General features: G+C 47.8%; 2 protein-coding genes and 1 non-coding gene across 4 annotated transcripts; all 3 read right to left on the minus strand.

Annotated features, from left to right (window-relative positions):
• Positions 1-685: 685 nt before the first annotated feature.
• Positions 686-84,286, minus strand: Arfgef2 (ARF guanine nucleotide exchange factor 2). 2 transcript variants are annotated; one of them, XM_021157087.3, is made up of 39 exons: positions 84,002-84,286; positions 67,931-67,961; positions 67,208-67,331; positions 61,016-61,162; positions 59,722-59,901; positions 59,071-59,326; positions 52,939-53,007; positions 50,106-50,257; positions 46,656-46,786; positions 43,872-44,106; positions 43,069-43,168; positions 41,733-41,872; positions 40,151-40,259; positions 38,969-39,152; positions 36,492-36,603; positions 35,849-36,054; positions 35,443-35,527; positions 35,172-35,343; positions 34,125-34,276; positions 32,414-32,542; positions 31,247-31,405; positions 30,277-30,424; positions 29,077-29,176; positions 28,902-28,942; positions 28,631-28,800; positions 26,919-27,070; positions 25,536-25,708; positions 24,545-24,705; positions 22,458-22,588; positions 22,169-22,298; positions 19,404-19,539; positions 17,804-17,942; positions 17,641-17,695; positions 14,963-15,077; positions 11,123-11,253; positions 5,147-5,315; positions 3,737-3,875; positions 1,995-2,112; positions 686-1,247 (listed from the first exon to the last, which is right to left on the minus strand). In XM_021157087.3, the coding sequence occupies exons 1-39, from the start codon at positions 84,120-84,122 to the stop codon at positions 1,071-1,073; spliced, it is 5,379 nt and encodes a 1,792-aa protein (XP_021012746.1). In that variant the 5' UTR covers positions 84,123-84,286; the 3' UTR covers positions 686-1,070. The 2 variants fall into 2 exon arrangements, with proteins under 2 accessions (XP_021012746.1, XP_021012748.1); XM_021157089.3 differs by lacking the exon at positions 52,939-53,007.
• Positions 84,287-99,561: 15,275 nt separating this feature from the next.
• LOC110289679 (EKC/KEOPS complex subunit Tp53rkb) lies at positions 99,562-102,509 on the minus strand. The gene is made up of 2 exons (XM_021156005.2): positions 102,223-102,509; positions 99,562-100,864 (listed from the first exon to the last, which is right to left on the minus strand). The coding sequence occupies exons 1-2, from the start codon at positions 102,476-102,478 to the stop codon at positions 100,386-100,388; spliced, it is 735 nt and encodes a 244-aa protein (XP_021011664.2). The 5' UTR covers positions 102,479-102,509; the 3' UTR covers positions 99,562-100,385.
• Positions 102,510-120,404: 17,895 nt separating this feature from the next.
• LOC147005730 (U6 spliceosomal RNA) lies at positions 120,405-120,507 on the minus strand. Its single transcript, XR_015046576.1, has one exon. It is a non-coding gene; the product is annotated as a U6 spliceosomal RNA (small nuclear RNA).
• Between the last annotated feature and the right edge of the window lie 23,672 nt (positions 120,508-144,179).

Consider the following 144,179-nt stretch of genomic DNA (forward strand, 5'->3'; position numbering starts at 1 on the left):
TAAGGATCCCAGAAGCTAATCTTGCCAAAGAACCCAGCTCCTGGCTCAAGTTAACAGAAGCTCTAGGTGCCACCTCTGCCACTGTCACAGCCCAGCTGTGCTAGTCCCGCAGGGGCTCCAGTCCCACTCATGATGCGTGCTGAGAGGGGCGTACAAACTGTCCCTCCCTCTGGTGGTCCCTTTAGCAGGACTGCAAAGCAGCCATATTAACACTCTGCTGAGGTAAAAACTAAAAAGGTTTACTCAAAGATAAACCAACTCTACGTCAGTTACTTCATGCTCATCACCTTTTCATAGTCTAGATTTCAGAAAAAGATGTGCAATGCATTCTGGGAAATTTAACGGAACATCCACCCACAAATACTTCAAGGAAGGCTAACACCTTTTTTTAGATTATCTTTTTCCTACAGACTGTCTCTCCAAGTTACTAAACCAGGGAGCCACGAGGCACTACATTTTCTTAAAACCTTGCAAGCTCTTAAGTCTACTAAACTCTGCCTTTATCAAATTTTTAATAATATATCTTTGTAAAATATTTTAGAAACCACTCAAACAATTACAAAACAAGACATAAGGAACACTCTGTCTTTCCCATCTTTATCTAGGCTGACCCAAAACTGACACAAACATTCAGACTTCTCTAACACAGTCAAACAACAAAACACCGAGCGCACTTAGGTGGCTGTGAGCTATTACAAGGACTTTTATTAACATACTCTCTAATAAACAGGAACCTATACAGCAATGCTCATTGCCTCCCAGGAGAGCGACTTCCTCTGACAAAACATTTATGGCCAGTCTTAGAGGAAACGGTGGCATTCACAAGGACAGGTCTAACAGGTCAGCCAGCGGAATGCAAGAACAGGTGGAACGGACTCCCTGCCCACCGAGTTACTGGTATGCGATGGTTTAATGAGACACCGTGAGTCTCCGCTGGGGACTGTGCTGACCAGGGTTCACGCCACTGCCCTCCAGGTCCAAACCCAGCATAGTGGGCAGCTCCTCATCTGCCAGCTGGGACGGCATGGCGGATGTTCTACAGAACCACAGCAGTGGCCATGCAGCCAGTGCTACCAGGTCGATGACAGTGCTGCTGGCACTTGCGACGGCTCTTCTGGAATCCATATCTTATACACCAGGCCTATCCGCAGGAAGAACTTTCGCAGAACTGCTCGGAGCTCAGGGATCAGGTCAAACTGCATAATTTCACACAGGTAGGGGTAGTACATTGACGCGTGTGCTTTGAACTTGCAGGAGGAAGCAGAGAGCCAAGTTAGCCATGGAACACCTTCCTTTCTGCACCCGTTTTCCAGATGTGTCCATCTCAGCTTAAGCTACGGCACCCTGGAGCACTGTTGCTGCGCTTTCTTGCTACTGAAACTTACTCTAGCTGGGCAGTGTGGTCTATGACTAAAATGGGAAGATTGCAAGTTCCTGGCCAGGCGGGGCTACACGGAAGACTCATGAAAACAGGCCTTGGGTGGAGCTCAGATGGGAGAGCACTTGCTTAGCGCATAGGAAGCCTTGCATTCAATCTCCAGCCTACTTAGAGTAAAATAAATACATCTTACAGTGCTGAGGTGGAAGCAAAAGGATCAGGTATTCTTTGGTCACAGTATGTCCTGGGCTAGCCTAGGCTATTTGAGGCCATGACATAAAGTACCACAGCCTCCCATTGTAATGATACTGAGTCCCTTTTCTAACAGCCTTGCTGTCCTCAGCAGGCTTCTTCCATCCTGCAGAGTGGGCTTCTAGTCTACATCATCACTGCACGGCCGCAAGCCACTTCTGTACTGAGGTCAGTCCTATCCCAACAGCCACACACACACACACACACACACACACACGGTCCACATGTCATCCTTTCTCAGCTGGGGTTCTTGGGAAGGCACCCACTTTGCTAATGAACTGTCTCCAGCAGTCATCTCAACTGGAGGAAAAGCACCCCTGTCCCTGTGACCAGAGCGAATGGGGAAGAGGAGTTCGCCCTGTACCTTTTCATCGCTTATCTTGAGGGTTTTGGTTAGAAGTAGCAGCAGGAGGCTCGTCCATGCTTCCCGATGGCTCTCGGAGTTCACAGTAATGAAATAGGCGAGTGCTTCACTGCACACTCTAGAGGTAAGAGACAGGCATGTCAAGACAGGAGTGGGCACTTCACACCAGGGGACAGCCAGATTCCTTCAGCAGCCTACTGAATGCCTACACTGGCTGTGTTGGCCTGGGCAGAGCACCAGGCCCTCATTTCTGTCAAATGACAGAATGGCTCTGGAACTGCCAGTGCGGCCCTATCAGTCCGCAGCACAGTAAGCACCCTCACTGTTACCGACTCTTTCTTCACTCCATAGCTACGTCAGACTGCTCCCAGATTTAAATGTTACACCACAACCCTGACTAGAGAAGCTGGGAGCCAATGCAGGTGATTACCCTCTAGGCTTGAGTTAAGAAATGGGTATGGGGAGAGTGAGGCAGGAGAATTGTGAGTTCAAGACCAGTCTGAGGTCAGATACAGGGAGACTGTCACAGGGAAGGGTGGGAAAGAATAGTTTTCTTTCTTTTAATTAAATAATTCCTTCAGCCAAGACTTATTAGTACTGGGTGTGGTGGTGCACACATGTAATCTCAACACTTAGAAGGTAGAGGCAGGAGACCAGAAATTCAATGTCACCCTTGGCTTTATGGTCAATCTGAGGCCAGCCCGGACTATGTGAGGCCCTATCTCAAAAGACCAAATAAAAGTCTATTCTTACTCTAAGTCATTTGGAAAGGGAATAAAATTGTAACAGTAAAAAGGAAGCAAGAATCCCACTCTTTTAGAGGACATATGACTATTGTGGCCCATTCTCTTCCCTCTTTGTTCCGGGGGTGTGTGCACATCATCTAGGAGATGAACCTAGAGTAGATCACTGCTCTAGGTAGGCAAGTGCTCCATTGCTATACCTTGTACCCAGCCCTCCTCCCCAAATGGCTGCCAACATTCCATTAGAGAATACACCAACACTGATATAGTGATAATTGATAAACCCACTTGACAGTTAAGATCTCTGAATGACCTCCTGAGTGCTGCTGTCCTGTGCTGGAGACTGCTGCCTTCCTGCAAGGTCAGGGCCACATGCTAAGGTTTCAGGAGCGAAAGGCGGCTTGGGGGACTCAGAGTCCAGAGTCCAGCAGTAAAACATGCACAAGGCCAAATTCACATCCAGCATCAAAGAAAACCACAAACCCGGGGCTCCCCAGCCTGCCGGTGATGCCCAGGAAGCAGGTGGAAACTGGCAGCCTACTGCTTGCACTGTGGCACGTGTGTGGGCTGATCCTGCTAACCCTATGATCCCCCTCTTCCTAGAAAGAAGGAGTGAAAGGGTGCCAAGTCTCACAGTTGATCCTTGGACCTCCACCCAGGAGGGTCGGTAACCTACCCTCCCCCGTCTCAGGACTCAGAGATGAGCCCCAGGAGGAGCTGGAACGCAAAGCAGTGGCCCTGCCCGTCCTGCCTGCCCTGCCTGCTCTGCTCAGGATTGATTCTCCAACCTGAAAGATGAGGCAGCAGAAGGAAGCCAGCCATCCAGGGCTCCTTACTGAGTAGATATTTCTCCCCTACTCTTTTGTATGTAGAAGTGGCTGGCTTGCAACTCAAAGAGATCCATTGCTTCTGTCCCCCAAGCGCCAGCATAAAAAGCGTCTCTTATTCTTTTCCATTCACAGAATTAGGATGCAAAATAACAACAGAAAACAATCTTACCTTAGAAGTCGCTGTTGTATTTCGTCCCAGGAATCCCTGCGGTTCTCATCAACGTACATTCTAAACAGGATCCTTAGGCAACAGGCCAGGCTGCTGGTTTCTTGTTTGAGAAGATTGGGTTTGGACTTGCCCTTGAAGCCTAGAGATAAGGCAATCATGTCAGCAGTCAGCAGTCAGCGGTGCAAGTTACCAGCCAGGACAGTACTGAGCAGACGGCCTTGGGAGGCACATGGTGCGGCCATGATTGTACAGGTGACCTGTGCAGACGGGGTAGTTCAAGGCCACTAGAGGGCTCAGCAGGTAAAGGTACTTACTGAGTAAGCCTGAGACCTGAGCTAGCACCCCAGAACCCACACAAAGGTAGAAGGAGAGAACTAACTCCACAAAGCTCTCCTCTGACCTCCACAACACACACACTGCGGCATGTGCACACTCAATTTCTAAATTATAAATGCACATACAATTTTTAAATTTTAAAAAAGAATGCTATCACTTTATTTAAGTTAATGGCTTTTTAAAAAATTTGCCTACAAAGTACATATAAAAACGTGATTTAAAAAGAAAAAAAATATAAAAATCCCAGTCAGAGATGTGCCAAACACTCTGAACAAAAATCCCCACAGACAATGGTATGGACAAACCCTTCCCACAGGGAAAAGACATTCTAAACGTGGTTTAAAACAGTGACTTAAGCCAGGCATGGTAGTGCACACCTTTAATCCCAGCACTCAGGAGGCAGGTAGATAGGCCAGCCTGGTCTACAGAGTGAGTCCCAGAACAGCCAGGGCAACACAGAGAAAGCCTGTGTCAAAAAAGAAACAAACAAAGACCCTAGGATGAGGCCCAGGGGCACACACCTATAATCTCAGTAATCAAGAGGCTGAGACAGGGAGATTACTGTGAGTTTCAGACTAGCCTGAGCTACCAGCAAATTCTAGGTTAGCCAGGGTGATAGCAAAAAATAATTTTGTTTCAACAAAACAAGGCATCTGGGGAGAATGTTAAGGGGACGACAACAAAAGTCTGTAATGGTCTATGCAAAGTTCAGAATAATAAAACTCCTACACTTTCCACCCTTGGAAAAAACAAATATTACATAAAAATATGGGTTAGAGAGACGGCTCAGTAGTTAAGGTCACTGGCTGCTCTTCCAGCCCGCTCAGGATCGGTACCCAGTACGCATATGGAGGCTCACAACTCTAAAACTCCATTGCCTAGGGATCTGGTCCCCGCTTTTAACCTCCTTGCATACCAGGCATGTAGGACACAGACATAAATGTAGGCAAAACACTCAGACACATAAAAAGCAAAATATGAAATTAAAGGCATATAAAGTATCAGAATTTTCCAAAGGCTTTGGTGTTGCAGGGCTGTGGCCAGCGTGGCCTGTCATGAGCCTGTGTGCCTCACCAGCTCGCCAGAGGACAGTCCGCTGCTCATAGTTGGAGTTGAAGGCTTTGGAGAAGGAGTGGGACTCCTGCAGGCAGTCCAGCAGCTTGAAGAGGTGCTGGGAGGACATGAACTTGTACATGCCCTGATTCTCCGTCTCGATGTGGATCTCTGCATCTAGGGTGTCTTGCTGGAGGGGAGAGACAATATGGCGAGTGAGGAGCTCAGTGGGACTGAGGCATTCTGGGAAGGCAGACAAGGCACTGCAGGTCTCCCAGAACCTCACTTGGAACTGTTTCCACTCAGTCTGTCTTTGGCTGGGAACCACATCCCGAGAGACTGTGGTGCTGGGCTCAGAGGCCCATGCTCCTGTGCTGTCTCTGTGGCCTAAGTGGGGTGTACTTTCAGCACCTCACATGGCACCATGGGTGTCTTTTCTTTTCTTTCCTTTTTTTTTTTTTTGAGAAAGGGTTTCTCTGTATAGCCCTGGCTGTCCTGGAACTGACTTTGTAGACCAGGCTGGTCTCAAACTCAGAAATCTGCCTGCCTCTGCCTCCCAAGTGCTGGGATTAAAGGTGTGTACCACCAAGCCCAGCAGGGGTGTCTTTTCAAATGTGTTCCCTGTGACAGAAGGCCTGAATCCCAAGCATACTGAAAGGCAGGGAGAGGGAAGCAGAGCTAAGCTGGTCCTTAGATCTAGCTCAGGTGTCCCTCAAGCCTGTGACTGCTGTCAGCTGCAAAGGAAAAACAGCTAAGCATGTATAAAGTGCTCCAAACTGTTAGTCAATGTGGAGCCGAAAATCTGAGACCTACCCAGAGATTCAACTGTAACCTTCATAAGAAGCTGAAGAGAGAAGACAGTAAAACTTCCCCAGTTGATCTGTAAGTCTGAAGCAGTCCTTACCAAAATCCTAGCCGATGCAGACACTCACCTGCTATCCCAGCTAAGACAGGATGATTGCAATTCATGTCAAGGCTAGTCTGGGCTACACATTAAGTTCCAGGCCAGTCTGACCTATACAGGGAGACCCTATTTTACAAAGCTGATGTTAAACTCCACACATGATCTGCATTGGCAGGTAAACTTGAAAGTGTATTAGAGGGCTGAAATACTGAAAAATATTGGAGGGATGGCTTACCCAGCTTCCAAAACAAATGCTAAAAAAGCTCCAGTAATCAGGATAGTGTGGTGCTGGCACACAAATGAATCAGCCAGCACGGAGACATAAGGAACAGCCTTTACACTGATGGTAAACTGACTTCTAATACAAGTGCCAGGAAAATTCTCCAAGGAAAGAAAAGATTGTATCAGTCAGTACCGAGGACATGTGACCATCCCATGCCAGAGACAAAAACCAGGTCCCACCTTAACCATTAACAAGAACTACAACATTTAAAGATCTAAGAGTAGGGGCTGGTGAGATGGCTCAGTGGGTAAGAGCACCCAACTGCTCTTCCGAAGGTCCAGAGTTCAAATCCCAGCAACCACATGGTGGCTCACAACCACCCACAACGAGATCTGGCGTCCTCTTCTGGAGTGTCTGAAGACAGCTACAGTGTACTTACATATAATAAATAAATAAATCTTTAAAAAAAAAAAAAAAAAAAGATCTAAGAGTAAACTTTATATAAAGTGCTCTTTTCTTCCCCCTTGAGACGGGGTCTTTTTTAAATAACCCTGGCTCTCCTAAAACCCACTCAGTAGACTAGGCCAGCCTAGAGTTCACAGAGATCCACTGTCTCTGCTTCCCGGTTGTCGGGATTACAAGTGTGCACCACCTGGCCACTTAAACAAACCTCTTAAAGAGGCAGGAAAGAGGGGTCAGTGGTTGAAGAGCATTGGCTGATCTCAACACCCACATGGCGGCTCACAACTGGCTCTAACTCAGGTTCCAAGGGATCTGACGCCCTCTTCTGGCTTCCTTGGGCAGTGGGCAGAGCACCCACACACATAAAATTAAAAAAAAAAAAAAAAAAAGGAAACCCCACCAAACCTCTTAAGACATAGTTCTATAGCTACACATGGTGCTGAGCACCTCTAACTGCACTGGGTCCATAAAGGCAGGCGGACTGGACAAAGACAAGCCACAAAACACGGGACACAAGTGTAAGCTCCAGTCTAGGTGACCCGGAACTGGAGAGTTCAAAGCCACGGAGGACAATGAAAACTGGGGACCCTGAACCTCTTTTCTCTTCTTTTCTCTTCTTTTCTTTTTCCTTTCCTTTCCTTTCCTTTCCTTTCCTTTCCTTTCCTTTCCTTTCCTTTTCTTTTCTGTGTGTTTCAAAAACTATCAAGAAACAGAAAGCTCAGCTGAGCTGTGGTGGCGCACGCCTTTAATGCCAGCACTTGGGAGGCAGAGGCAGGCGGATTTCTGAATTCGACGCCAGCTTGGTCTACAAAGTGAGTTCCAGGACAACCAGGGCTACACCTTGTCTCAAAAAAAAAAAAAAAAATCAAAAAACAAGACAAAACAAAATCTAAAAGAAAGCAACTGACAACACATGTAGACAGGGGGAGAAGAGTTCTGGTCATCTCCAGTGAGGAATGCGCATAAGCTGTATCCACGTGAAGGTCTTAACATAAGGCAGTAAGTTTAAAATGGTGAGAAAGAAAAGAGGGATTTACTGAGGATAACAGCGAACAGTGGGGGTGGGGGTGGGGCGATAGGAGAAGGAGACAGCTGCACTGGGAGTCGGGGCAGGATGGGAGAGAGGCAGCTGCAGGAAAGCATGAAGAGTATGAAATGTGAGGGTGAAAACTGGGAGACAGTGGAGCGACCACCACTGGAGGGCGCTGCAGACGAGAACCCCACATGGTGCGGTGGGAGTGTGGACTAACGTCCCCACTTTGACAAACTTTGTAAACTTTCGAAACTTCACAGAAACTTAAACATACAATCATCACATGATCAAGCAATTCAGCTTGTAGGATCATGTCCATTGGGAAACTGATATAACAAGGCTGGAGAGATGGCTCAGCAGTTAAGAGCACTGGCTGCTCTTCCAGAGGCCCTGAGTTCAATTCCTAGCATCACATGTTTGTAATGGGATCTGATGTGTATGAAGACAGAGAGCTCATATACATGAATATATATGGATAAATAAAAACTAAAAAAAACCCTGATATAAAATGTACATAACAGTAAAATGAATGTTTATATCTTGCTCCTCCTCCTCTTCCTCCTGAGACAGGGCTTCCCTGTTTAGCCCTGCCTGTCCTGGAGCTCACTCTACAGACCATGCTGGCCTCGAACTCACAGAGATCCACATGCCTCTGCCTCCCAAGTACAGGCATTAAAGGCTGTGTCCAGGGTCCATTTTTCTTTTTTAATGAATAAGAGTACTGCTATGTGATGGCCTGTTTAAGCTTCAGAAGTGCTGGGGTTATAAGAAGTCCCAATCTCCAGATATATAATACTGCTATAGCCAGTATTAGCCATAATAGCCAGAGGGGCAGCTGTGCTATGGAATGGCCAAGGTGGAATGGTAAGTCACCCACATGTAAAAGAAATACTGCTGTTCTGTGTAATACAAATAAACCCAAAGCCTTCTGCTAGGTTAATGAAATCACATGGCAATCCAGAGACAGAAAGTCAGGAGTATCTCTCTCTCGGGGTCAGGAAGGAGGATCAGTGATGACCACGGTGCTATTCTCACGGGAGTCAACACATTCTCAAATGACAGTGGCAGTGTCTGCATACCCTTGTAAAAACAAATGACTAAACTGTACAGTTAACAAAGGAAAATGAAAGCACGCCTTTAATCCCAGCACTCTGGAGGCAGAGGCAGGTGGATTTCTGAGTTTGATGCCAGCCTAGTCTACAGAGCAAGCTCCAGAACAGCCAGGGCCACACAGAGAAACCATGTCTGGAAAAACAAAAACAAAAACAAAAAAAAAGAAAAATGAAGAGAAGACAGAAAATGGACAGACTTGAACATGCAGATGTATTAAGGTCAGTAATAATTATCCTCTTAGAAGACGCAGGGCTGAGGCAGGAGTGTGGCCTCAGCCTCTGCCTGTTACAGGTTTCTGGTTGGCTGCTGCCCCTCACTCAGAGCATGCTAGCCTTTGGGGGTCCAGCATGGAGGAGTTCAGAGGGTATCTGGTTCCCTGCTTTGGCTCTGTGCATGGCTTACAGGATGGCTTTCAGAGCCTTCTCTATGCACACCGTCCCTTTCACATTTACTTTTTACCCTCTGGCTTAATTTTCTGTTTGTGATTTTTGAAACAAGCTCAGGCTAGCCTCAAACTGGCCGTGTAGCCAAAACTATGGCCTTTGGCTTATGATCCTCCCTGCTTCCCCCTCCAAATCACTGGATTACAAGCTTGCCTCATGATACCAGGCTTGCTCTCCTCACATTTTTTGGTTGTTGCTAAAGCAAAACAAAACAAAACACTCTCTCATTCTGTAGCCCAGGCAGGCCTTGAACTTAGGGCAAGTCTCTGAGCTTAGCCACCGAGTGCTGGGATCTCGGGCATGTGCCCTCACTCACACAGCCTCCCGGGTTAAGTCTCTGCCCTTAGCCACTGAGTGCTGGGATCTCAGGCATGTGCCCTCACTCACACAGCCTCCCGGGTTAAGTCTCTGCCCTTAGCCACCGAGTGCTGGGATCTCAGGCATGTGCCCTCACTCACACAGCCTCCCGGGTTAAGTCTCTGCCCTTAGCCACTGAGTGCTGGGATCTCGGGCATGTGCCCTCACTCACACAGCCTCCCGGGTTAAGTCTCTGCCCTTAGCCACTGAGTGCTGGGATCTCGGGCATGTGCCCTCACTCACACAGCCTCCCGGGTTAAGTCTCTGCCCTTAGCCACCGAGTGCTGGGATCTCGGGCATGTGCCCTCACTCACACAGCCTCCCGGGTTAAGTCTCTGAGCTTAGCCACCGAGTGCTGGGATCTCAGGCATGAGCCCTCACTCACACAGCCTCTGAGTGCTGGGATCTCAGGCATGAGCCCTCACTCACACAGCCACTGAGTGCTGGGATCTCAGGCATGTGCCCTCACTCACACAGCCTCCCGGGTTAAGTCTCTGAGCTTAGCCACCGAGTGCTGGGATCTCAGGCATGAGCCCTCACTCACACAGCCACTGAGTGCTGGGATCTCAGGCATGAGCCCTCACTCACACAGCCTCTGAGTGCTGGGATCTCAGGCATGTGCCCTCACTCACACAGCCTCTGAGTGCTGGGATCTCAGGCATGTGCCCTCACTCACACAGCCTCTGAGTGCTGGGATCTCAGGCATGTGCCCTCACTCACACAGCCTCTGAGTGCTGGGATCTCAGGCATGTGCCCTCACTCACACAGCCTCCCGGGTTAAGTCTCTGAGCTTAGCCACCGAGTGCTGGGATCTCAGGTATGTGCCCTCACTCACACAGCCACTGAGTGCTGGGATCTCAGGTATGTGCCCTCACTCACACAGCCACTGAGTGCTGGGATCTCAGGTATGTGCCCTCACTCACACAGCCACTGAGTGCTGGGATCTCAGGTATGTGCCCTCACTCACACAGCCACTGAGTGCTGGGATCTCAGGTATGTGCCCTCACTCACACAGCCTCTGAGTGCTGGGATCTCAGGCATGTGCCCTCACTCACACAGCCTCTGAGTGCTGGGATCTCAGGCATGTGCCCTCACTCACACAGCCTCTGAGTGCTGGGATCTCAGGCATGTGCCCTCACTCACACAGCCTCTGAGTGCTGGGATCTCAGGCATGTGCCCTCACTCACACAGCCTCCCGGGTTACGGATGGTTAGTGACAGTACAACGTCGTCCCTGAGATAAATAATGCTCCCCTAGCACCAAGAGAAGGGTGGCATCTGAACGGCGCTGTGGCTTGTCCTGTCTCTGTGATGGTTGTGGGTCCTGGAGCCCAGTCTCCTGGGACAGACACAATGTTTCTAACTGTGAAGTGGGTAGAATACAGGCGAGGATGGTGGGCTTGGCCTGACCATCTGTGCTGGCTCGAGCATGCTGCTGCTCCAGCCCAGGCCCTGGTGTTTACCTGGGCAGCAGCCATGTGCTCCGCGTCCTCCTTCTTGCTGGTGGCAGGGTAGAACACGATGTTGTCAATGGTCTGTATCAGCTCCAGCTGAACCACACACTTGATGAGGAGGCTGGCCAGCAGTTTCTGATCTGTAGCAGATGACAAAGATTAACCCTGACGATGACTTAGCGCTTTTCACTGAGCTCCTCCTGGGTGCCCAGCGCTTCTCCTTCTCGGTGCTGGGGCAGTTCATGGATGAAATCCCTGCCTCCTCATCCTGAGTTCTGGAGCTAAGGCTTAAGAGTGACGCCCGCTGCCATGACAGGGCAGAGAGGAGCATTGGGGTTGAACTGCAAGTTTAAATAAAATGCCAGGAAATGTCTGACAAAAATATGGTTATGAAACAACAAAGGGAGAGAAAGAGAGAGAGGGAAGGAAGGAAGGAAGGAAGGAAGGAAGGAAGGAAGGAAGGAAGGAAGGAAGGCAGGCAGGCAGGCAGGCAGGCAGGCAGGCGAATGGGGAAAAAGGGAAATTAAGGAAAATTGGAAAGGAAGGAATCCGAAAGGTCTGCGTGAGAGCTGACTGCAGATCCAGGGACACCAGCAAGTTCCACTGTCAGCCACAGCTCGGGCATCGCAGTGCGCAGTGCTCCCTCCTCGCATGTGGTGGGCAGGGTGCCAATGCCAGCCAGCCAGCCTCTGTGACAGGCTCACCTCAGCTTGGGCAGGAGTAGGGGCAGGAGAGCGCTTCTAAATTCTTAGTTTCTGGGCCACTGTTTTTCTAGTGTGGCCTTCTGCATGTCCCATTTCTCTGTGCCCGCTCTTTAGGGTACTGGACCCAGGAGGGTCTGGATTTGATTCGCACCCCTGGGGAGGGTATGAGGATGGGCTCTGTGGGGTGGTAAAGCCTTCGCTGCTCAGAGTTCTTCCTCCTGACCTCCCTGTTTACATCCACAGTGACACTTGTGCCACTGAAGACTGACTCCATCTACCTTGTTCTCCAACTCCGGGGCTTTGGGCAACTCACAAGTATTGGCTGATTCATGATCCACTATGGTAAAAGAAAAGACTTTCTCCCAACGCATGAGAGAACTAAGATGGGTGGAGTTCTGCATAGCTGTAGTGAGAGAAAGTTAGAAAGCAGCTGTCTTCTAGCTTTTAAACATGGGTCTAACAGTCTACAACTACAGAACATTCCTCTATACAGAATGTTCCCACTTTTGAGGGGCCGAGGTTCCGTTCTGTGCTGAAATGTTTTCCTGGCATGTGAATTCATGGGTTCAGTCTCCAGCAACATCTAAAATAGTTTTTTGTTGTTGAGTATGTATGAGTGTTTTGCCTGCATGTGTGTCTGTTTTCCATGTGCATGCCTGGTGCTCATGGAGCCAAGAAGAGGACACCAGAACTGGAGTCACAGAAGGTTATGAACCTCCATGCAGAAATAAGAACCAAATTCAGGTCCTCTATGAGAGCAGCCAGTGCTCTTAACTGCTGAGTCATCTCTCCAGCCCCTGACAGATTTTCATTTTGAGATTAGCGGGAGTGGTGACACCTCTAACTCCTGCACAGAGCACAGGCAGATGAAGCTCTGTGAGATCCGAGTCATCCTGGCCTTCAGGGCGAGCGAGATCCAGGACAGCCAGGATTGCATGGAGAGGCCTTGTCTCAAACACTCACACACACACACAGAAAACCAAACTATAGAGCCTTATCGCTCTGGAGGCTGAGGCAGAACGGGGAGGACTGCAGGTTCAGGCCAGGTGGATTCTGTCTCAAAAACAAAAACTGTGTAAAGATCTGGAGTTCAGAGGGAGCAAGGTTAGGAAGCAGGAGAAAGAATTACCTGTTGGCTGGAGACACAGCAGGGGCCAAACACCTCGCCAGATACAGACATCTAGCTGCTCCAAGTGTTCTACTGGAAGGGACTTAGTACCTGACGCTATCCAACTAATGACCTTAGCTAGGGATGATGAAAAATCAGACACCCTTCTCCCCTGACTATGGAGGGGACTGGCTCTGAGTCAAAGGACAGTACCTCAGTCCCAGGAGCCTTTTTAATGGATTTCAGGTGACTTGTGTTCCTTCAAACGATAGTGGGATCACACTCTGCTGTGTCCTACTGTGGTGCAACCTGGGATACGGGAAATGGGTGGGACTGCTCTGCAGACAAAGGCTAGGGGACCCCACTTCAGATGGAGCACAACACTTGGAAGTTCTAATTTCTCAGTGTGCCAAAGGCATGTGAGTGTGGCCCTGTCTACTACATATTGGTAAGTTATACCACTTGTCATTCAAATGCAGAGTGGCTTCTTCAAAGGCCAGAAGAAGAGTAAATGACAGTGCCTGACACATCACATCACAGGGTCTGACAGGGCAGCCCAGGGCAGCCCAGGGTGGCCTGGAACTGGCTATACAGATCAGGATAGAGGCATCAGATCCAGAGATCCACCTGCTAGTATTTAAGGCATGCATCATCATGCCCTATGTCAAGTCCAGTTCTTTTGTTTCAAAGCTTTGTTTATTTTCTGTGTGTATGTGTGTTATGTTATGTTATATAAGTCTGCACACCAGAAGAGGGGACTGGATCCCATGGGACTAGTTACAGATGGCTGTGGGCCACCTTGTTGGTGCTGGGAATCTAGGATCTCTGAAGAGTGGCCAGTCTTAACCACTGAGCCATCTCTCCAGTCCACATTCCAGTTCTTAAAGCTACTTTTCAGAAAGAGAGAGTAAAATTCCCTATGAGCAACATTAAGAGATAAAGCAGGGGCTGGAGAGATGGCTTATCAGTTAAGAGCATCGACTGCTCTTCCGAAGGTCCTGAGTTCAAATACCAGCAACCACATGGTGGCTCACAACCATCCGTAATGAAATCTGACGCCCTCTTCTGGTGTGTCTGAAGACAGCTACAGTGTACTTAGATATAATAATAAATAAATCTTAAAAAAAAAAAAAAAAGACAAAGCAGAGAAATAACTGGGCTTGGTTTGCAGGGCACTCGCAGCCCCAGGCGGGTGTGACAGATGCACAGTGGGCTCCCACACACATGGAAAAAGGCTCCTGTTAACCATAATTTAAAACAAAATCATCCCAAAGACATATGATTTTATTGAGGTATTCCCAAAGACCATGCAAACAGGTGCAACCTTAACAGATGGCAATTTGGAAACATCTGTCAAATGTCAATGCTAGTTAATTTCTAGGAATTTTCTAACTAATGATGCATTAAAATATGTCACGCAGAACAGTACACAGGGTGATAGTCACAAATGAAGTAATAAAGCCACAAATGTCCATTATTAAGACCCATTTAAACAAAGATGCATCTGTTGGGATAGCAGGCAACAGCATGAAAGAATGTGCAAACCTGGGCTGGAGAGAGGGGTCAGCACTGCTCTTTCAGAGGACCTGAGTTCAAGTCCCAGCACCCACCACTCACAACCATCTGTAATGGGATCTGACGCCCTCTTCTGGTGTGTCTGAAGACAGTGACAGTGTACCTACGTACATGAAGTAAATAAATAAATAAATCTTTTAAAAAATGTGCAAACCTTATGCATGGAGAGTTAAGGATGCAGTAGTGAAGAGTGGACAGCCCACACTATCCCACAGCTGGCATGATAGGGGTGGGGCATGTGTGTGCTGGCACATATGTGAGGTTGTATGTGCATGTATTTGCAGGCATAGGGATGAAGTGACTTCAGAGAAAGCCTGGCAACACTGTGGCACAGGAGAGAGAAGGGCAGGGAGGGAGGTATATCCTCTGGCACCTCTGCACTTTCCAAATACGTGAGTCACATAAATGTGTTGTCCAATTAAAAAAATTACATGAAAACACACCCAGAATAAAAGGTCTTACGTGCATACGGTGCCCCCTTCCAGCTGTCGTCAGTGGGGTTGGACAGCTGGCTCTGTCCTCTCTCGGAGGCATTTCTGTCTATGCTGCTTAAAGACTGGCGGTCCAGGTCCACATCCTAATACAAACCAGAAAAGAATGACAATGTTCGCTGCTCTGCAGATACGACTCTCAACATAAAGGCTCCATGTTAAATTCAGTTAAAATTTCACATTCTCCTATTCAAACTCAAGACATTTCTCTACACATTATAGAGATTTTTTTTCCCTTTCTCTCTCTCTCTCTCTTTCTTTCTTTCTTTCTTTCTTTCTTTCTTTCTTTCTTTCTTTCTTTTCCACTTCCCCCCACCCCCCAAAACAGGTTTCTCTGTTCTCTCAAGACAGCTTTGGCTGTCCTGGAACTCACTCTGTAGACCAGGCTGGCCTTGAACTCAAAGATCCACCTGCCCTTGCCTCCTGGGTGCTGTGATTAAAGGCATGTGCCACCACCACCAGGCCTGAGTGTGACAGATAAAAACTAGGTCAAGTTCAAAATTAAACCAACAATGTTGTAGCTGTTTTTTTTTTTTTCTTCTACTGATACTAAAATGAAAATTTTAAAGCAGAATTAAAAAAAAAGTGCCGGGTTCCCTTTGGAACAAGATGTAGAACCCTCAGCTCCTTCAGCGCCATCTCTCTCTGTATGCTGCCGTGCTCCTCCCACCTTGATGATACTGGACTGAACCTCTGAACCTGTGAGCCAGCCACAATTAAATGTTGTCCTTATAAGAAAAAAAGAAAGGCTAACAAGATGGCAGCCCAGCAGGTAAATACAAGCTGAGCTGCTGTTGAGCCTTATGACCCAGAGATGATCCCTAAGACTCACGTGATGGAAACTTGGAACTTACTCCTGCAAGGTTTCTTCTCACAAGCAGGCATATTTTCTCCCCCCCCCCCCGCCACCCCCAGATTAAAAAAGAAGAAAATGTTTATTTATTTTTAGGTTTTGGGAAACAAGATTCCCACTCCACAGCCCTGACTGTCCTGATCACTCTATAGATTGGGCTAGGCTTGAACTTGCAGAAATCCATTTGCTGTTGTGTGCCTGGAGGTGAGTGCTAGGGTGAGTCCCAGCAGACCCAGGAGAAGCAGAGCTGTTTAAATACCGTGCTTTACTTTAACCTGAGTACAGTGAGATGGCTCAGGAGATCGCACCTGCCACTGTGTGCGACCACCTAAGCTCATCCCTGGAACCCACACGGTGAAGCCCAGAACCAACTCCTCTAGCTGTTTTCTAGCCTACACCATGCGCGCGCACGCACACACACACACAATTTTCAAAAACTTCAAAAATAAAAACTGAATAGACGTCTTCAAATTTAAGCCCAAATCCTTTTCAAATCTAATGGTTATTTTGATGTTTTAGCGTTATTTGGAAATGCGAATCAGTAATTCTCAAATCCACATACCTTCAGAAGTAGTAAATCAAAGACTTAACGTGAGATTTAATTTAGAGCTCTGAGGGCTGAAGAGCTGGCTTAGTGTTAAGAGCGCTGACTGTTCTTACAGAGGACCACACTCCTGTTTCCAGGACCCACATGGTGGCCTCCCAACTTCCTGTAACTCCGTTCCAGGGGATCCAATGCCCTTTTTGGCCTCACTGCACTCACACACATATATACATAATTACAGTTTTTTAAACCAGAATTTATGACTTCACAATAATTATAAAGCGATGATCTCTTTGGTGAGTAGGGCACTGTTAACTCTCGAACCCAGAAATCCGCCTGCCTCTGCCTCCCAAGTGCTGGAAGAGAGGGCCATTCTTTTTGTTTTGTTTTGTTTTGTTTTGTTTTGTTTTGTTGAGACAGGGTTTCTCTGTGTAGCTCTGGCTGTCCTGGAACTCACTTTGTAGACCAGGCTGGCCTCGAACTCTGGAATCCGGAGGGCCATTCTTAAGAGATATAAAGACAGACAGATGCTCACAGGCTCTGTGCCCACCCACTTCATGTCAGCTGAGTTCCAGTCCATGGCAAATGCAGACACCAAGGATAAGCAAAAGGCGCACAGTGTTTTTTACTGCAGGAGACTTGTTTTGTTTTTGTTTTGTTTTGAGATAGGGTAACCGTGGCTATCCTGGAACTTGTTCTATAGACCAGGCTGGCCTCAAACTCACAGAAATCTACCTATCTCTGCCTCCTGAGTGCTGGGATTAAAGGTGTGCCACTGTTGCCCACAGGAGACTATTTTAAAAAATACTTTCTGTACTTTGTAGGAAGTGATAAACGCCTATTGATTCTGTTGGGGGCACTATGTATTCCCTGGCTGGCCCAGAACTCAGAGCTCCGCCTGCTTCTGCCCTAGGTGCTAGGACCAAAGGTGTGCACCACCATACCCAGCAAGCATATTAATTTTAGATTGTGTAAACTTTTTCATTCCCATATAAAAACTTCAAAGTACATAGGCTGACTACTGTTTTAAATTACATTTTATTTGCTTATTTTATGTTACTGGGTGGGGTGGGGGGCTTTGTGCCTGTGGGGGTCCGAGGACAACTTGTACTTCCCTCTCTCCATCATGTGGGTCTAGGGTACTAAACTCAGGTCACTGGCTGGGTGGCAAGCACCTTTACCCACTGAGCTATCTCCTCAGCCTAGGCTGATGAACCTTACTGAGCTATGAGAAGAGAATAAACGAACCTACCAGATGTCTATCTGACACCTCCTCCTCCATCCCCGCAGGTCTCCACGTCAGCAAACTTAAGGGAACAAGAGAGAAAGCAGAGATCAGCGTCCACTGCACCTGGAAGCCTGGTGATAGATGGCCCCGGGCGGCCCGGACACATCCCACATGCCTTAGCACTTACACATGTGGGATGGTGGTTTTGAAAATATCCAACATGCAGTTGCAGGTTTCATCCCAGACAGCAGGGCTGAACTTCTCTCCGTTGGATATCACTAGGTTCTCTAAGCAATTCGTACCTGATCGGGCCAACTGCTCATTATCTGCAAAATTCAACAGCATCTGTTGTTAAACTTTAACTGTTGTCCTGAAAGCAACCAAACAGGATCTGGGTCTGATGGGTCCATGGTCTCGACCTGACCTGTGAGGTGGGGATTGTAGCTGGAGGCCTGTAAGCTTTAATGAAGCTAGGCTATGAAGAGTTAGCTGTTAGAGCTGAAGGATGCCACCCCAGGGGGCCTCTTCTGGCCTTCACAGACATTCGGCACACATATGGTGTACAGACACACATGTAGGAAGAATACCCAAGCACATATAATTTTTAAAAATAAAAAAAAATTTTTTTAAAAGAAGTACAATGATTTAGTCAGTTTTGCTGAGGGGGAGGAAGGAGTGTTTTGTTACTTTAACTGGCTCACAGACAGGAAATGGCATAAGATGCATAAATTAGTGTTTCTGGGCTGGAGGGATGGCTCAGCCGGTAAGAGTACTGACTGCTCTTCCAGAGGTTCTGAGTTCAAATCCCAGCAACGACATGGTGGCTCACAACCATCTGTAATGGGATCTGATGCCCTCTTCTGGTGTGTCCGAAAACAGCTATAGTATACCCATAAACATAAATAAATAAATCTTAAAAAAAATCAGCCAACCCCAAAGGGACCCTCCTCCTTTGGCCTAATTTGGGAAGGGTGGATTCAATAAAGTTCTCTGGTTTGTTTAAAACATTTTTTTTTTAAAATAGTGTTTCTGATGTAATCACTAACTACCTTTCCGGTTTTTGCTATCAAAATACTACAGCCATTTGCTGCTTCCTTTAAAATGGGGTCCTTTTCGCCAGAAGGGCGTGGGCGTGGTGGCAGACACCTCTGACTCCAGAGCCTGGGCTGCAGAGGCAGGTGGATCTCTGTGACTCTGATACAGATCAAGTTCCAGCACAGCCAGGCTTCACAGAGAAGGAGGAAAGAAGGAGTCACTTTTCAAAAAGATCTTAACTGGATTTAGCTTTGCCCTAGGCCAAAATGGGATCCAGGTCTGAGGGATACATGGTTTTTATCTGGTACACACTAACATGAACGCATAACCACTAAATAAGATGTCCACTGATGTAGCTGGTGATAGTAACTCCAAAAGTACTTTAAAAAATAGTTTACTATAAAAAAATTACAAACACATAAAACTTGAAAGAAGGGAGTTGAGGGAATGGCTCATGGACACACGGATGTACACACGGATGGGAGGAAAGGAGGGAGGGAGAGAGGAAGGAAGGGAGGGGAATTTAAAAAAAAAAAAACTTTAAAGCACAAAAGAGCATCTCACCCTTTAAAACAAAAACAACAAAATCCACCTTTAAACTGTGCTTTATAAATCAGCCTGGGAAGGGACTGGTGGACTGAATTGTACACAGTGCCCCTTGGCATTGCATTTATACTTTTATGACAGAAAATTAATTCCTCATAAAGACTGTGTACGAGAAAACACTGCCCCTCCCCCCACTTAATGAATACCTTGTTTCACGCACCACTGCAGCTGCGCAAACACATCCGAGAGAAGCACTTCATGCAAAGCTTCGTAGAACTGGGTGAATACGTCACAAATAGCGTACAGGGCATGATTGCACGTGGTCGTCATCCACTCTGATTTCTGAAAGAAAAAAAATGAATCTTCAAAACCAACATCTCTAGGGTAAGATGGCTGCTCCTGTAAGCCCACCTGTCATTTACAGTAAGTATCAACATCTCAAACCTGACTGCATCTGCTCACTCAGAATCACTCTCTCCACGGTCAGATCCTACAGAAACAGTCAGGTGGGTGAGGAAATGTTTGCAGAAGAAAACATCCACCCCATAACATTCAGACTCTGAAAACTGCATGGTGTGATAGGCTGCACTGTGGACTCACAAATAGTAAACTGTCCCTTAAAATAATATGGGAAAATAAAGACAACTGCATACGGGCTAAAGAGATGGCTCAGCAGTCGAGAGCACTTGCTAGGCAATCACGAGAGCTGGAGTTCAGATTTCACAGCCTTGGAACAAGCTTACCGTCCCAGGCACCCAGTGCCCCATGTGTGGGAAGGGCTGAAGGGAATATGGCGCTGCTGGGGTTTGCCAAGAGGAGACAATGAGAGCCTCACATTCACCAGGAGAGCTTGACTCAAAGTAATAGTGGACTATGAAAGAGGCGGTCACCCAGCACCTTATCCTGGCCTATGTGTGCGCTCTCTCACTCACTCACTCTCTCTCTCTCTCTCTCTCTCTCTCTCTCTCTCTCACACACACACACACACACACACACACACACACTTTCAAATAATGACGGCATAAAAGTACCAGAGAAATATAAAAATGATTACACAATGACAGAAAAGGAAAGTGTCACAAACAGGGTTCTCAAAATAAAAGCCAGAAGGAAACGAAACTGAAGACCTGGTAACATAGCGTAAATAAAGACCAGCACAGGTGCTGGCCAACAGAGCCCCACCCCTAACCAAGAAGCCATTTGCAGCTGACAGTTGCCAGGAAAGGGAAATCCACTTTCCGCAATGGAACGATACAGGGCATAGGAGTTACACTGTGTGTGTGTAGGTGTGTGTGTGTGTGTGTGTGTGTGTGTGTGTATTTTTTAAGACAACGAGAAAGAACAAAGTCAGGTATGCAGGGAGAATGTGTGAATATTTAGAGGAGGGAAAAACACAATCAAAATATACTGTGTGAGGAAAGTTTTAAGCTGGACATTGGTGATGCACATCTTTAATACCAGCATCTGGGAGGCAGAAGCAGGCGGAGTTTTGAGAGTTTGAGGCTAGCCTGATCTACATATGGAGTCCAGAACAGCCAGAAAAAAACTAAATAAAATGAAAATAAAGATAGCAATGAAAAAGTAAGACTACAAAGTGACCTTCAGGTCCACCCAGCTGGAGGGTGACATTGCCTCAAAAGCAAACACACAAGTGAAAAACCAACCAAACCCAGCCCCTCAACAAACAGAAGAGGAAGCAACTGGGAAAACCTGGTGACACAGGACAAAAAGCCAGGTCCAAAAAGCCAGGTCCCAATAGGAAGATGTGGTGATCAGTGGTGGCAGCCAGCCAGCCAGCCAGCCTGCAGAGCCTCTGCCCGTGCAGAGCACTGAGGTAAATGAAAGCAAAGGCTGGATAGTGTGGGGAAACGGGAAGGCCCACAGTGCTCTGCAGACATGTAAGCCACTTGGTGTGTGGACATGAATGCAGAAGTTAGGCCTCCTGGCTTCCTCTCCTCAAGAAATGAGAACCCAAGTGCAAGGGAATTTAGGAAGGCTCACTTCAGAGCTGACGGGGTGGCGTAGCTGGGAAAGTCCTCTCCCAGCAAGCATGAGGACTGAGTCCAATCCCTAAACCCCTAGAATCTGTGTAGAAAGCTATGCCGGGGGCTGGGCGTTGCAGAAACAAACCCTGGAGCTGGAGTACACGTGTGGACCACATGCTTCCTGCATGCTAGACAAGCATTTTTCTGAAATGAATATTTATCTATTTTATGATGAGGAAAAAAATGTACTCTAACATTAAAGAACAGGACAAATTTCTACACCAGGACTTCAACTGTATAAACTGTTGAAGTAGGAAAAGACAACATAGTGGTGAACTCTGTGTATCCAGAATATTTCATCTAGTGCATGTTATTTTTATGCTGGTATGAGGTGGGAAATGATGTTTCTGAAATAATACATTAATAAAGGGCCAGTCAGGTAGTGATGGCACACATTTGTAATTTCAGCACTCAGGAGGCAGAGGCAGGTGGATAGCTATGACTTTGAGGCCAGCCTGGCTTACAAACTAAGTTCTAGGTCAGCCAGAGCTACACAGAGAAACCCTGTCATAAAAAGACAAAAAAGAAAAAGAAAAGAAGACGGACTGTGCTTATCTTGTCTGTGCGTCTCTGCCGTTGCTCTCACTCCTGCAAGACCAGGTCAGAGCGTGGCACACACAAGAAGAGTAGCCACGAGCCTGCAGAGCTGGCAGGCAGTGTCCAGGTCCAGGAGGGCAAACCATGAGGAACTTCCTCTCCCTTTTCCCAGAAAGGGATCTCCCAGAACTAGCTGACACTGGTCTAAGATGGACAGTACTTCTGTCCACTTGTAGAGCATCTTAAATAGTTAAGTTGTTAAACCCCTGTTATCTGGCAAGACAACCCCAAGAAGGAGGCCAGCCAGTCCATGGGCCCATTACATCCACTCACAGGCCACACTGTAGACATGACATCCACTCACAGGCCACACTGTAGACATCACCCACCTCTGACTGTTGCTCAGGGAGTTTCATGTTGTCAAAAATTCGAAACACGATTCTGAACAGGTCCTGCCACCAGTGCTTTGCAAAGGTGTGGCCATAGCTCTTCATAATCTCAAACATGACCGTGAGTCCCCTGGGGGAAAAATAAAGGAGAGCAGGGAGAAGGTGAGGAAGAAACGGCCAAACTGAGATGGAGGCAAGGGTCGGGGAGGGGAGGTGTGAACCTGGGGTGGGGCAAGAAGCAACTCATTTTAGTAACATTGATGTCCAGCTGCCCTGGGGATCCAGTTACCTTGTGCGTACATCTAACTTGCATCTGTTAATGATGCAGGAGAGTTCAAACAGGATGGGAAACCAGCCTCTGACCCAGACCCTGTCACCAGGAGCCACATTCATGTCATCACTTGTGTACTCTTGCAGCACCTAAAATGAAAATCATGTTTCAGATGTAGTGTAAGCAAGCAGGAGGGGTCAGAAAAGCAGCCACACAAAGACTGAGGCTCCAGACAATCTTTTCCCAAACTCTCCTCCGCAGTCTAGAAGGGGAAATCCCAGAGACCGAGAGAGACATTCCCCTGCCCACTGAGGTGTCATCCCCATGAGCCTACAGACCAGAGGGAGGCAGCTCACAAGAGCACTGGGGCAGAGAGTGAGTGTTACATTAAGAAACATGCTAAGGGGCTGGAGAGATGGCTCAGCTGTTAAGAGCACTGACTGCTCTTCCAGAGGCCTGAGTTCAATTCCCAGCAACCACGTGGTAGCTCACAGCCATCTGTAATGGGAACTGGTGCCCTCTTCTGCAGTGTCTGAAGACAGCTACAATGTACTCATATACATAAAATAAATTAATAAGTAAATCTTAAAAAGAAAAAAGAAAGATGCTAATGATCAATGGCTGCTAAGTACCCAGAATTCCTTGTGTTTCCAGAAATCACTGCAACATAGTACTCAATAGCAGCTGCTACTAGTTACAAAGAGCTTGCTATGTGCCCATTTTACTGACAAGCTGCCTGGCTCACAGGCACTGACACCTAAGTGGTTGTCCATTATGTAGCCCGGCTGGGAGGATTTCCACAGCCTGGTGCAAACCTCCACGTCAACTAGGATGTCTGTGTTCCCATCATTTCAGTGCTTTGGAACCAACCCTTAATTGTTCCCAGGTCTTACCCGGAAAGATGAGACATATAAGAAAAACCCAAACTTCTCCAGAAGCAAACAGAGGCGTCTTCTTCCCTTTCCTCTCTTAGAGAGGGGGGTTTAGGGTGGGCTCTGTTGCATGCAAAGCTCTGTCACAAACCTCCACGACCAATCCACAGATGCAATTTGTTTTTTTTGTTTTTTTTTTTGTTTTTTCGAGACAGGGTTTCTCTGTATAGTCCTGGCTGTCCTGGAACTCACTTTGTAGACCAGGCTGGCCTCGAACTCAGAAATCCGCCTGCCTCTGCCTCCCGAGTGCTGGGATTAAAGGCGTGCGCCACCACGCCCGGCTACAGATGCAATTTGGAACTGTGATTTCTCAGCGTGTCAGTGGCAAATGTCATTTCTTTTTTTTTTTTTTTTTTTTTTTTTGGGTTTTTCGAGACAGGGTTTCTCTGTGTAGCCCTGGCTGTCCTGGAACTCACTTTGTAGACCAGGCTGGCCTCGAACTCAGAAATCCGCCTGCCTCTGCCTCCTGAGTGCTGGAATTAAAGGCGTGCGCCACCACGCCCGGCACAAATACCATTTCTTAAAAGACAGAGTTTCTTTTTGTTTTTGAGAAAAGGTCTCATTATAACTCTGGCTGTCCTGGAACTCACTCTTTAGACCAGGCTGACCTCAAACTCTCAGGGATCCCCCTGCCTCTGCCTTCTGAGTGCTGACATTAAAGGTGTGCACCTCCACTCCTGGTTCCTATGATTAACATTATGTCTGTGGAGTGTGCACTGAGTATGAGCTTGCGGAGCCCAGAAACTGTCTAATCCTCTGCAGCAGGAGTTACAGGCAGCTGAGAGCTATAGAATGTGGGTGGTGCTGGGACCAAACTCAGGTCCTTTTAAAGTCCACCACGTCACCACGTCACCAAAGCCCAACGGTTTCCTCTCCTTCATAAGGAACATCGAGCTTCTTGACCTTTCTGCCTAAATGCAACAGCTAGGACACTGTCACTTTTTAGGAGGACAGTCTGCAGAAAAAAAGCTCAGTATGAACAACTGCCAGGTGTTAATGGTAACTGCCTGGAATCCCAGCACTCAGCAGACTGAGGCAGGAGGATTGCCTTAAGTTTAAAGCAGGCATACCCAGCACCAGTGGAAAGCGCTTTCTCTGTAGTTTTTGCCCCATGGCTTTCTGGCCGCCCCCCCCCCCCCCACACACACACAGAAGCAAGGCTGGGAGACACACCCGAGGCCTCTCTGAGACGTATTTCCCACAGAAACGGATGAGCCGGATGGCCTCCATGCTGGTGTCAGGGAAAGCTGCATTGCAGGCGAACTCAGACAAGCACTTTACAGCATCCTGGAAGGAGTCGATGGCTGCAGGGAAGTGGTGCTGGAAGATGGTTGCTGGGGAGACAAGAGGCAGCAAGATTTAGAAATGGAGGACCGGGACAACTGCCTTCATGAATCCGATCACACCGGGGCTGCTGGACAAGGCTTCTCACAGCTGACTTATTTCCTTAGTGCTTAATTTCCTCTTTGATAAAATGGAGGAAACAAAATCTCAGTAGTTCTGTTTACAATGTCCATGAATTCAACTATGGAATATTAAACATCTGCTCGCAGTGGGGACAGAGGCTTCCTGTGAGCCTGTTGTCCTCATCAACCAGTGACCTTGTCCGTGTTCTTGATGCCTTGGGTAACAGGCACTGTTAAGACATCAGCACTAAATCAGCAGTCAATAGCACCGCACCTCCTGTCTGCAGCAAGCTTGTCTTTCTATACAGGACTCATCAATACATACTCTGGACTCAGCCTCGCGCTCCGGGCCAGTTTCAAAGTGTAATCACCAACAGAAAGCGTGAAAAAATGAAAACCATGGCACATGGCAGACTGCAGACAGGACCTCGGCATGCCGAGATGAGAGAGCCACCTTGGTCTACCTCAGCTCAGAGCGCATCTTGGAGACTTGGGTTTTCTGTTGTTCTACATACTTTTGTGTTCTCAAAAGCAGAGGGAGAGCCATGGAGGTTAGGGCTACCTTGTAGTGAGCTGGCAGCTCCAGACATGAGACTCACTAGGATTGAGAATTGACTGTCTCTCACTCACTAGACTGCTATGAAGGTGCTTGCCCCTGCCCGGCACGTTTATCATTAACCCAGCTCTTTAGCCTCACGGCAGGGAAATGGAAACTAAGAAGAGTCACCTGCAGACACAGGAGGGGACGGGACACTTACAGACGATGTGGCCTGTGGTTTGGAAGGCCAGTTCCACAATGTTCCCATCGTGGTCAGAGGCAGCCTGGTGGAACACAGCAAAGATGTTCTTCCAGCCTGAGCGGATGTTGGCTGCCTGGGAGCTCACCATCTGAGCGATGCATCGGATCACCATGTCCCGGATGGTCGGGGACCTGGCAAGAGGGGAGGGGGAAGATAGAGACGCTCTGCCCCCTCAGCCCTTGAGAAAACTGTTTGAAAGCACATCATAACGCATACTCGCTTAGCTCAGCTTTCCTGTCCCACTCTGGAATTAGAGTGACCACCATGCAACTGTAAGGTTAAAGAGAAAGGGCTGCTCAATGTTAGACAGAACATGGAATGGAGGAATCTGGGTTTATAAGGATCTGGGCTGTGGAGCCAGAGTTGGGGCTAGCTATCTCTGACTTCTTGCTCAACAATACACTGCCTGTGACTGAAGCTACTCTGTCGGCTTTTCTGCCCTGCCCTCATTTCAGTCAGTCACCATGCTACCAAATCTTTGAGGCAAGGTATATGTTCATGCTAAACACACACAAGGATTGGAGATACAATACTTTAAATTTAATTGTACATGATCATAGGATAAATGGCTCAATCCCTGCCAGAGTAGCAAGGTTAGCCACATACTGCCCGAATACTCATGACAGGTGCACATGCACGCCTGCAAAGGTAGGAAGGCACACAGTCATGGCAAACTCTGCTCTCTCACATGTGGGAAGAAGCAGGCTGCGCAGGCTGGCGTTCACTGAGCACATGGCAGTTACTCGGAGAAGGCAAAGAGAAAGCCCACAAAGTAAAGATGTGGCCCGCAGCAAAGAAGGGCTAACTTCCTATACAGCCAACTTCAAAACCTCATAAAACAACATTCCTGGTTGTTTTCTACACGAATTTTCAAATTTCTTGGAGATGTGTATATATATATACATATTTATACATGTTCACACATATATGTACATATATCTGTGGGGGGTGAGGGAGATGGGGCTTGGACTAGGACTGTGGACATACTAAGCAGGGGCTGAGATAATCCTAATCCCTTGAACTATGTATTTATAAAAGGAGGGTTTTTTGTTTGTTTGTTTGTTTTCGGGACAGGGTTTCTCTGTGTAGCCCTGGCTGTCCTAGAACTCACTCTGTAGACCAGGCTGGCCTGGAACTCAGAAATCCACCTGCCTCTGCCTCCCAAGTGCTGGGATTAAAGGCGTGCGCCACCATGCCCAGCGATAAAAGGAGTTTTTATCCATTTGTTCAACACTACCACCAAGAAGACAGAAGAGAATTCATCATATGGTTAGTGGTGGGAAAGACTTTTAGACACCGACAGGGAAGGAGACCCAGGGTCTTCACAATGAAATGCACTACCTGTTTTTCTTCATAATATGTTCAAATGGCCTCAGAAAATCCTTCTGAAATCGGAAGTTGGCTAATTCCCCCTTCTCCAGGAACTTCATGGAGAGCTGCCGCAGAGAGTCAACAGCAAAGATGGCCACATCTTCATTGGGGTTACAGCCGACCTGGCAGAACAGGAAGCAGCAGGCTCAGCGCAACAACAAAGGCAGGCAGCCCCCTGCAGTCTCTGCGGGAAGCTCATCTAGAGACTGAAGATGCTACTTCTTGGCTGAGAGACTAGCAAGCCCCCTGCCTCCTTCCGGGCTGGGATTCCAAGTGTGCACCACATGGCAGCACTTGCTTGTTCTTTCTCTCCTTTTAGGTGTTTGTTACTTTGGGCATGTATGTGGCATATGCAATTCACATGTGTTTGGTTGTGTGCAGTGCATGTGGAGGGGAGCTGTTGAAGTCAGGTGTGTTCTTCTATTGTTTTCCACCTTACTGTCTGAGCCACAGTTGCTCACTAACCCTGAGCCACTGACTGGTTACAATGGCTGGCCAGTGCGCTCTAAGGAGCTGGGCTTTGCCACTCCCTGGGCTTTCAGACTGCACTGCCCAGTCCAGTCTCTAGGTTCTCAGGCCCAAAGCAGGTGCTCATGCTTGCAAGGCAGGAGCTCAGACTGAGTCCCGGCTCCAGCCCTCTGAACAGAATGAACCCGTGAGTAGAGAAGTGAAGCCATGCTGGCCTACACCAGAAGGTAACTGTTTTAGAATGGCTGTCCTGATGTCTTCTAGCTTGTCTCTGACTTACAAACCAGTGACAGCTTTAAGAGTAGCAATGGGTGCCTGTGTGTAAGGAATTCTGATGCTCAACTGTGTGAGCATGGCTTCACCATGGGTCATAGGAGGGGACCATAGGGCTCCCTATGCCACCAAACACCAGCAGGGTGTCCAGCCACTACATTTAAAACAGAGCAGCAATACTATGTGCAGGTTGGCTGTGCATGGTGGTGCAGGCCCTTAATCCCAACACTTGGGAGAGAAAGGCAGGAAGACCTTCTGTGAGTCTGACGTCAACCTGATCTACATAAGGAGATCCAGGACAGGCAGAGATACATAGTGAAACTGCCTTAAAGACCTTAAAAAAGAAAGAGATGGAAAGAAGAAGTGGGGAGGGGTCACGTATCCAGGCTGGCCTAGAATCTGCCCCACAGCCACTGATGACCGTTGGTTCCATGGCCAATTACAGGTATACACCACCATGTCCTACTTATGCAGTACTGGGGATTGAACTCAGGACTTTGTGAATGGTAGGCAACTCATCAACTGAGCTATAGTCCCAGCCATGGATATGGGTTAGTATAGTATTTATTTTATGAATGTGAGTATACTGTTGTTCTTTTCAGACACACCAGAAGAGGGCATCAGATCCTATTACAGATGGTTGTTAACCACCATGTGGTTGCTGGGAATTGAACTCAGGATCTCTGGAAGATCAGTCAGTGCTCTTAACCACTGAGCCATCTCTCCAGCCCACCACTGGACTTTTAATTCATTCCACTTGACTCCTATCCAAATATAAGCACAACATTGTTCCTATCAAAGTGTCCATGATTTCACAGGGAAAAATGAATGGATGACAAACCCCCAAAATGGGGCCAATTCTTCCCATTACATCCTTTGTGAACTTAGCACCTGCTCTCTTTCAGCTGCAGCTAACGTGGTTTTTAGATGCTGGCAGTCACCTTATTGAAGTGATCTCCAATGACATGCCATATCCGAGACCACTGCAGCCGGATCCGGTTCATGTTGTAGTATGATATCTCCACAATCTTCTGCAGGCTGAACATTCGAGGATGGTGGGGAGAAGCCAGCTCATCCATGGACACAGCACACAGCCAACGGACAAAGTCAACTACAGGAGAGAGACAGGAACACATGGGAAGCCCAGTTAGAGACAGTCACACAATTACAATGGGAGGCATACATTGTTGGCACAAAAGTCAAGATACATACCTATTGCATTTCCATCCAGTCTGGTAGAGCCAGTAAAAATTCTAGGGGGGAAAATTGAAATTTCTCAAGTACTCAGAAAAGGCAGACAAGAGACATTAACAGTGGCCACACCCAGAGGCTACCAAGTGATGCCAGGCACAGTCAGTGCAGCATCACTGCAGAACACAGTCATCACCTGTCAACTGCGACAACCACACTCTGTGAGCTTGTTTCACCAACCGACTCCTGGAAGCTGGCCATCTGTCTTTTGTCTACACCACCACTCACCAAGTTACCTAAAATATAACACACAGAATCAGCGGGACTCCAGGCACATCAAGTACTTGGAACAAAGTACCCAGGCTGCACACTTGTATTCCCAGCACTCAGGAGGCAGAGGCATAAGGGTCAGAAGTTCAAGGCCAGTCTCTGCTACAATGTAGTAAGTCTGAGGCTAGCTTGGGCTACAGGAAACTTTGCCTCAAAAAAGCAAATCACACAAACAATAGAAAGTGGCCGTGAATGAAAACTCGGAAGCAAGTAAAACAGACTAAGAACAGACACAGCTCCACTGCGGACATAGTAACGCACTTACACTCTGGGATTAACACAGAGCCTTACTGCAGACTCTCTTGCCTGTAGGCAATCTCCCAATGTTTAGGAAACAAACCTGAAGCAAGTGAGTAGCCTAGGGCTCCGAGAACACAGTGGCCCTTCTGCTGGACACTGGTGAGCTGTGCAGGACTTCACTGCAGTCATCATCAGGGCACACAAGAAGTAGGTGCTGTCACTGCCCATGTCCCCAGAACTTCAACTTCACTGTCCCTGCACCCAGCAGCCTAGGCTGCCTCCCTGCCACGTGACTGTCATGTCACTGTCCCTGTGCTTCAGTTCCTCAGTTTATACAACAGGCAGGTAGCAGTCCTCATCTCACTGGGTCATTCTGAGACTCACGTGAGCTCAAATACATAAACTGGGTGCTCAGAATGTGGCCTGACACGCTTGCTTGCCATATTGACTATTATTATCACTACATCATAGACCAGAGTCCTTCAACTCACAGCAGAGGTGGGAACAACTATTTACTCTGAGACTACAGATGAAATGTGGAGACAATCCAACCTTTCCAGAGAGAGACAGTAGAAACACAGGCAGGACAGTGAAGCCCCTACTACAGGGGGCCTCAGCATGGCCCCGTGTGGAGAAGGAACAGGACCCACCATGCTCACACTGGGAAACAGACAGCTGAAGCAGCAAGCCCATGGGATTGACAGACATGCTATCAGCTGCACAAGAAGGAAGAGAACGCTGCACAGGACAGTCCTGGTGTGACAAGAAGAGCCTTATCACTGTTAACTTGTGATGCTGTGCTGGCCAGCTGGGGCTGGTATCTTACCGAGGCCAAGACCCATGAATTCTTCTCCTGCCAGACTGTGGCCCTTCAGGCTCCCTTCTCGTTCCCGCCCAGAGCCAGAGAGGTAGCGAGTCTTCACCCCAGTTCCTATCAGCTGAGCAAGCTCCAGCTGGCTGATGCACTTCAAGATCTATGAAACAGAAGGTGTGAGACGTGGAGTGCCAGAAAGGATGCTGCAATCTTCTGTCAGTCACTGTTTTCTGGAACATGCAAATGTTTACACTAAGAATAAAACTTGAGCGCCGGGCGTGGTGGCACATGCCTTTAATTCCAGCACTCAGGAGGCAGAGGACGGTAGATGGATCTCTGAGTTTGAGGACAGCCTGGTGTACAGAGTTCCAGGATAGCTAGGGCTACACAGAGAAACCTGTCGCAAACAAACATGAACAATAACTAGGAGAACTGGTAAGCTGGGTTCTACACATACAAAATTACACATATATTTGCTCAAGAAAGACACTAATTGGAGCAGGGCTCGATTTTCCATGACACTCGACCTGTGCGCTCAGACTGGTTCCTGCTCCCCAGCTCTCTTCCTCAGACTGCACACGCGCGGCCTTCCTGGCCTCTGCACTTCCTTCCCCCTGCCGTCTCTCTCTCTGGCCTGGGGTCCGTGTGTTTCTGTTCTTTATGTCTGGAATGATACTTCCCCGCTCACTCCTTCAGCTGTGACCAGATGTGTGCCCCCTTCCAAGATGACTTTCTTAAACTCCTCCTGAGCACTCTCCCACCACCACTCCAAGTTGTGCTTATTGCTATCTGTTACTGGGCCATGTGTTCACTGATCTGTTCTCTGCCATCGGTGTAGAAAGGGCATCAGTGTAGAAGAACTCTGTCTTCGTGGGCAGATTGCAGATTCATGAGGTAAAGGAAGGCTTCACTTTACCAAGCATAGTAGAGAGAAAGGAATCAAAAGCCTAGAGCCATCTTGAGAAAAGGCAGAGACGCATACCTCATGCCAGGAGTTGCCAAGGTAGTTGCCATCGGTGTGAGCCACAGTGATGAGTGTCTTTATGGTGTCAATGTTTTTCTGCTTCATTTCTGTGATGCTGGAGCTGGCTGTCAGCAGGGAAAAGCGAGCAAGGGCCTGAACATAGGCATCTCGTTCCAGCTGAAAGAGAAGCCCAAGGAGCGCTGTGACTCCACCCACAATGTGGCCACTCATCTGGTGGGCTAGTGCACTGAGCTTCCCTGCCATTTCTAAATGCACACAGTAGGCTTTGGTGCGCCAGGATCCAGCTATCCCATGCAGGCATGCTTCCAACACTGGACCACCTGAGGCTTGCTGTGCACAACTACACTTGAGAACTAGCCCTCTGCAGTGACCTCAACCATACACTATCTCTCCCATGTTCCAATGTCTCTGCTGGATGCCAAGACTATGGAATAAGTGCTAACATTTACAGCAGTCCTGTAAGGGAGGTATAAATGAGGAGACAAGCTGTGATTTTGAGTTTATAGGGCCAACACCATCAGGCTGGAGAAGAACCAGAGTGGACTTTGAGATTCTGGCTTCAGAACCTTCAGAACCATCAAAAGAAAGATGGATGGGGACAGAAGACTGAAGTTTTCTGAACAAACTAATGGGCAGATTCTCACTGATCTAGAAGCAAGAAGTAGGAAGGACCAACCTTGTGACTGTAAAACAGCTCAAAGACTGCATTGATTTGTTTAATGTTTCAGGATTCAAACAAGGTTTATAGAAACATCAATGCTGCATTCAACCATCTCCTTTCCCAGAGCAGGGTGAGAGAGAGGGAAATCATAGAAACAATGAGTTACACAAAGCGGCAGCCACTGTGGAAATGCTGAGAATGAAACAGAGGGCTTCAGCGAGCTGACCACACCACACACTTTTGTAGGGATCTATGGCCTCAGCAAGACACATAAGCATTGGGGCAAGTCAATGTGGCAGGTGGACGAAGAGGTTCTTCTATTATTGATAGTCAGTTTTAATCTGGACCCTCAGGATTCTTCCCAGCGGAGCCATTGTTAGCACAAAGCCATGGGCTGTTTCTCAATGGGAATAAGTGGTTTGCTGAAACACTGGTCAACTGGAAATTCCTGGTAGTTTCAAAGCTTTAACAATCTAAAGACACATGCGTTCACTTCTACCTACCTGCATTCCAAAGATGCAGGCAATGCGGACTGCACACCTGATGCCTTCCAAACACAGGGAGGCCACCTCCGTGTCATCACAGTTCTGCAGGCCAATGCTATAGGCTGCCAGCAGCGGCGTCCACACCAGCTGCCAAGGAAGCAAGTTTCAGTAACACCCAGAATTTCAACATGGCAAAGAGCACTCAGAGTATACCGTGTCCATTACAGGAACGACCAAGACGCCAAGTACACTTCCATCTATTCCATTCACAATATAAAACAGTTCTTATAAACTATGGTCACTATAGATGTACTATTTACTAAATGGGCAGTGAACATTTGCATCTGTAGCACACGTCACTAGTATCTCAAAGATACTTTCCCTGCTGAGTGTATTTAGAGATTGAGATCAAGTTTGTTTTGTTTTGGTTTTTGGTTTTTGGAGACAGGGTTTCTGTTTAGCCCTGGCTGTCTTGGAACTCACTTTGTAGACCAGGCTGGCCTCAAACTCAGAAATCCGCCTGCCTCTGCCTCCCGAGTGCTGGGATTAAAGGCAAGCATCACCACTGCCTGGCGTTTTGGGACTGTTTTAAAGATTTATTTCATGTATATGAGTGATTTGTTAACATGTATGTCTGTGTCCTGTTAGTGCCTGGTGACCACACTAGAGGTAGAAGACAGTCTCATATTCCCCTGAATCAGGAGCTGTAGATGGCTGTTAGGAATAGGCTCTGACCCTTTGCAAGAGCAGCCAGTGCACTTAAGTGCTGAGCCATCTCATCGGTCCCACAGAGTCAGTTCTCTACACAGCCAGAAACAATCAGAAGCTGGCATGCAGACTAAGCATGTGAGTGAGCTGCCTTTAATCAGTAAAACAAAGTGGCTCTCTGTGAGTCAGAGGCCAGCCTGATCTACATAACAGTTCCAGGCCAGTCAAAGACACATAGTGAGGCTCTGTCTCAAAAAAAAAGAAAAAGAAAAAGAAAAAGAAAAGAAAAACAGAGGAAAAGGATGTTGGAGAATAGCTCAGTCGGTAAACACTTGTCTGCCATGCCAGACAACACAAATTCAGTGCAGGGAATTGCCATGGTGGAAGAAGAACTGACTCTGGCAAGTCGTGCTCTGAGCTCCACAGGCAGGCTGGGGCAACCGCAAGCACACACGCGCGCGCACACACACACTGTTTTAAAAGTTACATTACTTATTTACGTGTGTGTGTCTTTTCTTGCACTTCATCTCACCTTGAAGCCAGTAGGGTGAGATGTCACCCTAAAGCTGGCCTGCAGGGCTGGGAGAAGGACCAGCGAGGAAGGGCATTTCCTCCAAGCCCAAGGCCTGATATCAACCCTGGGGCCCACAGGATAAAGGAAGAGCACTCATTCCTATAGGCTGCCACCTCATCCCCCATGCTGTGCACACCCATAACAAGTCATTTTAAAAACAAAACAGCCCTCCCATTCCATCCCACCAAACCATCAAAGCCGCTCTGTCCTCATCCCCACTGACAGAAAATGGACAGACCCAACCAAGGTCACATGGCCACACAGTAGCAAGCCAAGATTCAAACTTAGACATCCAGACAGCAGAGGCCATGACTGAGCTGGCACCTGCAGAAGCCAGACCCAGATCTTCCCTCTCCATTCTCTCCCGCTGGGATCTGCCGTACACTTTACAACAGGCCGCCTGCAGAGCCTGGCTCGGCCGATACGCTAATTCCCTAGGACACTCACTTTGAACATTGGCCGGACATGGTCCAAGTGTGTGGCGCTGGTGAAAGGGGCTTTGGCATGGCTCACGGCCTCCATCAGAGCTTTGGCTGTTTTAGCCATCTGCTCCATCTCCACATTGTACAGCAGCCGCCTCTGCTTTTCACTAGCTACACCTAGAAGGAAACAAAACACATACAGTGTTTGCCCTATGACAGGAACTGCCTCAAAAGCCTAAATAACTCACAGATTCCCCAGTTAGCTTTGTGATCCTGTTACAAATATTACCATCTTACGGATGAGGATGACGAGGCAGAATGGTTAGGAGGACTTCCTTATCCAGGGTGAGGGGGTGGAGATCGGAGTAGGGGTGGGGGCTTGTAAGCAACAGCTTGGGCTTGGCCGAAGGAGTGAGTCTCCAGACCCTATGTTCTAAGGCACTGTGTGTGAGCTTCTGAGACTGACAGCACCACAGGGGCGCCCTGAGAGTCCTAGCCACAGCTGACACAATCATCCTGAGTTAAAGTCTGGGAAGGACAGTTTAGCTCATAGATTACATATTTTAAATTCTTTCTGGTTCTTAATTACAAATCTAGCAACAACCACTTATAAAGGAACCATATAATCATAATAATTAATTTAATCATATTACTATTCAGGTATCTAGACATGCAAATTAAATTTATCACCAACAGCATACTTATACTTTCTCATGTACCCAAAAGGCAGAGGTGAGCCCGTCCCCTAGACAAAGACCTACAAGCAACTGAGAACTTCTCTGGAGAGAACTGGTCTCCCCAGGGATGAGGGGTCAGGTCTGAAATCACGTACTTACAAGCAACACTGAATAGCCTCAGCAGGCGTGTTTATACAGCTGTGTGTTTTTATCTGTGTGTGTCTATGTAACAATAACAACTTAAAGAAAAAGAGGCCATGAATCTGAGAGGGAGTGAGGGGGAGGCACTGGAGGGGATGTAAGGAGGAAGGGAAGGGAAAATGATGTCATTCTATTTAAATGAAAGAGTTCGCGATGATGGGCAGGTATGCAGCAGGCAGGCAGGCAGGCCTTACTCTGCTTGGTGGATTTGGTCGCAATTGTGTGCTCCTTTGTCTCCTTCATCGCTATCTTCTTGCCCTCTATCTCGTCATAGATGCTGGACAGGTACTCCTCAGGCAGGTCTTTGCTGTCGTTGATGCCCCGGTTCATTTTAATATACTGCTCTTTTGTCATCTTATTTTTTACCTGAAATTGAAAAAAGAAAAACATTTTTAAAACACTGAAATGCCCCAACAAATTCAGCCATGTCTGCAGCCGCTCTATACAAACCATGGGGCATTTTACCTGTGGGCTGTGCAGGTCTGTGGTCAGCATGATGATGGAGTACGCCAGGACATACGCAGTGTCTGCGCTAGCAAACAGGGTTTGCCTGGAAGGGAAGAACCCAGGTAAGAGACACAGCCACAGAGCGTGGCACCAGTGGGAATGGCACTAGTGGGGACCCAGGCCACCGAGCGCAGGCCTGCCGAACGGTACGATGCAGAGCCACGGAAGTCTTCTGGACAGGGATTATCTGGTCCCCAGCTCCTTGTCTCTAGTACAGCGACACAAATAAGGTTGCTGCAAAGTCTCGTGTGGCACACAGTGAACAGACACACTAGCGTCTCAGCAGGACTGCAAGGACTAAACTCACACCTCAAGTAGAGAGTAAGTGTCCACAAAAAGGAAGCAGCAGCGCCACAGTGCTCACCCTTGGTTACATTCTATGTATCGTGCAGCAAACTTCTCCATTAGCCGGTCAATCTTCTGGGCTTCCCCAGGCAGGCGGAAGCCCTCCAGGAATGTCCTCAGGGCTGAGACGAACTCTTTTTCACAGAAATCCAGTTGGTCCACATAGGCATACATCACCTCCTTGTTAAACCTCGTGCTGTCTCCCAGAAACTCGCCAACCTGGGTCTGAAACACGAACGCACACTCACAGTTAGAAACTGCCAAATGTGGCCCGCAGCAAAAGCCACCGATGTGGGGATGAGGTTGGCAGTGGCTGAAATACAAAGGCTCCAAGTGCCCACAGCGGCTGACTGCCTGGAAGCATGGCTTCCATATGCAGAACAGCCTGTCAGAGAGAGAGGAAGAGAAGGAGAAAAACGAGGCTGACATATGGAGGGGCAACAGACACACTCAGCCAGAGAGCAGCTTCTAGTTCTCCCTCGATACCCTTGGACTCTGACACTGTCCCTCAAAGCTGAGCGTGTTCTCATCAAGGGAGAGCAAGGCTGCAGGGGTCAGGGTGCAGAGCAGTCTGCACTCAGGGCCAGGCAAGCTGGAGGTGTAAGCCAGTGAGATGCAACATCAACCCACAGGGCGGCATGCCATACCACACTCTGACTTACAGAATCCAGCCGCTCCTCCTGGTGCAGAAATTGGGCAATATCTTCTACAGCTGCTCCCAGCATGCCTTGCTCTTGGAGAAACTGGATTCCTCGCTTGGGCTTCTTATTGAAGCTAGAACAAGAGGAGACAGAACACAGGTGGGTTACTTAAAAATCTGGAGCAGAGAGAAAACTAGCATCTGGGGAAAGCGGCTACAGAGCGCCGTGAAGACGCCGTCACATGAGCCTTCGGTAAGTCAAGTATTCATTATTTATGTACATCTGTGCACATGTGACCGAGGATGGCGATTAGAGGTCAGCTCCAAGATCTGATTCTCCAGGAGCTTTAGTCGCAAGGCTGGCAGCAGCACTGTTACCCACTGAGCCATCTCACCAGCCCTGGCCTGGCTTTGTTTTAAGTTTTTTGAGACGGGATCTCACTTTGCAGCCTAGGTTGGCTTCAGATTCACAGAAATCTACCTGCCTCTGCCTCTGGAGTACCTGGACAGAGGTGTGTACCACTACACTTAACCTTGTATTTTGTTAAGATGTGGTCCTTAGGATACGACCCAGGCTAGACTTGGACCCAAGGAAATCCTCCTGCCGAAGTCTGCCAAGTTCTGAGACCACAGTGCACCCCCGACCTTGGCAGCTCTTAATTTCTGACTGTGCAACTGCAGACTTAGTTGCCTGTCACACGTGGTAAGACAAAGTTCAAACCACCCGTGAGACAGCAACAAGTAAGGGGATTTCTTTTCCTTAATTTGTTTTTATTTTATGTGCATTAGTGGTTTGCTTACATATGTGTCTGTTAGATCCCTAGGAACTGGAGTTACAGGGAGCTGTGAGCTGCTAAGTGGGTGCTAGGAATTGAACTCAGGTCCTCTGGAAGAGCAGCCAGTGCTCTGAACCACTGAGCCATCTCTCCAACAACAAGTCAGGGGACCTGTGAGTCAGATAGAGGTGGTCTTTCTGCCCTTCCCCCTTCCTCTAGCATGTTTGATGGCTGACGACACTGCCACAATCATCTGAAATGACAGATGGACCACAGACGACCATGAGCCATCTTATCAGCCTCAAATGACCACGCTGGCATCTCCATCCTTTGTTATATCTACAGTTTAGGTTTCTAGTACGGAGAGGCAGAACTAGCTAATGGGTAAGCTCAACATTCGCTAGCTTCTGCATGGGAGAGGGATACACAGGAGGGCCAGGGCCATGAAGACACAGATGGGTAAGGACAGGAAAATGAGACTTCTGTAGCTGGCAGGGCCTTTGAGGCCTCTTTAGGAAGACTAGTGTGCCATGGCTGAGGGATTAAAATGAACAGAGAGCACGGAAAGAGGAGAGCTCTTCACCATGGTGACCAGGGAACTAAAAACAGGACAGTGGGCCAGTGCTGTCAGGGATAAGCCAGGGTAGGAGACCAGCTCACGGCACAGAACAGGAAGCCCACAACGACTTTGGGCAGGGGAGCGGTAAGGCTCCGTCCATGTTGTCAGGCTCGGCCATCACTCACTCACTCACTGTGCTCTTCACAGTGAACTCAGGGAAACCAATCACCCCGGGGATGGTGAGCCAGGAACGCGGCTCAGCGCTTCCCTCAAAGCCTGAGTGCTTCACTTCAGCTGATCAGGTGCCTGCTCCTTCCTCAAACGTAAACAGCACAGACATGAAGTGCTGAGGTACATGAAACACTAGGGAGAAGCAAAGACCGAGCAATCACCACAACGATGTGCCATGTGATGTGCTTAGGTCTCAAACATGTATGCCCAAGTATGGTGACGGCTACAAATTACAAGTGGCTGAGAAAAACCTACACAGCAGAAAGCAAACAGGGTGAGCACTGACTTCCATTCAGGGCACAGGCATGTTCCAGGCAGTAGAAACATGCTTTCTGCTTGTTTTGTCTGTACTCTGAGATTTGATTTATGTTATTTTATGTGTATAGGTGTTCTGCTACATGTATATCTGCAAGTCATATGCATGTAGTAACCCTCAGAGGCCACAAGAGGGCATCAAACCCTCTTGAGATGAGAGTTACAGGTGGTGTGCTGAGCACTGAGCCTAAGGAGAGGGTCTCTGGAAGAGCAGCCAGTGCTTTTAACCAATGAGCCATCTCTCCAGTCCATTTTATTTTTTTGGTGGCTTCTCAGAGTTCACAATGTAGCCCAATCTAGCTTTGAACTCGAGGCCATCCTCTTGCCTCAGCCTCCTAAAGGCTAGGATTACAAGCCTAAACCACTATGCCTGGCTGTTTTCTAAAGTGTTTTTGTATCAGAACAGAAAATCAAGGCCTGCTGAGTTACACAAAAGCTTCTCCATCCAGTGCATCCCTCCTCCTCTCAAGCACTCCCATGCTCTTCCCTGCCTAGGGGACAGCAGGGCCCCTGCAGAGGTCCTTGGCCTAGAGTCAGCCTCCCGGTGCTAGAGAAGACGTAGCTTTGCCAACAGCCCTGAGAGATGGAGCTATGGCCTGGCACAGCAGCCCCACTCACAGCTCAATGCCATGCTCAATGATTTCCTTCTGTTGTTTGATGACCTCAAACTGCTCTGGGTCATCCTGAATGGCTGTCTGGGTCCCCGAGGACACTGTGGACTCCACGGATGTCACGCTGCACCGTCTTGCCATGTCAAGGCCTTTTCCGTCCCCCATTTCCTGATCTGGGAGCCTCTCCTGACCTGCAGTGACATACAAGCAAACAGAACCAACTAAGCAGATGGAAGAGATGTGGCTGAGCAAGCTCTGGCTCCGGTGCCCTCCTTCACATCTAACAGCAGCAGGCTGGCACCCAAAGGGGCACAGGTGACAAGACTGTCACTTAAATACATTTCTCAGCTTCATGCAGAAATTTATTTTACATGGAACTCAAACTAATTCTAAAATTCACCAGAAAATGTAAAAACAAGGCATTTAAAACAAGCACAAGGGTCGGGCGTGGTGGCGCATGCCTTTAATCCCAGCACTTGGGAGGCAGAGGCAGGTGGATTTCTGAGTTCGAGGCCAGCCTGGTCTACAAAGTGAGTTCCAGGACAGCCAGGGCTACACAGAGAAACCCTGTCTCGGAAAAAAAAAAAAAAAAGAGAGAGAGAGAGAGAGAGAGAGAGAGAGAGAGAGAGAGAGGGAGGGCTGGAGGGATGGCTCAGTGGTTAGAGCACGAGCTGCTCTTGCAGAGGACCTGGGTTCAGTTCCCAGTACTCACATGGTGGCCCCAAACTTTCTGTAACTCCAGTTTCAGAGAATCTGACCACCTTTTCTGGCCTCCAAGGTGGGCAAAACACCCAAACACATTAAAAAAAATTAATCATAATGAAATAAACTAAATCCTCGGGCTGAGCAGCTCAGTGGTAAGTCACTTTAGCATACGTGAGGTTCTAGGTTCACTCTCTAACACTACATAAAATAAACCAACTTAGCCAGGCAGTGGTGGCACACGCCTTTAATCCTAGCTCTCAGGAGGCAGAGGTAGGTGAGCTCTCTCAAGGCTACACAGAGAGACCCTGTCTTGAAAAACAAAACAACCCACCCCCACCTTTCTCCCTCACGGGCTTTTGTCAGAGAACCGTATCACAGCTACGGGACAGTAAACTCCCCAACATTCGACATGCATTGAAAGGCTCAAGCTTTACAGTAATGGCAGGCATTTGGGAAACACAGCTGCTTGGCACAGCTCACTCACCCAGGGTAGCCTGGTGGTTGGGATTCACATACAGGTCCTTGCTCCACTCCACCATGCACTTGAGAATAGACACCAGACACTCCAGGCCTTTCTTCCTCAGACTGAGCTCCTAGAGGTCCACAGCGGAAAAGCACAGACCTTTACACATGTAACCACAGGCATGCCAGGGCTCCTGAGCCACCGTGTGAGGCTTCACTCAGTACTACAGACAAACCCAGGGAGCTGTTAGCCTGCATGTGTTAGCGGAACATCCACAAGCCTGGTGTGAGTCACTGTAAGTCCAGTGTAACCTGAGTGACTTCCTGTATCCCTGTGTGCACATCTGTGGATGCCAGAGTACCATTTTCAAAACTGCCATTCACCTCCTTTGAGTCTCTCTTTGGCCCGGGGCTCACTAGTTAAGGTGCACTAGCTGGTCAGCAAACTCGAGGGATCTCCCTGCCTCCACCTCCCCAGCACGTGGGGGCGCTACCTGCCTGGCATCATGCTCAACTCTGTATGAGCTCTGAGGTCAATCACAGATCTTCATGCTTGCAGGGCAAGCACTTCACCAACAGCTATCTCTCCCACCCCATTAACTGCATTTTCAAAAGAATTTAGGGCTGGCAAGATGCCCTAGTAATTAAGAATATTTGCTGTGCAATCATGAGAACCAGATTTGGACCTCAGCACCATTAACAAGCAGGGCGTCCAGCTCATGCCTGCAACCCCAGCTTCATGAGGGCAAGACAAGAGGCTTGATGGAGATGCTGGCTTCCTGCCTAGCCCAGAAAATGAGAGCCCCAGGAACAGGGAGAGGCCCCGCCTCAAAGATTAGGCAGAGTGTGATACAGGAGGACAGCAGACAGGGAAAAAAGGAAAGAAGGAAAGAAAGATCTCGCCATTCACTACTCATGGGATAAAATACCAGCAGGTAAGCAAAATCTGATAATTTAAATATTAAAAATATTTTAAATAACAAATTCTTACCTTTGATTCAGTAAAAAAAAAAATCACTTATTTAGCACATGAATGATTCAGGACAGGACATATACCCTAAAGACGGATAAGTGTATTTCATTTTAAGGGACCCTACAGATAAATGAGAACCCTAATCTTTCTTACATAGGGTCTCAGTACATAGGCCAGGCCTGCTTAGAAGTCATGAGCCTCTTCCATCCTGAGAGCTGCATGGCGGCCGGTGCTGCCCGTCACATAAATACAATTCCTTATATTTTAAAAAAATGAGCATAAGTTCTAAATGACCTAAAAAACAAAACCAAACCTCACAAAGCCACCAATTAGACTCACAAGGCTTTAGGCAGCACAAATCCTCCAGGGAAAGTCCCAGACACCAAGACTCTGCACATGGCCCTCAAGGACTGGGAACTACTTGCCAAGGGCACGCTAGTGGGGGCGATCCCCTAGCACAGGCGGCGTCCTTTCTGCAACACATCACCTCCCTTCACGTCAGGAGAAGCTGTGTCTATGTCTTTTGTTCCCTAACATAGCCACAGACCTAGTGACAGTACATGATGGCTTTCCATGATGGTCACTGAAGTGAGTGACCTTTAAAGACAACCATGCACTTGAGTGGTCTTACCTGTAGCGGTGTCATCCCCAGCTCATGTCCACTTCTTCCCTGAGCAATTTTGGATAAGTCATTTACTAGACGTTCGAAAATGTTAGCAGCATTTAAGTCACAGTCGTAGTTGACATAAATATCCACAACACACTGGGCATCTGGGAAAGTAACACACATATGAGAGACCTGGACAAAGACAAATGATTATATTACAGCCCCCCCTCCCCCGCTCTCTGTTGCCAGGTTGGGTACTGAGCCCAGGGCTTTATGCATACTAGACAAGAACTCTATTGCTAAGCCCAGCTATGGTTATTTTTTTTTTTTTCCTTTTTTGATACAGGGTTTCTCTGTGTATCCCTGGCTGTCCTGCCTGTGTCTGCCTCCCAAGTGCTGGGATAAAAGGCTTGTGCCACCACACCTGGCTCCAGCTATGCTTTCTTATTAAACAAAGTTTCTCTGCCAAAAATACACTCAGCACACGTTTGTCCAAGGTGGCCACACTCTAAGTAGAAACCCATATCCGTGGGGTGAACCACTTTATTTTTAAAATTTTAAAATGCTTTTTGTTTGTTTGTTTTTGAGACAGAGTTTCTGTATGTAGCCATGCATGTCTGTCACTTGCTCTGTAGACCAGGCTGGCTTCACACTCAAAGAGATCTGGCTGCCTCTGCCTCCCTGAGTGCTGGGATTAAAAGCCACTACCACCTAGACTCTTTTTCTTTCTTTCCTTCCTTCTTTCTCTCTCTTTCTTTCTTTATGTGTAAGTTGGGTGTGGTAGTACACGCTTTTAATCCCAGCGCTTGGGAGGCAGAGGCAGGGGCATCTCTGCGAGTTTGAAGCTGTCAGCCAGGGCTGCTATATAGTTAGACTCAATCTCAAAAAGGAAACAAAAATGAATATATGTCAGTGTGAGGGTTTATGCACGTGGGTGCAGTGCCTAAAGTGGCCAGAAGAGGGCATCAGGTCCCCTGGAGTTACAGACAGTTGTGAGTCACCTGCTATGGGTACTGGGAATCAAATATGGGTCCTCTGTAAGAGGAGAAAGGAGATGAGCTGTGGTGGTGCATGCCTCTAATCCAAACACTTAGGAGGCAGAAGACAGATCTCTGAATTGAGGCCAGCCTGGTCTGTTGAGTGAGTTTCAGGGCAACCAGGGCTACACAGAGAGACCCTGTCTTAGCAAGAAAAGAAAGAGCAGGGAAGGCTAGGGCTCTTAAGAGCTGTTCACTCCACCCTGTGAAAGGACCCTTTAATGGAAGGATCGTCTCATTTCTTCATTAAGACATCACAAAGGGGAATAGAAGACAGATGTGTGCTGGGCAGAAGCTATCCTGAGTGTCCCCGGGGAGCATACCTGCACAAATCCTCGTCAGGGTCTGAATGACCATCCAGCGGTGCTCAAAAGAACTTGTGGATGTTTCTAAAATGTTCAGGAAAATCTCTTTGAAAAAGACCTGTGCAGCACGAAGACAGGGGAAGCACAATGAGCAGTCTCACTTTAGGCCTCAAGATACCTCCAAGGCCAGGCCTGTGGTGTACAGCAGCCTGGGCAGAGGGCAAAGCAGGGCTGACACTTGCTGAGGACCAGGACAGCCCAGCCCAGTTGGTGGACTGCTAGCAGGGCTCCACCCAGAGCTGAGGAACTACAACAGGGCCCACAAGTGTTATGATTTGAGAGAAACCAGAAATTTATATTTGTGCAATGGAATTTCTCAATCTGACAATTTATTCAAATTCTTTCAAACAATTCTGGCTCAGACAGACATGGGGTTGTCAGGTCTGAGCTGAGAACACAAATCCTGACCATAAATCTTTGGTCACAGGACAGAAGAACTCTTGTGACATGGTGTTTCCCCACCCATTCAGAAGCCCCACTAGGAGGGCTATCTATCAAGTAAAAGAGACCTCACTACTTATGTACTTGGGACTTTTTTTGCTTTTTTTTGTTGTTGTTGTTGTTTTGTTTTTTGTTTTTTGAGACATGTTCTCATATAGCCCTGTTTGGACCCAAGTGAACTACATAGTCTAGGCTGGCCCTGACTTCCTGATTGCCTTGTTTCTAACTCAAAAGTGCTGGGATTGCAGGCTAGTGGCTCACAAGCAGGCTTCTTATCTGGCATTAACGTCCCCAAATAAAAACACTAGCCGAAGTATTACCTCTATCTGCATTTTCAAGTGCATCTTGAAGTTTGAAAGAAGAGTAAGAAAAATAGCAAGCGAGAGTTCGAAGACGTCAGGCACTGAGGACACGCCATTCTTGGAAAGGGCCACACACAGGTACTGCTTAATGGCAGTGACGAACATCTCATGGCTCCTGAAGACTGGGCCAGCATTCTGCAGCACAGAGAGGAGCAGCTGCAGGGAAACCACCTTGGAACGAAGCTCGTGGGACCTGCAGAGAGAACGAGAGACAGTGATGGTGCATAGGACGTAGAACGCCAGGCAGGAGGCTGCTTTTTGTTTCTGGTCTAGTCAGGGTCTCACTGTGTACAGCTGACCTGGAACTCGTGACCCTGACTCTGCCTGCCAAATATTGGGCATTACAAACTAAAAATGTATGTTCCTTGAAAAGTCTTTGATCTTTTACCAGCTACTATGTGACTAAAAATGACCTTTAACCCCTGACTTTCCTGCCTCTACCACCCAAAGACTGATATTACAGGAATACACACTGTGCCCAGCCAAGCAGACCTCTGAGGCCAATGATTTAAGAAATAAAAACAGCCCCTACATGCCAACAGGATGAAGGCGGAGAGCATGGGATGGGTCCCTCAGGACCTGCAGGCCCTGAGAACAAGAGGGGCCAATTCCTACTCCTTTTTGCCTGTCCCCAACACAGAGTGAATAACGGACAGGACCAAGGTGGGAGCTGAGTTTGAAGAGCCAGCCCTAGGCTGTGTCTGTGCATTAACTCACAAGACTCAGCCCCATACTCTTCCCTCTTCATCTGCCATGAGCACGGGCTTGTGATGGTTCATTCTCACACCTCATAGGATCTAGAGTCGCCATGGAGATAAGCCTTCAGGATCTAGAGTCACCATGGAGATAAGCCTTCAGGATCTAGAGTCACCATGGAGATAAGCCTTCAGGATCTAGAGTCGCCATGGAGATAAGCCTTCAGGATCCAGAGTTACCATGGAGATAAGCCTTCAGGATCTAGAGTCACCATGGAGATAAGCCTTCAGGATCTAGAGTCACCATGGAGATAAGCCTTCAGGATCTAGAGTCACCATGGAGATAAGCCTTCAGGATCTGAGTCACCATGGAGATAAGCCTTCAGGATCTAGAGTCACCATGGAGATAAGCCTTCAGGATCTAGAGTCACCATGGAGATAAACCTTCAGGATCTGAGTCACCATGGAGATAAACCTTCAGGATCTAGAGCACCATGGAGATAAACCTTCGGGATCTAGAGTCACCATGGAGACAAGCCTTCATGACTGAGGGAGTTCAGATTAAGTTCATTAAGGGAAAGACTGACCCTTAATATCTGTGGTGCCATGCCATGAGCGAGAGTCCCAGACTGCAAAGAAGAGAGGATGGAGGCAACCTCCAGGTTCCGTCACACTCTACTTGCTAACTGCGGATCTAAGTGTCCAGCCACCCAAAGCTCTTGCTGCCAGGCCTTCCTACCACAATGAACAACTGTGTCCTCAAATTGGGAGCCAAAATAAACCAAAGAAAATAAACTTTTAATTCAAGAATTTTGTCATAGCAATTACCCAATCCAGGGGTCTTTATCTATCAGTCTCAAAGAAGTTCCTTACCACCATCAAGTCAGATATAAAAAGCCAAAAATCCACCAGGTACAGTGGTTACATATCTTTAATCCTAGCACTTGAGTAGGAGAGTCAGTTGGATCTCTGTGAGTTAACAGGCCAGCCTGGTCTATAGAGCAAATTCCAGGCCAGTCAGGGCTACAAAGTGAGACTCTATCAAAAAACAAACAAAAAGAAAAAGATCTGTTGGAATGATGGCTCAGTGGTTAAGAGCTCTCGTTGCTTAAAAACTCAGGCTCCATTCCCAGCATCTATATAGTGGCTCACAACCATCTGTAACTCCAGTTCCCAAGACAGGGTTTCCCTGTGTAGCCCTGGTTGGCCTTAAACTCACAGAGATCCACCTGTAGTACTAGTTAGAGGTGTGCACCACCACTGCCTGGCCAGATCTGACACTCTTCTGATCTCCGAGGTCACTAGCAACACACATGGTACATATACATACAAGTGTTGCAGGCCAAACACTTATACACATAACATAAAACAAACAAATCTTCAGGGCTAGAGAGATGGTGCAGAGCCATTTGTTGATATTACAATGGGTGGTTAAATTCCCAGCACCCACATGGTGGTTCACAACCATCAATAACCCCAGTTCCAGAGGACCCAGGAGACACACACATGGTGTGTACACATGCATACAGAGGACCCAGGAGACACACACATGGTGTGTAGACATGCATACAGAGGACCCAGGAGACACACACATGGTGTGTACACATGCATACAGAGGACCCAGGAGACACACACATGGTGTGTGTACACACATACAGGCAAAACCTTCAAATGCACAAAGTAAAATAACTAAAACTGAGAGAGTGGTGAGGAGAAGTGAGGCTTTCCCAGCTGGGCACAGCAGTGAACTCCTGTAACTCTGGGACTCGGGAGGATGACTCGGTCAGACCAAGTTACAGAATAAGAAGCTGTCTCGGAATGGAGTCTGCCACCATCTTGCCCCTCCACAGCCCCACAAGGAGAGTAAATCCATTAGTCAGTTAAAAAGACACCACAGACTCCATGTGCTGACTGTTTTCAATATACAAACCAAGATCAAACCTGGGCAAGATTCTGGGTAGTAGCGTCGTGGAAGGGGTGTAGGGAGCACAGAACACAAGCTCCCACCTCACGGTGTGGTGCATGGCCACAGCTGTTGAGAGCTTACTTTGGATCTGGTGGCCCTTCCCCAAGGGGCTTCATGGACAGCTTGCACAGGGAGCGGAACACCAGGAAGGCATCCTTCTGTAGAATGTGAGAGAACCTAGCAGCCACTTGGTGTCCTTGAACATCTGGTTCCTAAGGTTAGAAACAAAGGGGAAATCCAAGAAGAAAAGGAATTACTCTGTGGAAACTTAAATTCTTTATATGCTCACCTGAGACATGGGGGGGAGAAGACACAGATAAGGTGCCACAGTTCTGTCACCAGAGAAATTGCAAACCTTGCCATTTACTCTTTGAAGTCTTTTTTTTTTTTGGTTTTTCGAGACAGGGTTTCTCTGTGTAGCCCTGTGGCACTCACTTTGTAGACCAGGCTGGCCTCGAACTCAGAAATCCGCCTGCCTCTGCCTCCCAAGTGCTGGGATTAAAGGCATGCGCCACCACGCCCGGCTTCTTTGAAGTCTTTATGAAACCCAGGTCTAGGCACATGCCTGTTATTCCAACACTGGGAGGTGGAGACTGAGGAGCAGAGGGCAAGGTTCTCCTCAACTACTTAGTAAATTTTAGGTCAACCTGGTGTATATAAGAACTTGTCTCAAAAAACAAAAACAAAGCAGGCCGGGTGCGGTACATACCTTTAGGCCCAGCACTCTAGAGCAAGAGGCAGGAGGATCTCTGTGAGTTCAAAGCCAGCCTGGTCTACACAGTAAGTCAAGGACAGCCAGGGCTACACAGAGAAACTGTCTCAAAAAAGCAAAACACAGCTGAGCAGTGGTGGCACACATCTTTAGTCCCAGCACTGGGCAGGCCATATTTTTGAGTTCAAGGCTAGCCTGGTCTACAGAGTGACTTCAGGACAGCCACAGCTACACAGAGAAACCCTGTCTTGAAAAACCAAAAACACAAAACAAAAACAAAGGCCAGTAAGATAGTTTCAATGGTAACAGTGCTTGGCATATAAACCTGACTGAGTTTGATCACTGGAGCCCACATAAACGTAGGAAGGTAGAGAGCCAACACTAGAGTTGTACTTGATCTCCTGTATGTGTACTACTGCACTTGATTCTAAAAATATACATATATATTACACGCACATTCTCAAGAAAGAAATACAGAGAGGAAAAAAGAAAATTAAAAATGTTAAAAAAGAAAAATAAAAAGGAGAAAGTTTAGAATGCAGCTTAGTTGCTGGACGGTTGCCTAGGCAGAGGCAGGGGCATCACTCTGATGCTTCCTAGTCCCTGACTACTGTGGTGGTTTTATGAGAAATGTTGGAGTATTTCCTTGGACCTTAGCAGTCTGGAGAGGTTCTGGAGCCTTGCTGGAGTGGGTAAGTCACTAGGGATGAGCTTTGCAAGGTTCATGTGGATGGAGGGAGTTTAAAATGGCCAAAATCTAAAGTTAATTTATCTACGTGTTAATATACTCTACAAAGGCAATTATATCTATTTGGTGCAGGCCATGGTGGCATACACCTTTAATCCTAGCACTCAGAAGGGAGAGGCAGACAGATCTCTGAGTTCAAGGCCAGCCTGGTCTACAAAGTGAGTTCCAGGACAGCCAGGGCTACTCTGTCTTGAAAAACAACAATAACAACAACAACAAAAAAAAAAAAAAAAAAAAAAGAGAAAAGAAAAGAAAGGTATTTGTAAGAATTCTGAATCTGAGTGATTGGAGAAAAATAACATACATTTCAAAATGAACTTTCAAATATGACCTTGAGACCTGTGTGATGGTACACACCTTTAATTCCTGCATTCAGAGGCACAGACAGGAGGATCTCTGTGACTTTGCGGCTAACCTCAGCTACATAGTAAGTTCCACCACAGCCAGAGATACTCAAACCCTGTCTCAAAAAGTAAATACTAAATCAATACATTTAGAGGATAGAGAGTTGGCTCATTGGTTAGGAGAACTTGATGCTCTTCCAGGGACCAGGGTTTGGTTCCCAGCACCAGCATGGAAGTTCACAACCATCTTTCACTCTGGTCCCAGGGAATCTGATGTCTTCTGCACCACCCAGGCACCAGGTATACACATGGTATAGACATTCATGCAGACACTCATACACAAAAGTACATTTTTAAAAGTTACATTTAAACCGGGCAGTGATGGTGCACACCTTTAATCCTAGCACTTGGGAGGCAGAGGCAGGTGGATTTCTGAGTTCAAGGCCAGCCTGGTCTACAAAGTGAGTTCCAGGACAGCCAGGGCTACACAGAGAAACCCTGTCTCGAAAAACCAAAAGAAGAAAAAAGAAAACTAAACCTAAGTGATGTTATTACTGCCCATTAGTGTGGGATTGTCAGAACAGAGAGTTTTAATTAATGCTGTCACTCAATTTTAACAGAGGAAGAGAAAATGGCTTTCAGCAGACTAAGGGAGGCAGGTAGGATCTGGGTAGCTATCCGAGTGGACCGAAGGCGAATGCTTCCAAATCATTCATCTTGCTATGTAAACCCACAGCAACCTCAACCTCAGCCCTGCTGCAGCCTCCGAAGTGCCAGCCTGTAGGGCCTGTGTCATCATGCTCAGTTAAAGCTTGTCCTCGCTTGTTCTGTGCAAATATACACTCAAGGTCAAATATACACTTTTCTTTTTCTTTTTCGAGACAGGGTTTCTCTGTGTAGCTCTGGCTGGCCTCAAACTCACTCTGTAGACCAGGCTGGCCTCGAACTCAGAAATCCACCTGCCTCTGCCTCCCGAGTGCTGGGATTAAAGGTGTGCATCACCATTGCCCGGCAAATATACACTTCTTAAAAAATTAAATTCATACACATAAAAATACATTTAAAAATAATTTAACTCTGGGCCTGAACTTGGCTCATGTCAGACAATCACTGCATCTGGGCTAATTCTCCAGCCCAGAGCTTCCAAGTCCTGACCCAGTGACACTGTTTAGAGAATTTTACCCTTAAAAAGAACAAAGGGCTGGGGGATGGCTCGATAGATGAGGTCATGCCACACCCACAGCAAGAGAACCTCAGTTCAGATCCCTAGCATTCAGAGTCAGTCACTCTGGTGCTAGGAAGGGCAGACAGGTAGATCCTGCGCTCACTAACCAAACAGTCTAGCCAACTGCTGAGCTCCAGACTCAATTAGAGACTCACTCTCAAAAATGTAAGGTGACACCTGGCATTGGCCTCTGATCTCCACATAAGCATAGGCAAGTGCATGCGACACATACGCTACACACACACACACACACACACACACAGGCGCGCACAGGATTGGGACTATATACGCATGTAAGACGCAGAGACAGACAGATCTCTGAGTGTGAGGCTAGTCAAGCTATATGGTTAAGACATAGAGGTCCATGTCACTAGTATCAGAAAAGGAAACCCTGCTGTACAGAGGATGAGAGCAGGGCCCTTTGGGTAGCTCTCTTCTCTAACAGAGACCTAATCTGCATCTTCTAAAACCCTGCAAGTGGAAGGGAGGGCGAGTGACGTACCAGATTATCTGCGGAGGATAGCGACTGCCTGTCGTCTGCTATGCCGTTGGTCTGTGAGTTTTCATCAACTCCAGGAGGAACAGTGCATTCCTGGCCCTCTAGGGCACCCAGGGCTCGGTCGGGCTCCGGCAGACCATGCTTTTCTGCTGCTTCTTAAGACATAAGTTCAAAGTCATTGCCCAATGAGTGTGTATCCCAAAACACTGCTGAACCAGACAGAACTTACAGACTCAGTACTGTGCGCTCCTTCTTCCCCTAGCCCCACAACACAGAAGACCTTAGGCTTTCTGCCTGACTCTCAGCTATAGCCTCACTGCCAGGGCCACAGTAATGCAAGCTCCACACAGGACTTCACTCACATCACATGCAAAGCTGTGAAGTGCAGCAACCCTGCCCATCTGTTGACTTCTGAAAAAAAGATTGGAAGAAGCAAAGCACGAGAAACAAAGGCTTTATTTAGAGTTCATAACCCAAGACTTAAGAGACAGTTAAAAGGCTGGTGCACACCTTCAATCCTAGCACTTGGGAGGCAGGGTCAGCTGGATCTCTGAGTTCTCGGCCAGCCTGGTCTATAGAGTGAATTCCAGGACAGCCAAGGTTACACAGAGACACCAGGTCTTGAAAAACAAACCCAGGGGGCTGGAGAGATGGCTCAGTGGCTAAGACTGTTCTTCTAGAGGCCCTGAACTCAATTCCCATCAACCACATGGTAGCTCACAACCATCTGTAATGGGATCCGATGCCCTCTTCTGGTGTGTCTAAAGACAGCAACAGTGTACTCACATAAAATAAATAAAAAAAACCACACACACACACACACACACACACCACACACATACACGTGCACACACACACTCTATTCCTCAGGCATTGTGGCAGGTACACACGTCCCTGCTATACAACCTCAATGACTAGCAATAGTTTGACAAAGCACAGATTCACTGGACACATTATTAGCCAGTGCTACTCCACAACAGGCTGAGGTGTGACAGGTGATGGATGGCAAGAGGTACTGCTTGTTTTTGTTTTTTTCTGAGAGCGGCTTCCCTGTAGTCCTGGCTATCCTGGAACTCTCTTTGTAGACAGGCTGACCACAAACTTACAGAGATCTGCCTGCCTCTTTCTCTGCCTCCCAAGGGATAGGATTAAAGGTCTGCGCCACCACATCCGGCCTCACTGCTGTTCTCTGAAAGGTCTTCCTTGCTGCATGGTTAAATAAGTGCTGGGCTCTCAGAAAGAGCTTGGCAGCACCTGAATGAGCAAAGGAAGGCTCAGAGGCGCGGTCTCCCGAGCGTGCCGTCAGGCCTGGGACGTAACCCGGCGGCAGTCTGCTATGTGTGAGCCCTGGGTTTGATCTCCAGGCTCGGAAGTCACAATGGGTTCTTCTGCCTCAGTCGCCCAAGTGTACATTATAAGCATAGGCTAGAACACTCATGTAGAAATGAATGTAAATAATGTCCCAGTGTGGACATGTACTGTTGTAGGGATATCTGATCACACTGGGAACCCCAAGATTGTTATTTACTGAAAAAACATTGTGGTGTAGCTCAGCCCTTAGCACACATCTTTAATCCCTCCAGTTGGAATACAGACTTGCCCTCAGTACTTACCTTTAGTCCCAAACAATGAAGGTGAAGTTAGTTTATGGAAGGAAACATCCATGTTTGAAAGTGGTTTCTACGTGAGTGGCAGAGAAAGTGACGAATCAGAGAAAGATTTGACAGAATAAGATATGCCCAACTCTCATAAGGAGAGAGAGGAAAGGGAAGCTACTTAAGAGACAGAGAGGGAGGGAGGGAGAGAGAAGAGCAGGTTTTACAGAGACTGGTTGGAGAGAGAACAAACTAGATGTAGATGAAGATAGAACGAACCGGAGAATGAGAAGGAACCAGAACATTAGCATAGATTGCTAGTGTTTGTGGTCAAACAGAACAATTCAGGAAAGGCAGAGAGGAGGAGACAGAAGACAGATTGAGTCAATCAGCTTGGAGAAGAGTTTGAGTCAGAGCAGCTGAGCTGAACCAGGCAGACAGAATTCAGAAAGAGCTAGAAAGGGCGAGCTTATTCAGCAGTTAAGTCTGAGGCTGAAAACATTCTAGCCCTACATTAGATTGTACAGAGGCCAGAAGCTCCAGGAGGAGGCCTAGGTTAGGAGACAGAGGCAATAAGTCTGGGAGGGGACAACTGAATTAGGCAAAAAGAAACAATCACAATGTAAAAATAAAGAACTGTAACATTTTATGAAAAAGAATGAGTATTTCCATGCCCCATGAACTCAGATATAGGATCATCTGTATTCTATTTATTTCTCCCATTTGAAAATGCTGATTGTGACCTACTGCCATGTTCACGTTTCTTCTGATTAATGGCCCTGGCACAGTGTTCAACAAGCAGCCACTGACTGAGTCTGAAGCAAAGACAAAGGCAGCATCACCGGGGCTAGTTCTGGAAGCTGACTGACACTGAGGGGGACATGAGGAGAGTCATGCTAACGCCTGCTGCTGTGTGACCACACATGAAGTCTGGTCTTGACATCTTAGCAGCTCTGATGTAGAAGTCATAGGGAGGGGACCTCTGTGTGTCCAGGTGGAGCACCTAATACTCCTGTGTAGACTGTGATCTACACAGACAGAGGCCTCAACCTAGACAGAACAAAAGCCATCTCTGTAGCCAGATCTCTGCGTGCCAAGTGGAGGCTGGGAAGTGGCAGCAGCTCAGACCCTGGGAGCTGCGTGAGCTCGGTGAGGAGCTGGGCGCCTGCCCAGGTGCTGCCCGAGGGGCTTCACAGCATGGACGGAGGCGTGAGGAAAGGCGGGCTGGCCTCAGCACTCACCTTTCACAGCAGATGTGACCATGTCCTCTAAAATGTCCTTCACCACCTCCTGAGCTCCACTGTCAGTGCCTGCACACAGCCCAAACACACAAACATACATAAGGTGTTGCCAGGGACGAGAAAAGAGGGGGAGTAGATGATGACAATTGCTTTCTAGAGTCCTGCTCTCGAGGGCAGAGGCACCAATGTGTCCCTGCACCAGCAAATGTGCCAGCAGAGAGGATTCCCTCAGATGCTGACCCCAAGGGAAAGGTCAGCCTGGCTTTCACGAAGGCTCACTCTCAAGAGCACTGAAACCGGTACCGGTACTGGTACCATCGTTTCTTCCTGCCCAAGTCGCAGCTGCTCAGCCAAGGCCAGTCCCCACCCCCACCCAGAGCATGGGCTGATCTACCCATCCCAGCAGAAACAAGGATGGGCTTCTCTGTACCTCCACCAAGCTCCTGGCTGTGTAGCTCTGGTGGGCAGCACGCTGGACTCTCTGAGTCAGCACAAGCCTGCTAACCTGACACTTGAAGATGGACTACATCTCAGATGAAAATATCCTGCCAAACGGTAAGTGTTTAAGTGGAAAAGGCCCAGTATCTCTGATCATTAATTGCTTATTTTTTAGAAAATTAGTACCAAAGAAGAGCTGATGGAGTGAGCAGACAAGTGGAAGTGAAGTCACCAGTTAGAAAACACCTCACTGGGCAAAAGCCTTCATCTTGAGTGAGCAACACCACAGACTGTGTACGCTTGCAGCAGTGAGGGCTCTCTATCCACCAGCACTGCCATCCGCCAGTTCTGGGCCTGGCCTTGAGGTTTTGGGGAACATTTTCAACTGTCGCTGAACACCTATAACCAAGTCCCCTCGGAAGAGATTCCCGACATCAATGCCTTCTCTTAGAGGGCAAAGCATAACCCGAATGGAAGATGAGGAACAACCCTACCACAGCCAAATCTTCTAAATTAATTTACTTCCCTCAAAAGCATGATTTAGACAGTTACCCAAACCGCCGTTTGGTTTTCCCACCTTAGTGACCTCTGCCCCACTTCGGCGTCCCCACTTAGATCATCACTCCTGCAGTGGCACTCATCTCACCTCAGACAATGAAATCTACAACTACCAACTTAAGAGCTGCTAGTTACACTGTAGTAACACATGCTAAAACAAACATGTAATTAAAAACTGCTCCCCGGGCTGGAGAGATGGCTCAGTGGTTAAGAACACCGACTGCTCTTCCAAAGGTCCTGTGTTCAAATCCCAGCAACCACATGGTGGCTCACAACCATCCGTAATGAGATCTGACGCCTTCTTCTGGTGCATCTGAAGACAGCTACAGTGTACTTAGATATAATAATAAATAAATCTTTAAAAAAAAAAAACTGCTCCTATACCACGCACAGAATCACCTACACCGTGGTTTATGGACACTAATGATAGCTGTTTCAGAGCTGCTTTCCCTCTCTGGTACTAGGATTGAAGCAGGCCTCAGGCATACTGACTGACTCTAGACAGGCTCCACCCAAGCCATGACTTTCTAAGTTCCTGTTTAGTTCCAATCCACTGATGCTATGACTTGATAAAATTACGCTTACCATTTCCAATCTGTACTGTCTGCCGCACATTATACTGTTCACAGTCAACAACACCCAGACAGTGGAGTCGCGGTACCACAGGCCCGGGGGGCTCAGTGTGACCAGAGGCCGTAAAGTGGTGGCTGATAAATGCAGGCTGGCAGGTGTGTGTTGTTCACCACCAACTACTTCTGAAAACACTTGAATCAGCCGCTAATAACTGTTATCTGAGAGACTACTTAGTAACACAACTTGTTTTTATTAAAAAAAAACCTGAAGCTAGGCCAGATGTTAGTGGCACACGTCTTTAATCCCAGCACTGGGGAGGCAGAGGCAGGAGGATCTCTGTGAGTTTGAGGCCAGCTTGGCCTGCAGAGTGAGTTCCAGGACAGCCAGGGCTACACAGTGAGGCCCTGCTTCAAATAGAAAAAAAGAAGAAAAGAAAAAGAGAGACTCTGTCTCAAAACAAACAACAGCATAAAACCCTCTGAAGTCCCAAGGGGTAGGGGAGCGCTGTAGCACTAGCTATAGAGATGCTTAAAGCAGAAAATATCACAAGTTAGAGGACCCCTCAATTCTAGCACTTGAGGAGCAGAAACAGATGGATCTCTATAGATTCCAGGCCAGCCTGGGCTATATAATAGGTGCCAAGCCTGCCAGAGCTAAAAAGTAACATTCTACACACACACACACACACACACACACACACACACACACAGAGGAGGATGAGAAGATGGATAAACTGGTAAAGGAGAGGTATCAGTGACAGAAAGAGAAGAAAAAGAAAGGACGGGCGGTGACGGCGCACACCTTTAATCCCAGCACTTGGGAGGCAGAGGCAGGTGGATTTCTGAGTTCGAGGCCAGCCTGGTCTACAGAGTGAGTTCCAGGACAGCCAGGGCTACACAGAGAAACCCTGTCTCGAAAACCCCCCCCAAAAAAAAAAAAACCCAAAAAAAAGAAAAAGTTTTTTTTAAAACAACAAGAACAAAGACCAGAGAGAACTGTTTCCCATGAAAGTAGATTCAGTAAAGGCTCTGCAGACAGCATGCCTGGCCCAGCTCCCAGTGTGGGGATTTAAGTCCCTCAAGCTCCCAAGCTCCCATTCCCTCGCCTGTATGCCCTGTGGCTGGTCCCTGAAAAGCATCCCCATTGTGGCTCCTCTGGCCTGGGCTTCAGGTGTGAGGACAGTGTGCTGGGAGACAGGGACTGCCGCTCCCGTCACCTTGCTGGCCCCAGAGACTTAAGTCCATAATGAAAAATTCCAATTAAACAGAGAAAGCACTTTCAATTAGCTAAAGCCTTCACTATCTTTCATTTCCAAACAGAAAAATACAATTACCACATCCACGTAGGTCTCTCTTTCCTGGAAATTTCCCATTTAAATTGCTTTAAGCCTTGCCCTTTTCTGAGTCTTGCAACCCTCCTCATTGCAGTCTGGCACGGGTACAGGCTGGACCTGTAACTGCACCTGTACTAAACACCACTTGACTCTGTGTTCATGGGCTTTGCACTCACAGATCCAACCAAATGCAGCCTGGGAATGCTTGGGGAGAATCCATTGCACTGAACATGCAGAGGCGCCATCATCATTCCCGGAAAGACACAGTTCACCATCCACACATGGCCTTGTACAGTGCAGCCCAACTCACCAACAGGAAAGAAGCTAACAGACAGAAGGATGCCATCTGATGCTCTGTTATCACCATGTCACACAGCAAGAAGGCCATCACCAGATGACCAAATGTACCCCCTTGACCTTGGCCTAGGACAGTGAGTCAAAATAAAATTATTTTCTTTTTTTGGTTTTTCAAGACAGGGTTTCTCTGTGTAGCCTTGGCTGTCCTGGAACTCACTTTGTAGACCAGGCTGGCCTCGAACTCAGAAATCCACCTGCCTCTGCCTCCTGAGTGCTGGAATTAAAGGCGTGCGCCACCACACCTGGCTCTTTACTTTTTTTTTTTAAACTCTTTTCTTTATAAATAAAAAAAAAAGAAAAAAAAAAAAGAAAATGAATGTAGTGTGCCTCCTCGGAACTCCTTCCCCTTGCTGGAGTTCTTACTCTTCCTTCTGCTCAAAATGAAGTATGTGAAAGGATGTAAGAAGTTCTCTGCAAATACCATAGTCTGTCCTTTATTCACTGTGTGGCTACAGTGTGTGTTTGTGAGGACACATGTGCCATGGCACACATAAGGAGGGGACAGGACAACTTGTGGAAGTTGGTTCTTCTCTCTTCCCACCATGTGGGTCCTGGAATCAAACTCAGGTCTCCAGCTCTGGTGACTACTGCCTTTACCCACCGAGCCCATCTAATCAGCGCTATTAATCATCCTAAACTATGGATCAATCACGGAAGGAAGGATCTGGTATCTTTGGGAGTACTTAAGGACACTATGTTCTCAGGCCAGGAAGGTCTAACCCTGACATCAATGGCTCCTGTGGACTCCCCTGAGGAGGGACACCAGCTTGATGCTTCTTCTAGATGTCACTTAAGTTTCTTTCTTTCTCACCCCCAACCCCCCAAGACATAGTCTCATTATTTTGCCCTAGCTGTCCTAGAACTCACTACATACACTAGGCTGGTCTTGAACACACAGAGACCCGACTGCTTCTGTCTCCCAAGTGCAGGGACTAAAAGTGTGTGCCATTACACCCTACTACTGTTTTTATTTTTTTAGAAAGGATCTCTGTAGCCTAGGCTGGCCTTAAACTTATAGTGATCTTCCTGTCCCAGGCTCTCAAGTGCCAAGATAGAAAGCATGCATCTCACCTAGCTTCTAAATGTGCATTTCAAATGGGTCACTACGATGCAAATCACATCTCAGGAAAGATGTGCTTATAAAAGACAAACAAAGGCCAGGTGTGGTAGTGTGTGCCTTTAATCCTAGCACAAAGTAGGCAGAGGCAAGGAGATCTCTGTGAGTTGGAGCCCAGTCTTGTTTACATAGTGTGCAGTCCAGAACAGCCAAGGTTCTGTAGAGAGACCCTGTCTCAAAAATCCAAAAACAACAAACAAACAATATAGCCCTGGGTCTAACCCCAAGCACTACATAAAGTAGCCATGAGGGTCCACACCTGCAATCCTAATACTCCAGACGTGGATGCAGGACACTGCAGGGTGATTGCTGGACCTTTCTGGTACTCTGGGGACAAAGGAATAGGGACTGACAGAGGAGGACACTTGATGCCATCCTCTGGCCTCTGCCGGTGCACATCCCAAATACATGCAGACATACCACACAGAAAGGCAGGGGTGGGAGGGGATAAAAAGTGGAAAGGGAAAAATTTAAATGTAAAGAAAAGGACAGAGAAGTGGGCAGGGCTCAGTCTCACAAGGCTCTGCAAGCAATCAGGGAAGGGAGGGCATAGCTTTTGCTCTGATTGGTAAAGAATAGGAATGGGGAGTTATCAGAGGGTTTTGCATAGGGGAGGTTGGGACTTCACTCATGCTGCGCCCGGAACATAACAAAGAGAAAGCAGTCTGGTGCAGCCCAGAGAGGGCAGCTCTTCTGTTTGCTCAGCTACAGTTACTACTGCACTTTAAGATGTCCAATCTGGCCAGGCGTGGTAGCACATGCCTTGAATCTCAGCACTCGGGAGGCATAGGCAGGCGGATTTCTGAGTTCGAGGCCAGCCTAGTCTACAGAGTGAGTTCCAGGACAGCCAGGACTACACAGAGAAATCCTGTCTAGATAAACAAACAAACAAACAAACAAACAAACAAAAAAGATGTCCAATCTGTGTGACCTAGCAGGAAACGCTACTGGCTGAAGGCGTTATCAGTCATGTAACCGAGGCAGAGATGACATCAATTGGAAATGTGTACAGCAAGGAATGTGAGTGAAGAATTGGCACCAACCAGGAAGACGATATTGAAGGTGATGGCTGGAGACTTTGGATCTGGCTCCTACCGATGTCAGGAGGGGATGCAGGTAACCCTAAGTCATCACAAGTCTATGCTTAACAACGCAGTAACTGTCTGATTATAACCAGCTCTGGCATGCTATTTTGCGTAAAATGGAAACAAAGGGCCAATAAGATAGCTCAGCAGGTAAGTGTGCTTAAGTGTGCCAAGCCTGACTCCAGGGGTTCTACCCTCGGGAGAGAAACGACTCCCACGAGTTGTAGTCTAACCTCTCTTGGTGCCTGCGGCACATGGATACCCATGCTCACAAATGCACACAAGCAAGGGTTTAAAAATTAAGCAAACCAAAAAAAAAAAAAAAAAAAAAAAAAAAAAATCAAGTGGATTACATCTGATGACGCCATCGACCTGACTGTTCCCGTGCTTGCCATGTTCGTTCTAGCTCTTCACAGGCAGGACTCTATGCGTGGTACCAGATTGCCAATACTGACGGATTAATCACCTACTTAACTCCCTGTGGAGACCGAGTGCCCCAAACTGCACCAACTATGCCATGGCTGGCAGGAAGCAGCAGCAGGCCTCACTGGCTGTGCCCCATGTAGAAGCCAAGGAAAGGCCCAGAACAGACAGGCTCCCCCCAGGGTTTCCTTAACCACCAGCCCACCGTTTCCAGTGTGCCCCACAGCCCCAGGAAGATGCCAGCTCACCCCTCGAAGGCTCGGCAATCCCAGAGACTGACAAGCCTCTCTCTCGGGGAGCTTCTCCATTTTCCGAGCTCACTTTTCCTAGGCCACTCTGGGCATGGTCCCCATTGGGCAGCTCTGCTTTCTCAGGAGTCGTAGGTTTGCTCTGGGCCTGGCTCTGCTTCAGGCGGCTGAACTTGGGAGAACCTGCTGTGGCCTGGATCACTGGAGACTGAGGTTTTGACTGCATTGGTTTTTCCAATTCTCTGGCCTCCTGTAACTAAAACACAAGAGAGAAGGGATCCCATCTAAACAGTGCTAGCATTTTATTTAAAAAAAAAATTACACCAAACTATTGTTTTTAAAATATTTCAAGCCGAACTTTTGTTCTGTTTTCCTGGTGCTAGAATTAAGCCTAGGGCCTTATGTATGCTGGGGAAGGGCTCTTCCACTAACCTATATCCCAGCCCAGCATAAAGTTTTTAAAAAGAGGTAAGTCTAAAGTAAACTGTGATGACCAAACTTCAAAACCCAGGCTAGAGTTGCAATCTGCTTTTAAAATCGAAGTCTCAGGAAGGATGTCTCTTCCAGTGCCAGTTCCCCCCACCCCACCCCCACTCCCCACAAGCATGCGCTGATTCAGCAGGACGTGGGACCAGGCCAGCTGTCACTTACCACTTGGTTTTCCATGCGGGTGAAGATGACATTCAGCATTTGGGTAAGGGTGGCCTTGGCGGTGGTTTGATTGATGAGGTTTTTGCTGGCCAGATAGATGTTGTAGCAGGTCCTCACTGTCTGCAGGATGGTGCCCTCATGGATTTCAATGTGTGGGGAGGTCACGGCAGTCAGCAGAGCCTGACACAGATCAGAAATGGCCACCTTCCCTTATGCCCAGATTTCTCCTGGGCCAACTTTCCAGAACAGTTGAGGGGTTTGTCCCCATGCCCCCCCCCTTCCCTGAAAATAAGTCTCCTTCAGTAATCCTGGCTGTCCTAAACCTGGTTATATACAGGCTGGCCTCAAACATTCAGCAATTCTCCTGCCTCTGTCTCCCAAGTGCTAAGATTACATGTGGTACCAACATATCCAGCCTGATTGTTCTAAATTCTCAGATGGTCCTGCAAGCTCATCTGGCTGATTAGTACCCAGAGCCAACTTCCTACTGTTTGGAGTTAGAAAAGCAATTGCTGACTCCCTAAAACTCATATCATTTTAAGTAATTATGCTGTGCTGAAGTAGGTGTTCTAGTGCTTGCTAAAAATTTTCTTAAAAGTTTTAGAAAAAAACCTTGAAAATTCTGAATGTTAATAGTGATTGAAAAAAATCTAAAGTTAAAAAAAAAAAGTAAAAACCTAAAATGAAAACTACACTCCTCCCTCACAAAACACACAGAGCCTATCCCACACAGCTGAGCTACCCAGCACCTAAGATCAGGAGGAAAGCCTTGGTCCACCCACTCATTCCCTGACACACTGGCAACTCTAGCTCATTCCCCAAGCCGTTCTTGGCCGCAGACACAAAAGAGGGAAGAGCTGGGAAGACAGGAGACAGGGCAGGTTCAGGCATTAAGAACATCAATGAATGGGTAGGGGAGTGGGGGCGGGGGGGAGTGTATTCGGGACTTTTTGGATAGCATTGGAAATGTAAATGAGGAAAATACCTAATTAAAAAAAAAAAAAGAGAGAGAGAACATCAATGAAGACTTGTACAGTGATGGTGGACAGTCAGCTGGAACAAAGAATCTCCAGCAGATCCCAGAAAATCTCAAGCAAATGCACTTGCGGTGATCCATGGCTAGTAGGACTGACTATTTACCTGAGGCTGCGCACCTGCTCGTGCTCCTCCGTCATGGCGCTAACAGAAGCGCTAAGGAACACGTCTGACTCTTCTGTCCCAGCCCAACACACTCAACGAATCCATGGTAGTCAGAGCCCAGACTTTCAGACCCAGACCAGGCACACACAAGTACCTTAATGATTTGTAGCTGAACCCCTTCATCTGTCTGAGGGCCCTGAAAACAGTTGCAAATGGTTTCAACGATCCTGTCGATCAGCCGCTTCCCAGGAGCGCCACTGTCAGGGGCATTGCCAGTGATGTGTCCATATGCGATGAGTTTCTGCACACAAAAGAGCACAAGTTACAAGATTCTGCCTGGCTAGACAACAAGATGGAGGGAGGACGGCCTTCAACTTCCCGTTCCCATGGCAGTAGTTACTCCCAGGAGCCAGGCAAGCACAGCTGTTCTGAGTGTGACCTTTACCATCCCCCAGTAGGCAGGCTGCCTCCCAGAGGCTACCTTACCTGCCAGTGCCACCTCATGCCCAACCTGGACCTTGGCACAAAGAGAAACCTGAGAGACAGAGGTCAGAGTAAGCGCTACACCTGGCTGAGATTAAGAGTCATCTGGAAGAAATCACAAAAATGCAGTTTCCTGGACTTCAACCTGGACCTACTGAACTAGGAGTTAGGAGGCAGAAGCTTAGAAATCAGTTTTTTTCTCCCAACTGTACAGCTTATTCTAAAGGTCAGGCCAGCAAAAGGCCCAGGCTTCTAGGGCACTCTGTGCTTCAGGGAGCTGGTAAGGATGTGGCCATGCTGCTGTTCTGTATATAACTGTGCTTCTGGCTGCTCACATCCCTGCCTGCCTACACAAGCAGACAAGCAAGCACTCCGGAGCTTGCCCGGTGTACTGGTGGGGGGGGGAAGAGGGGCAGGGGGTATTTACCCTGCAGAAGCTTACAACATTCCAGAGTGGCTTTCTACACCACTAGCTACAAAGCACCTTCATTCAGTAAGCAGAACAAGACTGAGAGTGTCGAGAGCAGAAACACGGTACATGGGTGTGACAGAACAGACCGCCCGCCCCTCTGCTGTTCAAGCCTGACTCTGGGACCCAGAAGGTAGCGGGCAGGATGAAGGACGAGCCAGAGCTGCTCATCCTCCCCCCGCCTGCTGCTCGGGCTCCTGGGAGGCTGGACAAGTGTCAACTTCTTCCTCCTGACATTAGGATTCAAGCTCTGCTGTGAGCACTGGGATGTGATTGAATGAGTGGATATCTCAACACCATGTTGAAAAGGAGGTTCTCTGGGACCAGGAAGCAGCGTGATGCTTTGGAATCACACCTGGGTTCTGTTCCATCCCAAGCACAGAAAAAGAGAAAACAGGCTTCCAGTCAGACATGGTTACATGGACGTTGAGGCAGAAAATCATGAATTTGATTACTAGCCTAGGCCACATAGCAAGAGTTTGTATCAAAAAACAAAAATAGGGCCACACTTTGAATCTCAGGACCTGGAAGGCAGAAGCAGGCAGATCTCTGGTCTACATAGCAAGGTCCATGCCAAGAATAATAGATAATCAGATTCTGCCTCAAAAATAATACTACTAAATAATTAACTTTAATTAAGGGCTGGGGAAATAGTTTAGTCATTAAATGCTTGCCATGCTAGGATGCAGACCTGAATTTGCTCCCCAGGACCCATGTCAAAAGCTAGGATAGAGGATGACAGGCTTCGAAATCCCAGTGCCCAGGAGGTAGAAACAGGCACACCCCTGAGGCTTTGCTGGCCTGACAGCCGAGCCTATTACTGAACCTCAGGTGCCAATGAGAGACCCTGTCTCAAAAGCCAAGGTGGACAGCTTGAAGAACAAGGGTCATCTCGGACTTCTATACGGACCCACACATATCCACGCATGCCATCACAAACCCATACAACACCTATACCCACACACACACACACACACACACACACACACACACACACAAAGCCAACCAACAAAAGCTAAAACAACGTATGTAACATGAACAGGACAGCCTGGGCCAGTCAGTCCTTACAGGCTCCACTGTGAATAAAGAGAAAATGGTATTCTACTTTTCAATCTTTTTCTTTCTTTTGAGACAGACTTCTGTACACCAGACCTTGAACTTCTGATCCTCCATCCTCTGTCTCCAGAGTATTCTATATTGAACTGGATCTCATGCAGTTCATAAGTAGTCTAGCACAAATGTAGTGCCTAACTAAAAAATATTTATTATTATATATTTATGTATATGAGTGTTTTGCCTACATGTATGCCTGTGGAGGCCAGAAGAGGACATCAGATCTCCAGGAACTAGAGTTATAGATGGCTGTGAGCGACTTACAGTTCAAACATCTCTCCTGTCCCAATGTTACTGTTGTGTATTTGAGACAGGTCTCACTGTGCAGCCCTGGGTGGCCTCCATCACATAGAGCTCCACTTGTCTCTGTCTACACATACAACTTGTATTTAACTTTTATCTTGACCTTTAAAACTTCTATTTTTGAAGCCAGGTGTAGTGGTGTATGCCTTAATCCCAGCACTTAAGAGGCAGAGGCAGGAGGATCTCTGTGAGTTCAAGGCCAGCCTGGTCTATAGTTCCAGGACAGCCAGAGGCTACAGAGTGAGACCCTGTCTTGAAAAAAACAAAGAACAAAAAATTATATTTTTGTATGTTTTATAATGAACAAAGTTCATATATATATATAATGTTAAGTTAAAATATATTCCACGCCAGGCGTGGTGGTGCACGCCTTTAATCCCAGCACTCGGGAGGCAGAGGCAGGAGGATTTCTGAGTTCGAGGCCAGCCTGGTCTACAAAGTGAGTTCCAGGACAGCCAGGGCTACATAGAGAAACCCTATCTCGAAAAACCAATATATATTCCAAAAAATATTAATATGCATCCAGAAAAACCCATTAACTTAGGAAAGTCAGGCTTTGCCCCGGGCAGTGTGGGTCACTAGACACTAAAGGAAGCGGCACAGGCCCCTCAGTGCTGCAGAGGCTGCACATGACATCTCAGGGCTGCACATGACATCTCAGGGCTGCACATGACATCTCAGGGCTTCTCTGAGCAGAGAGGGGCATCTGTGCCAACTGTGCTCCTTACAAAGCAAACCCTAAAGCACCTTTGTCCCTGTCACCTCCAAGAGAAATGGGTGACAAGGCACAGTGTAGGTGACTTCAGCTGGCTCCACTTCTGTCAAAATCAGACTTCACTCCAGATTCTGGCCTTTGCTTTCCAACCTATGAGCTTCCTCCTCAACTGCCAGGAAATTCCCGTCAGACAGGCTCAGCCGGGCAGCAGAGGCTAAGCTCCTTTTCCACTCAGTCTTCCAGGGTGCCTATTTACTCCCTGAAGTCATAAAAAAGGGGTGCACTTTACACCTTTTACACTAAACAAGGACCCTAGCACCCCTATTAAATTCCAGAGGATTCCATTCCAAAGAGAACCACACATCAAGAGAACAAGGTATTTAAAGTCGTGTATGCACACAGAGTGAAGAAGCCAGGTCACACGGTGACAGGTAAGAGCATAAAGGACCAGGTACTGAGCACATGGGTCAGGTGGTCTCCGATGCAACTACTCACTGAAGCCACACTGGTGAGAAGCCAGGCTCAAATAAGCAAGTAAACACACATCTCTCTGTTGCTATGACTCTAGTTATGTGCCCTAGATCCATATCCTCAAGTCCCAGAACCAAAAGTGCCCATGAAAATGTTGGGCCTGTGGGAGCTAAACAGACTTAAGGCCATGAGGGCTGGGCCCTCACAGTGGAGTCTGTGCTCTGTAAGAACAGACCAGAGGGCTTGTTTGTTCTCTAATACACTAAGGCACAGTAAGACTATGGCATTCTACAAGTTGAGCCAGAGTCCACACCAAATCAGCAAGGGCCTTGATCTAAGACTGCCCACCCTTCAGAGCTATGAGAGAGGGCTGAGTGTTGTATAGGACTCAGTTTCACAGCCCAAGCTGAGACCATTGCAACTATCCACAAAAGCAGACACAGATTACATTGTAAGTGTGGGGCTGGGAAGTCCTACAACCCAAAGAAGCCCCTACTTACTGGACAGGTGACTTTGAGCTGAGCCAGCCATTTTATTATCTAAGCCTCAGACACCTTAACTCTAAAACAAGAAGGAAGCAGCACTCAGAGGCAGATGAAGGCAGATCTATAAGTTCAAGGCCAGCCTGGTCTAAGAGTGAGTTCCAGAAGAGCTAAGGCTATACAGAGGAAACCCTGTCTGGAAAAAACAAACAAAAGAAAACAAAAACAAGAACGATTCTTCTGAAGCTGAAAGAGGGGATGAAGAGGGTGATGGATGGGGATGAAGAAGGTGACGGGGATGAAGACCTGGCCAGGCTGACAGCCCAGGGAGGGTGAGAGCTATCACGCTTAGGACATTAATGTGTTAGCATCAGGACTCATTCCCAAACTAAACCTCATCATGGGAAGCAAACAACTAAAATGAAACTGATGTCAAATTTCCTCAGAAAGCATTCACAGCATCAAGTACTTTAGGATGAAGTAAGACTGAGCCTGCCATTTGAGAACTCCTGGCTCGTTAGATGCTTCGCATAGAACATGTACAGAATTATCTGGAATGAGAGAAATAATTTTCATTTGAAAGAACTGCTTCTGTGAAAAAAAAAAAAACAAAAAACTGTCACCAACTCTAAATTGTGTTGAAAAAAGAAGATAATGGAGTAACTATTAGACCCAGGATGCCACTTTGCAGTTCTATGGTGTGGCACATAGAACCAATAGATGACAACAGGCTCAGAGCGGTTAAGAGCACTGACTGCTCTTCCAGAGGTCCTGAGTTCAATTCCCAGCAACCACATGGTGGCTCACAACCATCTGTAATGGGATCCGATGTGTGCCTGAAGACAAGCTACAGTGTACTCATATACATAAAATAAATAAATCTTTAAAAAAAAAAGAAATGCAAATCTGCAGGAGGCTTCGAGGACCTTGTAACACAACTCTCTCAGCAACCCTAACAGAATCACCTGCTCCCTGTCTCCTGTTCCAGGAGTTACTGGTAACGCAATAACATCCAAAACTTCTTCCACTGATGGGATGGCCCACTAAGGTAAAGAAACTTGGAGCTAACTAGAGAAAAAAAATGACGGCTTGGGAACTAAGGCTCCTGGGCTGCCCTGTGTCTTACGACTGTAGCACAGGCTCCCATCTCTGCACTCCTAGGCCTTCAGCAGTTAGATGAGGCTGGGAGCAGTTAGAGAGCATTAGTGAGGAAGCTCCAACCACAGCCAAGCCTCATCGTTTGCAGACTGTTGGCCTCAAGTGTCCTCACTCACTCACTCACTCACTCCCACACCCACTCACTCGCACACTCAGTCACTCACTCACACACCCACTCACTCGCACACTCACTCGCACACTCACTCACTCACTCGCACACCCACTCACTCACTCGCACACTCACACACCCACTCACTCACTCGCACACTCACACACCCACTCACTCACACACTCACTCACTCACTCGCACACCCACTCACCCGCTTGCTCAGAAGCATTTGAAAGCCCCCAGTCAGAACTGTGGTTACTTGTAGAAATGCACAGAACAGTGAGACCCTGAATCACAGCTGAGGTGGACGAGGAGACACAGCTTTCTTTCGGATTTTCTTCCACATTCAAGTGTTCTTTTTCTGTGATGTTTTCGCTGTGTGACTTCCACAGTTTTATCCTCTATGCTCTTTAAAACACCTCCCTAGCGTGTGAGAGGGTGCTTCCTACAGCTCAGGAGCAAGGAGGCCGGGACTGAATGAAACTGCCTTACAAGAAACTGCAGGTATTAAATAAACTTGCACGTTATTAAAGCTGCTGGCTGTAAACTCAATGTTGATGAGCCAACGGTGCATATTAAGAGGTGTCTTTAAACAGAAACGCACAGAGAATGAACTTATACACTGATCAGCTAGTCCAAAATGGAGAACTGGGAGCCCAAGCCCGCACTTTCCGGGGGCTGGTTAGTTCATGTTCATAGTGACTGTAGATCAGAACTGCCACAAATAATCAGATGTGGCTATACCTGTTTCTACACCTGAGAGAACACATTAACACCATCAACGATGAGGCTGGGAGCATGTCATGTCATGTGTCACATATAGCAAACACAGTCAACCTACAACTGACTACAGTTTCCCCGCTGGGGAAATGTGACTATAGCTAAGGAGCGCAGGCCCCCTGGCCACCAGGACATCGTCACACAGGAAGCTTTGGGCTGCTCCTGCACCACCTCCTGGGGCATTCTCAGTGCCAGAGCAGCATGGCTGTGGGTAACAGAGTGCTCACACCAAGGACCCCTCACACTGAGCTTAAATGTGGTACCTGCAAGCAGTCCAGGGATGTGCTGACCACCCGAGGTGACTTGGATTGGCAGGCCAGCTCGAATGGAAGGAAATACTTGTCGGCTTCAATGAAGTTTGCCTTTGGTGGAGCCGCAGCGCCAAGCCTAGGGAAAGCAGGAAAGGGGAAAGAGGTAGAATGAGAAAAAAAAAAAGCTTGCTTCTCTCCATCTTACTGGATGCTGCCACCGTGACTGTAAGCACTTGGTTAAAAGTGCTAGAAGCGCTCGCTATCCTGGAACTATGTGGTTACAAGCTGAGTGCATGTAACTTGAGAAAGAAACCACCAGAATGTGGTTTCATATGCAGAAAGCACGAGCTCTGCCTTGTGAGTGGACTCACTGCCACTGGTCAGAATCTGCTGCAGCCATGCTAGAGCCATGGTTCTGAGCTGTGACTGCTGGCTTCCATTAAGATAAGGAGCTAAGACTGCCAGAGCAAGCTACCGCTTGCCACAAGACAAGGCTTCTGCCTCCTTCTCAAGAGAAGGTATAAAGGCATCGACTTGGCCTTCTTTAACCACCCCTTCAAGCACACGTGTAACACTGAGCCAGGCACCTGCCCAGCCCGGGAGCCCTGCTGTGTGAGCACTGTGCCAGTAGAGTATGAGCTACCCCTTTAAATATGACAGTAAACACACATGGAAAGGGATTCCCATGGCCACCACCTGCTGCACCCCCCAAAAGGAGGAAGCACGGCTGCTTACCTCTGCTTTTCTAGTTCTGCTTTAATTTCATCTGGTGGAAGAAGAAAAAGCACATTAGGAGAACGCAACACTTACAGAAGAGAGGTTTGCTACAAGGTGTCTAGAAACGGTTGAAAGGAATATTATAAGATTGTGGAACACTCGGATTTTGATATAATGTGAAGCAAAAACTTATCACAGCAGTAATGCTGGTGGCCCATGGGAGTCACTGTGCTAGCATGCATGTAAGTTCATGGTGCCTTCACTTATGCCCATGGGACCCTGTGGGTGGACACTACTGTTCCCTCTCACCACTGACAAGCTGCAGCCATCCTGTGCGCCTCTAGATGATAGAAGCATTTCCTGCCCCTGCAGTGTTACGTTGTGCTTTTTGATAAGGTCTCACTATGTAGCCAAGGCTAACTGGAAACTCGAGATCCTCCTGCCTCAGCCTGTTAAGTGCTGCCGGGAGGTACCAGCATGCTCTCCTGTAGTCTTGAATACCAAATGGTCCCTGAGCAAACACCCTCAGTGAGAACGAAAGATTTCAATGAGGAAACACAGGCATCATGAGAAAGGGGAATTTCTCCACACTACTCATTAAGAAATGGGAGAGCAAGAACCAGAACCTAGGTCTTGGCTCTGTGGTCTATGCTCTACCTTCTCTTCATAGCAGGTGTATGTAAAAATAGTTAACACAGACATCAACTACGCAAAACCATACACAGGAGACTGGAAACCGCTTAAGAAAATACTGAAACGAGTTAGGCAATGTTGGAAGTTACTAAATAGTGGAGTGGAGATGCTTGGTTCTTTTTAATTACACTTCGTTAGTTAGCTGGGGAAGGGGCATCAGTGAGGACCAGAGAGCAGTTGTCATCATCAGTTCCCTGCTTCTACCTGCAGGTCCCAGGTATTGAACTCAGGTCATCAGGCTTGGCAGCAAGCACCTTCACGTATTAAGTCATTGCCCTGGCCCCTGTTGGTTTTTTTCATATTTTTTCTTTTTCTTTTATGTTTATGGGCATTTAGCTGTATGTATATCTGTGCACATGTGTGCTTGATGCCCAAACTCCACTGCAACTGGAGCTATAGACAGCTCCGAGCCTCAGTGTGGGTGCTGAGAATCAAACCCAGGCCCTTTAGAAGAGCATTCGGAGCTCTAAGCTGCTGAGGGATCTTTCCAGCCCCTTCCTTTTTCCCACATTTTTCTATGACCTAAACACTTTTGAGGTCAGGGCCATTGAAACAAGAGAATACCTTATGCAAATACTCTTGACCCCACCCACCAATCTCCTCCTAGTACTGCTGTATGTAGGGCCCTAAGGCACAGGTAATATCAAAGGTGAAGGAGGGAGGCAGGAAAGGGAGGAGAGGGGCAGGGAGGAAGGGAAGGAGGCAGGAAGAGAGGAAGAGAAGTAGAGAAGGAGGAACACACCATAGTCTTTCTACACACTCTCTTAAGAGCAAGCAGTCTGGGTAAGGACAACAGCCATCCTAGCAGAACCAAAACACACTTCAAGAAGTTCTTAAGTTCCATTTGCTTGGAAAATCAAGGAATTGGGCCAGCTAGAGGTGGTAAGGTCTACACATTCTTACTGCCTGCCTAACAAAGCAGCAGCTAACTGCCCACGAGGCCTGTGACACCTGAGCTTGTGAAGGAACAGCCAACATGGACCCTGTCCTTAAAAGACATAACTCATCCACCTCCAACAGAAGGCTACAAGACTGGCCTGCAGGATGTAGCTTCCATATCTTACATAACGCAATGGCTTTGCTTAGATGACAAGTTTCTGTGACATACCGGATGCACCCTGCTGCCAACTCAGGTGTAAGGTTTTCTTCTGGTCAGGAGCAGCACTCTTAGGGCTCAGTCAGAGGCATCAGATATGGCCAAGCCCATGCTAGAGGCTGGTGGTCTCTGAATCTCCAACCATCTGTTCTGGATACCAGTGGTGCTAAGCCAGTGATACACAAATCTCACCAGTACAGCCACTCACTGTCGATGCAAGGCACCAAAACCAACAAGACTAAACTCAGGGCTACACACTTGAAAGCCTATGCATACCAATCAGGAAATGTCAGGAGAGGCATCGGGAAGAAAACACCTTCGGGACAGCAGAGCAGCAGCCTTCAGTGGCTGGCACTGGCAGCTCTAGAGACTCTAACCCAGGATGTTGGTTGCTCTGATTATCCCAGTGGGCAAGCCCAGACTTTACAAGAAAGTTCAGATTGCAACTCAAAGCAAATTCAGCCTTTCCATAATAACTATGCCCAGATAAGACTGATCTCCTGGCCGCCCTGGCCACGAAGCTACTGGCTCATAGTTTCTCTTTCAAGGAATGGGAAGGACTCAAAAGCAATACTTCACTGGCTGCAGACAAACACCTACAGGTGGGAAAGGTGCTTAAAGAGTACGTCATCAGCTGAGGACGAAATGCAAGCTCTGCACAAGCTCAGTGGCTCAACTGAAGAGCAACAAGAGAAGCAGGCCAGAATCTAAGGCCAGACTCTGTAAACCTTACAGAATAGGAAATGAGAGCCAGAGATCATTCCAGGTAGAGCTGGGATGAATCCAAGAAATCAGTCTAGAGAGCCCATGTTCATAAGCTCAGGTGCCCCTAGTTCTCAAAGCATGCACATGCTAGCAAGCGAGCTACCACTGGCATGCACTCTGAGTAGCTGTATGGGGGAACAGGAGGCCTCTCCCATGAACTACTGCTACCAGGGAGTTCAAGAAATCTCAGAGAATTAATCTGTAAACTACAAACAAAACAACATATATACTTAAAACCACAAAGCTTCACTGACAATTCAAAACACAGGTGCTTTCTTCAGCTGGAAGCTGGTTTACGACCAACTACGGAATTTCCCAATCACCTTTCCTATCAGGACTAAGCAAAAGTACATTCTCGTTAGCCTAGGGTACTGGGGATAGAGCCCAGGGTTAGCCTAGGGTACTGGGGATAGAGCCCTCGGTCTTCCACATGCTAGCAAGCGAGCTACCACTGGCATGCACTCTGAGTAGCTGTATGGGGGAACAGGAGGCCTCTCCCATGAACTACTGCTACCAGGGAGTTCAAGAAATCTCAGATGGCTGGGCAGAGTGATGCACACCTTTAATCTGTTACTCAGGAGGCAAAATGGATCTGAGTTTATAGCCTGCCTGGTCTACACCAAGAAGTCTTTGTCTCAAAAAAAAAAAAAAAAGGCAAACCTCAGATGCATATCCCACAATCACAGACTTTTCATTTACCCTTAAGTGCTAAGAATTAGGAATTGTTGCACTTCCTAAACTACTTTTTTTTTTTTTTTTTTTTTTTTTGGTTTTTTGAGACAGGGTTTCTCTGTATAACTCTGGCTGTCCTGGAACTCACTTTGTAGACCAGGCTGGCCTCGAACTCAGAAATCCACCTGCCTCTGCCTCCCAAGTGCTGGGATTACAGGCGTGCGCCACCACGCCCGGCCCTAAACTACTTTTATTGAAGAAAAAACAAAAAACAAAAACAAAAAACAAACAAAAAAAAAACACCCTGAAATCCTGTTCACCGGGCTTAACAGTGGCAGACAGTACAATACCTTTGTAGAAGCAGGCAGCCTCTGAGGCTGACGACCATGAGGCAGCTTTCACTGGCTCTGAATGTGAAAAGAGGGTCAGGACAGAAGCCAAGGTTAGCCAGGAGCTAATTACACAGGCCAGTCAGTGCTCTGGGCCCATGTGCAAACCATACACGCAAGAAGCATCAGCAAATGGGCTGCCAAAACCATTTTCACAGACTGGAAATGTCCAAGGAACAGCTCTGGCATCCACGATTCTAGCTGACTGGAGGTTGGGGCTATATGCACTATGGTTCCAGATGATTGGCAGGCCCTGAGGAGGCCTCAGTTCCAGCTGAGAGATGGATCCTGATATACTATGGTTCTGGCTGAGACAGGCTTTAGATACACCATATTATGGTTCTGGCTGAGACAGGCTTTAGATACACCATATTATGGTTCTGGCTGAGACAGGCTTTAGATACACCATACCATGATTCTGGTTGAGAAGGGCATTGGATATATTTAAGAGAACACAATTATTTTCCCACTAAAAAGAGGGAGAATAAGGAACGAGGGCAAGTGAGAGGTAGACTCTCACGACAGCCTGTGAGTATGAGACTTAAACAAAGCCAGGTTACAAGCCACACATGGACACGTCAGCGGACTGGTACTAAGTGGCTCATGAAACTTCCAGAATCCTGCCTTCCCACCGACTGTAAGAGGACTTGGGTGTGGCTACTTTATGAACAACCCCAGGAAAGAAGTCTTGCCATAATCTGACAGAGGCAAAGCAGGCACAGCAGGTGGCTGTGGCACGTCTTTGGCTCGGCTCTTATCTCAAACCAAAGTCCAGTGGGGATGCAGTCCCCAGTGCTGCACAGGAGAGCTGCTGGGTGCCCTAAACTGGAACTAGAGACATTGCTCACTGTCGTCCTCTGCAACCCAGGGTGGCAGAGCAAGATACACTTTCAGTGAGGACCTCAAGGCAGGCCACACCCACTCACCACTCAAGAGGAAGACAGGGATGATGGCTGGGAGACCAGTGGCTGGTGGGACTCACCCTGCACTCCACTGCTTCCTGTGCTAATAGCACAGCATTCACAGTTGCCAAGGGGGCAGCCTGCAGCAATAAATGAACAGGCCACAAAGGAGGGAGATAGGCCTGGGCTAGGGCAGCTGCACCTAGAAAGCCACAGACTTCTGCAGAGATGGATTCTGGGTGTTGTATTACCTACGAAAGCAGCATCCTCACTCACCAGCCTCTCCTTCCCATCAATGGCCACCAAGATCCTCACACCTGACCCTGCCCAACAATCATTACCAGCTAATTCCCTCAGACCACAGCATCTTTCCAATAGGACAGCCACATGTCCCTCCTATCTAACTCAGCCCTATCCCCCTTCAAGGCCCTCAGTCACCTGCTCCTCCACCCCAAATCCTCCTACAGTGGTTGGTCATATTCCAAATCTTGCCCTGTGTGGAACTGGGGCACTTCTAGTTCCTTGCTAGTCTCTCTACATGATCTCCTCTCTTTCCAGCTAGCCTACCTACTCAAATGCTCCCAGAGGATCTTACACTGGCCGGCCAGACCTCCCAGGACTGACCTGACAGCTTGCCTATTCCTGCATTTTCCAGGTGGAGCCCTTCAGCAGGACTGCTGACAGAGTGAGAGACATCCAACAGCCATGACTTCTGACCTCTGGTCTCAATTTGTGGCAAAATCCCATCCTAAGATAACAATTCCACCCTCTGGTGAACTGTCTCCACCTAAGCAAACATCCAACAACAGGCGAGTCTATGATGTTGCCATCACCAGCCTCAGAGGCTACCGTATTTCTGCACCATGTGTAACATACATCGCTCTCCTCAGTATCTCTCACTGACTGGCATCATCATATCCTTCCTTCACAGATAATATAGCAGCCTCCTGTCCTGGAGAAGTTAGATGCCAACACAGGGAGACTCTCTCAACTTCCTGTTAGTAAGCCTGTCCCCTTGTTCTGAGGCAGGAAGAAGATACCATCCCCCATGCCCACCTCTCCCTATTGCTTGCCTGGGGACTTCATGTTCTCAGGACCGGCCACTCTTCTCATCCCAGGCTCCCATCACTGCCCACTAACCACCTGACTGTTCTACTTCTGACCCTATCCTCCCTCCCTCCCACCCCACAGCTCCTCTCCACACAGCTCTAAAGTCACCCAGGAGACAAGCCTCTGGGCATGCCTGTGAGCCTGCCTCCATTAGACTAGGTGAGGTAGGAGGAGCCACTTTAACTGAGGGCAGCGCCATTTCTGGAGTCCTGGGCATAAGAAGAGAGAAAGCTGAGTACCAACATCCACCACTCTCTGCTTCCTGACCATGGCCATGTGACTAAGGCCTCAAGCTCCCGCCACAGTGTACTGTCCCATCCAACTGTGAACCAAAACAAACTCTTCCTTCTGGGAGCTGTTTTGAGGCAGCAAGGAGATAGGCAATGTGGGAAGTGGCTCACACTGAGGGGAGCCAATGGCCCTCATCTGCTCAACTCTCCAACAGCATGAAGTTCAGAATCCTTACGGCTCCACTCTGGTCTCCCTGTCCACAACTCTGGATGGCACTGTCACTCCCCACCATAGCCCAGGGCTCTTTCAGCCCCAGGCTCACATGTCACCACTTCAGAGGTGCTTTTCAGCCCCCTCACTAGCTGCCCCTGGGACAGCTCTGCACCCCATTTCCCGCTAGCTTTCTCCCCAGTACTGACTGGTCACCCCTGACATACTAGGTCAGCTCCTTTATGCCTGCTTCCCCAGCCCAGCAGACCTGCTATGCAAGCTAGCCTGTGCTGTGCACTAGAATGTGTCGACAGACGGCAGGCACTTGTGTGTGTTGAACACCCATGTAAATCCTCCTTTTCCTTTCCTGTGTTACTTAACCTCTCCCTCAAGTGGATCCCTTTTCAATGACATTTAGAAAATTCCAAGTGTCTTCTCCCTTAAGGAAAGAAAACTGAAGGTGTGCGTGGCGACACCCCTATATTCCAGCACTCAGGAGGTCGGAGCACAACTGCCACAAGTACCAGGCCAATCACTACTACATAGCAAGTCTGCCTCAAAACCAAGAAAGAGACAAACCTTCCATGGGCCACACCGCTCCTCCTGACAGCACACCCAGACAGCCTGCGCTCCCTGCCAGGTTTCTCTCCTACTTTCACTTCAGCTCAAGAGACCATCAGTGACCATGACTCTAACCTGACAGGCCTGTTTCCACACTCCTTCTTTTTATTTACATTTCAGCCATTGCCCCCTTCCTGGTCCTCCCTCCATGCTCCATCTTACTAGCCTCCCTCAGCATCCTGCTTACCAAGCCCACAATCCCAGAATTTTTCTCTGCATCTGCCCTGTGCTTCCCACCTGTCTCTGCCCTAGCTCCCTCTGCACAGGCAGAAAGAGATGCAGGTTCTTGCACTAGGCCCTGACCCACATGTTCCAGTCTCTAGACCAGGCCTCTTAGGAGGCTAAGGCTTATCTATGCAGTCACCACCTATTTCATGTGTCTAAATGGATGGTGCTTGATATGGTTTGTATATGGGATGTCCTCTGCAAGACCCACATTTTAAAGATGTGGTTCCCTAGATGGTGGAGCCAATTCTTGAGGTGTGATTAGCTCAGGAGGGCGCTAACTTTATCAATAGGTTAATCCGTAGTGAGTTCACACTGCATGAACACAAAGCTGGGCCTGGCTGGAGGGGGTAGATCACTTAGGGATGTGCCTCTGAGGGTGGTTTGTTCCTAGTGTCTGCTTCTCTCTCTCCCCGCCTGGCCGTGAGGCGGACAGCTCTGATCCACCACACCCTCCACCCTGGTGCTCTTCCTCACTCTGAGACCAGGATCCCAATGATTACGCCTCTAAGTAACTCCTCTCAGATACTTGCCACAGCAACAAGACACTGACTAATCCATCCCAAGGCAGATCTAGTTCCAGCTCAGATGAGCCCTCCCCTCCCCACACATAGGGTCACTCCTCTTCCCATTGACAGCTGGTTGAATGAATCACTCACTCCAGCTCTTGTGCTTTTACCCAGGTCCCCTTAGCGTTACTTGTGCTGCCATCACTCCTAGCTACCCATCCCCACCAGCATGATGCTAACTGCCTCTTACTTGATCTCAAGCAACCCCTCTAGTCTCCCTATGTGTGCACAGTGGCCCAAGCCTGACCGTGCCAGTACCTTTTTCAAACTCTTCAGAGTCAATCCACTGTTTGTGACCATGACCCTGTGGGGCTCTGACCCCCCTCCCTTACCTCACCCGAAAGCACACTAGGCCCTAGCCACACCCTGCTGTCACAGAGCCTTTGCTAATGCTGGCCTCTCTGCTGAGCTGCCTCCAACCCCAACTTCTGTGCCTGCATTCATCACTTGCATCTCACTTCTCATCAGTGCCCAGTGCTCTTACAGGGCAGGCTTCCTGCTGGTATGGCCACAGGGTGTGACTGTGGCTGCCTCAGAGCACAGTCCTTGTTTGTTTTGCTCCTCTGGCATCAGGAGGCCAGCTGTGACACCCAAGTACCTCCCTCCTGAATGAGAATTGGTAAACATCGGCAGATATGCACAGACAACTCTAGCACTGAGGGGAAGCCAACCTTTCCATCCCCCCACAGAGAGCCTGTTCTCCCTACTAACTGTAAAACCTAATAAGACACCCCAAATTAACCATAACTAGCCTGGCAGGAAGGCTCCAAACTATTTCCACAGGAAAAACAGTCAGCAATCTCCAGGTAGGTCCCTTGTCCCTGTAGAGAACAGTGATAAGGAAACCTGGCTCTGAGCTGCCCGTGAGGGGACCTGTGAGGAAGCACACCTTCTCACGGGTCTGCTCTTCTCTTCTGTTAAGAAACAGACTTGCTGTTTGCCTGGATGCTGCTGTCAGTCTCCTGAGACAAGTACAAACAAGGATAGGTCTGGATTCATTTGCTCTGACAGAGTCATGGATGCAGCTCCACAGATCAACTCATGAGGCAGAGAAGGGTGAGCACCCAGGTCTTGCTCCTCGGCCATCCAGGCCTAAGAAACAGCAGTCACCACCAACTCCATCCTGTGCCCCTTCTTGATGGCACTAGCTCACTTAAGGCAGGCCCACAGGTATTATCATCATCTCAGAAGCAAGGTACCAAGAAACTAGATCACTAAAAGGATCAAAGTTTCCCACGATTATCAACACAACACAACGTTCAGCTGCTGTTGCTACAAGGTGAGCCCCCTCTTGGAAAGACTACAAAACTTATCAGAAAAGAGCAATCAGCCAGGAGCTGACGAGATGGCTCAGCAGTCAAGAACACACACTGTTCTTACAGAAGCTCTGGGTTTGGTTTCCAGCGCCCATGACGGGCACCTACAACTTTCCGTCCGGGAAATCTGCTGCTGCCTTCTAATTTTCTTGGGTTAACTTCTAACTTTCCCTGCGCATGCACGTGCACAGGCACACACTAAATCTATTTTTAATCCAGAAGGCAGAGGCAGGTGGATCCTTGTGAGTTTGAGACCAGCCTACTCTACAGAGTGAGTGCCAAGACAGCCAAAGATACATATACAAGAAACTTTGCCTCAAATAACAACAACAACAACAAAAGTATTTTTGAAAGTTAATTTTATTCTTTTGTGTGCATGGATGTTGTTTTGCCTGAATGTCTGAACACCATGAAAGGTCAGAACACCAGAGCAGATCCCCTAGAACTGTAGTTGCAAACGGCTGTGAGACACCATGCATGTAGGTGCTGGAGGTCAAACCCAAGTCCCCTGGAAGAGCAGCCTGTGGCCTTAACCGCTGAGCCATCAATTGAGTCCCCTCTGTTTGGGGATTTTTTTTTTTTTTTTTTTTTTTTTTGGTTTTTCGAGACAGGGTTTCTCTGTATAGTCCTGGCTGTCCTGGAACTCACTTTGTAGACCAGGCTGGCCTCGAACTCAGAAATCCGCCTGCCTCTGCCTCCCAAGTGCTGGGATTAAAGGCGTGCGCCACCACGCCCGGCGGATTTTTTTTTTTTAAGTTTCTTTGTTTGGTTTTGGTGGTGGTGGTGGTGGTGGTAGTGGTGAGCCTGGGTTAGCCTTGGCTGTCTTGGAAGTCACTTTGTAGACCAGATTTTGTGTGTAAACTCACAGAGATCTGTTTGCCTTTGCCTCCTGAGTGCTGGGATTAAGGGTGTGCACCACCACTGCCCAGCTTGTTTTTTGTTTTTGTTTGTTTAAAGAGCGATGTGCAGAGGTTATGAGCCTTGACAGTTCAGTTTTTATGAAATATATCACTTGCAGACAAAATCCCTAATCCAGACAGCAGGATTTACTAAAATTGAAGGATTTATTCTGGACAGTATTTCAATTAATTACTCTATTTATTTTTGGATCTTGAGATAGAAGTTTTTCCATAGAGCCTTGGCTAGTCCAGAACTCACTTTGTAAATCAAGCTGGTTTCAAATACAACCCCCTGTCTCTGGCTCTCGAGTGTTGGGATTACAGCTGTGCACCTGATGCCTGACTGATCACATGTCATTTCTTTTTTTTTCTTTTTTTTTTTTTTTTTTGGTTTTTCGAGGCAGGGTTTCTCTGTGTAGCCTTGGCTGTCCAGGAACTCACTCTGTAGACCAGGCTGGCCTCGAACTCAGAAATCCGCCTGCCTCTGCCTCCCGAGCGCTGGGATTAAAGGCATGCGCCACCATGCCGGGCTTCACATGTCATTTCTAAGACAGGAGCTCAATAAGCAGCAGAGCATGGCTTCCAACTCATGATCCTCCTGCCTCAGCTTCCAGAATGTTGGGAATACAAGTATGTGCCACATTAGGCAAGTAGCAATATTTTTAATATTTTTCAGATTTCACATGTAAGGTTCTTCCTGACAGTGACAAGAAGGGATTTTGTGCTGTGGCTAGGACGTCACACATGCTAACAGACTCTCTGCACTGAGTGATGTCTCTAGGCCTAAATGCTGACCATTCACACACAACTCAGGCTTATAAATATATTTTGTAACTCTCTCTTCTGAATGATATTTAAACAAGCTCGACCAACCAACCAGCCAACCAACCACCACCACCCATCATCCACCTCACAGTACAGCTGACCCTGGAGAAAGCCTTGCCTGTGCCCACTATGTCTCTACCTCCCACCCACACCAGTTGGTCTTTCACTTGCAGTGTGCCACTCAAACAGCTCAATGGATGGCCACCCACGGCTCACAAGTTTCTCAACCGGTATCAAAGAGAGAGAGCAGCATGCCTGAGACTGGACTTCATCCTCCACAGCTTGGATAAGTGGGAGCTGCAACCTCGCTTGCCCGCCCACTGTGTAGCTGTGGGCAAACGACTCTCCTTTGTTTCCAGCTGTACCCCAAGCAGTCATCAATCCCGAATATGGAGCACAGAGCTCAGGGCTACTGATGCAGATAACACGAATCAGAGAAACCTAGCTCAGTGATGCTCATCAGAAACCACCTTCCAACACAACACACAGAGTAGAATACTGCAGAAAAAAAAAAAAAATCTTTTTGACCGGAAGGTTTCAAATGTAACTTAGAATTCAACTTTAGAAAACAGTCTCTTCACCAGAGTGCAACTACTGTTTTCAACTCTTAGACCTTAATGGAGGAGATAATAATAGTAAGGTCCAAACTAAAGCTCACAGTAGCACTGTGCCTGGAATTCAGAAACAGCAGCTATTGCATAGATGCTATATGACATGAAACCACAGCCAGTTTCGGATGACAAATAGATACACATTTGTTTTTATACTTTCATGATGGCTGAGCATGACAACTAACAATTACAAGAACACTTTGGCCCTTTCATAGGCTTTGTTCACATTAAATTATTAAATGGATTCTCTCTCTCTCTCTCACATACTCACACACAGACACACACACACACACACACACACACACACAAGAGGATCATTAGGTTGATTCAGTTAAACTGTAGACAAAATTTTCCAAATTTAATTTTAAGTCTTTTTATTTTTTTATTTTTTTGATTAACCTTCCAAACTCCATACAATTTAAAAACAGAATATAAAGAGACATGGAGAAAGATGGGCTATAATAAGGCAATTACAAAAGGAAGGTTTTAAGACTGGAATTAAACTCCCAAACAGAGGTCTGGAGCCGAGGGTCAGGAGAGGATTAAGGCATGCCCAGGCTTCATTAAAGGGACAAGAGGGGCTGGTGAGATGGCTCAGTGGGTAAGAGCACCCAACTGCTCTTCCAAAGGTCCTGAGTTCAAATCCTAGCAACCACATGGTGGCTCACAACCATCCGTAACGAGATCTGACTCCCTCTTCTGGAGTGTCTGAAGACAGCTACAGTGTACTTACATATAATAAATCTTTAAAAAAAAAAAAAAAGAAAGAAAAGCATAAAGGGACAAGAGCACCAGTGTCCTTGGGGAGAAATACTCGCCCAGGCCCTGATTTGGACAGTCATCTACCTATGCAACTGATACTCCAAGCGATGACTCACTGAGTCACCCAATCCTGTTCTACCCTGCTCATCGCAACTCCTGTCCTCACTGCATTTAACACATCAGCACTGTAAGGAGCACAGCCTCTGTCGCAGAATCTTGTTCTTTCTTTCTTTAGAACAGATTTATTTATTTTCGTGAGTTTGTCTACACGTATGTACAGCGAGCGCATATCATGTGTGTGCCTGGTGCTCACAGAAGCCAAAAGAGGGTGTTAGATCCCCTGGCCCTGGAGGTATAGGACCCCTGTGAACCTCTTACTACATAAGTGCTCAGAGTAAACCAAAGTCTTCTGGAAGGGCACTCAGCACTACTAAAGCTCCTAATTGCCAAGCCAACTCTCCGGTCCCATAATTACTCGCATTTATTATATCTACAAACCAAGCAGATCAGTAAGTGACTCCTGAAAGACTAATAGATGCTGTGCTAACAATCGAGGCAGCAAGCATCTGCAGAGCACCTGCTCTACCCCAAGAGTTTGCACATGCCAAGTAATTTCATTTTAACAGCGACACTGACAAGCGTGTAAGATTAACTATAAATAAAGCAAGGGAAGGGAGGTGATTTGAATCCAGGAAGTCTTGAATCCCAGAAGGCTGACTTCTCAAGACCTGAGATGAAGCCCTGAAGCCCTCCCCCCTCCCCTGACATGCCGTAACTGACTATAACCTGTCACAGAAACAGTTTCCAGTAAAAACTCTATCAGTCAAGCACTCTAGCTTTCAGTGATCACTTAGAGTTCTTACCAAAATTAATGACAATCTATATAGTATCTTTAAGCACATTTTTCTTCTTGGGGTTGGAGGATAGTTCAGTATTTAAGAGGACTGGATGTTCTTCCAGAGGACCCAGGTTCAATTCCCAGCACCCACACAGCAGCTCACAACAGTCTGTCTGTTCTTTAACTCCAGTTCTAAGGGATCTGACACCCTCACACAGACATGCAAGTAAAACACAATGCACATAAAATAAAAACAAATTATTAAAAAAAAAAACAAGACAAAAAACCCTCTACTTTGAAAAAATAAAGAAAACACATTATACTTCTTACCCACTCCCTCACTTCAGCCATTTTTCCTTATTCCTTCCTCATTTTTATACATGCATGGTCACATGTAGGAGTATACTCATGTGTTTCTGTGTGTACACGTGTGCCTGGAGGCTCAAAGTTGATGTTGGGTGTCTTTTTTTTTTTCTCTTCTTCCCAAGACAGGGTTTCTCTGTATAGCTCTGGCTGTCCTGGGACTCACTTTGTTGACCAGGAGGCTGGACTCAGAAATCCGCCTGCCTTTGCCTCCCAAGTGCTGGGATTGAAGGCATGTGCCACCACTGCCCGGCTGGCTGTCTTTCTTGATTGCTCTCCACTTATGCAAGGCAGTGTCTTTCCCTGAACTAATTAGCTCATCAATTCTGCTAGCTAGCTAGCCAGCTTGCCCCAAGAACCCCCTATCTCAGCCTCCCAAGTACTTGCGCTACAGGGAGCCACCACACAAGAGTGGCTTATTTGTATTTACAAATGGGTTCTGGGGAGTCGAACACTGGTCCTCGCACTTCCACTGTGAGCACTTTACCCACTGAGCTACCTTTCCAGCCCCACACATTCCTCTTCTCAAATGAGGTTACTGAGACCCAAGACAAGGCCTTGAGATACAGGATAAGGGGGGCACAGGTACTCTGCAGTTTTTTAACTGTTCAGAAATAAAAGTCTTTTCACCTAACTAAGCACATAGCTACTATCTTAAATGATAGCTCCTAAATTTAAGCCAGCCCTGGGTGTGAACTCCCTAACCACTGATAACAAGCTATCCCTCCAATTTCACATAACCTAGAGTGAAGTTACCTCCTGTCAAGGCCATTTCTTACACATGTGTGTATGCAGTAAGTATGCATGTTCACACATGAGAACACGTGTGTATAAATATATAATTCAAACATGCATTTCTACAGCCTAAATTGGAAAAAAAAAATCTGAACTTTTACACAAAAAATGTAATCCGAGGGAAAAAAAAAAAAAGAGCCATCTAATAATGTATCAGTGTTATGGCCCGTACGGCTCACAGGACAATTTAAGTAGACCCCAGCAATGTGATATTTGATGCTAAAATTTCTGAACAAGAAATTAAAACTTGGGCTGGAGAGATGGCTCAGTGGTTAAGAGCACTGACTACTCTTCCAGAAGTCCTGAGTTCAATTCTCAGCAACCATATGGTGGCTCACAACCATCTGTAATGGGATCTGAAGCCTTCTTCTGGTGTGTCTGAAGACAGCTACAGTGTACTCATATATATTAAATGAATAAATAAACCTTAAATAAAAATAAAAATAACCCGGGCGTGGTGGCACATGCCTTTAATTCCAGCACTTAAGAGGCAGAGGCAGGCGGATTTCTGAATTTAAGCAGCTCATCTACAGAGTGAGTTCCAGGACAGCCGGGATTCCACAGAGAAACCCTGTCTTGAAAAAAACAAACAAACAAACAAAAAACCAAAAAATAAAACAAGAAGTTAAAATGTGAAGTCCTTTGGCAAGAACGGAGTCTAGGAGGGTTCAGCCTGAGGCTCATGCCTCCTTCACAGCTGCTTTTCCAATGCTTACCCTACATTCCTGATAGAACAAAAAGAACAAAACCCAACTCTTGGCGCTGGTTTTCAAAACAGAAAAGCTTTAACATTTAGGTCTCAGTAAATCCCTTCCACAGACCCTGAATTTCACAAGATTAACTGCTCAGGATTACACAGGCCTCAAGCACCCCCCCCCCCAACCAACAACAACAGTTTCTGACCCTTCGGGACTCTCAAATGCTTCCCACATATTTGAGGCCTGAATCTTATTCACGGGGAAGTGCAAAACTCACAAATCTATTCCAAGGTCTCAAGTGGACGCTCTCCTGCACCCATGGAGAAGAGTGACTAACAGAAACACAGCCTTTCTGTTTACTCAACCTTTTAGGACCACAGGCCTTTTAACCAAATCCCATGGATTGCACAGGGCGATGAATTCACAGGGAGACAGCTCTGGTCAAATGTCCTGACGCTCTCCGTCCACAACTTTTTTCCTCTTGAACCTCCACACAGTCGACATTTCTTACCTTTCAGACCTGGGCTCAAATGTCACACTTTCAGACAAGACTACTTCCCTGACCATCCAACCTAAAGCAGACCTCAGGTCCTCTGTATCACTTCTTAAGTCTTTTATTCTGACAGCAGTACTTATTAGTTCTGTTTTGTCTGCTCTATCAGAACCTATGAAGATCCACAGGGACAAAGAAGGACTCCATTTCTCCTTCACAGCCATCTCCTCAGGACCTGCTACACAGGCTCTCGAGAAGTAACTAAAGATAGGAGACTGATGTTGGTGTCAACTACCGAGCTTTTACCTAGTTAGGAGCTAGAGACTTCTGTCTTTCCACAATCCATGGATCCATTCAACCAGCAACTATTTACTGAGCAACTACTGTGTGCCAAGCACTGTCATAAATACAGAGGACACCGCATTGAAGCAATCAGACAAGTATCTTTGCTCTACAGAACCTTTATTCTAGGGACCCGCCCTAAAATGAGTAGAAGTCGTACACGCTGTCCAATGCCTGAAATATAGATCATCCTACATCCCTTCCAGGCGAAGCGCTCTGGGAGCCCCAATGTTCTCCAGTGAGACATTTCCCAAACAAGCCTCCGGGGTTCCTCAGCACCAACCGGGCAGCTCTCTGACCTGCTCTGATCGCTCCCGTGGGAGAGCCCCCAACCAGCACAGTCACGCTAAAGGAAAAACTTAAGATCGAGAGCTACTGCTTCAGAGGACTTGGAGATGGTGAGGGGAGGAACCAGGAAACGGGACAAGGAGTCGTGGCAAGGGCCCCAGGCAGGGAAGCTGGAAAACCAGCCGTGGCTGTCACCAACTTGCTAGGTGACCTTGGGCCAGTTTCGGCCGCCCCAACACCAGCTCCCACGGGGACAGCGAGCGGAAGAGGACGGGAGGGTGGGATTCGGGCTGGGAGAAGCGGAGGGCAGCAGGCCCGGAGGGTAACGGCCGGCGTGGGGAAGCCGGCGCGGGCCAGGCCGGGGTGGCTCACTCACCGAGCGCCACCTGGCAGGCCCTACGCAGCTGGGAGTGCTGGGGCCGCTTCACCTCCTTGTCAGCTAGGATCTTCTCCAGGGCCCGGGACACGAACATGCTCTTGGTCTGGCTTTCCTGCATGGCCCCGGCCTGCGGGGGCCGGCGACCCCGCGAGCCGGCGGTGCGAGCGAGCAGGAGAGCGAGGCTGAGGGCCCGGCGACCCGGCCGGCACCGGCCGCGTCCGTGCGCGCCGCCCTGTCAGGAAGAGACGCCCCGGCCCCACGGCGCCGCCATGTTGCAGCGCGTCACGTGACCACGTGACTGGCGGTGTCGCTACGTCTGCTGAGCGTCGATCGACCCTTTGACCCCAAGGGGGGGGGGGGCCGGCCGGGAGGCGGAGCCAGAGTGGGGTGGAGTTCTGTGGGTGGGGCGGGTGGGCGGGGCAGTAGACCTGTGGTGGGGCGTGGTCTGTGCGGTTGGGGCGGGGCCTACGTGAGTGGTGCTGGTCGAGGCGTGTCTAAGTAGTATAGCCGGGCCAGGTAGCGAGAGTGATGGTCAATGACTATGAAGGAGAAGAAAATGCAGGTCAAAGGCTATAGACGTGGGCAGCCCTGAAGGAAAGATGCAAGTGATCGGAGGTAGGAAGAGACTAAGAGCATGCCGTAGATGTGCTGAGAAAAGCGAAAGAGGGAGTAAAGGGGAAAGAAAAAAAAATCGTAAAAAGAATTAATGAGGGCTGGTGAGATAGCTCAGTGGTTAAGAGCACCAGCTGCTCTTCCAAAGATCCTGAGTTCAAATCCCAGCAACCACATGGTGGCTCACAACCACCTGTAATGAAATCTGATGCCCTCTTCTGGAGTGTCTGAAGACAGCTACAGTGTGCACATAATAAATAAATAAATAAATCTTAAAAAAAAAAAAAGAATTAGTGAGAGTAATAATAGTCGAGAGGAGAGAGATGGGCAAAAGGAAGCGAATGGAATGAGAGAGGTGACAGAGAGTAGGGAAGGTCAGAAGCCGGATCCAGGAAGGGCAGAGAAATCAGGGGTGGAAAGGAGGCTCAGGGAAGTTAAGAACCAGGGCTGAGGATGAAGCCAGAAGGTAAGAGAGAGGAGAGAGGAGGGGAAGGAAGGGGAGACCTGAAGGTATATTCACGGTGTCCATCTCTTCCAGATTTGCATCTCTGTCAGCAAACCACACCAGCCCTGGACACAGTCCTGCTGCCACAGGAGAGAGAGCTCCTGGCGGGCCAGTTTGTAAGAAGTTATCCTTCTGTCTCTGCCTCTCAAGTGCTGGGATGCTAGGCATACAGCACTTACAGAGTTTTACTTGCTTGTTTGTTGTTTTGATACAATCCTGATGTGTACCACGGGCTGTCCTTGACCTTGAACTCAATGTCCTCTCTGGAATGAGGGACTGAGTTGCATATTTTACATACCAAAGCTGACCTGGCCTCCAGGTTCTCCCAGCATCCCTCAGTCCCTACCTGGCATCCCCTGCTCCCAACCCTGAACTTTCCAGCACAAGGGTTGGGCTGCCCTTCCCCTTCCCTTTCACTCAGAGGCAAAGGCTCTTCCAGACATTTTGGCGCTCTCTCATTCTCTCTCTCTCTCTCTCTCTCTCTCTCTCTCTCTCTCTCTCTCTCAGCACTCTTCCTCTCTTCCCATGGCGACTTGCCTTGCCTCCTTCCTCAGGACCAGTGAACTCAACTGAGAGCAGCTTCCCAGGAAACCTGCATTTAATATAATCTTATCTGTCTTGAATTGGCTCAATTCACCAGCAGGGAAATAACTTATCACCCTCCTGAGCTGGGATTGTAGGAGGAAGCCACCACACCTGAACATCTGCTTTCTAAGTGCCAGCCTGTGCCAATGCTACCAACAACTCCCCTTTTCCTGGTCTGTTTTCATCAGCCTCCAGTACGGAGGGCAAGACCGGAGAAGAAACTGAGTCAGGTGGCCAGTGTGGCATGGCCGATATCTGAGTGGAAGACAGGGCCTTGTCTTGACACTACTGATGCCTTCCACCCCACCCGCTTGCTTTTTCCCCACAGGGCAGCCTTGATACTTTGTCTCACAAGAAGCAGACAGTTGTTCCTCATGGAAATTTTGGGAATGTCCCATGCCACCATGTTCAAATGCTCAACTCAAATATCCATTGTCACTGTGTCCCCTAGCTAATAGCTAATATTTATAATAGCATTTGCGGACCTTTTGTATTTTCAGTTTGTGGGGCTCTGCCCCTGGCTGGGGGGAGCGGGGAGCGGGGTCCAGTCCAGAGGCAGGTGGAACACTTCAAGTTTGTAAATTCCACTGATTACAATGTGACTTTAACACTCCTGTCAAAAAGGGAGTCCATTTCTCCAGGCCCTGCACCTGGGCTACCCCTCATAACTGACAGAGTAGCTGTGCCCAGAGAGGCCTGGTTCCCTAACATTCCTTTGCTCTGTGGGGCTACCGTGTGCTTCTCAGAAGAGTCCCAGAACAAAGAGGACATAGGGAAAACCCAGGTCTCCCAGCCAACACACCAGGGAACTACAGCAGCATGGCACACGCTAGTGAAAGTAGCAGAGTTGCTTAGAAAACCCATTGTCGGAGGGAAACAACAAACCCTTAATTTAAGTTATGATAGCTTGGAGATGCTTGTCACACAGCAGTCGAACCTTTTTACTGGAACCTTTTTAATCCTCATGCATTGAATGAATGAATAAAGGAATGAATGTGTGAAATTTCCAAAGTAGAGTGCAGACATCCAAGTGATATTTTGAACCATATATCTTTCAGGGAGGTCGGACTGAGGCATTCAGGGGCCACTACAAGGGCACAAAGGGCAAACAAGCGTTACCCCCTACCTGCTGTCTGTTGAAGGAAAGGATGCTTTCAACAGCTTCGTCACAAAATACCAGGGAGGGTGTGCTGGCTGGTTCTGTGTGTCAAGTTGACACTAGCTGGAGTTATCACAGAGAAAAGAGCCTCCCTTGAGGAAATGCCTCTATGAGATCCAGCTGTAAGGCATTTTCTCAATTAGTGATCAAGGGTGTGAGGGCCCTTTATGAGTGGTGCCATCCCTGGGCTGCTAGTCGTGGGTTCTGTAAGAAAGCAAGCTGAGCAAGCCAAGGGAAGCAAGCCAGGGGAAGCAAGCCAGTAAGTAACATCCCTCCAAGGCCTCTGCATCAGCTCCTGCTTCCTGACCTGCTTGAGTTCCAGTCCTGACTTCCTTTAGTGATCAACAGCACTGTGGACGTGTAAGCTGAATAAACCCTTTCCTCCCCAACTTGCTTCTTGGTCATGATGTTTTGTGCAGGAATAGAAGCCCTGACTAAGACAGAGGGTTACAGGCCCTTTATAAAGTAGGATCTCCCACAACCAAACCAAACGAAATGACAGACTGAGAGACCTTGTTCCTTACAATGCCCTTTAAGTCTTCAGGGAGTACACAGACAAATTCTCAAAGCAAAAAAATCACCTCTGACATTTGACATAATGTCATTAATTTGGGAGTTCACACAGTGGCCAATACATAATGAGCCTCCTGGTGGCTTCCTTGCAATGACACTGCTGATGTGTGTGAGAACAGTTCCTGGTCACTTTTGCAGACTCCCAAAGGCTACTTTAGCTACAGTGGAAACTTCTCATTAGACCTGCGAGGATCTGACAGGTACCTGAGATGGAACAAAACTCTGAGTAGATTCATTTTTAAAACACATTTGACCCAATTAACTACCTCAACTATTGAGCCAGACTCTACTGAGCCTGTATGGAGACTCACTGATAGGTTGGGAAGTTTTATCCAATACAATAATTCAAGGTAAACTTGACCTATTGTCTGCTAGAGCCAACATGTGATTCTTCTGTCTCTCTCACCCTTGGCAACTCAAATACCCTTAGTCCTTCAGCCTTGCTGTAAGGCCGAGACTCAACCATGAGGCCTAGACCTACAAGATGACAGCTATGAAAGCAATGTAGCAGTTCCTGAGCCCTCTTAGCCCACCAAGTACAAAGTCAAGGTGTTTATGGACAAGAACATCTCTTTGTCTTTATCCTTGAGACAGAGTCTCCTATAGCTCAAGTTAGCCTTGAACTGCTGGCTCTCTTGCCTCTTCCTCTCTAATGCTGGGATTACAAGCAGATAGTATTGTGCCCTGCCTGTGTGGTTCTGGAGATTAAGTCCAGACTTTCATGAATGCTGGGCAAGTGCTCCACAGGTTGAGCCACATCCCCAGTCTGAGAAGAACGTGAATAATACATGGACAATTATCAAACTTTAACCCTGCTCTCTGAGAGAGAGAGAGAGAGAGAGAGAGAGAGAGAGAGAGAGAGTAAGCAAAAAAAAAAAAAAAAAAAAAAAAAAACCTGCAATTTCCTGGGGCTGGAGAGATGGTTCAATGGTTAAGAGCACTATCTGCTCTTCTAAAGATCCTGAGCTACCACATGTGGGCTCACTGCCATCTGTAATGGGATCTGATGCCCTCTTCTGGCATGCAGGCATACATGAGAGTAGAGGGACTTACATACATAAATAAATCTCAAACACACAAGCCCTGCTGTTTCCGTTTCCTCTGTCAGCCAGGTGTCTGGGCACTTCTGGTTCCCTCTGCCTGAGTCAAAATAATGGAACCCGGCCTGTATCACACCTTGATCTCCTTTCTTCTGTTTCCACACCATAAGATCTGCCACCCACTCTGAAAAGCATGCCTCTCCTCTACTTAAAACCTAGAGGTGGCTCCCTGTTCACTGTGGCGTTGACTCTATATTGTTCTATGGTAACAAGCTCACACTGGCCCTGCAAAGCTCTCAACCTCATCCCCCATCTTGGATGCCAGGTTCATGAGTCAGGTAGTAGTGGCATATGCCTTTAATCTCAGCACTCAGGAGGCAGAGGCAGGTAGATCTCTGTGAGTTCAAGGTCAGCCTGGTCTACAGAATGAGTTTCAGAACAGCCAGGGCTACACAGAGAAACCCTATCTTGAAAAAAAAAACAAAAAACCAAGACCAAAAAAAAGTTTGCTGATGTACCCCTGGGTCTCTTGTGTTTCTTTATGAAGACCAGGTTCCCCAGGGATGTTTTGAAGTTTGGGGGTGGGGTAACAGGGATTGTAAGTGCCTGGCAAATCATAAACCACTACGGAGCTATACCCTCAGTCCCTTTTTTTACTTTTTTATTTTGAGATAGGTTCTCATTAAGTTAATTTAGGCTTTGAATGCAAGGTGAATCTGGAGTTGTAACGTTCTGTCTCAGCTTCCTGAGTAGCTGGGGCTATAGGCCTGTGCCATGGCTGGCATTTTGCGACTGTGTTGGAGAACTGTGTTGGAAGAATTTTAATTTGGCAATATGGATGCTGTGGTCACATCCAAAGACCTGGTAGGTCTGTGTGATCTGAATGCAGACAGGCCCTTAGTACACACCTTTAATCCCAAACAATGACATCTAATTGAGGGGCAGACAAAGTGATGAATCAGAGAAAGATTTGACAGGATGAGTCAGAGGCAAAATATACCCAACTCTCAGAAGGAAAACTATTTAAGAGCAGCACTCGCAGCATTCGGAATTCAGTCAGTCTGGAGTCAGTGCGGTGAGCACAGTGCAATGGAGTTCGGTTCATTCGTGAGTTCACGAGTCCACGCAGGGCAGTAAAGGCATCTGAAAGCTAGAGAATAAGGAGGAGCCAGGAGATTAGAGCAAATTGCCAGAGTTAGTTTGAGGCCAAGCAGAGCAATTCAGTGAGAAGCTGAGAGAAGCTGAAAGATCCCGACAGAATGTAAAAGGTCACAGAAGCCCTGAAATTGGCAAAATAGATTTCATTGTTAGCAGAACTAGCTTCACTGATTTAGAAAAATAGAGGTGCACAATGCTCTGGCCACTCCAATGTTCTGACCGTTCCTTGAACCCATGTGTCTTCTGCCCACTGATGACGCCCATTGCCAGGTGTTTGTGATATTGGTTGCTGGGGAAGAGTAGGAAAATCTCCCCAGCAACCAGCCGGGGCCAATCCGGAGTTGCTGAACCTGTACCAGAATCTTTCCTTGTACCCCTCCCATACCCATTTCTTGAGAATAGACATTTTTTAGATCTGAAAATCCCCTACTCCCTCCTTCTCCTTTCCCCCCTGAGGGCCTCTAAAAACTGGGACCCTTTTCCCCTTGGGGTCAACTCCTCTACCCCTACGTGGGATACGAGTTGTCCCCAGAGTTCTGGCTTTCCCCGAATAAAGCCTCATGTGGTTTGCATCAAGTTTGGTCTCGTGAGTTCTTGGGGGTCCACTATCATCCCGAGAGACTTGAGTGAAGGTCTCCCTTCAGAGGTCTTTCAAAGCCAGATTGAATCTGTCAGCTTGGAAAGGAGTTTTGAGACAGAACAGCTGAGATGAACCAGCCAGTCAGAGATCAGACAGAGCAAGTTGGGTCTCAGGCAGGTAGTGGCACATCAAAAAAGAGCAGCACAGCAGGTGGCTGTGCTCAAGCGGCAGAGGATGGTCACAGACAGCCTTGCTATGCTGGAAGGAGGTAACATTTATCATAGTATCACTGAAACCCTGGGCCTCATGGCTTCTGCTAATAACTGCTACAGGACTGTTGGACCTTGTTAATTAAGGTCGAAATCTACCATTGTCCAAATAGCCTTCTGAGGTCAGCACAAAATGGGGGACTCCCTTTACCAGCAGGGTTTCTCCTTCTCTGACCTTGTCTGGGGAGCCTGAAACCTCCATCCCCTCTACCTGTGGAATGTCACGTAAGCCTTGGTGAAATCACAGAACCACCTCCCTTCTCCATAAGAAACCATTTTAGCAAGCAGGGTTCCCGGGATGCCTCCCCATGCTAACGAGGCATCACAGTGCCTTAGCCCTCAGCCAATGACCTTTGCCTTCCCTGGATGTTCCCACCCCCTTCCCTAAAGCTATACAACCCTTAGTTCATCCCAAATAGTTTACGTGTACAGCCCCACCCTGAATAAAGGAATATGCAGAAGCTAAGATCATCTCAGAGAACTGTTTCAATTGAAGATTATTCCATAAGGAGGCCTTCACCTAAAAAAGCTGTTAAATGAAGATCCTCAGAAAAGGCCTTCTCCCCACCTCTCTCCCCTGGCCCTCACTCCCAGTCAGACCTGGATCCTGCAGAACACCACCCATTCAGGTCTCTGATTCATCCTTATAGACCAGTGTGCAGGGGCACCTCTGGACACCCTGAGAGGGAAGGAGCTGAGGACTCAGAACCACAGCTGGGCCTCAGAACAGACACCACACAAGACTGGTAGGGCTGCAGTCACAGCAGGTGTAATTGTGCCTGTTTGTCCACTGAATTAAAATTAGTAACTTACACACTGCTTTCTTGTGGCCTTTTGAGACAGGGTTTCTCTGTGTAGCCCTGGCTGTCCTGGAACTCACTCTGTAGACCAGGCTGGCCTCGAGAGATCTGCCTATCTCTGCCTCCCAAGTGCTGGGATCAAAGGCATGTGCCACTACTACCTGGCTTGGCTCATCTTTTTAAGGTCATTATCATTGATTAAAACAATGAGTATAGAAGATGTTATTATCATGAGTTTCTTTTCAAAATAGTTACTAGAGGCCTTTGGTTACAAAATGGTATGTCCTACCCACTGAGATTGTAAGCTGTAAGCGCTACTGGCCCTGCCTGCCATGTAGTTTTCAGCTCAATGTTACAAAAGGGGGGCCTCTCTAACACCCTTTCGGAAGGCCCTCCATCACCACCTGTTTCCATGGCATCCTGTTCAATTTTTAAAAATTAGATGTTTTCTTTATTTACATTGCAAATTTACCCCCTTTCTCATTTCCCCTGTGAAAACCCTATTCCATCCCCCCTCCACCAGCTCACTAACCCACCCACTCCCACTTCCGTCCTGGCATTCCCCTACACTTGGGCATTGAGCCTTCACAAGACCAAGGGCTTTTCCTCTCATTGGTGTCCCACAAGACCATATTCTGCTACATATGCAGCTGGAGACATGGGTTTCTCCATGTGTACCCCTTGGTTGGTGGTTTAGTCCCTGGGAGCTCTGGGGGTACTGGTTGCTTCATATTGTTGTTCCTCATATGGGGCTGCAAACCCCTTCAGCTCCTTGTGTCCTTTCTCTAGCTCCTCCATTGGAGACCGTGTGCTCAGTCCAATGGATGGCTGTGAGCATCCACCTCTGTATCTGTCAGGCACTGGCAGAGTCTCTCAGAAGAGAGCTACATCAGGCTCCTGTCAGCAAGCTCTTGTTGGCATCCGCAGTAGTGTCTGGGTTTGGTGACTGTAAATGGGACGGATCCCCAGGTGGGACAGTCACTGATGGTCTTCCCTTCAGTCTGTTCGCTTTCTTACTTGCAATGCACTTATGTGTATATTATCTATTGCTATATGGCAAATGATCTGAATACCTAATAGTTTAAAATTATACATCAGAGTGTGTAAGGGGTGCACCTCTCTGATGCCAGCTACTCAGAATCCAATGAGGAGGAGAGTAAGTTCAAATGAGTTGCTAGCTTGGGCAACTTGGTGGGATTAAAAAATTAACAATAATAATAATAAAAGCAATAATAATAATAACTGGGTATGGTAGTGCATGCCTTTAATCCCAGCACTCAGGAGGCAAAGGCAAGTGGATCTCTGTGAGTTTGAGGTCAACCTGATCTACATAGGGAGTTTCAGAACAGCCAGAGCCACGTAGAGAGACTCTGTCTCTAAATAAATGAATGGATAAATAAACAAATAGAATAAAACAAAACCAGACATGGTAGCTCATACCTATGACTCTGACACTCTGGGAGGTTGAGGCAGGAGGATTGCTGCAAGTTTGAGGTTGGCTTGGGCTATATAGTAAGACACTGACTCAAAAAAAAAAATCCAAATAATAATGAGAACAAGTTAGAGAGACAGACACACACACACACACACACACACACACACACACACACACACAGAAAGAGAGAGAGAGAGAGAGAGAGAGAGAGAGAGAGAGAGAGAGAGAGAGAGAGAGAGGCATTTATCACCCCACAGTTCCTATGGGTTATAAGTTTGAGGCTTTGTGGGACCTTCTCTTGGGAGGGTGAATTCCCAGAGGCCCCTGTCATGGCCTTAGTAGCAGGAGGTCTTAGTCAACCCTCTGTGCAGGGAGCTGGTGGCATATGCAAAATCAAGGGTGGGAGAGAGAGAATGGAGAAGGAAACAGAAGTGAGTTTTACAAGAGCCCTCAAAACCACTCACTGTGCAGACTGACTGGGTTACTCTTGCAACTCACACATGGTAGGTAAGGGTGCTGGCAACATGCCCTTGCAGTGATGAGCAACACTTACATTCCAAACACAATACAGCTTTGTCTTGGTGTACACACAATGGCATTGGAGTGAGCGACCAGTCCAGACACACTGGGGAATGATCAGGTGCCATCTTCAAAGGAATGTCTCCACAATGTGTTTGCTAGCTTCCCCCAGGTGTGTGACTTCCATGGCTTTGCCTAGGACACACAGTCTGGATTCTATGCAAGAAATGGCTTCAGGTAACTTATCCGTGGCCTATGACACTTCATTCAGTCAGCCACCAGACATGGACGAGCATGTCTTTGATTTCAGCACTCCAGAGACAGAGGCATGTGGATCTGTGAGTTCAAAGCCAGCCTGGTGTATATAGTGAGTTCCAGGACAGCCAGAGCTACATAGAGAAACCCTGTCTCAAACAAACAAACAAAAACAAATAAGAAAAGGGTTGGAAGAACCCAGATGTCCCTCAACAGAGGAATGGATACAGAAATTATGGTACATTTACACAATGGAGTACTACTCAGCTATTAAAAAGAATGAATTTATGAAATTCCTAGCCAAATGGATGGACCTGGAGGGCATCATCTTGAGTGAAGTAACACAATCACAAAAGAACTCACATAATATGTATTCACTGATAAGTGGATATTAGCCCAAAACTTAGGATACCCAAGATATAAGATACAATTTGCTAAACGCATGAAACTCAAGAAGAATGAAGACCAAAGTGTGGACACTGTGCCCCTTCTTAGAATTGGGAACAAAACACCCAGGGAAGGAGTTACAGAGACAAAGTTCGTAGCTGTGATGAAAGGATGGACCATTTAGAGACTGCCGTATCCAGGGATCCATCCCATAATCAGCTTCTAAACGCTGACACCATTGCATACACTAGCAAGATTTTGCTGAAAGGACCCAAATTTAGCTGTCTCTTGTGAGAAGATGCCGGGGCCTAGCAAACACAGGAGTGGATGTTCACAGTCAGCTATTGGATGTATCACAGGGCTCCCAATGGAGAAGCTAGAGAAAGTACCCAAGGAGCTAAAGGGATCTGCAACCCTATTGTTAGAACAACATTATGAACTAACCAGTACCCCAGAGCTCTTGTCTCTAGCTGCATATGTATCGAAAGATGGCCTAGTCGGCCATCAATGGAAAGAGAGGCCCATTGGACTTGCAAACTTTATATGCCCCAGTACAGGGGAATGCCAGGGCCAAAAGAATGGGAATGGGTGGGTAGGGAAGTGGGGGGCGCTATGGGGGACTTTTGGGATAGCATTGGAAATGTAATTGAGGAAAATATGTAATAAAAATATTAAAAATTAAAAAAAAAGAATTAACTGTAAAAAAAATAAAAAAATAAAATTATTTTAATATTTAAAAAAAAAAAAAGAAATGGGTTGGAGAGATGGCTCAGTGGTTAAGAGCATTGTCTGCTCTTCCAAAGGACCTGGGTTCAATTCCCAGCACCCGTAGAACAGCTCACAACCATCTGTAACTCTAGTTCCAAGGGATCTGACACCATCACACCAATCATACAATTAAATAAATTATATATAAAAAAGAATAAAACCAAACCAAACAACCCCCAACAAAACCAAACCAAACCACCTAGCCATCACAGCTTCTAACCACGCCCTGGTCCAGGCACCTCATCATCATGGCAAGAAAGATGAAGTAACAGCATCAATGTCTGCTCTCTTGTTCTCTGAGGAAGACAGACTCCAGTTTTCTGCTCAGTCACCTGGAGTAAGAATCCCTCTCTTCAGATTCTCTGCCACGTTGTTGCCAGAGGATTCAGTTGGCGGGCTGGGTGTTTGTAGTGCCCTAAACTCCTCTGTTCCACAGACTGGAATGTAGACTTAAGGCTAGAGCTCCAGCAGAAAGTATTTAAAAGGTTTCGTTTTTAATTATGTGTCCTCTGTTAAATTTATTCTTAACTTGGGTCCTCTGGAGTAGCAGTACACTAGCTGTCCGGATCCAGCAGCATTTTTTTGTTGTTTTTTTTTTTTTTTTTTTTTTTTTTTTTTTTTTCGAGACAGGGTTTCTCTGTGTAGCCCTGGCTGTCCTGGAACTCACTTTGTAGACCAGGCTGGCCTCGAACTCAGAAATCCACCTGCCTCTGCCTCCCAAGTGCTGGGATTAAAGGCGTGCGCCACCACGCCCAGCTCAGCAGCATTTTTTTAAAAGAATATTTTAAAATTTACTCTTGGCAATTTCACACATGTATGTTGTCTTGATCAGGGTTACTATTGCTGTGAATCACCATGACCAAAAGCAAGCCGGGGAGGAAAGGGTTTATTTCTATTACATGTCCGCAGCACGGTTCATCTAAGGAAACTGAAGCAGGAACCTGGAGGCAGAAGCTGATGCCCAGGGCAGTGATAGGTGCTGCTTACCGCCTTGCTTCTCCCATTGCTCAACAGGCTGTCTATTAGAACCCAGGACCACCACCCCAGGAATGGCACCACCCACAATGGGCTGGCCTTCCCACATCAATCACTAAGAAAATACCCTACAGGCTTGCCTACAGCCCAGTGTTACGGAAGCATTTTCTCAATTGTGGTTCCTTCCTGAGATGATTATAGCCTGTGTCAAGCTGACATCAAACTAGCCAGCACTTATAGAATGTATCTAATTATATCCATGCCTAACTCCCTCCAACATGTTCCCCTCCTACTTTTTCTTTCTCTACACTGAGCTCAGTCAGTGCAGACTCCTGGAATACTGAATGCTCTAGTTGGCTTGTTCTTGTGCCAGTGACCCAAACTCCAGCAATAACTTTTGTAAAATAACATGTCTTTTCTGGGCCGGTGCACGTGTTCCCTGGTGTGTGGGTATGGAGGTCAGAGGACACTTGGCAGAGTTGGTCTACGGTTCCAGTCATCTCTGACGACCTGGGTCATCGGGTACCTCTCTACCTGCTGAAGCCATCTCACTGGGCCAGCAGCAGCAGTTTTATTTGAACACTTTCCTTCTCGCCTGGGCTGGGACTTCACTGTGCATAGACACCTCTTTGCTTTCGGCAGACTCGGGGAGAATTGTGGTGTCCCCAGTTTCCTTCCACTCAGCCCTCGATATTTCCCTCCCCGCGGTCCTTCTCTCCCAGTGCAGGTGAGTTGTCACTGGCTCTTCTCCAGGCTGCCTTTAACTACTACACACGTTTGGTTTTTCTGCGCTGGTTTTTCTGCTTTGTTATTTTTACTCATGTTGAGTACACTGTAGCTATCTTCAGACATACTAGAAAAAGGCATTACAGATGGTTGTGAGCCATCATGCGGTTGCTGGAAATTGAACTCAGGACCTCTGGAAGAACAGTCAGTGATCTTAACTGCTGAGCCATCTCTCCAGCCCGCCATGGTGTTCTTTGCCCATCTCTTCCTTGTTCCATCTTTGTCCCTGACCATCAGACTTCACTGCCAAGTTGACTGGATTTGGGATCTCCTGAGAGAGGCACTTTTGAGTGTCTGTGAGGATATTTCCAGAAAGGTTTTACTGAAAAGGAAGACCTATGGAAATGTTGCTAGTGCCATTTGGATTATATGTAAAGGAGAGAGCTAGCTGAGCACTAGACGCCATCTCTCTGCTCCCATCCATCTACAGAAGCCTCCAGAACTTGCTCCTTTCCACTATGAATTGCATCCTCTCCATCCCGGAGACAAATGAACCTTTCTATTGTTAGACGGACAAGAAAATATTTTTCTTTTTTTGTCCCTCTCTCTTCCAGAAGGGACTAAACATGTAAATAAGTTTCAGGTAAACAGATACCATGTTAGTGTTAGGGTTGGACGATTCATCTGGGTCCCTGGAAAGCCAGGCGGTGGATGCTGAGGAGCATATCTCAGCTTTCAGGAGACAGAGTCCAGCTCCTTTCAGTTTGTTTCTCTCCCTCTGCCGCTGATCAGTAGTGGAGTTGCCTCTAGGGTCTCCAGGGCCCCTGCTTTCCTGAGTAATGTCTCCCAGTGGCAAGGCAGCCAGTCCCAAAGATCTGGTGATGGGTGTATGCCTCTCCCACCCCCTCCCCGCCCCCAGCAGACTCCCCTTATTCTCCCATCACCATGCTGGACATGCCTGCCTGCCTTCCTGAGTGTCCCTGAGGCAGCTCAGCTGCTCTCCCCACACCTTCAAAGGGTGCCTTGTTTTGTTTTCTGGGGTCTGTGTAGCCCTGGCTGTCCTGAAACTCCCTCTGTAGATCAGGCTGGGCTTGAACTCACAGAGATCCACCTGCCTCTGCTTCCCGAGTGCTGGGATTAAACACATGCATCACCACTGCCCAGCTGAGAGATTTAAAAATAATGCATATTTGTGTGTGTGTATTGGTGTGTACAAATGTGAGTCAGTGGTGTTAGAGGGATGTTGGATGCCCTGGAGTTGGGGTCACAGGTGGCTGTGAGTTATCCAAGGTGGGAACGGGAACTAAGGTCCTCAGCAAGAGCAGTGTGTGCTCTTACTGAGCAAGATATTTCACCAGCTTATTTCTCAGTGCGTAAACACACCCCTCCCATGCCACTGGGGCTCAGAGCAGGTTCAAAGCAGCAGCATCACTGTGAATGGACTTGAGGATTCTCTTCAAGGTAAGAGCTATGTCTGGTTTCACCACCCACCAGTTCACCCCTCATCCATCTCAGCTGTGTTCTATTGCCTGCGCTTTTGTCCCCCCTGGTAAGAACACGCTCAGGGCAACTGGAATCTTCTGCGGCACAAGCTTTATTGCTCACTTCTTCAGGAGCCAGTGGAGAAGAGAGCCAGAGAGAGAGAGAGAATGGCGGAGCCCTATCCCTTTTATGGAGGACTGTCCTCCGCCTTGGACGTGTCGTTCCCTGATTGGCTGCAGCCCATCGATCGGAGTTGTCGTCACGGGGAAGGCAGAGCACATGGCGTGGAAAGCTACCCCGGCACATGCGCAGCTTGGTTGTTTACTACTTAGAACACGGGTGTCAGTGCCATCTTATAATGGAGAGTGTGAGGGCGGCTCCTTACAGTGTTCTACTGGTCTATGGGCCCCATTACACTGAAGACATGTCAGTCTAGGTATTTCAGACCCCATACAATCCAGGTGTCATGATGTGGTTTTGTTTTGTTAGGCCTCTGTAGAAGATTCTGACTCTAATGGCTGAAGCAATCCGTGAACACACTGTAGGATGGGGAGGGAGGTTTTTTTTTAATGTGCATTGGTATTTTGCCTGTACACCTGTGTGAAGGTGTCAGATTCCCTGGAACTGGAGTTGCAGACAGTTGTGAGCTGCTATGTGGTATTGGGAAGTGAATCCAGATCCTCTGGAAGAACAGCCGGTGCTCTTAACCATAGCCATCTCTGCAGCCTCCGGAGGTAGGTTTAAGAAAGTGAGTTGGGTGTAAGCGAGCCAGGGGACACAGGAGAAGCTGGCTTCTGAAGGGAACTCTGGGCTCAGGCTTGAGATTGTATCTTCACGTCAGCCCTCCAGCCCATCTACAAGCAGCCACTCACCCGGAGAGCGCCAAACCGCAGTCTTCACGGACACCCCAATGGAATACATCACTGGCAACAGACTGCTCCAAAAGTACCAAGCCTGGAGGAGCTGCAGGTCCTCTCTGGTCTGCTAAGTGATCTCCCAGACTCTGGGTCTGGAGTTCATCTCTGCCACACAAGTCTGTAGGAAGCTTTGCTGGCCTGATTCCCAGTCCCCACACTCCCATGCAGAACTGTCTCCTGCTCTCTAACAACCTTCTTGACACCTGTCCTGGCTTTTTAATCCCCCTTAGAACCTCAAAAAAGCCTGAAGGAAGACTGTTTCCTGCATCTCAGATTCCCTAGGACTGGGGTATCATCCACCTCCTTCCCTCCCTCTCCATAGACTGTAGTCCAGGAAGATGTTGCTGTGTTGGCTTTCCCACTTCATGGTATCCTGGGGGAAAACACACCCATAAGCTGGATTTTTGTAGATCTCAACTCTGTTGAAGTAATTTTTCACTTTAAAATGTAGGGATATTGTTATTGGCTAAAATGTTTAGACAGGCTGAAGAGACGGCTCAGTGGCTGCTCTTCAAGAGGTCCTGAGTTCAATTCCTAGAAACTACATGGTGGCTCACAACCACCCGTAATGGGATCTGATTCCCTTTCCTGGCATGCAGGTATACACCCAGAAATCATACTCACATGCATAAAATAAATAAATCAGGAAAAAAAAAAAACAGAAAAAGAATATGAGCTGCCTTTCCACAGGACCAGAGTGTTTCTCAGCACCTACATCTGATTGTAACTTAGGCTACAGGGGTTCTGGTGCCCTCTTAAGACACCTGTATATACACATATACACATGTAAAAATAAATATTAAAAAGATGTCTTAGCTAAGCAGTAGTGACATACACCTTTAATCCCAGCACTCAGGAGGCAGAGGAGGTAGATCTCTGAGTTTAAGGCCAGCCTGAGCTTACAGAGTGAGTTTCTGGGACAGCCAGAGCTACACAGAGAAACCCTGTCTCGAAAAACAAAACAAAACAAAAATTTAGGAGGCTGAAGAGATGGCTCAGCAGTTAACAACGCATGCTGCTCTGGCAAATGGCAGGACATGTACACCAGGAACTAATGCAGCCTCTATAACCCTGCTTCAATCAGACTTAGCCCAATCCCCGCCAGCTACCACCCCATGTCCTAGCTCCATTCCGCCCATTAACATAAAAATAGTTTTGTGAGCCAATGAGATGGCTCAACGGATACAGGATTTTATGGCCAAGTCTAATCACCTGAACTCAATCCCTGGAATCCATATGGCATATTCTACAATATAGATCCAGAGAGCTAACTCTCAAAAGTTCTTCTCTGACCTCCATGGACACATTTGCACACACACAAACTAAATATAAGATATAAAAACAAATAGAGTCATAGTTGTTTTGTTTCTGACAGAATCAGTGAAAAGTCAGGTATGGTGGCTTATAACCTCTTCCAAGCAAGCTGAGGTAGGATGTTGCCATAAATTCAAGGCTAGCCTGGGCTACCCACCCAGCTCTGCCTAGAATAAACCTCATGTACATGAAGCCCCTGAGAACAGTGAGCCATGGATGGTGGTGGCCCAGCACGATCACAGACCACTTAACCCATGCTTTGCTGAGGGTTCCAGCCTCGTCTACATCATCCTTCACTGTGAGCCAGTTCACCACAGCTCCGCTATCCGACCATGGACCGCTTTCGCCCTCTCAGGCGCACCTCATCTAACTTCTTCAGCACTGGACTGGACTTCTTGGACGAAGCCCCGTAACTCTTTAGAAAGGCTTCAAACACAGTCTCGGTGTGGGGGTGTGTGCTGAGAAAGGCCTTCTCCAGGACATAGAGGTCGACGCCTTTATCTTCCGGCAGTCCTGAGACAAAGCTCAGCCCAAAGTCGATGAGCACGATGTGCAGCTGCGCCAGGGGCCGCCTCAGGAGCATGTTGGAGGTGGTGAGGTCCCCGTGAATGAGGTCTTGGTCGTGCATTCCGGCCAGAACCTGCCCCATCCTCCTGGCCAGGTCCAAGAGGCACTGGGGGTCCTTTTCAGTCTCCATAGTGGATTGGATATAATCCCGAACAGTCACCGAGTCTTCGATTTCTTCCATATATAAGCAGTTAGACACATAGTCCACAAAGAAGACGACTGGGGCAGCTATCCCTGCAATGGACACACGTGGTTAGGGAGTGCATCTTCATGAAGGCCGGCTTCATGCACAGGCAGACAGTTTCTCAGCCTAAACCTGCTTTGGAACAGGGTTGAGACTACTGTGGAAAATGATACAATTTATCCAGAGCTTGCCCTGTTAAAGCCCTAGGACTGCAGGACTAGGCCTGAGACCAGGCCAGGGTAAGTCTGGAAGTATCAAGGCTTGCTCCTCCTTTCTCAAGCCACCTTAGGACTGGAATCCATTGCTGCCCCCTAAAAACAAACAAAACAAGAAGCCAGAAGGAAAGTATCCTGCAGCTTGAGCAGTTTCCACCTGACAGAGTCACCAGGCAAGTGGCTAAGCAGGGTGTCACCTTACAGGCTCATCTGTGTTCTGGAACAGGCAGGTTCAGATCCCTTATTAGGCGTGAAACCTCAAGGTTCCCTTAGCTGCTCTGTGCCTCAGTCTCCACAACTGTAAAGTGGTAACAAAACCTCCAGTTAATGCCAGGAGTCTCTCCTGAATGTCAACCAGGTTCAGAACACTTTCCTGGAGACCTGTCAACGGGCACCAAGGTAGCCCCCACCCCTGTCTGATAAAACTTACAAAAGGTAAAGGAGAATATATGAACACTTCTTTATAACTCCATTGCCCCTCTAGGGCAGAAAAGCACAGGCCTGTTCACTGCTGCGTTTCCCAGTCTCCTGGCTCCTATCAACCACTAAGGAGAAAAGAAAACAGATGTAAAAGCAGAGGCCACAGTTCTGGGCCATCAAGTCAGGCCGCCTGGTGGCTATGAAATTTCTGGCCCTTTCCCTGTTTGTGTCTGTTTCTCAAGAAGACAAAACTTTTCCGTGGGGCTAGCAAATGGGTGTTAAAAATAGATGCGAGTTGTGCTAATCAGATCTCTGAGTTATAGATCCGCCTGGTCTACATAGTGAGATTCAAGAAAGCCACAGCTACAATGAGACCCCCGTCTGGAAAAAAACAAAACCAACCAAACAAACAAAAAACGATTTCATGAAGTCTGACATTTATTGGATGCCATATCAACATACACGTTTGTATAGGCCACTCACAACATCCCCGAGATGCGAACTGGACTATGACTTCCGATTAGAGCTCAGGAAATTTAGGCAAGGCAACTCACAGAAGGGTATAATCTGAATACAGAAAGCTAGCTCCAGACGCGCGCCTGGCAGCTGCTTAAAACTACCCAGGGCGTTGTTATTTGGTCCGGACCCCCGGAACTCGGAGCCCGGTCTTTCCCGTCCGACCCGTCTCCCAGAGCCCCGTCTTTCCCGTCCGACACGTCTCCCGGAGCCCCGTCTCTCTCCCGTCTCCCGGAGCCCCGTCCGGTCTCCCTCACCCGCACGGCGGCAGCGGAGCAGGGCGCGCGCCTCCTGTACCGTCCGCCGCCGGCCGAGCCGCGCCTCCAGCTCCGGGTGCCGGTAGCTCTTCGGGAAGCGGTGCTTCACCACGGCCGCGCGGCCCTGGAAGCGGCCACGGAAGACGCGCGCCTCGGCGCCCTGCTGCACCAGCTCTAGGCCGCTGAGGAAGAGGCGGCTCCGCTCGCGCGCCGCGGCCAGCGCCTCGGCCTCCGCCTCCGAGGACGCGCCAGCCATGCTTTCGGCTCTTTCCGACCCTGACCGCGCCGCTTCCGCTCGCTCCCGGAATCCTCTGGCCTCTTCCGCCATGAACACCGCCCCCACAACACACTTCACCCTGCTAGTGTGGTTCCGCCTCGCGACCTTTCCGCGCTCAGCAGATCCTTTCGGACCTGTAGACTTGACCCTTCTCGAAGTTCCTGTCTGTCTCCGTGAGCGCTCCGCAACTTTTAGTCAACAGCTTCTCTCTCTCTCTCTCTCTCTCTCTCTCTCTCTCTCTCTCTCTCTCTCTGGAAACTCGTTGGCGATGCTGAGTTTGGGATCCTTTCTATTGGGGATACTCTACTCCTTTCTACTAGCAAAAAAAATCCTTCACTTCACTGTGTATCTCAGGTTAGCTTTGAACTTGTGATCCTCACACATCAACCTATGGAAACATACTATGTAATCCAAGAGGGAAGGACAGACTAGGCAAAGCTTTCTACCTGGTGACGCCAACCGATGTCAGTCCGCACCATCCCTTTGAGTTCCAGTATCCTAATCTTCAGAATGAGGCTGCCTGGTTCTGCTGGGGTTGGGGCTTGTCAGAATTTAACAAGAGCCTGATTACAAGATGCCGGTGGACAGAGGTCCTCTTCGCATGACTTCTGTGTAGGATAAAGGACCAAAGAAAAAACACCTTGACCCTAACTAGACCTCAAGCCTAAAACCAGAGCCAAAAACAGAAATGCATCAATCGCTGAATTGGCCCCAGAAACCCACCAATTCCTGAGCTGGTCCAAGCTCAGGAGTTGAAATCCCAGCAATCCTCACCCTGGAAATCTTTACCCGGAAAGCTCCCGCCATTCCCAAGAAACTCCATATAAATCCTGTCTGCTGCTCAGTTTGCTGCTGCTTCCGGCTTGAGCAGAGGCAGCCACCCTCCTCCTGGATTTTCTCCCTCCCAATACATCTCTTGTGTGAGGTTTGTTGTGCAGTGTGACTTTGTGGTATTCCTTGACTCCTGATAGCCAGGATACCTCTCAGAGTAGCTTTTCTGAGGAACAGCTGTAACCTGGACTGGGGAAAACTTCCCAGACAGCAACCACCACAGCAGAGCTGTAACACTTCTATAGGGGAAGCCTTTCCCTTCAGAGCTGCAACACTCACACTCTGCCCTTCCTATTCCTGGAACCCTGTTGAAAATACAGAAGAGAAGCCCTTGGATCTCGGGTTGCTATGGCACCAGCATCTTGGCTCTGTGGTCCCTGGGTTTCGTTCATATTCATGACAGGTCCCTTTTCATCATCGGACCCTTTGTGTGGCAGGATGTGTTCTCCAGCAAAACACACCCAGAACCCATTCTGTTTACACCCCCCAGTGCTCAAGTCTGTAGCTTCATTATCATAATTGTTTGTGTCCACACAGCCGTCTCTATGGCAACCAAACCCATCTGAACCCTTGCCTTAGGAATCTACTGTGCAAAGGTGCTGACCAGAGCCAGGCTTGCTAAGTCAGGCTGAGTTTAGCTCTGTAAACCTGGTTCAAACCTTTCAGTGACTCTGTATTGTGCTAAGAATTCAGACCTAAAACTTCATCAGCCCATATGGCCCTGCAGGGACCTCCTGCAACTCTTATAGATCCTTCTCTTACCAAACTATCTCCTATTCTCTGCAGAGCTGAGACAGAATGTTTGAGTATTGGATTCAGTGTAATGAGAGAGCTGGGCCAAGGGCCTAGTACAGTGATGAACAGGGTGGGCATTTTGTACTATTCACAACTGCGGCGGTGGCAGCATATGGCATACTAAAACACCAGGACAATTATGTGAGACACAGCTCCATGGAAGCCCATGAAACGCCATCTTAATTTATAACCCGATGCTTCTCAAGTTCTTCCTCTTTGCCAGCTCTCACCCCAACAGGCGTTACCTTCTCAGGAGCGAGCTGGCACTTGCTGTCTGCTTCCCAGCAGGGGGCGACTCTCCTGCATCATTAGGTGCTGTGCTGGCCATAGGTAGATTTTGTGGCCCTCTTTTTGTGGTGCCTATTTGTTATGCAGCAACTTTGTGACAGAAGCTGACTATTACAAACAAGTACAGAGAAATACATGTACCTAAATATTTGTACGCATACAAACAGAAATGTGTACACAAACACACAAGCAAATGCAAATACACAAGCACAAATAAATACACGAACACATAAGTAAGTGCAAATAGCACATAAAACAGTCATATATACACATGACAGTCACAGTTACACAGAAAAAAAAGTCTCAAAAAACAAAAATTAGAATTAACAACAACAAAAAACCCAACCAAAACCCTGTCTCAAAAAAGGGAAAAAAAATCACATAACATACATAAACAAGGCACACAAAAACATTTATGGATACATAAATACAAATACACACAAACACATAAATGTCAGAGAGAAGCTAAAAACTAGCAGGTGATCTTCTGAGATGGTTTTGCCATGGACTATCAAAGTTAATGACAGATCTGCTTTTCTAGGTAAGGCCAAGAAGATTACATTTTAGGAAAGATTTCTGCTGTTAATATGCGTGTCCTGTTATTATTATTAAATTTATATAACAATCACTACACATTAGCTCACCCTTTTGAGCAGATCTCTGCAGAACAACAAAGATGCACGGTCTTGTAGTGATGTTATATAGACAAATAGATGACTTCTTAATTCTTAATGATGATCCTGTAAGAATTCCTAAAACTATATTAGTAATTATTAACATCTTTTACAATAGGACTGCTATTAAGTCCTCTCTTATAATCAAAACTGCAATGAGAACTCTACCAGTCTTGAGTTAATTGCTTCTGAGATAGCAAACACTCATCTGCAACTTAGAACACATTCTAAGAGGTTGTAAAACAATTAACCAAAGGTCATAAAAAGGAAACTAATGATTTACTATAGGTGCAAGGACAGAAGATAAAATATTGACTGGAGCCGGGTTTGGTGGCACACACCTTTAATCCCAGCACTTGGGAGGCAGAGGCAGGTGGATTTCTGAGTTTGAGGTCAGCCTGGTCTACAGAGTGAGTTCAAGGACAGCCAGGGCTACACAAAGAAACTCTGTCTCAAAAAAAATATATTGACTGGGTTTATCCATATGTAACTTACTAATTCACAAAAAATAAGGCTTTTAAGTTTCAATGAACCTGTAGAGCTAGTGACAGATGATGAATGTTAATGGTCATGCATGTAAAATTTCTCTGTTGTAAACTTCTTTTTTTTTTATAATGTTAGTTTTTACATTGTTTTTTTTTTTTAAGATTTATTTATTTATTATATGTAAGTACACTGTAGCTGTCTTCAGACACTCCAGAAGAGGGCATCGGATTTCATTACGGATGGTTGTGAGCCACCATGTGGTTGCTGGGATTTGAACTCCTGACCTTCGGAAGAGCAGTCGGCGCTCTTAACCACTGAGCCATCTCGCCAGCCCTGTTGTAAACTTCTTATTCAATTTATGATTTGAATTTATGTGCAAACTTGTGATGAACTTTTTACCATGTGATCATGTATTCTGAAAAATGGATAAATGCTGAGGACAAAGAGAGACAGGATCCCCTTTTTCTTAGAGAAATGAAAAATTTCTTAGAGAGAAGAACCTTTTAGAAGGACTTTCTTAGAGAACTTTTATAGAAAACTTTTTAGAGAGAACTTAGAAATAAAGATTAAAATCACTTTTCAAATTGTCCCTCTTCTCTTCCTGCAACTTCAGCTAGCAAGCTGGAAGATAGAGCCTTGCAGTTCCTTAGTGATAGAACAAAGGCCACTTTACTTAATCCCCTGCTGTTTTAGGATAAGGTTTCTGGCCTCAGGAACTCAGGCAGGTCAGCTACAGCAGCATAGTGACTTAGATTTAAGACAGGTAAACATCTTATTATTAAACTGTAACTGAATCTTAAATATCTCACAAGATCAAGTCTTGCACCTGCCGATGGTCTTCCGGCTCCGCTACCTCAAGAGAGAATCAAGACAAAATAAGAATTGCCAACCTGGCCCCTGGCACATAAAATAAAAAACATACACAGTCACACAGAATCACAACACACACACATAAACACAACACACACAATCACAAAACTTACAAACGAGAAACACACAAACACATGCATAAATACAACATATGAAAACTACATACAAACACACAAATATGTAAACACAAATTAACACAAAATACAAGCACACACAGAAACACAGAATAGACATCAACACAGGCATACAGTAATATACTAACACAAAAATCAAACATACATATACACCATCATATACAGAAACACAAACAAAAAAGCATTCATACAATCACAGACACAAAAATACATACAGGCAGACACATACAAACAGACAAAGGCTCCACAAAAATATTCACAGACACATAACACATAGAAAACAGAACATTCAAATTCAAAACACACACTCACAAACAACACAAACACACACAGAAAAAGCACACAAGCACATTCATCATACACATTAACACATACACAAATACACAAGACAGCCTGGCAGTGGTGGTACACGCCTTTAATCTGGTTTACAGAGTGAGTTCCAGGGCTACACAGAGAAACCCTGTCTCAAAAACAAAAACAAAAACAAAAACAAAAACAAAAACAAAACAATCTTCTTTTAGATGTGTTTATTTTGTGATTAACTGGCTTGCCCGTATTTGCAACTGTACACCATGTCCTAAAGAGGTCAGAAAAGGGCATTGGAACTCCAAGAAATAGAATTACAAATGGTCGTGAGCCGCAGTGTGGGTGCTGGGAACAGAACCCAGGTCCTCTGCAAGAAGAAATGCTCCTAACTGCTGAGCCATCTCTTCAGTCCCTGCAACCTGAATTTCAGGCAAATCTCAAGTGCAGTGCTGAGCCTTCCAAGGTTCAGAACACGGTTCTAGGCAACAGCTTCGTTAGAGTGGGTCCCACTCAGGAGCGTGAATGAGGATTTGGGGATTTTTCCCAAGGCAAGATAGATCAGTTCTCTATATAGTCATCCATCCATCCATCCATCCATCCATCCATCCATCCATCCATGCATGCATGCATCCATGCATCTCCTTATCCACTTACTCACAAAACCACCCATCAGTCCAAGACATAAGAGAAGCTCTGGAAAAGGATGCTCAAGACTCAGGCCCAAGATTACACTTGCAGATCAACACTGTCAGAAGCCATGTCGACCTCCCCCAGCAGCTCTCACCTTTGTCATTTACCCACTCACTCTATTTTCTCCACCTCAACGCCATTTCCATCCTGTCCACCAGAGGGCGCAAGTGCCCCAGCAGTACCAGCCGATGGATGTCCCATCTGGTTTTAGTCTTAAAAAGCCTGAAGGTTCTGGATTTCTTTTCCCTTAAACTCCAACTCAAGAGCCATTGAAGAGCCAGAGTGAACTCTGACTTCACATCACATGTGAGGAGAGGTTTGGGACTGACCTGTTCAGTGCGCAGAACAAAACATCTCCTGGTGTCTGAGCTCACCTCACAGTCCTGGAGACTGATACGTACTGATCCTTCTTGATAGCCTTAGGTGAGGAGCCACAAGGCGTGATCCTGATACTGGTATTTCCCCTAGTCTACCTGTCCATCACCAGTGACCTGTTCTCCCCAATCCCCGAGATCCCTGCCGAGCGGGAGGTTAATTGCCTCAACATGACAGCCTCATCTGCATCCCACCCTCAAGTCTTGGGGACTTGAGGGAAGGCACATGTCCCTGGAAGTGTCAGCTGTCCCAGTGGGTCTTCCTTTTGTCCTTTTATAGTGACTTCAAAGCTCCAGCAATTCCCTCCTCCTCCTGCACTGCAGGTGACTTGAGTTGAAGCCATGGAAACTCCTGGGACTGGAGTGAGGGCGGCAACCACCACCCCGCTCCCCTCTTTCCCCCACACTGTCTTCACAGATGCCCCAAATGGAATACATTATTGGCAACAGACTCTGCTCCAAAAGTACCAAGCCTGTAGGAGCTGCAGGTCCTCTCTGGTCTGCTAAGTGATCTCCCAGACTCTGGATGTGGAGCTCATATCTGCCATGTGAATCTGTAGGAAGCTTTGCCTCCGACCTGATCGCTGCCCCAGGCACCCCTACAAAGAATTGCCTCCTGCTCTCTCCAGGTCTTCTTGAAAACAGCTACCCTGGTTCTGTACCCTGCTCAGAGCCTGAAAAGGGCCTGAGTCTATGAATGCTTCCTGCATCTCCGAGTCCTCAGAACTGGGATGTCATCCACCTCCCCCGACTCCCCTTAGACTGCAGCCCTTGAAGAGGTCCCTTTGTCCTGTGGTAGTTTTCCCACTTCATGGTACTTTGGGAAAAGCACTCACGTGGCTAAACTTTTATAAACGTTGAATGCCGTTTCATGCCTAATTTTCCATTGGTGACTGGATACTGATGTTACGTTGAAACATCCCATTTGGGGCTGGTGAGATGGCTCAGTGGGTAAGGGCACCCGACTGCTCTTCCGAAGGTCCGGAGTTCAAATCCCAGCAACCACATGGTGGCTCACAACCATCCCTAATGAAATCTGACTCCCTTTTCTGGAGTGTCTGAAGACAGCAACAGTGTACTTACATTAAATAAATAAATAATTTAAAAAAATGCTAAAAAAAAAAGAAAGAAACATCCCATTTTTGAGGCTGTAGATGTGAGTCAACTGGTGGAGTCCTTGACACATGCAGAATGACCTGAGCTTGGTCCCCCAATATGGAATAAAACTAGGCATGACATGATGGCACAGGCCTGAAAGCCCAGCCCTAGGGAAGTCAAAGCAGGAGGGTCAGCTTCAAGGTCATTCCCAGCTCTACAGAAAGTTTGAGACCAACCTGAGATAACAGAGACCCTGACTAGAAAAAGGTTCTGTTTAAACTTTTTTTTTTCATCTTTTGAGACAGGTCTCTGTAGTCCTGACTCTCCTCAAAATATGTGTCCAAGGCTGTCTGTGATTCCAGATCCTTCTGCCTGCAGCTCCCAAATGCTGGGATTATAAGCACAAACCTTCCACCCCCATGCCCTGCTCCTTCATATTCATTCATTGTGAAATACTAGTTTAAGATAGTGTATAGGGCTGGAGAGATGGCTCAGTGGTTAAGAGCACCGACTGCTCTTCTGAAGGTACGGAGTTCAAATCCCAGCAACCACATGGTGGCTCACAACCATCTGTAATGAGATCTGATGCCCTCTTCTGGTGCATCTGAAGACAGCTACAGTGTACTTAGATATAATAATAAATAAATCTTTAAAAAAAGATAGTGTATATATATTTTTATCTCTCTCTCTCTCTCTCTCTCTCTCTCTCTCTCTCTCTCTCTCTCTCTCTCTTTCTTTCTTTCCTGAGGCAGGGTCTCACTATATCTTGGAACTCATGATGTAGACCAGGCTAGCTTCTCTTGGAATTCATGATATAGGCCAGTCTAGCCTCAAACTCACAGAGATTCACCTGCCTCCAACTCCCAAGTACTGGGGTTAAAGGTCTGAATCATCATGCCAGATAGTATAAATATTTCTGTTTGCTCTTCCAGTTGATTTTCCCCTAAGCCTTGATTTGCCCATATAAAAAGTAGGTCATCTGTAAGTTGATCATCCAGGCATGCATTTTATTTGTAAGAATTGCCACTGACTTTGAGCTATCCAAAAAGCTAGAGACTGCTGCCCCTTGATGCCTAGCATGAGCCCCGGAGAAGAGCTGATATCAGAAAACTCTGGATTGGAGCTGGAGAGATGGCTCAGCAGTTAAGAGCACTGGCTGCTCTTCCATAGGACCCAGGTTCAATTCTCAGCACCCATATGGTAGCTCATAACTGTCTGTAACTCCAGTTTCAGGGGATCTGACATCCTCATACAGATATACATACATTCAGGCAAAACACCAACGTACACAAAATAAAAATAAAATCCTTATTTAAAAAAAATCCACCATATGACCCAGCAACCTTAGTCCTGACTATCTAGCCAAGAGAACTGAGAGCAAGGTACAGAATCTCATACACAAATACAAGGTTATTTACTCCAAGTAGAGAAGCAGTGCTTAGGTCCCACATGTCCACTATGAGCTATGGTAAATAAAATTCAGTGCAGTGGAGAGATGGGTCATCGTCTGTCCATGAATTAGGAACGAAGTGAGGCCAGAGAGAGAGAGCTCAGTAGAGAGAGCTCAGCAGAGCTGGCTTGCAGAGGGGCACTGCTCTTACAGACGACCCAAGTTTGGTTCCTAGCACCCACACTGGCCTGCTCAGAGCCACTTGTTAACTCCAGCTCCAGGAGATCAGATGTCCTCTTCTGGACTCTGAGCATCTGCAGGATGCAGTCCCAGCAAGGGCAAGCCTGGTTCCAAGCATCCCTGGTGCCTCGGTGGTGGAGGAGTTAAAAAATAAAACAGGCAGATGTCGGAAAACCCTGCTGCTAAGGTCAAAGTCTGACATTTCCTGACAGACCTGAGATCAGTACAAAATGCTGGACTCCCTTTGTCAGCGGGGCTTCTTCTTCTGGGGTGGGTGTTCCGGACCCCACACCTGAGGAATGTCACATAGCCCCCCACCTGGGATTCTTGGGTTGCCTCCCTATGCTAGTGAGGCATCTCAGTGCCTTAGCCCTCAGCCAATGACCTTTGCCCTCCCTGGATATTCTCACCCCCTTCCCCAAAACTATACAACTTTTGGCTCACCCAACTGAAGTATATGTGTACAAGCCCACCCAGAATAAAGACATATGCACACACTAAGAAGTTCTCAGAGTCTTAGAGAACTGTTTCATTGAAAATCATCGGAGAAGGCCTTCACCTAGAGTTGCTGCAACATTAGGGTCCCCAGAAAAGCACCCCCACCTGGATCAGGCAGAGCTCCACCCGTCCCAGGCTCTGCTCCACCCTTCTAGCCCAGTGTACAGCCTGGTGTACATCGGTGTCTGCACACCCTGAGAGGGAGGAAGCAGAGGCCTCAGAACCACATCTGGATCCCAAAAATGCAGACCACAGCTGTGCCAAGCAGATGGTGGCAGGACTTCACTGAACCAAAGCCCAGCCTTGGGCACAGGTATGGAGACACAGTTTGCCTTGCTTGTGTCTGAGGATAGAGAAAACTGCAAAGGGGCCTTGGCTACCCTGGAGCTGACGTTTCATGTGACTGTGAGCTGCCCCATGTGGGTGCTGGGAACTAACCCAGGGTCCTCTGCAAAAGCAGTCAGTGCTCTTAGTGGCTGAGCCATCTCTTCAGCCCCATTAGTGTTAAAAAGGGAGAGGACCAGGATCGTTGGCCTAATGGACGTGGAATGGTTGTGGGGGGATGGATCTATTGGAGAGATGGAGGTGTGGCTAGGGAACTATTGTGGCAAGAACAGCTTGAATGTCCAGTTTGGTGTGATATAAAATTTTCATAAGGAGAAAATGAGCCCATCGCATAGGACACAGCACTTGGCTCAGGAACAGGCCCACAAGCCAAGCTGACCCTCAGGCACCCAGCCTGAGAGTTCCTCTGGATTGGGAAAGACAGACGGATGGATGAGGTCTTTGTACTGAGACAGTTGCTGCTGCTGGCATCATCTCTTGTTGCCAGGGAGAGAAGTGGCTGAGGGACAACTGGCGAGGAAAGAGCTCTAGGTGAAGATGTGATGGCCTGAGTTTGCATCCCTGGCGTGCATGTAAACAGCTGACGTCGTGCTGCCTACTTGCAGTTTCAGCACTTGGAGGCCAGACGAGGAGGATTTCGAGGCTCACTGGCCAGCCAGGCTAGCCAACCGATGCGCTCCATGTTCCCCCAAAATAAGGCAGAGAGTGACAAAGGATACAACACACCTATGGATGACCTCTATCAAATACATGTAATGCATGGGGGTGTGCATGACCACACACATATACACATACATGTATACACATGTACACATACATACACACATATACACACATATACACACACACATACACACACACATACACACATACATACACACATACACACACATACACACACATACACACACACACACACACATACACATACACACACATACACATACACACACATACACACACACATACACACATACACACACATGCACAGACAGAGACAGAGAATATAAAGTTCACACAGAGCAAAGAGCTGCAGGCATATATCCTGACAGACGATCTGGGGCCCATCCTTGAACTTTAAACCCAGCCCTTCCTTTAACTTTAAAAAACAACAACAGCAGCAACAACAAAACACCCACTAGTTCTGTTTTGCTTCTTACAGCATTGTGTTTGTTTTCTGTCACTTGCAGTCAGAAGCCCTGGCAGTCAAACATGCATTTCCATGGCTAGCTGCTCTGTTCTACATGTTGCCAAGAGTTCATTATTCGGATTGGTCGCCTTGTCCTAGGAAGCTAAACTCTAGTTAATGATCAGGTATCCAATCAGAGAAGCAGAACTCCACAGAGTGTAATTCAGGGACTGCCCCATGGGTGGCAGAAGTGAGGCAATTAACAGCCAACAGCCAGGCGGTGGGAGGAAACTGCTGCTGGGGGGGGGGGGGAGGCGGGAGGGGGGTTGGGTTGAGGTGGGGAGGCGGGGGTGGGGGTGGGGACAGGATGAGGTGAGATATGGGACCAAGAGACACTGCAAAGCAGAGCTAACCTGGGGCCCTGTGATGGAAGCTGGAACTTTAAGGAGCCTAAGGGAGGGGATTCATGGCTGAATGTCCTGTCAGAGCTGTGACACATCAGCTACTGAAGATCTCATACACACACACATATGCTCATATCTGGACATGCACAGACGCACAATGCCCATACACATATACACATGCACACGTGACACATATGCATGTAATGCACACATATGTGTGCATGAAGAGGCAAATTTTTAAAGGTGTATTTATTTTTATATGCATTGGTTTTGTTTTGTTTTGTTTTGCCTGCATGTATGTAGCTGTCTTTGGCTACTTTGTAGGTTTTTCTTTCTTCTACTCTTTCAATCCCCTAACACTGGATAAGGGAGAAAAATGGATAGAGAGGAAAAGAAAGATCCCTGAATAGAGTCAGGGATCAGAAAAGGGTGACATTGTCATTAGACTACTTCCTGCTGAGTAGGGGTGTTGAGTTCCTTGGGGTAACTTTGATCTCTGCTAGCAGGATATCCAATTTCTTCTTTGCGCGTGACTACTTAACAAACCATGACCAACAACAACCAGCAACAACCAACAATAACTAACAACCAGCCATGCCTCTCCAGGCTCGAGCACTTTTATACTCTCTGAAAAGTCCCCAGAATCCCAAATGTCACACAATCACAGAAACTATCAGCAGCTTGCAAAATCACATCCCTGCACGAGGCCGTGGGCAGTCCAAAGCAGCCCCGCAGCCCCACACCTGGGATTTAAATGAAAGCACATTCCTATTTCTGTTTTGTTCTGTTAAAGAAACCAAAATTCTGCCAGGCGTGGTGGCACACGCCTTTAATCCCAGCACTCAGGAGGCAGAGGCAGGCATATTTCTGAGTTCGAGGCCAGCCTGGTCTACAGAGTGAGTTCCAGGACAGCCAGGGCTACACAGAGAAACCCTGTCTTGAAAAACCAAAAATAAAAAATAAAAAAAGAAATCAAATTCTCACTACACATGTATGTGTGTGTGAGGATGCCAGATCCCCTGGAACTGGAGTTACAGAGGGTTGTGAGCTGTCATGTGGCCATGTGGCTGCTGGGAATTGAACCTGGGTCCTCTAGAAGAACAGCCGAGGCTCTTAACTGCTGAGCTATCCCCCCACTTCCCCCACTTTAAAAAAAAGATTGTATGTAGTTATGTATGCATGTGTATATATGTATATATGTGGGTGTTTTGTCTGCATGTACATCGTTCATCTGCACACCAGAAGAGGGAACTGGATCTTATAGGACTTCACTTATAGATGGTTGTGAGCCACCATGGGGGGTGAGGGGTGGGAATTGAACTCAGGACCTCTGGGAGAGCAGCAGAGCTCTTAACCTCTGAGTCATCTCTCCAGCCCTGAGCTCAGGTTTTTAACAGGGTGAGAAGAGGTAAACACCCACATCCCCCCTTTCTCTCACTTCCTCTACCACTGACTAAGAACCCTCAAAACTGGGGGGTCTTCCACCAAAGCTGTCTCCTCTCAGTCTCCTGTAAATCCTGGGGAGCTTCTGATCAAATCTGGAGAGAGTCTCCTCAGGGGGGTAAGTACGTCGGTGTTGGCGCTGGCATTACCCACACGGGATGGGCTGTAAGGTTGGACCAGCTGATGCATACTGCATCGACAGCCATTAGCACACAGTGAATGCTCAGTAAATGTGCCACAGAGGAGGCGGCCAGTCCTCATGGCTGCCATTCATAGCAGCGGTGTAGCAGCATTGCTATCATTGTGGCCCCACATTGACTGTGAGGCTTAATTAGATTTAGAGCCTAAATTTTGTTTTTGTTTTTTAATATGAGTACACTGTCAGATCCCATGACAGATGGTTGTGAGCCACCGTGCAGTTGCTGAGACTTGAACTCAGGACCTCTTAGAGCCAGTGCTCTTAACTGCTGACCTATCTCTCTCCAGGCCTTGGGCTCAAGTTCTTAACAGGATGAGAACCACCCTCCAGAGCTGCTTTTGGTTGTTACGGATGGAGACAGGTTGCTGCTGAGGTCTACAGAAACCATGGATGTAGTGGCCAGATGCTCCAATCCAGGACAGCCCCAGACAGTCCCAGAAGGGGATCAGTCTGGCTTCTAAAGTGTCCATAGTGACACAGCTGTGGGAGTGCTTTGCATACCTGCCCCAAACTCAAAGAACTTAAAGAGGAGTGAGGTACCCAGGATGCGCTGTCACAGACCACGCTCTTCCCAAAGCCGGTCCCCTCCACTGTTCATGGGCACCATGGTCCTCAGTAGGCAGTCCCCCTCCCTGGAGAGAGTCCCTCTCCCCTGTCACAGCTGTCACTGACCACACTTGTTCCTTCCTCTTCTCTTCAAGTCCCTTTCAATTCCCCACTGATTTCTTCTGGGAAGGCTTTCTTTCTGTTTCTAGGATGGCCTGCTCGGAGGATCCCTCCTCATGCCAGGCCCTCAGCAGGGAGCTGAGTGCAATTCCACAGCATCCCACCATCCCTGCAAATCCCCTGCAAGGGTCTGCAGAGGTGGAGACAGGTCAAGGCTCAGAGAGGGAGAGTGAATTCCCACAGCCACACAGCAGAGGGGTGCTGAAGTTAGAACTCAAACCCAGGGTTGTGTGACACTGCAGGAGACTGCAGGCTATCCCACCTTCCAGAAACCTTCCCACCTCTGAAATACATCCAGAAGATACAGAAAAATGGCCAGCCCCATGTCCTTTACTGACTGTAGGACAATGACAAGACTCGCATCCTAGACCACTGGGACTCTGGGACTGTTTGGGAGAAAGGGATTTCTGCTGAAAGAGGCTGTGATTGCAGCTGAGGGAGGTTAGAGGAACTGCCCATCTCTGCATTAAGGGATGACTTGCCTGTGAGGAGCAGCTTGTGGGTACCGAAGAGGGAGAGGCCTTGCTGTCTGGCAGTGCTACCCTGGGAGGCAGGACCTGGCATCCATGAGAAAGATGCTTACCTTCTCCTGGAGGGAAGGGAAGCTTGAGAGATTTCTAGCTCAGCTCCAGAGCAATGGGAACAGCATGCTGCCCTTACAGACTGTAGGAAAGGAGCAAAATCTTACCTGGCAGGCCTGTTTTGCTCAGGCCCTCAGGGGTGGCTATGCTTGCTTCTCTCCTAGGGGATGTGAGGGTGGCAGTTCCAGGATGGCTACCCAGTCTGTGCAGAGCAGAATTGGTAGTGGAACCAGAGCTAAGTTTCTCAAAGTCATTCCTCCCCCAGCCTCGGGCACAGTGCCACCCAGAGTGAGTCTCAAAGAGTTTGAGCAGAGGGACCCTGGAACTGTTGGTCAGCCAGCTTTAATGGTAAACTGTTTATGGCTGCACAGTGGCCTTCATTACAATTGGCCTTTCCCCTCTCTGGTCCAAATTCCTAGTGCAGATTTACCATAAAAAACCACAAAAGCATTCTGTCTGTTTGTACTTTATGACTTGCTATATTGTAGCTTATCCGTCAGTTCGTTCCTTGGGAGTGTCTAGAGTGTCTTTGGTTTATGGCCATCACAAAGTCACTAAAAGCAGGGCACAAGTCGGTATGTTTCCCTGGATGACAGGAGGTGAAATAACCCAAAAGAGGGCCAGGTATTTGAATACAGTCTTGGCTACGTACTGAAATGGCTGTGTAACCTACAGCCTGTCTCCACAGGCCTTGCCATGGAGCTTTCCAGGAAGCTAGGTCCAGATGAGACAATCCTCAAAGGGACAAACAGACTTTGGGCTAGGATTGTGAGCCAGACCCATGTGCTGACCCATTGACTGTGCCCCAGGCTTTGCTGGACCACACAATGGTTTGTGCACATTCAGGCAGGTAAAGGCTAGAGATGAGAGCCACATCTTTTAAACACAGAACTTTCCAGAAGGCCATGGAAGAGCTATTTTCTGGTCATTTTATAGGTGAGGGAACTGAGGCCCAGACAGGGTAAACGAGCAACCCAAAAGTTTTTCAGCTAATGAATGTCAGGGCCAGGTTGTAACCCAAGACCCGTGCAGCTGATTATTGCATCGTTCTTCCTCCCTGTGCACAGCACCCTTCAGTTTACAAAATCCGTTAGGTATGGAGCATCCGGCTGTGAGGCCAGACATGGATGCCGGGTACCTCTGAGTAGACAAGAAACGAGATATGGCTGAAAGCCAGATGTGGCAACACTCACCTGTAATCAGCTCTCGGAGATGGGAACAGGATGACCAGGAGGGTCAGTGTCACCATTGTCTACACCGTGAGTTAAATGCCAGATTGGACCTTATCAGACTTTGTCAAAAACAAACAAACAAACAACAAACAAACAAACAGAAGCATTGGTGACAGATATAGCAGGAACCACCATTCCTGAAGTACATCAAAGAAGAAATAGGAGCTAGAAAAACAGAGAGAAGGCAGGTGACTTACCCAAAGTCACATGACAGACAGCATAGGCTCTAGAGCACATGTCCGGCACTTTGGGTTTTTGTAACCCGAACCCGCAGCTTTGGCTTCCAACCCAGTGGCAGAACGCTGGCCCAGAATGCACCAGGCTCTTTATTCCCACCTCCATCTCCCTTCAAAAAAGTCTGCAGTTAGTTCTTCATATGTTTGGGGCACTAATCCTCTGTCTGTATAAGATGCTGAATATTTCTTCAGTCTTGTCATTTTGTGATGTAGTTTTCTGGGTTTCTGATTGGGACATCTTTATAAAACTTTTTGAGGAAGCAGCTATGGATGGAGCCTGGTGCTCTGCCACTGAGCCACTTCCCTAGCCCTATTTATAAAGCCCCCCCCCACCACCCCTGCTTTTAAAACAATATTTAATATGGCCTAGCCTGGGCTCGACATCACTAAGTAGCTAAGGTTGGCCCTGAACTCCCCATCCTCTTTCTTTTCTCTTTCTCTCTTTCTCTCTTTCTTTCTTTCTTTCTTTCTTTCTTTCTTTCTTTCTTTCTTTCTTTCTTTCTTTCTTTCTTTCTTTCTTTCTTTCTTCCTTTCTTCCTTTCTTCCTTTCTTCCTTTCTTCCTTTCTTCCTTTCTTCCTTTCTTCCTTTCTTCCTTTCTTCCTTCCTTCCTTCCTTCCTTCCTTCCTTCCTTTCTTTCTTTCTTTCTTTCTTTCTTTCTTTCTTTCTTTCTTTCTTTCTTAGATTTATTCATTATTATACATAAGTACACTGTAGCTGTCTTCAGATGTACCAGAAGAGGACGTCAGATCTCATTACGAGTGGTTGTGAGTCACCATGTGGTTGCTAGGATTTGAACTCAGTACCTTCGGAAGAGCAGTCAGTGCTCTTAACTGTTTTATAAAGATGTCCCATACATCTCTCCAGCCCTTCCTCCCGCTTTCTATCACCACTTGTTGGGATACTGCAGATGCATGCCACTGTGTCTGGTTTTATGAGGTGTGGGGACTGAACTTAAGCTTTCTTTATGCATGCTAGGCAAAGCAGTCTATCCACTGAGCTATGCCCCGGCCCTATTAAGATGATTCCTAACCACAGTCATCAACACGGAGTTAGTATCAGACTGCAGCAGCAGTGACACTGTGTGCTGAGCTTTCTGCGTGCAAAGTCCTGGTTGAGGAATTGGTACAAACTGTGAGGACCTGTCAACAACTCCAGGATAGATGATCTTTGTGAAGCCGTGCATACCGTGGGAATTGAAATGGGTGCAATGATACACCGAGGAAAACACTAACATTTTAAGTCAAGACTGTAGAATGTTTTCCACATGGTGTCCTGCCTCTCAGAAGAACTCAAAGATGGGATAATGGAGACATAAAAGGGCTAACATTCCAAAGGTCATACAGGCGATGACCAGTAATGGAGCTGGGACCTGAACTCAGGACATGTGCTCTAGAGCCTATGCTGTCTGTCATGTGACTTTGGGTAAGTCACCTGCCTTCTCTCTGTTTTTCTAGCTCCTATTTCTTCTTTGATGTACTTCAGGAATGGTGGTTCCTGCTATATCTGTCACCAATGCTTCTGTTTGTTTGTTTGTTGTTTGTTTGTTTGTTTTTGACAAAGTCTGATAAGGTCCAATCTGGCATTTAACTCACGGTGTAGACAATGGTGACACTGACCCTCCTGGTCATCCTGTTCCCATCTCCGAGAGCTGATTACAGGTGAGTGTTGCCACATCTGGCTTTCAGCCATATCTCGTTTCTTGTCTACTCAGAGGTACCCGGCATCCATGTCTGGCCTCACAGCCGGATGCTCCATACCTAACGGATTTTGTAAACTGAAGGGTGCTGTGCACAGGGAGGAAGAACGATGCAATAATCAGCTGCACGGGTCTTGGGTTACAACCTGGCCCTGACATTCATTAGCTGAAAAACTTTTGGGTTGCTCGTTTACCCTGTCTGGGCCTCAGTTCCCTCACCTATAAAATGACCAGAAAATAGCTCTTCCATGGCCTTCTGGAAAGTTCTGTGTTTAAAAGATGTGGCTCTCATCTCTAGCCTTTACCTGCCTGAATGTGCACAAACCATTGTGTGGTCCAGCAAAGCCTGGGGCACAGTCAATGGGTCAGCACATGGGTCTGGCTCACAATCCTAGCCCAAAGTCTGTTTGTCCCTTTGAGGATTGTCTCATCTGGACCTAGCTTCCTGGAAAGCTCCATGGCAAGGCCTGTGGAGACAGGCTGTAGGTTACACAGCCATTTCAGTACATGCGTCTGCGGGCAGCTCCAGATAAACAGCGGCTAGGTGGGGGCTGTTGGTTCAAAAAGACAGGTCCTGAGTCTGGGGTGAAACTGGCTTCTCTTGTATTGAGCAACTGGCTTGGGCTCAGAGGGAAGGAAGTGAGAGGCCCTGTCTTGGGATGACCAGTGTCTGGAGGCAGGGCCAAGCAGAAACCCCGCCCCACACCTGGCCGGACTCTGGAGGCTTCTGGAACTTCATCCAACACGCACACTTTCAGTAGCTGATTTTCTCAGGGCTCATAGCAAACCCGAGCAGTCAGTACAGCAGATTACACAGGAAGTGCCGCGCCACTGCTGGAGTCTGAACCTCAGGGAGACCCCTGGCACCAGGAGCGTTCCACAATGATACAATGTAGTCCCCGAAAGGCCATGTGCAGGTGCAGGGCCATTTTGCACACTGTATTCTTTTGTTACAATGTGGGCAGGGTGGGGTGGGGAGGAGTGCAGGGGTGGGGGGGTGAAGGGGTGGAGAGATAGCGTAGCTGTAAAGAGCACTGGCTGCTGTTCCAGAGGACCTGGGTTCAATTCCCAGCACTGATACTGTGGCTCTCAACCTCCTGACACTCCAATTCCCCGCTATCTGACATTGTCTTCTGGTCTCCTCAGGCTCTGCATACATGTGGTGCACAGACATGCATGAAGGCACAGCACCCAGATATATAAAGCAAAATAAATAAATAAATAAATAAATATTTTAAAAAGGATGTGGACAGCTTCCTAGATGTCCCTGCCATCCTTGCACAGGGACCATGTGACTCTTGTCCAAATTGTCCCAATTTTAGTGTGCACACTGCCAAAGTGGGCATTGGGGTCGTGCCTTCGATGAGTTCCAACAAATGTATAATGGCAAGTCACCACTGTGAGTGTGAGTGGCCACACGTATTTATCTCTCTGCCTCAGCATCCTCTATCCTGCCTGGCTCTCTCGTTTTTTGGGAAAGGGGTGGTAAACATCAAGTCAAAGAAGGTAATTGTTGGCTGAGTGGATGGTACAGGTATGTATCATTTTATAAGAAGCTTCTAGAAGGGCAGTGGTGGCTTACACCTTTAATCTGAGCACTTGGGAAGCAGAGGCAGGCTGAGTTTGGGGTCCAGCCTGGTCTACAGATTGAGTTCTAGGACACCCAAGGCTACCCAGAGAAACCCTGTGTTGAAAAAGCCAAAAAAAAAAAAAAAAAAAAAAAGTGTTCCTTCAGTGGCTTCAAGGTTCTGTATCCCACCTGCATGGAAAGGCACTCCAGTGTCTCCACCGCCCTGGCAGCACTCAGTGGTGTCAAATGTCATCCCATTACAAAGGCCTTCCCACACTCACGACTTCCTTCCCGCTCACACATCCCTTAAGAGGTAAGTATTTCTTCTAGAAATGTTTACTATGCACATGTGAGGAGACAGAGCTAGCGCTTCAGGGCCTGGAGAGCCAACACTGCCGCGATACCATGCTCCTCTATGAGCTGTATTCACCCAACACTGGTGGACTATGGCAGCCATGATGAAGATGGATAAAGTAAGGCTCCTGACCGTGATGTCTGAGTTTTATTCTGTCATATTTTCAGCGAACCAAAGCCAGGCATTGTGGGTGCGGCACCAGTGCACCATCAGTGAGCTCCCCTCCAGCCCCCCTGCTTATCTTCTGTGTTATTCGTTCCCCTGAAATCCCATCGGGAGGCGCACCAGGTCACTGCAGTGGACTGAATGCCCAACCACGAGGGAGGCGAGGCTTACTCTGAGCCCTGTGGCTCCACCCACGGACAACCTGAAGGAGGTGTGGCTTACTGGGATCTCCGTGGCTCCACCCACGGTCGTAGGAGCATGCTGTGCTAGGTTTTTACTTAAGCTAGACCAGAAGCAGGGTCAGCCTATAATCCTCAGCTTCTAACCATATAGCCCAGTTCTCATGCCAAAAGGTTCTGCAACCTCCCAAAACAGTGCCACCAGCTCAGGACCAAGTATTCAAACACATGAGCCTGTGAGTGTGTGTGTGTGTGCATCCGAGACGTAATGGGAAGTATTACTATAATGAATTCCATTTTATTCATTTAATTTAATTTATGCATGTATGTGTGTTTGTCTTGTGTGTCCCATTAGTACAGGTCTCTGTGGAGACCAAAAGAGGGCATCAGATTCTCTGGAACTAGAGTGACAGGCATTTGTGAGCTGCCCCATGTCAGTGCTGGGAACAGAACTCAGGGCCTCTGTAAGAGCAGTGAGTACTCCTAATGGCTGAACCATCTCTCCAGCCCCATCTCCATGGTATAGATGAGATAACAAAGGTACAGAGAGATTGGATGATTTTCTCAAAGATGACCAACTGGTGGGATGGACCTGAGGGTCCAGCTCGGGAAGGCTGACTACAGAGACCTATTGTCCAGGTTTGAAACCAGGGCAGCTGGGCTTCACTCTTGCTGTTCCGGCAAAATTATCAATGAAAAACACCCAGATCTTTGGGTGATAATTGATGTGGTCATTTCACATCTGGCTGTTCACGATTTTTGTGCGTAGGAATGTCTCACAGCCGGCTTATAGGAAATCCCAGCATCCAAGGAGGCTTTATAATGAATGAACAAACAAACAAAAAAACCCAGCGGGGACTTTTGAGAACATTTGGCTCCCGAGACTGTGGGATTTATACACAGACCAAATGTTCAGAGGAGAAGCTGTGCAGTTGGTCTTTTTGTTTGTTTGGTTGGGTTTTTTTTTGTTTTTGTTTTTTTATTTTTCAAGACAGGGTTTCCTCTGTGTAGCTCTGGCTGCCCTGGAACTGGCTCTGTAGACCAGGCTGTTCTCGAACTCAGAAACCCGCCTGCCTCTGTTGAGGGCTGGGATCAAAGGCGTGCACCACTGCCAGATGGCTTAAGTTGTGCACTTAAAAAAAAAAAAAAAACAAACCAACAAGCCGGGCAGTGGTAGCACATGCCTTTAATCCCAGCATTTGGGAGGCAGAGGCAGACAGATTTCTGAGTTCGAGGCCAACCTGGTCTACAGAGTGAGTTTCAGGACAGTCAGGGCTACACAGAGAAACCCCGTCTCAAAAACAAAACCAAAACCAAACAAAAAAAACAAGAACAAAGCTATGGGTGGCGGCTCAGGCCTTTAATCCCAGCACTCAGAGGCAGAGCCTGAGAGCTCAAGGCTAGCCTGGTCTACAGAGTGAGTTCAGGATAAATAACTAGGACTACATGGAGAGACTCTGTTTTAAAAGAACACACACACCAAGCCGTCAAGCTCTGCCCTATCACAGACCCTGTCCCTCACCCTCACTCACCTACACACACACACACACACACACACACACACACACACACACACACACACACACAGAAGAAACTTGCCAGTGATGGTTTGTGATGTTACTACTCACTGTAGACCACAGAAACCACCCATACACCTATTACCTGCCAGCCAGCTAAACAGTAAAAACATGGGTGACACGGACCACTTAGGCGTGGGAGACAGGAGGCACTGACCCAAGCTGGAAGGCAATGCTCTGAAGTCATAATGTTAAGGAAGGAAGCGGCAGCAGGAGGCGGTGATTCTACAGAGAGAAAGATGCTCAGGTGGGTTGAGGCGAGGCAAGGGCATGGGGGTCTGAGAGGCGCCCAGCTGAGTGTGGGGAAGTGTGAAGGGCAGAGAGCTCCTGGGAGCGGGCATACAGGCTATAGAAGAGTGTTCTAAAATTGGGTTGTGGGGACGGTGGCACAACGGCGAGGAACTATTGGGTGGCACCCTTTGAAAGGGTGAACTTAATGGTATGTGTGGTATCTCAAGATAGAAGTTAAAAATACATCAATAAATAAGAAAAGCAGATTTTTAAAAAGGCCTAAAATATGAGGGCGTAATTACGACAGAAACTGCCTGTCAGTTGAATTCAAAGCAGGCTTTATGAAAAGGAACATTTTAAAGCAAAGAAATGAGTGCACGGTTGAACTTTTTTATTGTAAAAGAAAAAAATTCAATATACCGCAAAATTAAGGCAAGGGCAAGGCGAGCCCGTCCCCTTCACTCAGTCTAGTGGCCGCCACTGCCCATCTGCTCTAGCTACAACCACGCCCACTCCCTCAAGCTGAGTTTTTGAAATAAATCTCAGCAGAGCATCATCCTGTAATTGCAGGCATGCTTCGAGAAGGTCGCTCAGTGTCGCTCAGTGTCTTCCTCGGTCAGCCTCGAGGGCAGTTTCCTTCCCAATACCTGCTGGGGGGGGGGAGGATACATCTATCTCCCCTGAGTAATGGATTTTCACACACACACACACACACACACACACACACATCTAATTTCGCAATCGGTCCTTGGCAGTTAGATACCTTACAGGTCCCTAGGTAGACAGTTTGGTGAGCCTGCTGGGATCCCAGCTTCATCTCAGCTTTCCCTGTTTGCAGTTAAGACTGTATTCTGATCAGTTATATGTATACACATACATGGAAGTTTGGGGCTAAAGCACTCAAGAAGGTCCTTAAAAAAATCAGTATGGTAAGGGATTTGGTTTTTGGTTTTGTTGTTGTTGTTGTTTCTGCCTGAAAAGCAGGTGCGTTTGAGCCTTTGAGCATCTGTAGAATATGAGGTAAACTTCAATGGTGGATGTCACCGTCTCAGAATAACAGAAGGACTTAACCATGCCCTCGGCTTTGTGGCACTGTGGGCTTCCTCCCTGTAGACTTAATTTATGCAAGAGAAAAGTGCACATCTGTGATGTTGAGTGTGACTTCTGGACTCTCTTAGCAACAGCTGAACACAGTACCTCCTAACTTGCCTATTTTAACTTCTCCCACACATTGATTTCCTTCTCTCTCTCTCTCTCTCTCTCTCTCTCTCTCTCTCTCTCTCTCTCTGTATATATATATATTTTATAACCCATTTTAGCCCTTTATAGACTTAGAGTTAAAATAAATAATTTATTGAACAACTACATTACACAATCGAGCCCTTGGCTTCTCCTTTCAAAGACTGACAGCAGAGAACACTTCCCGACTGAGAGTCACAGTGTGCCCTGAAAGTCTCAAAGCTGAAGTTTGAAGGAGAAAGGAAATCCATCCCTTATTACCCCAAGATGGGCACCACATGGGAATTCAATTTGCAACAGAGAGAGTTTTTAAAATTCAAAAGGCTGAACAAAGGCAGACCATATGTCCCGTCATGGATGAGGGCAGCCAGCCAGTGGGCAGTAAAACAGACTACCCCCACTCAGAGTGTCTGGGTGACCGTGACTTTGACAACAGGGGCCTCGGGGCTGGACATGGTGAGTACTTGGCTCTGTCCCCTTTGTGTGATCAGGACTCTGGCATCTTCAAAGGTCAGCAAGGGTCACAGTGAACAGGGATTCGTGACCAGCAGGAGCGGAGGCACAGGAGCGGTTTCTAGCTCAGTGTTCCTATGTAAATGCATTCATTCACACACAGGAGCCAAGAGCTAGAACCAGAGACAATATTAAACCTACTCTTCCTGGCGGCCAGGAGGCAGCTCAGCCAGGAACACACTTGCCGTATAGCACAAGGACCAGAGTTTCAGCTCTAGAGCCCACATAAAGAAGCAGGGTATGACACATGCCTACGTCCCAGTGCTTGGGAGGCAGACGGGGGCATCCCTGGAGCTCACTGGACACGAAGTGTAGCTGAATCAGAGAGATACAGGTTCAGTGAACATCCCTGTCTCAAAAAATAAGGTGGAGAGCAGCTGAGGAAGCAGACTGGTTTCCACATGTATTGTGCACTTACACACACACACACACATCCTCATATACACACACATACACACACATACACACACATACACACACACACCTACACAAACACATCCTCACACAAACACACATCCATACACACATACATCCCACACAAACACACATCCACATACACATTCTCTCTCACACACATACATATCTGCACACACACACATAAACACACACATCCACATCAGCACACACACACACACACACACACACACATCCCACACAAACACACACATCTACATACACACACACACACATACACACACGTAGTGTAGGAGGCTTCTAGTGGGCCCTGAGCTAACACTTAGGCATTTCCTTGTACATCTTGCCATGTTGGAGGGGAGGGAGGGAGACAGTGATAAGAGCAGAGTCAAGCATCAGACAGAGTCCATCATCACAGAGCATTCAGTATTCAAATAACCTGTATGGTCGCACTGTCACCACATGAGAGTCAGCCCCAACCACACAAATGTCCAACCGTTTTGTTTTTCAAAAGTAAACATTCTAAAAGTGGAAACAGATTTGAATCTGCGTGTGGAAGATGAAATCATAAACTATTAATAATAATGACTTCCATTTGGGGGACTGCTTCCGGATAAAGTCTTCATAGTTCATGATCTCATGTAACCCTTGTAGCCCTGTACAAGGCTCTTCTGGTTCCAGAAGACTGAAACCCACCTCAGATTGGCTTGGGCAAAGAAGGGACCCTACCAAGATAAAGACCAGAGAGGGCCAGTGTAATGCTCCGTAAGGGAAAGAGCTGGCCGTCAAGCCTGACGACTTGAGTTCGATCCCTGGAACCCACAGGGAGAGAGCTGACTTCTCTGAGCTGTCCTCTGACCCCCGATGCACTGTGGCATGTGCGTAGGCATGCACACATCTAAATAAATGTAATAAAAATTTAAGACAGGCAAAAGTCCAGTGGGTTTTAGGCACAGCTGAATCAGGGGCCTCGAAGCTGTCCTGAGAGCCTTCTTTGTCTCTGGCTCTGGCTCTGACCCCCCACCCTAACCCCCCCCCAGGTGTATCTCTCCACGTAGCTTAAGCCTTTCATCACCTTTCAGCACCCCATACACAGCCTTTTATTTAGTTGTTATTGTAATTTTGAGACATGGTCTCATGTAGGCCAAGCTAGCCTCAAATCTGCTAAGGATAGCCTTGAATGTCGTCCCCCCCTACCCCTCCACCCCCACCTCATGCCCTGTCCACACAGTGCTGGGGATGAATCCAGCCCCTCTACCCACTAAACACATCCCTGGCCCAGAATTTTTATTTTCCTCTTACTCCCAGCTCAGGCCTCCCATGAACCAAACCCAGGCTATTCAGAATGCTTCTTGCTGTGTCCTCTCATTGGTCAGGCATGGTCACATGTCCATCTCTAGCTCTGAAGTCGGTTAACTCTTCCTGGAAGACAAGGTGGACAGTGAGATTTTTCTCAGTTAGAAAACCTGAGAATTCTGGAAATGTGGTCAGACGAGTGAGTGAGTGAGACCTTCCCATTTTACTAGGGGAGAAACCAAGGCTCCAGTTTTGCCTGGTGGTTTGTGGGTCTGTGAGAATCACGGGCTATAGGGAGTGACTGACGAGGGGCAGAATGTGGGAGGCCAGGCCACTCAGACTCCTCTGGTAGGACCCTCAAAGCATCAGGAAACACTTGGCTCAGAGAGGAAGTCAAGGTACCGAGGAGAACAGTGAAGTTGGTCTGATGTGAGCTTTAAAAGAGTTCTAAACCAGGTATGACAGACAGGATTGGAAACAGAGGCAGGAGGATTGAGAGTTTGAGGCCATCTTGGGCTACATAGGGAGTTCAAGGCAGATTACATTACATGAGACTTGTCTCAAAGCACAAGGGCTGAGGAGATGGCTTAGCAGCTAAAGCACCTGCGGCACAAGCCAGAGGACTGGAGTTCATACCCCAAGCACAATGCCGGTAGGAGTTACGGTGTTCCCAGAACACCAGTATCAGAGATGCAAAGCAAAGGAGATTCCCCAGCAATCTGCCTAGCAAGGCCGTCTGAATCAGTGAGCTCTGTGTTTGATTGAGAGGCCCTTTCTCAGTGAGTAGGCCTAAAGCTATGGAGGATGACTCCCAAATCAACCTTGGGCCTCAACACACACACACACACACATGCACACATACCACACACACTTATACATATGTGAACATGCAAATACAAACATACATAAACACATCAAAATAAGATAGACAGAAAGGAAGGAAGGGAGGAAGAAAGGAAGGAAAGAAGGAAGGAAGGAAGGAAGGAAGGAAGGAAGGAAGGAAGGAAGGAAGGAAGGAAGGAAACAAGCCCCCAAAGGTTATTTTATCTCCCCTTTGTTTGAACGTAAAATGCTCTATTCCGGCCTCTAAGCTTCTGTGTTTTTTCTGGTAGCAAGAGAAACAACACAGACCCACTTGTTGGCTGTTTCTCCCACCAGGAGTTGGTGCATGCCCACATTGCTCCAGCTGTGACCAGGACAAGCCCTGCCCCCAAAACTATGGGGAGGAAAGAGACTCCATCTGCTGTCCCTGCCAAGAGACCTCGCCACCAACAGCCATGAGGAAAGAGACTCTCTCTGGGTATGAGGCCAACATTACTAGCAGGAGGGAAGAAGTGCAGCTTTGACCCCTGGGTGCAGTCATGTGTGAAGTCCCCCGTCCTGCACATCTCCGTTTGTGAGGCAACATACTGTATTGACTTTGTATCTGTGTGTATGGTGTATGCATATGCATGTTTTTGTGCATAGGGAATATGCTTTTGTGCATACATGTGTACATGCAGATTGTCCACAGCTGCTACCTATGATTGTCCCATGTTCTAGGAGGGACATGAGTTTGCCAGCTGCAGATCGTTTACGTTTGGGACTCTGGAGATTGGTATAAATGGGAGAGGCTCTAGAGGGCCTGTGGTGGCTGCTGCTGTCAGTATCTGCGGGTGCGTTTGCTATTGCTGGGTTGCTGCATTGCTGGGTTGCTGCATTGCTGGGTTGCTAGATGGAGATATTTTGCCCATGAAGATTGGATTTGCCCCAAGGATCTGGATGCTCCTAGTCAGCAGGAAGACGTCTACACTCTCTTTCCTCTCTAACCTTCTTGCTTTCCTACCTAATGTTGGGTGCTTGGAAGGGATTAGGGTAGAATAAGGGTTGAAAATGTGGTGGATGTAAGAACCCAATAAAGTAGCCCAGAAAGTACACCAACAAAGGTGGAGAGCCGCAAGGGGAGAGAGACACAGAGCTTTGACCTCCGGCCTCTGCACTGATGCACACACATGCACGTGTACACGTGTGTGTGTGCACAAAAGCATATGCACTGGTGGATCTCCATGAGTTGAAGACCAGCTTGTAATTCCAGTGCTGGAAGGGGTGGACACAGGAAGATGGAGCTCATGGACCAACCCTGACCAGCCAGTCTAGCAAACCAGCAAGCTCCAATTCAGTGAGAGACCCCGCCACAAACATTAAGGTGTGTAGTGAGAATTTTTGTCTCCTTAAAAAACACAGTTATGCTGGGTGTGGTGGCACACGCCTTTAATCCCAGCACTCGGGAGGCAGAGGCAGGCGTATTTCTGAGTTCGAGGCCAGCCTGGTCTACAAAGTGAGTTCCAGGACATCCAGGGCTATACAGAGAAACCCTGTCTTGAAAAACAACAACAACAAAAAAACAAAAACAAAAACAAAAAAAAAAAACAACTAACCAACCAAACAAAAAACCCCACAGTTTTGTTATGTGAATACATTTTTACTTTAATCTTGCCTCTGCCTCGCTCCACCCCCTTACCCGCCAAGTGCTGAGGTTAAAGGCATGCACCACCACACCTGGCTCCTGTCACTTTACAAAGAATTCCTTTTGAACTTTGTTTTTCCTATGATGAAGAGTCCTCAATAAGATGGCTTGGACATTGGGTCTCTTCTCCATCTTCCCTTCCCTGGTGTGTAGCCTAGGCTAGCCTCACACTATTGACAGTCCTCTCACCTCTGGGACGGCAGGAGCATAAGCCATGCCCAGCTCACTCACGCCCGTTTCCTGCTTGGTTCTGGAGCTGGTTGCTGAGCTGGTCTGGATCCCAGGAAGCTACAGCTGAGTGAGGGAGCTAGGTAAAGAATTCGTGTAAGCTGGGCGGTGGTGGCACACGCCTTTATTCCCAGCACTTGGGAGGCAGAGGCTGGTGGATTTCTGAGTTCGAGGCCAGCCTGGTCTACAAAGTGAGTTCCAGGACAGCCAGGGCTACACAGAGAAACCCTATCTTGAAAAAAAAAACAAAAAACAACAACAAAAAAAGAATTTGTGTAAACAAAATGCTGTAACTGCCATACCTACTTACTTTCCTTCCTTTTTGATGTGGTGTGTGTGTGTTTGCATGAGTGTGTCCACAGATGTCACCTGAGGTGGCTGTCCAGTATCAACCTTGATTCCTTTACCATATGTACTGAGGCAGGCTCTCTGGTTGGACCCAGAGCTCACTAATCAGGATCGAGCCAGCTTACCCAGTGATCAAATCTCTAACTCCCTTGTGCTGTAATTACAGGAGGACCACCACATTGATCTGGCATTTACTTACCTGGGTGCTGAGAATCCAAACTCCGTTCCCCACACTTTCCCCTGCTGAGCCATCTCCCAGAGTAGAGCTCAGAGTCTTTATAGAAAAGACAGTACCTTCCTTTCCAGCTCTTCCTAAGTGTATTTAGCCCACTACAGAGCTGTTCAGTGAGTGCTCCCAAGCAGTGCTCACCATTTAGCCTGAAGACAAGATAATGTTAAAAACCGAGCTGGGGGGTGCAGGTCCTGCCCACTTCCCAGTCTGCTTCACACCTACCACCCCTGCTGAGCAGACCCTGCTGACAATCAGCCAGGAGGAGAGAAAAGAGAAAACAACACAGGCTCCATTCCTCTTGATTCCCAGGAGGCGATGGCTGGGTGAGATAAGCCCCTGGAGGCTGTGGCCACCTCTCAAGTTGCCTTGAGTTTCAGTTTGTCCTGTGCAGGGCGGATCCCACAGTCTGACTCACTGTCTCCAGAGGTCTTGGTGGCATCCACTCTGCCCACCTGAAGAAAGGGTTCCAACCTCAGTCTCCATAGCAACCAGTGAAGGGTATTCTGCCTCAGGGTGAGGTATATGATTACATAGCCCCATCTGCCATTTCTACCTCCAGAAAGGTGTGTGGAGAAAGAAGGAAGAGTCCCTCATGACTCACTTCAGTCTCCTGGGGTGAGAAGGCACGGGAGGTGACTAGGGCTGCTGCATCTGAACTTGCTGTTCCTCAGCTCCCTGTCTGAAGGAGGAGCACTACCTCCTCCCCCATCACCTTCTCTATGCTGGTCTTCCCATCCTTCCTCACTCTTGCTGAGTCAGGTCTTTTCCCAAGATTTAGTTTACCTGTTGCCTGCTAATGGCTTCCAAATCCCCACCTTCTGCTCTGTGCTGTTATTACAGGCTCTCTGGGAAGGCGAGCACTCCAGTGCTGAACTCTATCCCCAGCCCAAACCTTGACTTCTGTTTTTTGTTGCTTGCTTTGAGACTGGCCTGGAACTTTCAGCAAGCCTCCTGCCTCAGCCTTCTGAAAGGTTTAGGATGAGCATTCAAGAGGGGACGCTGAGATGTGTTGGGTAATAGCCTCAAATCATGAGGAACTGAGATAGGCTCCTAGCCGTAAAGAATTGCCTGGCACTCCCCACTTAATCCCACCCCGCCCCCACTCCTGCCTCACTGGTCTATATCATCTGAAGAAACAATGTGTCCCCGGTGTCATAAACAACTCACTCTGTTCCCAGTCAAACCACAAAAAAGTAGCTGTACCTTCCTGGTAGCTCCGTATGGACACATACATGCACTCCTCCAGCCCCACTAACTGCTACAATCCTGAAGAGAGATGGAGTCTGTCTGCCTAGCCGTCTCATTTTTCTTCCAAGATGGATTGTTGAGAAGTAAGGAGTTCATTAGAAGAAGTGTTAACGCTGTGGACAAACCGACAGAAAGACAATCGGATGGTGGGGCTCCGGAGTTGTCAGGCCCCAGCACCAGAGACAGCACAGCAGGCTCTAAAGAGCAGAATTGGAGGCTTTGGCAGTAGTGGGGTCTGTTCTTATACCTTTTGGGGTGTGTGCGCGGGATCACAGCACAAAATGAAGCCAGGCTCTCTGATTCCTGGGCAGGAGGCGGGGGTGGGATGGGAGTAGCGGGTAGGAGCTGCTTGTATGGTTACCAATACCTCTTTGATGTAAGTCACTTCCCAGGTGAGAGGTCCTGGCTCAGGAAAGCCTATTATGCTGGGGACTCAGAGACTGCCACTCAGCTGGGTGTCTGTGGAAGGGGATGGCTGCTGCATGTGTTATGTTCCGAGCACAGCAGAATACTAACTTTCTTTATACCTTCCAAGCTCTGGGAAGACAGAAGTGAGCCACCGTACATACCCAGCTGTTGAATTCCCCAACTGCAAACCTGAGCAACCGAAAATGCTTCCAGGGACTACATGTGATTGACAGTGAGGCTGCCCTGGTCCATCCCCAGAGCTGGTTGCTGCTCTGATTGGTGGTTGGTCTTAGAGCCTGGGCCCACGGGAGCTTCAGCAAGCTAGGCTCAGGCACTCTTCCTCAACTTGTCATCTCTCTGTGGATGACGAGTCAGAGGCTTTCCTCTTGGTTCCTCTCGAATCTAGTCATTAACACGACCATCTTTGCCAAAGTAGGTTGGCTGGAGTCATCAACTTCCAGAGACCCAAGGATCCAAATAATTAAATGCTCACAGAAGCTGAACTCACTAGTGTCTCTGGTTAACAAACGACACACCTCATAGCCAAAGAGGAGATGATACATAATCTACAATGAGGCTCTGGGTGCTTTTAGGAGACACAAAATTGGAGGTCATTAGAAAAGAAAGACTGCCGGGCGTGGTGGCGCACGCCTTTAATCCCAGCACTCGGGAGGCAGAGGCAGGCGGATTTCTGAGTTCGAGGCCAGCCTGGTCTACAAAGTGAGTGCCAGGACAGCCAGGGCTACACAGAGAAACCCTGTCTCGAAAAACCAAAAAAAAAAAAAAAAAGAAAAGAAAGACTGTTGTCATGGTGTGTATGTTGCTTTTTTCTTACTCTCCAGTTTTCTTTTCTAACATTTTAAGATGTAAATGTGTTTAAGCAACCTCTGCCTTCCCCACTCCCCAGTTTCATGGTAACTCTGCTTCACAATTGGTGCAAACCATTTTTTTTCCAGTCTGAAGATGGAAAGGTTTGTGTCTCAGCTCTCCTCGAGTGTGTTCGTATCACCTCAAGTCCCTCTTCTGGTTTGACATCAAATTTTGGTTTAAGCTGAGGGCGGAAGGTTTCTTAACAGGTATCCTACTCAAGGCCTGGGCCCTCCCATCGCTGACCCTCCACTGTCTCCTCTGCAAGGTGGTTTGACCAGCTGTCAGAACTGTGTGGGATCTCTTCCTGGGAGGGAGACAAGCCCCCTTTAGCTCACACAAACCTTCAGCTTTCTCCCCCCACCCCCCACATAGGTTCCTGAGGTAATTTAAGCGGATAACTTTGCTTTCCTATTTCTCCTGCATCCACCTCCCAAGGACTTGGATGACCGCTGTGCAACCAAACCCAGCAACTTCACCCTACTATACACAGATGAAGTTGCCCCCCTGTGGCCGCATGAATGTGCCACGCCCCTGGGCACCAGCCGTGGTTAGCATTCTGCCTTTGTCTTCTTATTGGCCTTCCAACAGCCCTGGAACTCAAGCCCTGGCCGTCTCCCTGGCTTCTTCCTTCTCCAATACGCTCCTCCTGGCTGTGCCCATGTATGTCCCTTGGCTGTGCCCATGTCCCTTGCTGTGATGCTCAGCTCTCTGCCCCAGCCTGGAAGGTCTCTCACAAGTGTCCCTTTTGTAGACCTAGATGTTCTCATTTGTCATCTACCTCACACTCAGCTTCAGAGTCCTCCTTGATGCTCCCTCTACCCCACCCCAAGTCTAGATGAGACCCCAGTTGTGACTGACCCCTCCCCGGGTTCCTGGTGAGCATGGCATTGGGCACCTTTACCCACATCCACCACTTTCCAAGATCAGGACCTCTCCAGAGGCTGAACAGTGGACACAGCCATGCCTGAGCCTCTTTTGGGTCCCCAGTTTAGATGAATAGATAACGGTACTTCCTGCCATGGGCCACACTTTAACCATCACATCCTGCTTTGTCATCCGGCTGCCCTAAGAGAGCTCCTGATTTCTTCAGCATCGAGAATGACCAAGAGCGTCTTTCCCTCTCAGTCAGGTCTCCCAGAGCACCTAACAAATGTCTGGCCATGGTAAACACACTCCTTCACCCTGAACACTCACCACTCTGCCCTCCTGCATGCATGCAAACACTCACACACTCACTCACACACATGCACACATGTGCACACACCTTTTCTCAGGTCCTGGAGAACACAAAGGGAGACATATTACGGTTTGATGGGAATGTCCCCAGCAACCCCTGTGTTTATCCCTGTGAGTAGAACTGTTTGGGGAAGTTGTAGAACCTTTTAGAGGTGAGGTCTGATTGGCAGAAGGGCAGCCAAGGGACTTGGGGTGGGGCTAGGGGATCAAAAGCCAGCTGAGCTTCCAGACCTCTAAGCATTTTCTGGCCAGCCCCATATGAATAAGCAGCAGCTCACACCTCTGTCCCTCTGCTGTGTCAAGCTGATATCATCTCCAACTGTGAACACAAACGAACACTTCCTCAAGTTCTGTGCTTCTGGGCGGGGGTTTGGAGGTATTTGGTCACACTGAAGAGATCAGTGAATAAAAGCTGGGGACAGGTTGTGTGATACAGGCGGCCTCATTGATAACTGTAAGTACTTTTGGGAAAGGCCTGGGTTCGAATCCTGCTTAGCCACTAAAGAAGTAGGCAAATGTTTCCATTCTAGGCCCTTCATGTGTGAGGGAGGCACACCAGTGATTGAATGGATTGACACCTGCCTTGAAGGATGTGTGTGATAGGCGCTCACCAGGTGACAGCCTCAGTGTATAGGAAACTTCAGCAGGATGAACCCTCAACTGTAACAGGGCCCTGGGATGGGGATGGGTAGTCCATCCAGTTGGCCACAGTCCCTAGCACTCCTTGGTGTCCCCTGGCACATGGCTCCCAGTGATGTTGCCACAATCATTTTGCTTGCCGTATTTTTCCTGAGAGCAGAGGAACACACTGAGTCCTTACTAGAGTTCTTAGGATCAGAGTCTAGCCGCTCCCTGCCCTTATGCAGTCAGTTAAAGAGGCAAGTTGCAGTGAAAGGCAGAGAAAGAAGGTTTACTCAGTGTGGCACATTGGGAAAGAAACAACTAAAGAGATCTAGTGACCCCCCCCCCCAACAAATCCAACTTTGGTCCCAAAGTGAGGTTTAGGTTTAAGTAATGGGCAAGAAGAGTCTGCAGAGCTACGGTCAGGATCTGGCTCCGCCCATCACTGACCCACCACTGTGGGTCCAGTCTGTCCTGCCAGGTGATCTGTGTGAGATCTCCTTTCAGACAAGCTTCCCCACCGGCTGGCACCTGCATAAGATTCTTGGGGAAGTTCCAATTTCTTGGAGTTCAGTGTCTCCCTAGAACAATAGCCAAGGCCAATAAACACTTGTAGCATAAAGTGTCTCTTGAGGGTGTCTTCACTCCTGCGGGTGTGGTTACACTGTCACACACACCTCTAGACACTCAGTTCAGCAAAGTGAAACTTCATATCAACCCTGTACATCAGAGTGTGCACAAGGTGCCATAGCACACCAGAGTGTGCACACGGTGCCATAGCTTTCCGTGAAAATCTCAGGCTCTGCCCGCATGGGTAGAGACGGAGCCCTAGATCTCGTTCCCACGGGGCCCAGCTTGGCTCTGCTGACCATATATTGCATGTGCTCAAGTTTGAATCGGGAGTAGGCTAGAGTCTGAGACTGTCTTGCCTCTACCATTCTTGATCTGCTTTTACCCCTAGGTGGCTGGGTTGCATTGGACAAACCTCTTTCCCTCTCTGAGCCTCTATTTAAGGGGACAGTTTGAAGTCCCTTGGCTCTGGGAACCACTCCTTCCTTACTCTTGCAAGGGGCTCTTTCATTATTATCTGGCAGAGTTGCTGTAGGTGGGGAGCAGAGCGCAGCATTCTGGGTGGGCTGTGTGGGTGTCAGTGGGAGCTCCTTTTCCTTTTCCTTTTTTTTTTAAACTTCCCCGTTTCCTTAATTTTTCTTTTTAACCAGAAGTTATTTTAAAACCTAAGTGGGGAGCTGCTAAAAGCCACCACCTCAGGTCTCACGTGTCACACACCTCTTGTGGAGAGAGCAAGCAATTCTCAAATCCTGCTTTTCCTTCTCCCCAACCTCAGGAGAGCTCCCCCTTTCATCCATCCATCACCCATCCATCCATCCATCCATCCATCCATCCATCCATCCATCTATCATCCATCCATCACCCATCTATCCATCCATCCATCCATCCATCCCCCATCCATCCATCATCCATCCATCATCCATCCACCTATCCATCCCCCACCCATCCCCCATCCATCCATCCATCCATCCATCATCCATCCATCCATCCATCCATCCATCCATCCATCCATCATTTATCTATCCATCATCCCTGGGATTTGAACTCAGGACTTTCAGAAGAGCAGTCAGTGCTCTTACCCACTGAGCCATCTCGCCAGCCCCCAGAACTCCATACCCTTACCTCACTCACAACTGTAAAACTGGAGGGAGCCAAGAAGAAAATGAAACAGGGCTTCTCAGAACCTTAGAAAGCAAAGGGCTGGCCACCAGATGGGTAAGATTCAGGTCTGAAATGACTGCCGACTTTACAGCAGGGCAGATGCGTGATTTAGCTGCAAATCCTGCTTCTTCCTCTTTCAAATTTAGCAACCTCGTTGACCTCTCAGAACTCAGTATCTCCATCTGTAAGAGATGGGTTCACTCCCCAGTGGCCTCAGTGGACAGAGTCCTTACAAGTATGTCTGGTACCACAAGTCCACAATAAACAATAGCTGTTACTTCATTCTTTGTAAGACTCATGGAACAACGAGGGTTTCATTTGTTCAATCTCTCCCAGGAAATAATTCTCAGAAATGCCCTGGATGATACTTGAATGTAGTGGCCCCTCTGTGGGCAGTCGTGGGAGGAATAGATGGACAGATGGACAGATGGATGGATGAAAGGAGGAAGTCTCAGACACACCTCCTAGGCCTTAGTTGAAGCAATTGAGAAGTGGGAGATGTTGATTTTGTGCTCTGTGACCGTCTGTGTTTTCCTGATCTGTAGTGACCTGATGTCCTTACTTTCTGCATCTAGAAGAGAAAGTGATGATTAAAAAAATGATAAACCCTAACTGGGCGTGGCAGTGCACGCCTTTAGTCCCAGCACTCTGCAAGCAGAGGCAGGCAGATCTCTGAGTTTGAGGCCGGCCAGGACTACAGAGAAACACAAAACAACAAGAACAATAAACCCTATTTGCAAAGGAACAAGTTTGGAAGCACCCAAGATTATCTTCAGTAGGTGGGAGCGGGGGGGGGGGATGAAAAACCCAGTTTTAGGGCTTCAGTGAGACTGGCCATTGAATTTCTGGATATCAAGCAAACCTGCAGGGAGTCAGGAATCTGCAGTAAGGGTGAGTAGTGAGAGGTGGGATGCTTAGGGCAGGAAGCTGTTCCTGTGACAGCACAATGGTGACAGCCATAGGCTGTGTGAGGACAAGCAAGGACAAGATAGACTGAGGCAAGAGCTCACCGATGGTCACGAGAGACCCAGGGGCCTCACGAAGCTCCCTCAGGGGACTGTGAGCGCTTTCAATTTTTCTGGAAATCTTTTTTTTTTTTTTTTTTTAAGATTTATTTATTATATGTAAGTACACTGTAGCTGTCTTCAGACACTCCAGAAGAGGGCGCCAGATCTCATTGCGGATGGTTGTGAGCCACCATGTGGTTGCTGGGATTTGAACTCTGGACCTTCGGAAGAGCAGTCGGGTGCTCTTACCCACTGAGCCATCTCACCAGCCCTTTCTGGAAATCTAAATGGACTCTGAAAATGGCCTGTTAGCTTAGGATGTAGACACAGGCCTGACCTTCAGGCTTGTACTAACTGTTTTTTAAAAACACAATATATATAGAGAGAGTTCTACAATTTCTTCCTTGTGTGCTTTGATTCTTTTTGTTTGTTTGCTTGTTTGTTTGTTTGTTGGAGACAGGGTTTCTCTGTGTAGCCCTGGCTATCCTGGAACTAACTCTATAGACCAGACTGGCCTTGAACTCAGAAATCTGCCTGCCTCTGCCTCCCAAGTGCTGGGATTAAAGGTTTGCGCCACTACCGCCCAGCTTGTACTTTGATTCTTAGGAAGAATGAGTCTTGTGGGCCATAGGGCTGCCTGGGACAGCACGCAGGACTGGAGCCTGGGGAGGGGAGGTGCTGTTTCTAAGCCATAGGCTCTCAGCCTTCCCACCCACCATGGGGCTCCACCTTCATTCTCTCCTCTCTAAAGTGGGCTTACAACAGGGCCTGCCTCCTCGGGTCAATGTGAGGGTTAAATGAGATAGTATTCCCGTCACATAGTAAATGCTTAGTAAAAACCACCTACAGTGACCATCAAATTATAGTGACGAGGGAGAGGAGGGTACAAACGCCGGCCTCTCTTTTTCCTGTTTAGGAAGAGTTCTAAGGTCTTAGTAAGAACAATTTTTAAAATGAAGAAACGTTGTGTATGTATGCGTGTGCAAGCACGTGGAAGCCAGAGGTCAATGTTAGGTGCCTTCCTTGCTCTCCACCGTATATATCTTGAGACAAGGCCTCTCACTAAGCCTGGAGCTCAATCACTGGCTACACTAGCTGGTCAGTGGGCGCCAGGGAACCTCCTGTGCTCGCCTTTCCAGAGCTGGGATTACATGGGTGCTGGGGATTGAACTCAGGTCTTCATGCTTCTGTGACAATTTTCTCACTAACTAAGCCACTTTCCCAACCCCAGTAAATATCTTTTTGGTTTTACCTTTTGCTTTTCTGTCTTGAGATGGGGCTTGAAGGGAGATCATTGTTGGGAAGTCCCCAGAACAAGGTACAGGAGTTGGTCCGAGCCCCCACTCCACCCCTGGGGATTCCAGCAAACTTACAGAATAGAGTCATATGGTAGGGTATCAGTGGGGAATCTCCCTGATTGGAGTAGTCTGTAAAGTCTATGAGAATGAAGCCTGAGGAAAGAGAATGCCCTGACCAAAATCCCCAGGTGTTTCCAAAGAAATCTCCACCCCGGAGACCCTAACTGAGCTGTCATTGAAGTCGGTGATGTCATTATGTCCAACCCAGGAAAACTCAGCCACATATGCAGCCCTGGCAGGGAAGGGTTAGGGCCATGTGGGAAGCTTCATGCAGCTTCCAGGCACAGGCCTCACCCAGCATTTCCAGATGGAGACCTTGAGATACACGGTATCAGTAGCTCAGCCTTCCAATAGGATGCTCCCAGGTTTCAAGTCTAGAGGTAGCCAACTGAGACATGCCAGAGGCTAGATGGTGCTGACCTCGGCTGGTTCTAAAGATGGGGAAACTGAGGCCTATGGAGACAGTGTGACTGTGAACGGTCTCCTGAAGTCTCTGTTAGACTCCTTAGCCATCAAGAGTGCTAGCTGCTCTCAGAGGTTCAGTTCTAGCACCCACATGGTGACTCTCAACTGCCTGTAAACTCCAGTTCCAGGGCATCAGATGCCCTCTTCTGAACCCTGCCTCCAAGGTACTCCATACATGTGATGCACATACACATAAATATAATTCAAAATACACAATATAGTAAAATGCATAGATATAATAAAAAAACCTGTCTATTTCCAAACCCCCAATCCCTTGCAAGCACATGTGCATGCACTTGTACACATGTACACACACATGCGCACACATGTGCACACAGGTGTACACACACAAACACACACACACACACACCCCTCCCATTATTATGGTGGTGTTCTGGGGACTAACATCCTCACTGAACTCTCATAGAAGCCTGCTCTGAGTGTGAGTGTGAACACAGGAGGGAGCCAGGTGTGACTGCAGGGACCTCAGCCAGGTCCTGTCAGAAAGGGAGATTTGCTCGGCAGACTCGAGAAGAGGCATGATGACCACTTTTTGTTTTGAATTTTAAGCAATCCACCTCATTCTTTTGTCAGTCTTTATTTTTAATCTGTGTATTTATGAGACGTGTATGTGGTGTGTATGTGGCATGTGTGTGCATGTGTGACTATGTGTGTACATGCATGGAGGCCAGAGTCTACACCAGGTGTCTCTCCCAACTTTCCACCTTAGTATATTTTTGGTTTTTGGTTTGAGACAGGGTTTCTCTGTGTAGCCCTGGCTGTCTTGGAACTCACTTTATAGACCAAGCTGGCCTCAAACTCAGAGATCTGCCTCCCTCTGCCTCTCAAGTGCTGGGATTAAAGGTGTGTGCCACCACCGCTCACCTAACTTTTTGAGACAGGGTCTCCCACTGAATCAAGACCTCTCTGATTCCACCAGACTGCCTGGTCAGAGCACAGGAGACCTGCCTGCCTCTGCCTTCCAGCACTGGACTTACAGACATCCATTTCTGCACTCACCTTTTACGTGAGCTCTGGGACCCTCGCACTTACATGGCAAGCGGTTTGCCCACTAAGCCGTCTCCCAATCTTACCACTTTAAAGTTAGCATCCAACGACATTAGGTGTTGGGCAGCATTGTCCAGAGCTCTCTCTCCGTCATCTACTCCTGGAATACCTCATCAAAACCAGAATTCTACTTATTAACTCCAAGCCCTGGCTGTTGGTCTCCAGCCGAGTCTGCATGGCATCTTCTGCCTGTGACTGAATTGTTTCACTTAACACTGTGCCTGCTGCGCTATCCACACTGTAAGCCTGTGTGAGGAGTTCCTTTCCTTTTCAAGGGTGGCTAATATTCTCTCTTAAGTTCAGCACCCCACTTTGTTGATGGAACCTTGGGTGGTGTCTACTCTTTGCCTCTGCTTTGAACACTAGGCTCCAAATCTTTGCTCAGACGCCTGCTCTCAGTTCCCATGGGTATGCAAAATCCAGGTGTGTGTGTGTGTGTGTTTGTGCACACATACATGTGTGTTGTGTGTATGCATGCGTGTCTGTCATGTATGTGTGTGTGCGAGTGTGTTGTATATGTGTGTGCATTGCCGAATCAGCTCTATTTTTAAGTTTCTGAGGGCCTCTCCTGCCGTTTGGCTCTGCAGCTGCATGGCCTTGCCCTACCCCCACCCTGCCCCCCTCCAACAGTGCATGAAGGTTCCTGTTCCTCCACTCTGTGCTCTGGGGTTTTCTCGAGGCAGTGTTCCCCTTGTGTTCTTGGAGACAGAACCCAGGGCTTCCTGTATGGCAAGCTAGTGTGATACTAAACTACCCGCCCACTGTGCAGTCAACCTAATGGGTGGGAGCCAGGCAAGCTCATTGGGTTCTTCAGGGGGCAATTCTTAGAGTTTGGGGGGGGATGGGAGTCATGGCTTGTATTGAAGCCTGCCAGCAGGAAAAGTGCACATTGGTTTTATTTCTACCATAAGCAACTTCGTTGGATTGCGAAAATAAATTTAAAAACAAAATCATCCACGTTTCCTAATTTTTATTCTCATTTGAACTAGAGAGTTAAGTTACAGCTGTACCATGGCAGGGGCACACAGTAGGTGCTCAATAAATGTGTATATCAGGAAGGCTTCAGTTGCCCGAGTTTAAGGAAGATCACACCAAGGAAAGTGACAGGAACTGGCGGGTGACTCCAAGAGTCGCCTAGGCACTGGGATGAGGATGCCTGGCCACCTTCAGCCTCACTCATGGGTCCTGTCTCATCTCAGAGACAGTAGTGAAGACATGAGGGCTCTGGCACTGGGCTCCAGGGACAGTGCAAAGAGAGTCACTCACAAGGCTCTTCTCTCTCTCTCTCTCTCTCTCTCTCTCTCTCTCTCTCTCTCTCTCTCTCTTTCTCTCTCTCTCTCTCTCTCTCTCTCTCTCTCTCTCTCTCACTTTTAAAGACAGGGTCCTATGTAGCCCAGGCTGGACTCTAACTCCTTGTGTGGTTGAAGATGTTTTTGGACTTCTATCTCTCCCTTTGCCTTCCCAGCACAGTAAGTCCAGGCCCACGACACCACACTTCATTGACCTGAGAAACTTCATTTAAAACAAAAACAATCACCCACCATATTTCCCAATTTTTATTCTTGCCTAACTTAGAGTTAAGTTACAATTGTATTTGGTACTGTAGGAGAACACACAGTAGGTGCTCAATAAATGTGCATATCAGGAAGACTTTGGAGGCCTGAGTCTAAGATCACACCAAGGAAGGTGATGGGAAGTGGTGGGTTCTAGGAACAGAACCATATGTGGTTCTGGGAATGGAACCAAGGGCTTTACACACCCTCGCGAGCACCGACCACTGAGCCACATCCCCAGCCCCTGCCCTCACTGCCGTTGTTCCCACTGCTCTGAGTATGGTGGGAGATGCAGACTTAACTGCTGGCGCCCATGCTATAGAGAGTGTGAACTCTCAGAAGCCAAGGTGAAGAGCTGCAGGGGTTTGAGGAGAGTGAGGAGGGCAGTGGATTTGTGGAAGTCAGCACTGAGTCACGGACAGCCCAGGCACAGCAGGAAGAGCCACAAACCACCAAGCCAAAGCAGGAATTTGGCAGAGGAAGTACCTCGGTGTGTAGACGCCAGTGCTGAAGAACACTGGACTTTAGGCTGTGGGACCTGGGCCTGTGCCACCGCTAGGCCTTCCGGCCTCTCTGATCTTGTAGCCTGATGCACCCCCTGGCCTGCTCTGCTCCAGCCCTGCCATCCTTGGCTTTCTGTTTCTCCAGCATCAAGTTCCTCCCCACCACAGGACCTTTGCACTGAAACCATCTTCTAGCCTGGCTTTCAGAATGGCTGCTGAGTGCGGGTCAAGTGTGTGTTACCTCCCCAGGGCCCTTCTCTGACCTCCACTAAGGGCTTCCAAATCTCTGTTTTATCCACAGCTCTGAAAAGGTCCTGTTTGTTATATTACCTCATACCTATGCTACCCCCTCCTCATCCTTCCTTCTTTCTCTCCCTCCTTTCCTTCCTCCCTCCTTCTCTCTCCTTTTTCTCTTCTTTCTCTTCTCTTCTCTTCTCTTCTCTTCTCTTCTCTTCTCTTCTCTTCTCTTCTCAGTCTGTATCTCCTGTAGTTAACCAGGTTAACCTCAAATCCCAACTTGCTATGTGACCAAGACTGGCCTTGAACTCCCAATTCCCTTGTCTCTCTCTTCCAAGCACTGGGATTACAGATGTGTGCCACTGTCATGTCTGGCTATGTTTACAATCATTTTCTTCTAGAAAAAGAAATATCATTCCCGTAGACCCCAGGCATTTTCATTACTCTAGACCTCCATTTCCTCATCTGGGGCCAGAGCCATAAGCCCAGCTTCTTCTCTGTCTCCTAAATTGAACTGAGTAGACTCAAGAAAGTTAGGTGGGGATGGGGGTGGGGGCGGGGTGGGGTGGGGGCGTGGCTCCAGGGTAGCCCACTTGCCTGGCTCCTGTGAGGTCTCGGGTTCCATGACAACACCGCAGAAATGAAACAGAATTGTTCGGATGGCACTCTGGAAAGCACAGGGGTTGAACTGAGGCTCAGTGTCTCCCCTACAGCCGGCTGGGCAAATAGCCTCACTTGCTTCATGCCGGCACTAGGGAAATGGAAGGTCCTTAAGGACAGAGGCTTTTTCCACGGGGAGGGAGTGGGTCACAGCCTCAGTCTGGCTCTGTCCAGAACTTGCTTTGTGACCTGGGGCGGGGCGGGGTCCTCCCAGCTCTTGGCTCTGCTTTTTTCCAGGCCTCAAACCCTCAAGTTTTTAGACTGAGATGGACTCACTTGCCAGAAGGAAGGAGAAACCACACTGACCCAAAGTGCCCCTAGCACAGGCTGGCCAGCGCATCCATTACTGACACTCCTGCAGGCTGAGCCCAGCCCTCCCCAACCCCTCCCCTCCCACCCACCCTCTGCAGCATCCTGCGGTGGGGGGTGGGGGTGGGCAGGACAGCAAGCCTCTGTCCTTCAGATTGGAAAAGAGAAAAGTGAGAAGCAAGGCCTGTCTGTCTTTCTGTGCTTAGTTTCCCAAGTAGCTCCCTGGTTTCCATCTCCTTTACAAGACACAGCTGTCAACCTAGGATAGTCTGTCTCTCCCAGGGTTCTCCCACAGCCAAGCTCTTCTCAAACCTCTCCAAGAGGCCTCTCCAATTCCTACACACACACACTCACACACACACACACACACACACACACACACACCACATCACACAAACACACACACACACCACACATACAGCACACACACACTCACACATACCACACACATCACACTCACACACAACACACACAACACACATACACACACACACACTCACACACACACACATTCACACACATACCACATCACACAAACACACACCACACATACAGCACACACACACTCACACATACCACACACATCACACTCACACACAACACACACATCACACATACACACACACACTCACACACACCACATCACACAAACACACTCACACACACACCACACATACAGCACATACACACTCACACATACCACACATATCACACTCACACACAACACACACATCACACATACACACACATACACACACATACCACATCACACAAACACTCACACACATACAGCACACACACACTCACACATACCACACTCATCACACACAACACACATATCACACATACACACCACACACACACACACCACACAAACACACACACAC

Source organism: Mus caroli, unplaced genomic scaffold (genome assembly GCF_978045245.1).
Source record: "Mus caroli unplaced genomic scaffold, Mus_caroli_1 scaffold_2, whole genome shotgun sequence".
In the NCBI taxonomy this organism is placed as follows: Eukaryota; Metazoa; Chordata; class Mammalia; order Rodentia; family Muridae; genus Mus; species Mus caroli.

Bases quoted from the DNA above. Each gene is read 5' to 3' on its own strand.
- Arfgef2 (XM_021157087.3), bottom strand. From the start codon at position 84,122: ATGCAGGAAAGCCAGACCAAGAGCATGTTCGTGTCCCGGGCCCTGGAG. The intron at 67,332-67,930 runs GTAAGCAGCCGT...TGCTTTCCCTAG, and splicing joins GCAGAACTAGAAAAGCAGAG to GCTTGGCGCTGCGGCTCCAC. The intron at 43,169-43,871 runs GTAATACTTCGG...CGTGCTGCACAG, and splicing joins ACTTGAAAATGCAGATAGAG to GTCTTTTTCAAAGAGATTTT.
- LOC110289679 (XM_021156005.2), bottom strand. From the start codon at position 102,478: ATGGCTGGCGCGTCCTCGGAGGCGGAGGCCGAGGCGCTGGCCGCGGCG. The intron at 100,865-102,222 runs GTGAGGGAGACC...TGTCCATTGCAG, and splicing joins GCTCCGCTGCCGCCGTGCGG to GGATAGCTGCCCCAGTCGTC.